Source organism: Hemiscyllium ocellatum, chromosome 5, assembly GCF_020745735.1.
Source record: "Hemiscyllium ocellatum isolate sHemOce1 chromosome 5, sHemOce1.pat.X.cur, whole genome shotgun sequence".
NCBI lineage: Eukaryota > Metazoa > Chordata > Chondrichthyes > Orectolobiformes > Hemiscylliidae > Hemiscyllium > Hemiscyllium ocellatum.
Window position 1 is genome coordinate 129,197,120 of NC_083405.1, and position 144,179 is coordinate 129,341,298.

Consider the following 144,179-nt stretch of genomic DNA (forward strand, 5'->3'; position numbering starts at 1 on the left):
AAGCCTGAACTAAAAAATAATGATTTTATTTCCCAAGGCAATGCGAGGCCAGACACAGCAGCAAGAACGGTAGCCCAGCAGCCGCCAAGTGGGCAGACTGACATGTGTATGACAAACATTTGTATCCCATCAGCAGACGTACGGGAGTTACAGTCACAGGTCACACCGGAAGGAAAACGTGAGTGGACGGAAGCAGGATGCAGTGTGAGGGAAGGAGTATGGTGTGGCCCCAATGCTAAACCCTGTCAACCACGATCGTTATTTTCATTCTTTGCCAAACCGACACACGGTAAGGACCATGTGTCAAAAGAGGGGGTGTACGACAGTATTTCGGAACACTGGTACACAAAGGGATTTACTCATTACTCCCAGAAATATTGTGAACGTTGTGTTATCTGTGCCACTAATAATGTGGTGAGATGAATACAGATGAGTCAGGCAGCACACTCCCAATCCCAAAAACCTTTTGAACATTTACAGATGGATTTCATTGAACTAACGTGAAGGGAAAAGGTATCGTGAGGTAATAGTTGATAATGTTTTCCAAATGGGTGGAATCGTTCCCCATGTCTAAAAGGATGCCAGTGCAGTAGCCAAAGCCTTGCTAACTGAGATAATTCCGAGGTGGGGCATCCTTAACAGGCTTAGTAGCCACAATGGGACACCATTTGTCAAAAACGCCCTACAGCAGATCAGTGATTATTTGGGAATAAATATGAAACAAGATTTGCCTACCTACCAGCGAGTGGTAGAGCAGTGGAAAGAGAAAATGCTACCCTAAAAAATAAATTGACAAAATGTTGTGAGGAACTAGGAGTAACATAGACAAAGGCACTTCCATTTGTGCTAATGTATATGAGATCTAGGAGGAGAGGAAGAGCTAATCTTAGCCAGTTTGTGATTTTGTTTGGTAGGCCGTCCAACACAGGAATTGACCCAGGACCTAAGGTAGGACAGATAACAGGCCACTGTGAGGATGAGATATTGTGTTACTGTATAAAATTCTCTACACTTTTATCTTAAATGCAAAATCAAGTGAAAGCAGCACCAACCCAACCAGCTGAAGGGAAGCTGCACGATCTAGAACCGGGAGACTGGATAGTGGTGAAAGACTTCAGGAGGAAAAACTGGAAGGCGAAGAGGTGGCTGGGACCATTTCAAGTGCTCCTTGCAACACAGACAGCAGTTAAGATCGCAGAAAGAGCCATGGAGATACACGCCAGCCATTGCAAGCGTGGACCTGGGCCTGAGGAGACATCGGACAGCACCAGATCCAATTAAGTGCAAATTAGTGATTACAAGCCTCATACGAATATGGGGCTGCCCCAGCTCACACTTTTAGCAAGTGCCCTGGTAGAACTATTCGTAAGGGCAGGGGCATTGCGCCCTACCATGGCATTGACGAGTGTGACGTGTGAACATGGGATATATACAGGGCACACCAGAGCAAGTGACGATACCACCACAAAGCTGTGTTTTGGGTCGGTGGTGTATGAGGAAAGGCCTGGTGTTTTCCGAAACATTTTCTGATGTATAGCTATTCTGGCTCTGTATTTCTTTGTTGTGCTATAGTTGTCCTTGTTGTCATAAAATGACAAAGAGGGGGAAAATGTAATGGAAAATTATCCATTTAATGTGAAATTAATTATCCATTTACTGTGAAAGTTAAAGAGAATGCTTTTCTTAAATTCAATGCTGTACTGAGCTTTGTAAACGATGCTTTCATGAAGGTTTGCAGTGAGCTTATCGCTGTTTGACTTCTGTAAACGTTCAACTCGACCTTGCAAATAGTCGAACTCTGCAAAAGCTGAAGAACTGTTATATCTTGGACCTGGGGATGAGAGGATAACAACTTGAGTTTCCCCCAGTCTTTGAGGAGAAAGTGAGGTCTGCAGATGCTGGAGTATCAGATGATACATCCTGATGAAGGGCTTATGCCCGAAATGTCTAATTTCCTGTTCCTTGGATGCTGCCTGACCTGCTGCGCTTTTCCAGCAACACATTTTCAGCTCTTTCCCCCAGTCTTTGCCCTTGAGAGTGTGATAAGGAATGCTATAAGGCAGGCATCTGTACAATGTTTCAGTACTCTTTGCATTGAGGCATCTGACTTCGTGTAATGAGTCAAAATCCTGCGGGATTTTTAATAAAGATCCTTTCTTTGCTCTTGCTAATAATTGAGTCAAGTCGATTTAATTTCCACGACAGGGTACTAAAAGGTAGTAATGACAGTTAGTTGGTGGCTGTAAGTGGGCATGAAGACTGAAGAGTTGATTGCAGTTTGGGAGCTGTGAAAAGTTTTTTTTCCCCTGACAGTTTTTGACCAATCATCCCAAATTCAGTGCTGAATTTACGACTGCAACCAAAACTAAAGGATACAAGGCTTCATTGAAGATAGTAACTGCCCATTGTTCTTACTGAGATATCTGACGATCATAAACTGAATATTGATTCTTTCTTTAAACAATGTAAGTTTTAATAGAGTATCAATGGATTTCCAGTCCATTGTTAAGTATTTGCTTTCCATCGTCCTTTTGTATAGCTTTGTGTGTTCTTAAGTGGTGGTATAAAGATCAACTTAAAGTTCAAGCCAACTTTGGGATGCTTAAACGTGAGTCCATGGCCTGCCAGTAGCAGTCAAGTGGAATTGAATAAGGTTTAGACACAAGCGTCAATGCAAGTGTATGGATGGTGGTTTCATCACAACTAATATAGCTGAAAGATTTATGGGACTGGTTATTTCCTCTAAATGCAGCAGTTCTGGACAAATCCTATCGAACGCTTATGTTGTTCTAGAAGAACATAATTTCAACCAGTTGTAGCAGGACAGCAGCAACTGCAAATGCTTGAGGGATTTGAAAAAAGATAAAATCATAATTTTATGTTTGAGTTGTTACTAGAATGTGAGGCAGTGTTGGGTCAGTGAGAAGCGACTTGGGTAAATGTTACTTGACGCAAGTGACAATGTTGGCAGCAGAGAGTCGGATGAACTGAAGTTTGAGGCAGATGGAAGTTGAGAATTGAAGATTGAAGAGCTTTGTCTGAAGGAAACAAAAACATGGATGCGGTAATCTGTAACAAGTACAATGAGACAGAGAAATTATTGAGATATAAAGATGGATGTTGACTGCGTTGGGACATGTGGGGTTTATGGTTAGAAGCTCAGATCATGGTCAGACATGCCATCAGTTCAACCACGAACCCATCAAGTTACCAAGTTGTACAGCCAATGGACATAGAGAGAGACAAGACCATGGAGGAAATGGAAACCAAGGATGAAAATGCAAGAAAGAATAAGTATTGAAGTTAGCTCACTGAGCTAGAAGGTTTGCTTTCAGATGTTTTGTCAACAATATAGGTAACATCATCAGTGAGAGTTTCTGGTGAAGCGCTGGTGGTATGTCCTGCCTCTCTATTTATAGATCTTGGTTTCTTAAGGTGTGTGATGTCATTTCTGGTTCCTTTTTAGATACCTTCACCTTCACCAGAGACTCTCACTAATGACTAGTTTGGTGACGAAACATTTGAAAATAAAACCTTCAAGCTCAGCAAGCACACTTACAGACTTATCATTTAACCCGCCAACAAATTTTCTCAAAAATTTCAAGCAAGGATGTTTGACAGTTAAACAGAAGAATCAATACTCAAAGCAAGGCTGAGTAAGGAATTAAAAATAGAATTACTGAGGAGTTCACCTTAATGAGTAGGATTGTTGAAGAGATCATGAAGATTTAAGCGAATGACAGAGTTTATTATGGGCATGAAGTGAGTTGGTGGAGAGGATTGTGAGGATTATTGTGGAGATCTCTGGATTATGACTAGGTTTATGAAGAAGATTGTTTGGTAATGAATAAGATATTGAACTGGTTGGGAAGTAAATAGGCTGAGTGACATCAGAGAGGGCTCATGGTTAACTGAGTCAACTGTCTGGAGTGCAGAAACTATGAGTTGAGATTGTGGTGCTGGAAAAGCACAGCAGGTGAGGCAGCAGCCAAGGAGCAGGAGAATTGACGTTTCGGGCAAAAGCCCTTCATCAGGAATTTCCAGCACCACACTCTCGACTCTAATCTCCAGCATCTGCAGTCCTCACTTTCTCCCTGCAGGAACTATGATCCTGGAATGCCAAATTTATTTCTGACCTTACTGTAGCGCTACAACTTCCCTTTAAACAAGATGCTTGCAGGATTGTGTGTCCAGAGCATTGAATATCAAGTCAAAAACCCTTATGCACAATTGACAGACGAGAAAAATGCATGGGAGATTGCTAGTCAGTTGCGTGTTGGAAAGCCTTGACTATTGCTATCTAATGTTCCAGACCACAACATACATGTCGCCATAGCAACTCCTAGTTCCCAAGTGAACTCTTAAAAACTGTTCAAAGCAGGTAACAGCAATAAACATGGGAACAAAGTATAAGTAGGAACCAACCTTCCACCCAGATCCTGCGAAAGGTGATGAGTCAGTGCCTCATTATACACAGCTATGTTTGCTGAGACTGGGGCTGGTCTGTAAAGCAAATTATTTTTTAACACCATGGAACAGCGATACCTTGTTGCAATATCTAACTTGGTGGCTTTATTTGCAAGAGGGCGGAGCTCTCTCAAACACACCTCAAGGGATTGAATCTTGCAATAGCTCTGAGTCAGTATCCAGGTAAGTGTTCGTGCTGGGAAATGAGTGTGAAGAATTAAAAGTGGCCCACATCCTATGTTTCGACAGCAGACCTAACAAAACAAGTCCCTGAAGAATTGTCACAGAAGTCCTTTTGGAAAGGCCAGATTGTGGCAAAAATGGAACAACCAGGAATTGTCCAGAGTAAGGAACTGCCCCTTCCTAAAGTCACACTCTGTGGAAAAAAGTTGCTCCTCATGTCCTTTCTCCTCTCACCTTAAACATGTGCCCCCTAATCTAGGAATCTCCCACCCTAGGGAAAAAGCATCTGCCATTCACATTAATGTCCCCCATGATTTTATAAACCTCTATAATGTCACCCCTCAATCTCTTACAGTCTAGTAAAAATAGTCCTCCACCGGCAGAACACAACAACACGACGGCTGGAGGAGGAGCGCCTCATCTTCCGCCTGGGAACCCTCCAACCACAAGGTATGAATTCAGATTTCTCCAGTTTCCTCATTTCCCCTCCCCCCACCTTGTCTCAGTCGGTTCCCTCAACTCAGCACCGCCCTCCTAACCTGCAATCCTCTTCCTGACCTCTCCGCCCCCACCCCACTCCGGCCTATCACCCTCACCTTGACCTCCTTCCACCTATCCCACCTCCATCGCCCCTCCCCCTAGTCCCTCCTCCCTACCTTTTATCTTAGCCTGCTTGGCTCTCTCTCTTATTCTTGATGAAGGGCTTATGCTCGAAACGTCGAATTCTCTATTCCTGAGATGCTGCCTGGCCTGCTGTGCTTTGACCAGCAACACATTTGCAGCTGTGATCTCCAGCATCTGCAGACCTCATTTTTTACTTAAAAATAGTCCCAGCCTATCCTGCCTCTCCTTATAACTCAAACCCTCCATTCCTGGCAATATCCTGGTAAATCTTTTATATAAACCCTCTCCAGTTTAATAATATCCTCCCTATAACAGGGCGACCAGAACTGGACACAGTCTCCAGAAGAGGCCTCACTGACATCCTGTACAACCTCAACATGATGTCCCAACTCATATACACAAAGGTCTGAACAACAAAGACCAGTGTGCTACATGCCTTGTCAACCACCATGTCTCCATGTGACACAAACTTCAAAGAATAATATACCTGAACCCCTAGGTCTCTCTGTTATACAATGCTAGCCAGGGCCCTACCATAAATTGTATAAGCCCAGCCCTTGTTTGTTTTACCAAAGTATCACATCTTGCATTTATCTAAATTAAACTTCATCTGCCACACCTCAGCCCCTTGACCTAAGTGATCAAGATCATTTTGTAATTTTAGATAACCTTCTTCTCAATATGTATGTATTTTAAAAAAAACTCTGCCTGTGTTATCCCTACACTGTGTTGTCCCTACACTGTTGTCCCTACACTGTATTGTCCCTATATTGTGTTATGCCTACACTGTGTTATCCCTACACTGTGTTATCTCTACATTGTATTATCCCTACAATGTGTTATCCCTACACTGTGTTGTCCCTACACTGTGTTGTCCCTACACTGTGTTATCCCTACACTGTGTTATCCCTACATTGTATTTCCCTACACTGTCCTATCCCTACACTGTGTTATCCCTACACTGTGTTGTCCCTACACCGTGTTATCCCTATACTGTATTATCCCTATACTGTGTTATCCCTACATTGTGTTGTCCCTACACTGTGTTGTCCCTACACTGTTGATAGCCACCCTGCTTTGAAATGGAGGTGGCTATCTGTCAATGAGTTGGAAGCTGTTGTTGTAACAGCTGCTCCATTATGAATGCTTGGCTGGTTTTCAAACAGATAGATGAGCAGATGATCTAAGCATTGTTGAAATGTTTACAAGCCTATGATATTAGAATGTGTCTATGATGTGCTTTCGTGTTTGTTTAGAAGCCTGTGAGGCACTTGAAGGATTACAAATTTCCTTCCTTGGATCCTTTTGTCCCTTGTAGTATGTTTCTACTTAGGGTTTTATTTAGATCGGTAGAGGTTTAATGTTCTGTCAATGAGTTTCAAATCATCTCCATTGATATTGCAAGGCTCCTGAGTAGTGCACTCTGAGTAAAAGACCATGGAGGATACAGGGGATGGGGCTGGTTGTGGTGATGACGTTGTCATGGAGCAATATGGATGATCTGAGGACGGTCATGGAGAATGTATAGGGGCATAAAACATACTGATTCAACTTGTCCTAAAATTTAACTGTAGCCAGTAATAATAATTTTATTGCCTGGGCAATTCGGGGTGGGCAGTAAATGATTGGAAGTGGCATATAGTGTCCTTGGCTTTATTAATAGGGGCATGTGTACAATAGCAAGGTGGTGATGGTGAACTTATACAAGTCACTTGTTAGTTGGAGTATTTTATACAGTTTTTGACACCACATTATCGGAAGATGTGAACACGATGGAGAGAGTGCGGAAGCAATTTACAAACATGGTTCCAGGAATGAGGAACTTTGGTTGTGAGGGTATGCTGAAGAAGTTGGAACTGTTCTCCCTGGAGAGAAAGAGGCTGAGAGAAGATTACAAAAGGTTTTCAAAAGCATCAGCGGGTGGGACAGAAGGGAGAAGCTGGTCCTGCTCATAAAAGAGAGGGCTTACATTTAAAATGGTGTGCAAACGAAGCAAGGGTGATGTAAGGAAAAAAAGGTATTACTCAGCGAGGAATTGGAAAATGGAATACACTGCCTGGAAATGCAGTGGAGGTAGCTTCAACTGAGGCATTCAGGATGGGCATTGGATGATGCTTTGGACAGAAATAGTGGGCAGGGATATGAGGAAAAGGAGGAAATTGTCTCAAAGTAATGATCCCTGTTTGAAGATCTGGTGCAGACACGATGGGCCAAGTGGCCTCCTTTTGCACGTAACAAGTCAGTGAAATGAATGGTGCTACATTAAAACCTCGGGATCTACCGGTGAAACCCCATGAAAGAAGAGCCAACCTTCAGGAGGGCAACAACACATTTGCTCCTGAGGGGAGGCTGAGCAGGCTGGGGCTGTTTTCCCTGGAGCGTCGGAGGCTGAGGGGTGACCTTATAGAGGTTTACAAAATTGTGAGGAGCATGGAAAGAGTAACTAGGCAAAGTCTTTTCCCTGGGGTCAGGGAGTACAGAATTAGAGGGCATAGGTTTAGGGTGAGAGGGGAAAGATATAAAAGAAACCTACAGTGCAACTTTTTCACCCAGAGGGTGGTATGTGTATGGAATGAGCTGCCAGAGGAAGTGGTGGAGGCTGGTACAATTGCAACATTTAAGAGGCATTTGGATGGGTATATGAATAGGAAGGGTTTGAAGGGATATGGGCCGGGTGCTGGCAGGTGGGTTGGGATATCTGGTCGGCATGGATGAGTTGGATCGAAGGATCTGTTCCCATGCTGTACATCTCTATATAACTCTATGACTCAAGTGACAGTGGAATGCTAAATGAAGGTGAGACACATTGGAGGGGAAACTTTGACTCTATTTCTCGGTCCACAGATGCTGCCAGACCTGCTGAGTTCTTCCAGCTGTCTCTCTGTGTTTGTTCACGCTGAATGAAGAATCTGGATGTGTGATGGTTGGCATTTTTCAAGAAACAGTTCAGATGTGTCAGTGGCAGATGGCATTGCACGACTGCCAATATGTGTTTGTGATGTGCCACAGTGACTGGTGCAGCACTTTATAATAGTAGGAAACCTACATGAGGTGTGAAAAGAAGCAATTGAAAGAGATAAGACATTATTGGCACAAAAGGAGAGATTATAAGGATCCACTCATACGCTAAATATCTATTACACATAAGGACACTATGTTTAGAAATCATAGAACCCCTACAGTGTGGAAACAGGCTATTTGGCCCATTGATTCCACACTAATCCTCTGAAGAACATCCCACTGTATCCATGTAACCTTGCATTTTCTCATGGCTAATCCACTTAGCTGCTCATCCCTGGATATTTTGGGCAATTTAGCACAGGCAATCCACCTAACCTGCACACCTTTGGACTGTGGGAGGACAACCTCACAGACAGGGGGAGAATGTGCAATCTGTCTGAGCCTGGAACTGATCCAAGGTCTCTGGTACTGTGAGGCAGTAGTGCCTACCATTGATCTTGCATAGAGACAATTATGGATTTCAGAATGTATAAAAGGCAAATGTCAGAATGCAGCATCCAGTACTTAGAGATTTATCGATTCTTTTCCCACCCCAAGTCTCCTAGTAAATCAGTTCTGATAAAACAGACAGGGTTTAGTCTTGAAGGATTTGGTTTTTGAAATTCTGGGGCACACAGCAGCCACTCCAGACTTTGCTGTGTTTCAGTTAACAGATTGTCACCAGCCTCTGCCCGTGTTTGTAGCAGATGTGCTTTACAAATCTCTTGTGAAGTTGTTTTGGCATTGGATCAGTCAGTCTTGATTATTGATGGTTCCAGACCTCAAACTTATTTTCAATAGATTGTGCATTTGTTTTGTCGATGTCCCGCGTCGGAGGCTGAGGGGTGACCTTATAGAGGTTTACAAAATTATGAGGGGCATGGATGGGATAAATAGACAAAGTCTTTTCCCTGAGGTCGGGGAGTCCAGTACTAGAGGGCATAGGTTTAGGGTGAGAGGGGAAAGATATAAAAGTGACCTAAGGAGCAACTTTTTCATGCAGAGGGTGGTACGTGTATGGAATGAGCTGCCAGAGGAAATGGTGGAGGCTAGTACAGTTGCAACATTTAAGAGGCATTTGGATGGGTATATGAATAGGAGGGTTTGGAGGGATATGGGCCGGGTGCTGGCAGATGGGACTAGATTGGGTTGGGATATCTGGTTGGCATGGACGGGTTGGACCGAAGGGTCTGTTTCCATGCTGTACATCTTTATGACTCTATACGTTTAAATATGCAGTCAGTATGGGTGTGACCAGACCATCACAGTCCCAATTTGGCCAAGACAGCTTAAGTATTCTGTCATTTGAGTCCCGTAAGTTTTGACAAAGCAGCAACTACACATCATTAGAAAAAACTAATGGGTTGAGTAGCATTTTGGGACTCAGGGACATGCATGGGGCTCTGTTGATATTAGGGCATGATAGTGGCTTGAAGAGTTCAAACCTTGCAGCAGCTGGTGGGAAAAAAAATTGAGTCTTTTCAAAAGGAAGCATCTGAAATTCAAAGCTGATCTGAGAAGTGTGTGAGTCAGTTTGAAGACAGTTCAAACAGACACCAAATTCTGGGCATTGCCAGTGAAGGAAGTTATGATGATTTGCAAATGAAAATTCATTCAGCAGTTCCTCTTTCCACAGGATCCCCGTCTGCAAATATTTTCTGGGCAGGGGAAGGTTCGGAAAATGCAAGAATGTTGTTGCCTATATAACCCGGGCATATAGAACCTGCCTCACAGCGCCAGGGACCCAAGTTCAACTCCACCCTCAGGCGACTGTCTGTGTGGAGTTTGCACATTCTCCCCATGTCTGCATGGGTTTCCTCCGGGTGCTCCAGTTTCCTCCCACAGTCCAAAGGGTAGGGTGGATTAGCCATGGGAAATGGGCGATGATGGGGATTGGGTGGAATGCTGTTCAGAGGCTTGGTGTGGGGCTGAATTGCCTGCTTCCACGCTGTAGAGTTTCTATGATTCTATGATTGAAATGAGAGACGAGTTGTTGTGCAGTCAGGAATTGGAAGAGTTGCTGCATGGTTTGAGAACAAGTAACTTAATACTCATTGTGAACACTGTTTGCACAGCTGTGGGTAACAGCTGAAGGGTTGTGTACAAATGGAGTTTTGGATGGCAGCAAGTAATGGATTGGTTTGAGGATTAGTAACCATTCACCAATGATAAATTTCTCATGCCTGTTAACTATTGTGTAGGAGAAAGTGAGGACTGCAGATGCTGGAGATCAGATTAGAATAGATTAGATTCCCTACAGTGTGGAAACAGGCCCTTTGGCCCAACCAGTCCACACCAACCCTTCGAAGAGTAACCTAACCAGACCCACTTCCCTCTGACTAATGCACCTAATGCTATGGATTATTTAGCATGGCCAATGTACCTGACCTGCACATCTTTGGACTGTGGGAGGAAACTGGAGCACCCAGAGGAAACCCGCACAGACACGGGGAGAATGTGCAAACTCCACACAGACAGTTGCCCAAGGCTGGAATCGAACCTGGGACCCTGGTGCTGTGAGGCAGCCGTGCTAACCACTGAGCTCTTGAGGGTGTGGTACTGGAAAAGCACAGCAGGTTAGGCAGCATCCGAGGAGCAGGAGAATCGATATTTTGGGCATAAGCCCTTCATCAGGAATGAGGCTTGTGGGTCAAGGGGGTAGAGAGGGCACGCAAGTCTCTTTTCCTGATGAAGGGTTTATCCCTGAAATGTTGATTCTTCTGCTACTCGGATGTTGCCTGACCTGCTGTGCTTTTCCAGCACCACACTATTATGTTAACTATTATGTGATTGGTTCTCAGGCCACTGAACAGCTTGGGACTATGAACAAGATACAGAAAAGCTCATCTAACAGAAGTGATACTGGAAATGAAACATCAACTCTGTTTCTCTCCCCACAGATGCTGCTAGACAGGCTGTATTTCTCCAGAACTTTCTACCACATTGCAGACAGAAGCTATACAGATCAACAGCCACTGCAGAAAAATAATTGGCCTAAAGGAAATCAGTTTAGCAGTTGTTGTAAAACTGTGACTTTTATTCAATATGGCAGAGACCTTTTATCATGAACCAGCCACCCTGTGCCTCTTACAAACCAATGGAAGCATCAAGGAAAAGGAAGATTTAGAAGCAGTGAACTGACTGGCACAAGAACCATCTGAACAAATCCTGTGACCAATGACTACTGAATTGCTTTCCTAAGTTTTCCTTCATCCATCGCACCTATCTTTTATTTTTTCCAGTCTATAGTCTGTGTGTGTACATGTGCGTATGTGCATAAAGGGAGATTTAAAATGCATAGAGGTTTTAATTAGTAGAGCAGTATGCTGATGGTTTATAACTGTTTACCTGTGGGATGATGCTGCTCCTTTAACATGATTATGTTGTCCTTTTTTCAAGAGGGGTTGTAAAAGGCAGAGGTTCTGATTTGCCTGGGGTTAAGGACCTGCTAAAGGCTAACAGAGACTGCCTAAGGCAGCAATCAGGGAAAAGACTTTCAGGATTTTTTTTAGAAAGCAGTTTTACAATGAAAGGGGAGTGGCCACTTCTCCCAGTTCAGGGACCTTTCTAGATTGGTTTAGTTTAAGTTAGGGACCTAGAGAAGCTGCTGCATTGGAAAGAGATTCCATGGCTTTAGCAAATGACCCCTGGCTGATCCTCTCTCTCTCTGACATTTCTCTCCTAGAAGAACCTGGGTTTGCCAAGGTGTGTGTTTATGGGATGTTGCAGGAAATCCGAATGGCTCCTTTGTCAAGTTGCGGGGGATATAAGTTAGGGATGCATAGTGGCTCAGTGATTAGCACTGCTGCCTCACAGCACCAGGGACCTACGTCAATTCCAGCCTTGTGTGACTGTGTGGAGTTTGCACATTCTCCTCGTGTCTGCATGGGTTCCCTCCGGGTGCTCTGGTTTTCCCCCCCACCCACAGTTCAAAGATGTGCAGGTTAGGTGAATTGGTCATGCTAAATTTCCCATAGTGTTCAGGGACGTGTAGGTTAGGTACATTGGGCAGAGTAAATGTAGAATAGCAGGGTAGGAGAATGGGTCTGGGTGGGTTACTCTTCAGAGGGTCAGTTTGGACTTAGAACATGGAACATAGAACATAGAAAAATACACCCCGTACAGGCCCTTCGGCCCTCGATGTTGCGCCGATCCAAGCCCACCTAACCTACACTAGCCCACTATCCTCCATATGCCTATCCAATGCCTGTTTAAATGCCCATAAAGAGGAAGAGTCCACCACTGTTACTGGCAGGGCATTCCATGAACTCACGACTCGCTGAGTAAAGAATCTACCCCTAACATCTGTCCTATACCTACCACCCCTTAATTTAAAGCTATGCCCCCTCATAATAGCTGACTCCATACGTGGAAAAAGGTTCTCACTGTCAACCCTATCTAAACCCCTAATCATCTTGTACACCTCTATCAAGTCACCCCTAAACCTTCTTTTCTCCAATGAAAACAGCCCCAAGTACCTCAGCCTTCCCTCATATGATCTTCCTACCATGCCAGGCAACATCCTGGTAAACCTCCTCTGCATCCGTTCCAGTGCCTCCACATCCTTGCTATAGTATGGCGACCAAAACTGCACACAATACTCCAGATGCGGCCGCACCAGAGTCTTATACAACTGCAACATGACCTCAGGACTCCGGAACTCCATTCCTCTACCAATAAAAGCTAGTACGCCATATGCCTTCTTCACAGCACTATTTACCTGGGTGGCAACTTTCAGAGATCTATGTACATGGACACCAAGATCCCTCTGCTCATCCACACCACCAAGTAGCCTACCATTAGCCCAGTACTCCATCTTCTTGTTACTCCTACCAAAGTGAATCACTTCACATTTAGCTACATTGAACTCCATTTGCCACCTTTCTGCCCAGCTCTGCAGCTTATCTATATCCCGCTGTAACCTGCCACATCCTTCCTCACTGTCAACAACTCCACCGACTTTCGTATCATCCGCAAACTTGCTCACCCAACCTTCTAGCCCCTCCTCCAGGTCATTTATAAAAATGACAAACAGCAATGGTCCCAAAACAGATCCTTGCGGAACACCGCTGGTAACTGCACTCCAAGATGAACCTTTACCGTCAACTACTACCCTCTGTCTTCTTCCAGCCAGCCAATTCCTGATCCAAACCTCCAACTCACCCTCAATGCCATACCTCCGTATTTTTTGCAGCAGCCTACCATGGGGAACCTTATCAAATGCCTTGCTAAAATCCATATACACCACATCTACCGCTTTACCCTCATCCACTTCCTTAGCCACCTTCTCAAAGAATTCAATAAGGTTTGTGAGGCACGACCTGCCCTTCACAAAACCATGCTGACTATCCTTGATCACATTATTCCTTTCCAGATGTTCATAAATCCTATCCCTTACAATTCTCTCTAAGACTTTGCCCACAATCGAGGTAAGACTCACCGGCCTATAGTTACTAGGGTTATCCCTACTCCCCTTCTTGAACAAGGGAACCACATTTGCTATCCTCCAGTCTTCTGGCACTATTCCTGTAGACAACGAGGACATAAAAATCAAGGCCAATGGCTCTGCAATCTCCTCCCTTGCTTCCCAGAGAATCCTAGGATAAATGCCATCAGGCTCAGGGGACTTATCTATACTCACCCTTTCCAGAATTTCTGACACCTCTTCCCTACATATCGCAAAGCCATCCATTCTAATTAATTGTGACTCAATATTCACATCGGCAACAATGTCCTGTTCCTGAGTGAATACTGACGAAAAATATTCATTCAGTGTCTCTCCAATTTCTTCAGCCTCCACCTGCAACTTCCCACAACTATCCTTGATTGGACCTATTCCTACCCTAGTCATCCTTTTATTCCTGACATACCTATAGAAAGCCTTTGTGTTTTCCCAAATCCTACCAACCAAGGACTTTTCATGTCCCCTCCTTGCTGCTCTTAGCTCTCTCTTTAGATCCTTCCTGGCTACCTTATAAAATCAATCGCCCCAACTGAACCTTCACGCCTCATCTTTACATAGGCCGCCCTCTTCCCTTTAAGAAGGGATTCCAATTCCTTATTAAACCACAGCTCCCTCACACGACCCTTTCCTCCCTACCTGACAGGTACATACTTATCAAGGACACTCAATAGTTGCTCCTTGACAAGCTCCACATATCGATTGCACCCTTCCCTTGTTGGGCTGAAGGGCCTGTTTTCACACTGTCTGTCGTGATTCTGTGATATCATGCCGGTTGGGTTTTTAAATTGTTGCTATTCTAAATTCTGTTTTCTTTTGGTTGTGCATCCTTTGGTGGTGTGTTACTAAATTCTGTTTTACTTGAAGCCAAGTGGTTTGTACAGCTGCGTCCCTCCTGGGATATCCACCTTGCATCTGCCTGAAACAACTAGAAAAGTTAGGGTCTGGGCTACCTTCTTATAATGTTTTGAGGGGGTCGGGTCTGGCCTGGTCCATGACACCTGTATCTACAGTCTAATTACTTGCAAAAAAATAGATTTCTTAAAATACAGACACCTGGTCCAATAAGTAAACAGTGCAATCTTGATATACTTATAACAATCTTTAACCTTTGGGATTAATGTGGGAATGGGGGGGAGGGAACCTTGATTCCCAAACCAGCAAGTCGTTACAAATGCATAATTTCTAAATCCAACTACGTTCGAGGTCCAAATGACCTTCTACTGTCTGTGGTTAAAAAAAACGTGATGTCATTGCCAAAAAGCAAAAGATCTGTGAGAAAGTGACCCTCATTGCATCCTTGTGGTTTGGACTCTTGCTCCCACATTGATTCTGTCTTGCCCCTGCATTTCACCCACAATATTTCTGCAGTTGTCTGTCTTGTGTGTTCTGTTTGAGAATCAATGTAGAATAAAAGGGGCATATTTAAAATTGCTTACCAGGGATCAACAAGCTGCTTTGCCCCTTCGAATAAGTTTGCGTACATTAAATAGGTCTTTTAAGTTTATTAATAAAACATAATAGTTTCTCTTTGTCCTAGATGGCAATCAAAGTCAGACAAATTAACCATCTTGCTCATTCAATTGGTCTTTTATAAATTTACGGTGGCTAATGAGGCATTGGGATTGGTTGTCCGTGCACTGATCTTATCACACGCAAAATGACACTCAAAACATAATCACTGGGACACGGCTGATATAGAGGTATCACTGCTTGTTGACATGGCAGCACGGTGGCTCAATGGTTAGCACTGCTGCCTCACAGCACCAGGGACCTGGGTCAATTCCAGCCTTGGTTGACTGTCTGTGTGGAGTTTGCACATTCTCCCCGTGTCTGCGTGAGTTTCCTCCGAGTGCTCCGGTTTCCTCCCACAGTCCAAAGGGTAGGGTGGATTGGCTATGCTAAATTGCCCAGAGATGTGTGGATTAGAAGTAGGGAATGCAGGGTTACAAGATTGGAGTGGGTGCTCTTCGAAAGGTCAATGCGGGCTGAACAGCCTGCTTCCACATTGTAGGGATACTATGGCTGATTCCTGAGTATAATACACTTGCATTGCAATGCTTATTTATCAATTGGCTGAGCAATTGTTGTCTGATATTTATTTACCATGCTCTTTTGGCCTGTTGTTCCCAATGAAATACTTGCTGCTCCTCAGGAGTTGTATTGCTCCAGCCCAATGCAACTTGCCTCTTGAGCTGAACGTGTTAATTGATCCATTTGAGAGAGTCAGTTAATGGTGAAACACATTGCTGTGGGTCTGGTGTCACACGTAGGTCAGACTAAGTAAAGACGGATTTCCTTCTTGAAAGGACACGAATGAAGCCAGTGATTCTGTACAACATTCAGTGATATTTAACACGGCCACCTTCACTGAGACAGACACTCGATTCTAGATTTATTAATTGAGCATAAATTCCACCAGTGCATGCGGTGGTGTATGAACATGAATGTTCTCGAGATAATAAGGTCAGCTCAGACAATGCATTTAAGATGTGAGGTTAGATTCAGTCTGTATCCCAATCTTGAGTCAGACTGGTTCTATTTCCAATGGAGGAATTTATAAACTGGTATATGGATTGACTGCCTGCAGATTCTGCTTTTTGAGCGAAAATAGAATGTATCTGCAAAGAAAATTCAGCAAATGGAAATTCACCTCATAGACTTATATGTGTTTGTGTGTGCATGTGAGGGAGAGTGAGAGAGAGAGAGAGAGAGCGCGTGTTTGTGTGTGTGCATGCTTGGTAGAGCATGTGTGACACAATCGGAGGCAGATTTTTAAATAAATTTTATAATTTTACAAATTTATAAAACATTTTATAAATTCCTATTTTGTATCTAGAACCAGTCTGCCTCAAGATTAACTCTAACGTTGTGGTTCTGCTCGCTGAGCTGGAAGTTTTTGCTGCAAACGTTTCGTTCCCTGGCTAGGGAACATCATCAGTGCGGTGGGAGCCTCGTGTGAAGCGCTGCTTTGATGTTTCTTCCGGTATTTATATTGGTTTGTTCTTGCCGCTTCCGGGTGTCAGTTTCAGCTGCAGTGATTTGTATCTGGGGTCCAGGTCGATGTGTCTGTTGATGGATGTTCTTGCCGTTTCCGGGTGTCAGTTTCAGCTGTAGTGGTTTGTATATGGTGTCCAGGTCAATGTGTCTATTGATGGAGTTTGGGGATGAATGCCATGCTTCTAGGAATTCTCTGGCTGTTCTCTGTCTGGCTTGTCCTATGATAGTGGTGTTTTCCCAGTCAAATTCATGTTGCTGGTTGTCTGAGTGTATGGCTACTAGAGATAGCTGGTCGTGTCGTTTTGTGGCTAGCTGATGTTCGTGGATGCGGATTGTTAGCTGTCTTCCTGTTTGTCCTATATAGTGTTTTGTGCAGTCCTTGCATGGTATTTTGTAAACTACGTTAGTTTGGCTCATGCTGGGTATTGGGTCCTTTGTTCTAGTGAGTTGTTGTCTGAGCGTGGATGTTGGCTTGTGTGCTGTTATGAGTCCTAAGGGTCGCAGTATAGGACAAGCCAGACAGAGAACAGCCAGAGAATTCCTAGAAGCATGGCATTCATCCCCAAACTCCATCAATAGACACATTGACCTGGACACCACATACAAACCACTACAGCTGAAACTGACACCCGGAAACGGCAAGAACATCCATCAACAGACACATCGACCTGGACCCCAGATACAAATCACTGCAGCTGAAACTGACACCCGGAAGCGGCAAGAACAAACCAATATAAATACCGGAAGAAACATCAAAGCAGCGCTTCACACAAGGCTCCCACCGCACTGATGATGTTCCCTAGCCAGGGAACGAAACGTTTGCAGCAAAAACTTCCAGCTCGGTGAGCAGAACCACAACAACGGATACCCGAGCTACAAATCTTCAATCAGATTTTAACTCTAACCTCACATCTCTAATGCATTGTCTGAACTGAGAGGTCACTTTTTCCTCATAAAACCTTAAGTTATCGCGAAAATGTGACTTAAACGAAGTTCTGGGATTTACATGATAATGAACCAAAACCTGCCACCCATTCTAAAGGACGAGAGACTTAGCAGCAATCTAGGTTTGTTCAATATCTCGTTTTAATTGCATGACGCTGTAATCTTTTGCTATAAATTCTGTCTTATGATTCTGCCCCAAGCTTAACTTCTGAAAGCTAGTCCTTCCAATTAAACCTGTTGGACTATAACCTGGTGTTGTGTGATTTTTGTCCACTCCAGTCCAACACTGGCACCTCCTCATCATGGTTTATAAGAGTAAACTCATGATTCTTTTGCTGAACATAAAAAATGAACCCACTGTGCGGCAGGTACAGCGGTGTATGGAATGAGCTGCCAGAGGATGTGGTGGAGGCTGGTACAATTACAACATTTAAAAGGCATCTGGATGGGTATATGAATAGGAAGGGTTTGGAGGGATATGGGTCAAATGCTGGCAAATGAGACTAGGATTTAGGATATCTGGTCGGCGTGGACGAGTTGGACTGAAGGATCTGTTTCTGTGCTGTATAACTCTATGACTCTTACTATGGGAATGAGTGGGGGGCATATGGGGCATAGCAAGTAGATAGAGTGACAGAAGGTGACACAGCAGTTAGGATTGTGCATGAAGGATTACAGGTTGGCATCAGGAGTATGAAAGGCATGAGATGGTTCAACAGAAGAGGTTGGCATTGAGTTTTGAGGGGCCATGGAGGTGGATGGCAGCATAGATTGGTAGGAATGGGGACATGGGGAAGGTTGGAGGATGGGGGGATATGGCGGTACAGGGATGAGAACTGGAGAATCGGATTTTGTAAAACGTATTTCAAAAAAGGGCTGGGTCTTGGAGACAGGCCTTGCACAAAGCCCACCCTCTTTTGGGTTCATGGTTGCTTTGCTCAGTCCTTGGAGAGCCGCTGAACAATGTAGCAAAGGCCTGACCAGCCAGAGTACTGTCTCCCTGCTTGTGGAGGCCAGGAAGTGACCTAACTCAAGCTTCAATTAATTCCAATCAGAAAGCAGCCTGCTCTCCGTGAGGAAACAAAGTGAGTGGAAAAGAAGACACATTGAGTCAGTGGAAAAAAAAAGTATATTTAATTCACAAACTGTTTTGCATTTCAAAACAAGCATTAAACAATGTTTTGCATTACACAGGCCAACTGTACACAATGAAACATTTCATATAAAACAAAGTCTGACTGTACATATTACCTCATACTAGAGCTTCTTTCATCCTTCAGAGGTACCAGCTTAAAGAACTCCAATAGATTCATTTAAGCATCATTTTCCTTTCATAAAACTATGTTGTCTCTGCCTGGTTACTTTGAATTTTTCTGTGACCTACTACAACATCATGATTCTGAACAGAGATAATTAACTTCAAAAAGGACATTGACAAACTGGTGGAGCAGGCGGCAGATGAGATTCAATGTTGGGAAGTGTGAGGTGATATACCTGGGTCGTAAGGACATGGAAAGACAATATAGAATAGGGAATACAATTGTAAAGGGGTACAGGAGCCAAACGAGGTGGGTGTATAAGTGCACAGATCATTGACAGTGACAAAGTAATGTGGAGAGGGCAGTTAACAAACATAAAAGGTATTCCTGGAGAAAGTGAGGACTGCAGATGCTGGAGACCAGAATTGAGTGTGGTGCTGGAAAAGCACAGCAGGTCAGGTAGCATGCGAGGAGCAGGGGAAATCGATGTTTCGGGTATAAGCCCGAAACCTGGCTTTATTAAAAGAGCATGGAATACAAGAGCAAGGAGGTGATGTTGAACTTGTGTAAGACACTTGTCAGACCTCAGCTGGAGTGTTGTGTAGAGCTGTGTGTGCTGCATTAAAGGAAAGATGTGAACACATTGGAGAGAGTGCACAGCGATTTACATGAATGGTTCCAGGAATGAGAACCATCAGTCATGAGGATAGATTGAAGATGTTGGGACTGTTCTCCCTGGAGAGAAGGCAGCTGAGAGGAAACAAGAGAGGTTTTCAAAATCCTGAGCTGGCTGGAGAGAGTAGGCACTGAGAAGCTGTTCCAACGCGGTTACAGAAACAATAATGAGAGGGTGTAAAGTGACGTGCAAAAGAAGCAAGAGTGATGCGAGAAAATACTTCTTTAACTCAGCAAGTAGGTCAGGGTCTGGAATGCACTGCCTGGAAATGTGGTGGAGGCAGGTTCAATTGAAGCATTCAAGGGGGCATTGGAGATTTTTTGGACAGAAATGGTATGCAGAGATATGGGGGAAAGACAGGAATTTGGGATTAGGCAATAGAACTGGTGCAGATACAACAGGCTGAAATGCCTCCTTCTGCACATTCTGTGATTTGAAGAGTTTCTGTTCTCCTTGTGGTGGGTGGGAGAAAAGGCAGTTCATAACCAAGGCTGAATGCACTTCCTAAGACATCCCTGCTCCTGGAAGTCAGAACCAAGTTAACCTTGCACAGTGACCCTGTTGATTGAATACTCTGAACAGTCACCTCCCTATACCTCTGGAGATGATCGGCATACTGGCCCTTGTCACTGGGATCATGTTTCAATTTATGTTCCTATCTAAAGTAAGAATTCTCCTCTTTCTGCTTGTTTGGACCAGGGACCCATCCCCAGTTCCCAGAGGTAATAGCACAGCATCACAGCCACTCCTGACTTGCTTGGCAAATTCCCGAGAGACGCGATGGCTTTACAGGCACAGACAGTTGAACAGGGGAACAGAGGCAGCGTATCCAACAGGAGGACCCCCTTTCTCACACATCTGCCCCTTTATAGCACATCCTTCCAACATAGGTTTGCAATCATTTTGCAAAGTGACACAATTAGATTGACTAAACAGCACTCAACCATGAGGAGATGCCAGGTATTTGCTGCAGTGACTGAGCTATTTCTCACGTCTCTTTGAAAAGCAAATATAGTGGGAAACTTCCTTTTCAAACCATCACTTCTCAACCAAGTCTCTGCTAATTGGTCAGGAGCTTGCTGACATCTTCCACACCGAGCAACAGCTCAGTTTGATGAGGGGGCCCCCAAGGTTCTAAGAGGTTGGTGGCCAAGCCGACAACTCCAGAGGGCCACCATGGCTGCCGTGGGGAAAGGGAGTTATTCTGGAGTGGGTCACCATGTTGAGGCAACATGATGTGCTCATTATTACATTTAGCTGACTGAAGTTACCATCATTCTAAAGAGTGTGCGATTTCAATTTGAGGTGGTTACCAGCAGAATTCTGAAGATGCAGTAAGCTACCGCTAGTGTCAGATTTAGGATGCTCTGCTCTCCAGCAAATTTGGATTGAATCAAAATCTTCTGTAATGGACAGACACTAATTGTTGAACTTGCTTCGCTCAGTTGGCTGGATGGTTGGTTTACAATGCTATCACCTCCTGCACTGAGAGTGCCACAACGGAACTCTCTTTCTCAACCTCTCCCCTTGCCTGAGAGGTGGTGACCCTCAGGTGAAACCACCAATAGATTCCTCTGCGATAAAGGGAGCAGGGTTATGGTGACTTCAAATTTTTTTAATGAGGAACTCTAGCTTTTACAATGAGTGGTCATGGCATCAAAACAAAATACATTCATTGCAAGTCAAATTAACATGACAATTATACACAGTCGTAGATAATGATACTTATTTACAATAAAGTGATTTCGAGTTGATCCACTGTCAAATTACACTTCTCCACCAAGACTGATGAAAGACTGCATGGACTGAGGATACCAAAATATTACTATTACAGTACACCGTTCTGAAGTCACTAGACTCGAAATGTTAACTCTGTTTCTCTCCTCACCTGCTGAGTTTTGTTTTAGCAATTTATGTTCTGCTACCAAAGTGTTTGCAGGGTTTGCTCATTGAGTATTGATGTGAGAAGACTATCTCAAAACACAAAAAAAAAATCCTCAATGTATTCACTCGCTGTCACATTTGGAATGCTATTAAGTTGATTTTAGCCATGTCCTGATGATACCACTGCAATCATGCCCAACAAGGCAAGGGGTGGTCATCACATGGAACAGTTCTGGATTGCAGACACCACCATCAGTAAGAAGTAACCCATCCCTTTTTTAAAATCAGTAACAGGATGTGTGCCGCTGATTAGACCGTCATTTATTGTCCTGCCCCTGGTAGGAGGGACTTTGGCTCAGTGGTTAGCACTGCTCTCTCACAGCGTCGAAGACCCCAGTTTGATTCCACCCTTGTGTGACTGCCTGTGTAGAGCTTGCACATTCTCCCTGTGCGTGTGGGTTTCCTCCCACAGTCCAAAGATGTGCAGGTCAGGTGGATTGGCCATGCTAAATTGCCCCATTATGTCCAGGGATGTGCAGGCTAGGTGGGTTAGCCATAAGAAATGTAGGGTTATAGGAATAGGATAGGGGAGTGGGTCTGGGGGATGCTCTTTGGAGGGGCTGAATGGCCTGCTTCCACACTTTAGGGATTCTATGATTCTAAGGGATCTGGAGTCATATGTAGAACAGACCAGGTAAAGTTGGTACATTTCATTCTTCAAAAGGACATTTGTGAACCAGATTAGTTCTCTCTCCCACAACAGTTTCATCTTTGGATTCTTAATTTCAGATTCTGATGGAATTCAGTTCCATACAAGCTGCCATGGTGGGTTTTGAACCCACATCCCCAGAACATTAACTGGGGCTCTGTGTGTTTAGACTAGCAATAATACCACACAGCCATTTCCACCCTCTGGAAGCAAATATACAGGTTACAAGTCTGATTAAAGAGCTCAGTCAGTGATAGCAGAATATCAATATAGTGGTAGAATAAAACTGCTGCTTTGCTTGGACTCTGACCTCAGAACAGTGAGCGAAATCTTTTCATTCATTGGCCATGCTTCTGGTACCTTCCTGCGTGACTCTAAAGAAAGTATTGATGTTTGCATTACGACAGCACTAAGCTTTAGTTAAATGCACACGAGTCTGAGGTGAGTTGCATCTCCATAATTAAAAAAAAGTGATAAGATACATCCTGACAGCACAGCGTCCGTGTTTTCAACAGCTGTTTACACACAGCAAGCTGAGAATAGAAGCGTCTGATCTTCTGTGACGTTGGTTGAGGGACATGTATTGGCCAAAGATAGCTCTCTCGTCAAAAGGTGTAGCACTGGAAAAGCACAGCTTTGATAAAGGGTCAGTTAGACTTGAAATGTCAGCTCTTTTCTCTCCTTACAGATGCTGCCAGACCTGCTGAGATTTTCCAGCATTTTCTCTTTTGGTCACAGAGTTGACAGCATTAACCAGACCCTTTCTCAAGGTCAAAGCAATTCTTACTTCCCAAGAACAAAAGGCTATTGAAAATCAAAAACGTTACCATCATAAATTGAAAGTGCATGTTAGAAGAAAAATCTGCTCTTTATAAAGTTTCATTGACTGAAGTAACTTAAATTTTCCAAAACTGTAATGGACGGTGTGGAGTTTGCACTTTCTCCCAGTGTCTATGTGGGTTTCCTCTGGGTGCTCTGGTTTCCACCCACAGTCCAAAGATGTGTAGGTTAGGTGGATTGGCAATGTGAATTTGCCCATAGTACCTAGGGATGGGCAGGCTGGATGGATTAGCCATAGGGAATGCTAAGGGAGGAATGGGATGCTCTTCAGAGGGTCAGTGAGATCTCAATGGGCCGAATAGACTGCTTCCAGACCATAGTGATTCTAAGATTCTATAATACTCTGATGGGAAATTAGCCCAACTTCATTTTGCATGCCCTCCTATGGCATACCCTGTACAATGGCATCAACTTGTGGAAAAACAGATTGATCAAAATGGAAAGAATTTCACAGAAGAAAGCTGGAACCTTGTCTTTTGCTCCAAGAACAGGTATCTTAAACCTGGGTGACACACAACTTGTTGTATGAAAAAGGACTGTATAATTACAAAATAATTCTTAGGTCTAAAGGGATTAAAGGGTATGGGGAGATAGTGGGTTGGATGATCAGCCATGATCATACAGATCATATTCTCCTGCTCCTATTTTCTATGTATCTATATAAAAATGCCTTTAGTTGTTTTACAGGAGCATTAGAAAGCAAAATATGACTCAATGCTTCATAACGGGAGATCAGAAAAGTTGACTGAAATCGCTGTCAAAGAGGTAGGTTTTAATGAGTGGTAGATAAAAGGAACAGGAGGTATACTGGCAGTCAGGTTGTAGGGTGGAGATTTGAGCATTGAGTTCCAAGAAAACCGAGCAACTATATAATAATTTACCTTTGTCCATTTGTCAATCATTGAAACTTTTGAGATTTGGTTTCCTGCAAACGATCACTGCCTGCAAAGTCAATCTTGCCCCAGTTGAAGATGGCCATCCCATTTTTTTTTTAAAAGCAGGTCAATTCTTAGCCATGAAATTCCGATCAATTTCTACCTCTTGGGAGGATGTGCTTCATTTCCCCAGGAACATTAGCTTTCACATCAACTTCAGCATTATGAAGCTTTGCGTGTATCGTTTCTTTTTGTTGGATTCCTCTTCAGGATTGCGTGTACTTTAATGTTCAACCAAACCCTGGAAGGGGAGATGCCTCATGCTATGCAATGGAAGACTCGGCTTGAAAGCTCGACGACCTGGTCTTGGGACTGCACTTGGTGAGCATCGAGATCTGGGTGGTGCAGTTGGTGCCATTGCTGCCCATGGACGGATGGTGGTACTTCAGGTCCCCTCCTACATACCTGTCAATCTGCCATCGCCTCCATTTCCTCTTCAGCTCCGACTGGACCTACACACAGGTGACAACATCAATGAGAAGACCATCAAATAGAGGAGCAGGTATCTCTGGCTATTTGGCCCACTGAGTCATGATTGATTTGGTAATCCTCAACTCCACTTTCCTGCCTTTTCCCCATAATCCTCACTTCCCTTCCGGACTAAAAATCTGTCTACCTCAGCTTTTAACTTACTTAACAACCCAGCCACACCAGCGCTCTGTGGTAAAGAGTTCCACAGATTCCACAGCGTGGAGGAGAGAGATCCCAGAGGCAATGGCAGCAAAGGTAGACCCAGCGACAAAGAATGGCACCTCAGGATTGGCAACTTGGTTGTTGGCTCGGTCCAGTGCTGACGGCGGTGAGGCAATGGAGGGACGGCACCGTGACACCATCAGCTCAGCGATAGTCTCCAGCAATTGGTGTGCCTGGTACAGGTGGTGAAGGTGACTTAGCCTAGCAATGAAAGATGGCACCGGATGGTCAGTGACTTCAACATTAGTTGGATTTGGTGAGGTGGTGGTGGTACTGAGCTGGTTCGGAATCCGGACTTTTTAAATTAAGCTATATCTTTACATTTTTCCTGAATTCTTAAACTGCTTCAGGTGGAATGGTGGCTCAGTGGTTAGCACTGTTGCCTCACAGTGCCAGGGATCTGGATTCGATCCCAGCCTGGGGCAACTGTGTGTGGAGTTTGCACATTCTCCCTGTGTCTGCGTGGGTTTCCACCCACAGTTCAAAGATGTGCAGGTTAGGGTGAATTGGCCATGTTAAATTGTTCATCGTGTTAGGTACATTAGTCAGAGGGAAATGGGTCTGCATGGGTTACTCTTCGGAGGGTCAGTGTGGACTTATTGGGCCGAAGGGCCTGTTTCCACACTGTAGGGAATCTAACCTAAAATGGCGACAAATGAAAGTTTTTTTTACTGTATTGTATTTCACTGTAAAATACAGGTGACAATAAATCATCCATTCATTCAGATTCACTCGCCTCTGAAAGAAGAAATTCCTCCGCACCTCTGTCATACATGTGTAACCCCCTTATTCTGAGACTCTCCCACAACAGGAAGCAACCTTTTAGCATCTACCCTGTCAAATCCCCCAAGAATCTCGTACATTTCAGTAAGGTTTCCTCTCATTCTTTCAAACTCCAATGAGCACAGGCCCAACCTACTCAACCTCTCCTCCATACGTGGAATCAGCTGAGTGTACCCTCTCTGGACTGCCTCCAATGACGGAATATCTTCCCTTACATGAGGAAACCAAATCTGCTCACCATATTCCAGCTGTGATTCAACACATGTCTTGGTAAAGTGGTTGGAGGGATTTATGAGGAGAGGGTGAGTAAGTCGGTCCTCATTGGGGTTCAGAAGAAAGAAAGGTGACCTTTATGAACCATACAAGATTCTGAGGCAGCTTGACAGGGTCAATGCAGCGTAGCCCCTCCCCCTTGTGGGGGGATCATACTAAGCGATCCTAGAATAACGTGGGCTTTATTAACTCTTTTCTCTGCCTGTCCTGTCACATTTCATGACTCATGGACATACACAGCCAGGTCTTTCTGTTCCTGCAGCTCCTTTGGAGTAGTACACTGTTTTTATTCCTCAGTTTCCACTCCCTTGTACAAAAATGTATCACCTCACACTTCTCCACATTGAACTTCATCGGTCTTCTGATTTTTGATTTGATCTGATTTATTATTGTCACATGTACCTAAGTACAGTGAAAAGTTTGTTTTGCGTGCATCATAGGCAGATCATATCATACAAAGTGCATTAGGGTAATAGAACACAGCGAGGAATACAGTGTTACCGCTGCAGAGAAGGCACACAAACAGCAAGACCAACATTAAGTTTAAAGTTTGAGAGGCCATTCAGAAGTCTACTAACAGCGGGGCAGAATCTGTTCTTGAATCTCTTGTTTGTGTGTTTAAGTTTTTGCTTCTTCTATCTGACAGAAGAGGGTGGAAGAGTTTATAACCTCTGCCCACTCCACTGCTCTATCTGCTTCACTGTTTGAAATAATTCCAAGATTTAGAACATAGAACATAGAAAGATACAGCGCAGTACAGGCCCTTCGGCCCTCGATGTTGCGCCGACCGAATCCTACCTAACCTACACTAGCCCAATAACTTCCAAATGCCTATCCAATGCCCGCTTAAATGACCATAAAGAAGGAGAGTTCACCACTGCTACTGGCAGGGCATTCCATGAACTCACAACCCGCTGTGTAAAGAATCTACCCCTAACATCTGTCCTATACCTACCACCCCTTAATTTAAAGCTGTGTCCCCTAGTAACACCTGACTCCATTAGCGGTAAAAGGTTCTCAGTGTCGACCCTATCTAAACCCCTAATCATCTTATACACCTCTATCAAATCTCCCCTAAACCTTCTCTTCTCCAATGAGAACAGCCCCAAGTGCCTCAGCCTTTCCTCATAAGATTTTCCTACCATTCCAGGCAACATCCTGGTAAACCTCCTCTGCACTCGTTCCAATGCCTCCACATCCTTCCTATAGTATGGCGACCAAAACTGCACACAATACTCCAGATGAGGCCGCACCAGAGTCTTATACAGTTGCAACATGACCTCAGGACTCCGGAACTCCATTCCTCTACCAATAAAGCCCAGTACACCATATGCCTTCCTCACAGCACTATTTACCTGGGTGGCAACTTTCAGAGATCTGTGTACATGGACACCAAGATCCCTCTGCTCATCCACACTACCAAGTAGCCTACCATTAGCCCAGTAATCCATCATCTTGTTACTCCTACCAAAGTGAATGACTTCACACTTAGCTACATTGAATTCCATTTGCCACCTTTCTCCGCAAACGCTGAAATTTACACACGAAGATCCAGATCATTTATAGATAACAAGAAAAGCAACAGTTCCAATACCAATCCCTGGGGAACTTCAATGCTAATCTTCCTTCAACCTGACCATGAGTCTCTGTTCCCCTATCACTCAACGCCATTTCATATCAATTCGAATACTGTCCCTTTGATTCCACAGCCAATAACATTCTTCAGAAGTGTGATGTGTGGTACTGTATCGAGTAACTTTTGGAAATCAATATATACTCAAATCTACATCTATGTCACTGATTCTCTTACCTCTCCATTAAGGAAGCAGTACAGCACAGCTACAATGAAACCCTGTGGAACATATCGAGCGGAAATCATTATTATCACAAGGGCATTGTTTCATCATCTGCACAAGGTACAATCCATGATTTGATCTCGCGAATTTACCGCAACAAAGACTGAAAACAAGAAAAACGATTAATCAGCACCTGCTTGCAAGACTGTAACAGATGGATTAAAGTTCAACCACGTGATTGACTTAATTACAAACTCTGCTAGCATTTAGGTCGAAAGTGAGGACTGCAGATGCTGGAGATCAGAGCTGAAAATGTGTTGCAGGAAAAGCGCAGCAGGTCAGGCAGCATCCAAGGAGCAGGAGCGCTCTGAAGAAGGGCTCATGCCCAAAACGTCAATTCTGCTGCTCCTTGGATGCTGCCTGACCTGCTGCGCTTTTCCAGCAACACATTTTCAGCATTTAGGTTGGGCAACTCAAGACAGGATTTATACGCTTAGTAGTAAATTTCTGGGCAGTGTTGCCAAACAAAGAGACCTTGGAGTGCAGGTTCACAGTTCCTTAAAAGCAGAGTCCCAGGTCGATGGGATAGTGAAGAGGGCATTTGGTATAGTTTCCTTTATTGGTCAGAGCGTTGAGTACAGGAGTTGAGAGGTCATCTTGCATTGGTTAGATCACTTCTGGAATATTGTGGTCAGTTCTGGTCTCCCAGCTATGGGAAACATGTTGTGAAACTTGAAAGGGTTCAGAAAAGATTTACAAGGAATTTGCCAGAGTTGGAGGGTTTCAGCTACAGAGAGAAGTTGAACAGGCTGGGGCTGTTTTGCCTGGATCGTCGGAGGCTGAGGGGTGACCTTATAGAGGTTTATAAAATCATGAGGGGCATGGATAGTGTGAATAGACAAGGTATTTTCCCCCAGTGTAGGTGTGAACAAAACTTAAGGGTATAGACTTAAAATGAGACGGGGAAAGATATAAAAGGGATCTAAGGGGCAACTTTTTCACACAGAGGGTGATGCATGTATGGAATGAGCTGCCAGAGGAAGTGGTGGAGGCTGGTACAATTACAGCATTTAAAAAGGCATCGGGATGGGTATATGAATAGGAAGGGTTCAGAGGAATATGGGCTAAGTGCTGGCAAATGGGACTAGATTAGGGTGGGATATCTGGTTGGCATGGACGAGCTGGATCGAAGGGTCTGCTTCCATGCTGTTCATCTCTATGACTTTATAAATTCTTTCACAGTTTGCAGCCATCACTGGCCGAGCCAGCGTTTACTGCCCATTCCAATTGCCCAGAAGGTGGTGGTGAGCTACCTTTTGAACCCCTGCAGTTCGAGTGGTGTTGGAGTGGTGTAGTGATGTCCTCTGCTGTTTTTGTTTTTAAAAACTAGGCTTCCCAACTGTCCACCTACTACTAATCTTCACCACAATGTGCGATTTTCCTTTTGCTTTTATACTGTTCCGAACTTCCCTTTACAGTCATAGTTTCCTTAACGTACCCTTAATATGCTTCTCCTTCCTTGGGATGAATTTCTGCTGTGCCTCCTGAATTACCCCAGAAATTCCTGCCATTGCTGCTTCCCTTCCAATCAACTCCAGCCAGATCCTTCCTCATGTCTTCGTCGTTACGTTTACTCAACTGTAATACCATTACATCTGATTCCAGCTTCTCCCTCTCAAACTGCAGGGTGGGTCTTGTCTTATTATGGTCACTGCCCCCTAGGCTTCCTTCACCTTGAGCTCCCTAAGCAAGTCTGCCTCGTTACACATCAGCAAATCCAGCATTGCCTGTTCCCTAGTGGGATCTACCACAAACTGCTCCAAAAACAAAACGTCTTGTAGACATTCCACAAATTCCTTTTCTTGGGATCCACGACCAACCGCATTTTCCCAGTCCACCTGCATATTGAAGTCCCCCTTGATTGTTGTGTTAGTGCCTTTCTTGCAGGCCTTTTCTATCTCCTGAGTTATTTTCTGCCCCACTGCTCCCATCAAGGTCTTTCTCCTTTTCCAATTCCTCAACTCAACTGACACAGATTCTACGCCTTCCAACACTATACAACTTTTTTTTAAAGCAAACTTAAATTGCTAAACAAGGCAACTTTGTCCACCTACCTGTCTTTTCAATATGACATGAACTTTGCATATTTCATTCCCAGCTCTGAACCCCCTCCAGCATTTCTTTGAGATCCTGAATATGAAGGGGGCATGGTTCGATTCACTTGTTAGAGATAGTCCTTGAATCAGAGCTGAAAATGTGTTGCTGGAAAAGCGCAGCAGATCAGGCAGCATCCAAGGAACAGGAGAATCGATGTTTCGGGCATAAGCCCTTCTTCAGGAAGGCTTAAGCCCGAAACATTGATTCTCCTGTTCCTTGGATGCTGCCTGACCTGCTGCGCTTTTCCAGCAACACATTTTCAGCTCTGATCTCCAGCATCTGCAGTCCTCACTTTCTCCTCATAGTCCTTGAATCAAACTAGCAACATTCGCATCACACAAGTGCCAGACAATGACCATTTCCAAGAAGAGAGAATCTAACCACTACCTCTTGACATTCAATGGTGTTACCATCACAGAGCAGCCCACTTAATTGGCACCACATCCACAAACATCCACTCCCTCCACCATCAACATTCAGGAGTAGCAGCGTGTACTATCTACAAGAATGTACAATAGAAATTCACCAAAGATCCTCAGACAGCACCTTCCAAACCCACAACCACTTCCAGCAAGGATAAGGGCAGCAGATACATGGGAACACCACCACCTGCAAGTTTCCCTCCAAGCCACTCACTATCCTGACTTGGAAATATATCACCGTTCCTTCTTGTTGCTGGGTCAAAATCCTGGAATTCCCTCCCTAAGGGCATTGTGGGTCAACCCACAGCAGGTGGACTGCAGCAGATCAAGAAAGCATCTCACCCCCACCTTCTCAAGGAGCAACTAGTGACAGGCAATAAATTCTGGCCCAGCCAATAACGGTCACGTCGCACAAATGAATAAATATTAAAAGCAGTTGGCTTTGAGAATGAGTTGTAAATGAAGGGATGAGCGATCACATGATAGAATTCTTCATCAGGATGGCAAATGACTTGGTTGATTCCGAGACTATGGTCCTGAATCTAAATAGAGGGCATTAAATTGGAATGATATGCAAGTTGGCTATGATAGATTGGGGAAAGTTAGTGAAAGAGATGATGGTGGAAAGGCACTGGTGAACATGCAAAGGGTGCTTGGGCGAATTGCAACAGTTGGTCGTTCCTGTCTTGTGCAGAAGTAAAACAGGAAAGGCGGCCAAACCATGACTAACAAGGAAAAGTTAGACTTGGTGTAGATCCATGGAAGAAGCTTACAAATTCGCCAAGAAGAAACAACACACCTGCAGAGTTTAGAATTCAGCAAAGGAGGATAAAAGGGATTGATTAAGAAAGGCAAAAGAGACTTTGAGATTAAGCTTGCAGGGAACATAAAAACTGACTGCAAAAGCTTCTATAGATATGTGAACAGAAATATATTGGTGAAGACAAATGTAGGTCCCTTACAGTCAGAAAGAGGGGTATTTATAAAGGGAAATAACTAAGTGACTGACCAACTAAATACATACTTTGGTTCTGTGTTTTGCAACATTTAAAAGGCATCTGGATGGGTATATGAACAGGAAGGATTTGGAGGGATAGGGGCCAAGTGCTGGCAGGTGGGACTAGATTGGGTTGGGATATCTGGTTGGCGTGGACAGGTTGGACTGAAAGGTCTATTTCCATGCTGTACATCTCTATGACTCCGAGAATATAAATAACATACCAGTAATATTGGGAAACAGAGGGTTTACACAGAGGGAGGAACGGAAAGAAATCAGTATTAGAAGGGAAATGGTGTTGGGGAATTTGATGGGATTGAAGGCCGATACATCACCAGGCCCTGATAATCGACTTCAGGAAGGCCCCCCCCAGAAAGAGCGGAATCATTGGTTGTCATCTCCTAAAACTCTTTAGGCCTGGAACATTTCCTACAGATTGGTGAGCAGCTAGTAAAACGCAACCATTTTAACAAAGGGAGGCAGAGAGAAGGCAGAGGGAATGTTAGACCAGGCAGCTTGATGTCAGTAGTGGGGAAAATGCCAGAGTCCATTACTGAAGACTTTATAGCTGAGCATTTGGAAAACAGTGGCATGATTGGACAGTGTTAGCACATATTTGTAAAATGGAAACCATGCTTGACAAAGCTACTCGTGTTTTTTAAGGACGTAAGTCATAGGGTTGATGAGGGGAGACAGTGGATGTGGTTTATTTGGACTTTCAGAAGACTTTTGACAGTGTGTCCAATCACAGATTAATGTGCAAAATTAAAACTCCTGGGATTAGGGGCAGAATATTGAAGTGGGTTTTAAAAAAAACTGCTTGGCAGACAGGAAACAAAAAATAGAAGTAAACAAGTCTTTTTCTGAATGACAGGGAGTGCCAGGGATCAGTGTTAGGACCTCAGCTATTCACAATGTATATTAGTGATTTAGATGAGGGAACGAAATGTAATGCCTCACAATTTGCAGATGAAATAAAGCAAGGTGGGTGGGTGAGCGGTGAGGATGATACGGAATGATTTGGACAAGTTGGGTGAGTGGGCAAATGCATGGCAGATGTAGTATAAATGTGACATTTCTAACTTTGGGACTGAAAACAGGAAGGTAGATTGTTATCTGAATGCAAATAGATTGAGAGAGGAGAATGATCAAAGGGACTGAATGGCCCTACTGCTGCTTCTATGTACAACAGGTTTCCTGTTTATAATAGCAGGGTGCGCGATGAAAGATAGAATGTCTTACCTGAAAAGAGCCGAGAATGAGGTCAAAAACCAGTTTTATTTCCACTTCAAAGTTGTCAGGGAAGAATGCAAACACAATATAATTGACTCCAAAAAGAGGAATTAGCAGAAGAGTTGACTTTGCAAGCCTCCTGTAAAAGGGGAAGAAAAGAAATCACTTCTTTAGAGCCATCAGGCCACCCCACACGGCCTGTGAATGAATGTCAAGAAGTTACAAAATAAACTCATCACAAAATATTGGTGATGAATGGAGCCTACCTTGAAAGCATTTAAGGTTTGCACATTTCTAATTCAGCCTGAATTAGGAGCCTGTGATTATTTTGACAGTATGCCAAGTGTCAATTACTGTTGGCACCATTCTCAAGTGTGCAGTCGCATTCCTTCATCTGTTAATTATTACACATTTTTAAAATGGAAACACTGATATATTTTAAAACTTTTCCTTTTCTATCTCTTTTGTTATTTCTTGTGCAATCCATCTTTATTTCCCGCTGTTCTGAGGAAGGTCACTCAACCTGGAACGTTAATTGATTTCTCTCTAAGATGCTGCCAGACTTGCTGAGCTTTGCCAGCAACTTCTGATTTTGTTTATTCCCCGCTCAATTGGCAAATTGATCTTATTGAATGGCATAGCAGGCTCAAATGTGCCGTTCATACTTTGTCTCTTTATATATTATGGAGGCATTCTCAGCAACCATTTGGAGAATCAGGCATTTCAAGGGCACCAGCAGATTGTCACCTGGAATCAAGACCCTGAGGGCAAAGGTCCTACCCAGCAAGAGCTGCAACCAATCAGAGGCTTGCGCTTCACCATGGGGAGATACAAGGAGAGCATCTCCAGAGTTCCAGGTTCACGGAAGATCCAGGACTGAGATAAGGGATTTGTGGGTGGGAGTTTTCCCAAGATGGGATCAGCGGGATGGGACCAGGATAAGAATAGGAAGCACGGTTAGGGTACTGGCTTCCAGTATACAACCCCTGCTGCTCTATGTTAAGTCTCTTGATCAGTCACTGACTGCCTTTGTTCGGAGGACTCCGCACCCCAGGGGGATGAGCTACTGGCCGGGTATCAGTTCTCGAACAGGCTCGGCTACAGGCCGACTCACAACTGTGGGTTAATGCCATTGGATGATGGGATAAGGCCCTTAAATGGTCCTGAATTGGTCACGTAAGCAGCTCAATTGACAGCAAGGCAGGAAAGTTGACCACACAGAACTTAATGGCTAGGATTGGGCACCATCACTTGCATAATTAAATGCCCTTCCCACCTCCAAGTTCACCATCTCCTGAAATATGTAGGTTTCCCCCTCCTCCCCTAGGTATTATTCTTCCTGTATCGATTTGGCCTCAAGGTCAGGAATATCACATGGAAGCAGAGGACCAGCTCATATAAGAACAAAGGTTTGGACCTATGTTATTTATTATTTACATGATGGTTCAGTGGTTAGTACTGCTGCCTCACAGAACCATGTACATGGGTTCGATTCCAGACAGATGCCCGAGTCTGTGTGGAGTTTGCACATTCGCCCAGTGTCTGTGTGGCTTTCCTCCGAGTGCTCCGGTTTCCTCCCACAATCCAAAGATGTGCAGGTCAGGGTGAATTGGCCATGCTAAGTTGCCCATAGTGTTAGGTGTAGTCAAGGGTAAATATAGGGTAAAATGTAGAACAATACAGCGCAGAACAGGCCCTGCGGCCCTCGATGTTGCGCCGACCTGTGAACTAATCTAAGCCCATCCCTCTACACTATCCCATCATCATCCATGTGCTTATCCAAGGATTATTTAAATCTCCCTAATGTGGCTGAGTTAATTACATTGGCAGGTAGGGCATTCCACACCCTTCCCATTCTCTGAGTAAAGAACTTGCCTCTGACATCTGTCTTAAATCTATCACCCCCCAATTTGTGTTTAGATCAGAGTGGTGCTGGGAAAGCACAGCAGTTCAGGCAGCATCTGAGGAGCAGGAAAATCGACGCTTCGGACAAAAGCCCTTCATCAGGAAACGTTGATTTTCCTGCTCCTCGGATGCTGCCTGACCTGCTGTGCTTTTCCAGCACCACTCTGATCTAAACTCTGGTTTCCAGCATCTGCAGTCCTCACCTTTGCCTACCCCTCAATTTGTAGCTATGCCCCCTCGTACAAGTTGACGTCATCATTCTGGAAAAAAGACTCACTGTCTACCCTACCTAATCCTCTGATCATCCTGTATGTTTCTATCAAATCCCCTCTTAACCTTCTTTCCAATGAAACAGACCCAAGTCCCTCAGCCTTTCCTCATAAGGCCTTCCCTCCAGACCAGTCAACCAGCTTTGACAAAGGGTCAGTTAGACTCGAAACGTCAGCTCTTTTCTCTCCTAACAGATGCTGCCAGACCTGCTGAGATTTTCCAGCATTTTCTCTTTTGGTTTCAGATTCTAGCATCCGCAGTAATTTGCTTTTAACCAGGTAGGGGAATGGGTCTGGGTGGTTACTCTTTGGAGGGTTGGTTTGGACTTGTTGGGCCAAATGGCTATTTCCATTCTGTAGGGAATCTAATCTAAAATGATCTGGATGTGAAAGTACAAAGGCATGGTTAGTTAGTTTGCGGATGATACTATCGTTGATAGCGAGAAAGGTTATCAAAAATTACAGAGGAATCTGGATCAGATGGGGAATTGAGCTGAGGACTGCCGAATGCACGTTAATACAGATAAGTGTGAGGTGTTGCACCTTGTAAGTCAAACCAAGATAAGACTTGTACAGTAAATGGTAAGGTGCTGAGGTGTGTTGTGGTACAGAGGGACCTAGGAGTACAAGTACATAGTTCTTTGAAAGCGGTGTCACAGGTAGACAGTGGTGAAGAAGCATTTAGCATGCTGGCCTTCATCAGTCGAGGCATTGAGTATAGGAGTTGGGACGTTATGTTGCAGTTGTATAAGTTGTTGGTCAGGCTACACGTGGAGTATTTTGTATAGTTTTAGTCATCCTGTTACAGGAAAGGCTTAGGTAAACTGGAAAGAGGGTGAAGAAGATTTACAAGGATGTTGCCAGGACGGGTAGGGCTGAGTTACAGGGAGAGGTTGGCCAGGATCGGACTTTATTCCTTGGAACAGAGGAGAATGAGGGGTGACCTTATTGAAGCGTGTACAATCATGAGAGGCATGGATAGGATCTATGTATATAGTCTTTTTCCCGAGGATGGGAAATTGAAAACTAGAGGGCACAGGGTGAAGGTAAGAGGGGAAAAGTTTAGGAGGGACCTGAAGGGCAACTTCTTCACACAGAGAGTGGTGCGGGTATGGAGCGGGCTGCCAGACAAAATGGTTAAGGCAGGTACAATAGCAACATTTAAAAAAACATTAGGATAAGTACATGGATGTGAAGGGTATAGAGGGATGTGGACCAAATGTGGGCAATTGGAACTAGCTGAGTGGTCAGCGTGGACCTTTTAGTGCCAAAGAGCCTGTTTCCATGCTGTATTACTCTATGATTCTACAACATACGAACTAGGAGCAGGAGTAGGCCATTTGGCCCCTTGAACCTGCTCCACCATTCAATAAGATCACAGCTGATCACGGACTCAGCTCCACTTACTTGCCCACTCACCATAACCCTTAATGCCTTTACTGTTCAAAGATGTATCAATTCAGGTCTTAAAAACATTTAATGAGGTCACCTCAACCCCTTCACTGTGCAGGGAATTCCACAGATTCACAACCCTTTGTGTGAAGAAGTTCCTCCTTAAACTCTGTTCTGAATCTGCTTCCCCTTATTTTGAGGCTTTGTCCCCTTGTTCTAGTTTCATGTGTCAGTGGAAACAGCCTCCCTGCTTCTATTTAATGTATTTCTTCATAATTTTTTATGCTTCTAAAGACGCCCCCCTCCCCAACCCCCATTCTTCTAAATTCCAATGAGTCTCATTCCAGTTTACTCAATGTCTTGTCTGGAATCAACCTAATGAACCCCCTCTGCACTCCCCTCCAGGGCCTGTACGTCCTTTCTCAAGTAAGGAGACCAAAACTGTACACAGTACTCCAGGTGTGGCCTGTACAGCTGCAGTATAACCTCCCCACTTTTAAACTCCCTCCCTCTGGCAACGAAGGACAATATTCCATTTGCCTTCTTAATTACCCGCTGCAGCTGCAAACCAACAATATTGAAGGTCGGTGCAGGCTTGAAGGGCTGAATGGCCTCTTCCTGCTCCCTCGTTTCCTATGTTTTCACCCACTCAATCTGGTTAAGGAGATTTTCTGCATTTTCATGCCCTGGTATTGCAAATATCTGATTCATGTTAATGTTTTTGAGGTAACATTTAGTTCTAGGAAGATTATTGTTACATAAAATGCTGGCTTTGGAGATGGCTAGAACTCCTAAAGAAATCACAGTTCAAAGGTAACTCTTGTTTGTTAAATGAAGTCATGTTATAAAGGACAGTGTTATGAAACAGCAAGAGGACCTACTCAGCTAAAGAACTGGAGGCGTGATGTCGGAAATCCTTGCAGTAATGACAGTCCAGAGAGATGTTTTATTTTAGGAGTTAGAGCTAATTTGATTTTAAAATCTAGTGAGCCCCAAAAGATTGTAAACCTCATTTACTTCAGTAGATCAAAGAAGAAACTGTAATTAAACAATTTAAAGGTTGATTTGAGGATAGCCCAGAGCACACTGTGTTGACATGGAGCTGGGTGGAGCTTAGACAGACTCTCTAGTTTCAATCTATCTGGGCGTTTGCTGGGAGAGGTGGTTGCAGTTGTGATTTGCAGCTGCCTGAGTAAAGTTAACCAAACGACTACTTATATCAATAGGCCTGAGCTACAAGCAGCTAATTAACTTCACAATTGACAGTGTGGAATGTAGGCAAGACAAACACGATTTTCAGGGAAAGGTGGGCACTGCAGGGAGTGGAGTGTATCATTTCCCCCTCCAACTCTATTTTGATCCCTGCCCTCCCCTTCACTGTTTGATCACACAGCATTGCCCTTTGGTGTGAAGGGCACTGCTTGTCACTGGCCACTCGGGAGTTTCTTTTCTTCCTGGTGGTGGAAATTTGAATAAAGATTCACGCACCTTGTGTCTCACACCTGCACACACACAACAACATGGGTGCTGGGGAAAATATGAGCACTACTGCAGTTAGGGGGTAGTGTGGGGGTAAAAGAGAAAAAAATAAAAGGGCAGGTCCTCAGTTTGGGGCACTGACTAAAAAAGTATAACTGGGAGATTTAGAGTCTCCTCGGTTTAGAGCACTGACTGTGTTGGCTGGTGCTATAGTTAGTGTGTTACTGCTGAAAACAAATATAGGCAAGACAAACCCTCAGGATTTTCAGGGAAAGGTGGGCACCACAGGGTGTGGAGAGTATTATTTCCCCCTCCAACTCTATTTTGATTTAATCTCTGCCCGACCTTCACTGTTTGATTACGCAGCATTGCCTTTGGATGTTTTCTTTCTACCTGGTGGTGGAAATTGAATAAAGATTTGTACACCTGTTGTCTTTCACGGTGTCTCGTGCCTAGAGACACACAACATGGGTGCTGGGGAGAAAATTTTAAAAAAATATATAACCAGGAGATTACAATCTCCTTAAAAAAAAATTAAAGCAGCAGAGGCTCTTGATGAGAAGGGCACTGCTCGTCACTGGCCACTCTGGTGTTTCCTTGCTTCCTGGTGGTGGCAGACAAATAAAGATTTATGCACTCTTGGTTTTACATGGTGTCTCACACCTGCACACACACGAGGACTGGGGAACAAATAAGCACTACCGCTGTTAGGTGGCAGTCAGGCGAAAGAGGGTTTAAAAAAACATATAACCAGGAGATTAGAATCTCCTCAGTTGAGAAAATATATCTAACCAGGAGATGAAAATCTCCTCAGTTCAGGGGACTTACTCTGAGCTGACTGGCCACACAGCCAAGGGGTGCGGCTGCTGCCGGTCTCTGCTGAAGAGGAGAGTTTCCTTTCTTTCCCCTTGTCAAGGAAGACATTTAATTTTTGGTCTTCTTTGTTTGTTTTGTTTTTGTGTTCATTTTTCTGGGCTTATTTCGCTTTTTTCTCTTTTTTTCCTTGAATTTGAGCTGTGTTCAGGTACATAAGCAGCTACCCACTACTGCTGCTGTTAGAGAAAAGAAGAAAAGAATATAGCCAGGAGAACCAAAAAGTTAATAATCTCTGGATTACTACCTGAACCATGAGAGAAAAAAAAATAGGCAAGACGAACCCTCGAGATTTTCAGGGAAAGGTGGGCACCGCAAGGAGTGGAGTGTATTATTCCCCCCCTGTGATCACGCAGCATTGCCGTTTGAGAAGGGCACTGCTGGTCACTGGCCACTCCAGTGTTTTCCTTCTACCTGATGGTGGAACTTGAAGAAAGATTTGTGCACCTTGTGTCTTTCACGGTGTCTCACACCTGCACACACACACTATGGGTGCTGGGGAAAATATAAGCACCACTGCAGTTAGATGATAGTGTGGGGGCGGGGGGTATAGGAAAAAAAAAGTTTTAAAAGAAAGGCGTGATGTGGGGGGGGTGGGTTGAATATAACCAGGAGATTTAGAGTCTTCGCAGTTTAGGGGACTGACTCTGAGCTGAGTGGTTAAAAAAAGGAGATACTACTGCAGTTAGGCAATGGTGTGGCGGGGGGGGGGGGGGCGGAGAAGAAAAAAATTTTAAATAAGAGAAAAATATAGGCAAGACGAGGTGGGAGTGGAGGTGTGTGTGTGTGGATATAATGAGGAGATTTAGAGTCTCCTCAGTTCAGGGGACTGTCTCTGAGCTGGCAGGTGCCAGTGTGTTCCTAATACTGTTGGTTGCTGTGTTTTGGGGGAGGAGAGTTTTCTTTTCCTTTCCCCTTGTTTAGGGAAAGGGAATAAAAATAAGCAATACGAGAACGCAGTTTGAACTTTGTGATGGAACAGAGGCTGAAAGATTTTCTAGTTTGAAGCTCATGAAAAAAGATATGTCTACAGGGCATCTCACTATGTCTTGTGGCAAAAGATCACAATCAGCCAAAAGTGGCAAGTGATCTTTGTCTTCAATGTGAGATCCTTTATTCTGGACTTATGGCCACTGGTCCTTGACTCTTTCACAAAGGGATGATCTCCTTAATGTCTCCTCACTATATTCTAATGCTGTTTACTGGTGTTCCAGTTTCCCTCACAGCCATGTTAACAGCCAACAAACTGTGGTGTGAGATATAGTTGAGATTGAATGGACAAGATCGGTCTAACCAATGGTGATGGGTGCTGTTATAACACACTACGAGCCATTCAGAACACTTACAAGTATTGACTGGTATCATTCAGCCCAACATCTGGTGAGTGGAGTTTTTGAACCAGGATTCGAATGATACAGATGAAGAAAATAAAGTTTACCTAAAGATGGAAAACAAGGTTAAAACACTCAATTAAGAGATAGGAGTAGACTGACAATCCCATTGAGCGCACTCTGATATTCCATCTGATCAAGGCTGATGACATGCTTCACACTTTCACACCTACTCCGTCAATTCCCAAACAGACTAAAAATCACAACCTTAAATGTATTCAACAATGAAACACTCACAATCCTCTGGGGTGCAGAGTTCCGAAGATTACTCACCATCTGTGGGAAGAAATTTCTCCTCATCTCAAACTGAAATGATTGCCCACCTCTAGCCAAAGAATATGGCCCTGCATTACACCCAGCCCAGCCAGGGTAAATGGCCTCTCAGTATCTACCTTGTCAAGGTCCTTCACAATCTTGAATTGAAATCACCTCTCGTTCTTCTAAAATCCAGAGAATACAGTCCCAATTTACACAGCTGCTCAACCTAGGACCACTCTCTTAACCCAGGGACCAAGAACAGGGAGGGTGGATAAAGAGGAGGGGGCGGAGCATTGCTAATCAAAGAGCTGCAGAAACGAAGGTTGTTGAGGAAGGTATGTCTACTGAGTCAGTATGGGTGGAAGTTAGGAGCAGCAAGAGAACAGCTGCCGCATTGGGGGTTTTCTACAGACCACCTAATAGCAGTAGAGAGATTGAAGAACTCATAGGTGGGCAGATTCTGGAAAAATGCAGAAGTAGCAAGGTTGTAGTTATGGGTGATTTCAACTTTCCCAATATCGAATGGGAAGATGGTTTGGATGGAGTGTCAGGTGTGTTCAGGAGGGTTTCCTTACTCAGTATGTAGAGGGAAGTGGCCATTTTGGATTTGGTGCTCGGCAATGAGCTAGGACAGGTGTCAGATCTCGCGGTGGGAGAACACTTTGGCGACAGTGATCACAACTGCCTCACATTTACCATAGCCTTGGAGAGTGAAAGGAGCAATTACCGAGGGAAGATATTTAATTGAGGAAAAGCAAATTATGACACTATCAGACAGGAGTTGGGAAGTACAGACTGGGAACAATTGTTCCACAGAAAGGGCACAGCAGACATGTGGAGACTATTTAAGGAGCAGTTGTTGTGAGTGATGCACGAATCTGTTCCTCGGAGACAGGTAAGAAGTGGTAAGATTAAGGAACCTTGGATGACAAGAACAGAGGAGCTTCTCGTCAAAAGGAAGATGACAGCTTATGTAAGGTGGAGGAAGCAAGGATCCAGCACAGCTTTAGAGGATTATAGGCTTGCTAGAAAGGAGCTCAGAAATGAACTGAGGAGAGCTAGGAGGGGGCATGAGAAAGGCTTGGCAGGAAGGATTAGGGAGAACCCCAAAGGCATTTTACTCTTACGTGAGGAATAAGAGAATGATCAGGGAGAAGGTAGGGCCATTCAGGGATAGTGTAGGGAGCTTGTGCGTGGAGTCTGAGCAGATAGGGGAAGCCCTAAATGAGTTTTTTGCTTTGGTTTTCACCAAGGAAAGGGACCTTGTTGTGAACGAAAACTTAGAGGAGCTGGGATACAGTCTTGATCAGATCAAGATTGATGAAGTTAATGTTTTCCAAAATTTCTAGCACATCAAGATTGATAAGTCCCCAGGGCCAGACCAGATTTATCCTAGGCTGCTCTGGGAAGCGAGAAAGGAGGTTGCTTAGCCGCTGGTGAGGATATTTGCCTCCTCACTCTTCACAGGGGTCATACTGGAGGATTGGAAGGAGGCAAATGTTGTTCCTCTTTTCAAGAAGAGTAATAGGGAAATCCCTGGCAACTACAGACCAGTCAGTCAGTCTCACGTCTGTGGTCAGCAAAGTTTTGGAAAGAATTCTGAGGGATAGGATTTATGACTATTTGGCAAAGCATAGTGTGATTAAAGGCAGTGAGCATGGCTTTGTGAGGGGCAGGTCATGCCTCACAAACCTTATTGAGTCCTTTGAGGAGGTGTCAAGACAGGTCAACGAAGGTCAAGCAGTGGATGTGGTGTATATGGACTTCAGCAAGGCATGTGATAGGATTCCTCATGACAGGCTCATTTATAAAGTCAGGAAGTATGGGATACAGGGAGATTTGGCTATCTGGATTCAGAATTGGCTGGCTGACAGTGGTTGTAGATGGAAAGTATTCTGCCTGGAGGTCAGTGTTGAGTGGGGTCCCACAGGGCTCTGTTCTTGGGCCTTTGCTCTTTGTAGTTTTATAAATGACTTGGATGAGGAGATGGAGGGATGGGTTAGTAAATTTGCCGATGACACAAAGTTTGGAAGTGCCGTCGATAGTAGCGAGGGCTACTGCAGACTGCAGCGCGACATAGACAGGATGCAGAGCTGGGCTGAGAAATGGCAGATGGAATTCAACCTGAATTAATGCGAAGTGATGCATTTTGGAAGGTCGAACTCGAATGCTGAATATAGGATTAAAGTTAGGATTCTTGGCAGTGTGGAGGAACAGAGGGATCTGGATGTACAAGTACATATATCCCTCAAAGTTGCCACCCAAGCGGATAGGGTCGTTAAGAAAGCATATGGTGCTTTGGCTTTCATTAACAGGGGGATCGAGCTCAAGAGCCACAAGGTTTTGCTGCAGCTCTACAAGTCCCTAGTGAGACCACACTATATTTGCTTTTCAAATTCTTTGTTAGAATAGGGAAGCTCAATGGAATTCTAGCTGATGAACTCCAGTGACAAAAAAAACTGCAGATGCTGGAATCCAAAGTAGACAAGCAGGAAGCCAGAAGAACAAAACAAGCCAGTCAACATCAAGAGGAGGAAAAGTCCTGAAGAAGGGTTACACCCGAAACGTTGATTTCTCCACCTCCTGGTCCTGCTTGGCTTGCTGTGAATTCCAGTGACAACCGATATAAAACTGGAAGAACTGCGAATGCTGTAAATCAGAAACAAAAATAGAAATTGCTGGAAACGCTCAGCAGGTCTGACAGCATCTGTGAAGAGCAATCAAAGTTAACATTTCATGCTGAGTGAACCTTCCTCAGAATCAGACCTAAAACGTTAACACCAGTGATAGCCTGACTGCTGTTATGTCCCTGACCACTCTCAGAAAATCGCTGGTTTGTAAAGAGTCAGAGAGTCATAGAGATGTCCAGCACAGAAACAGATCCTTTAGTCCAACTCATCCATGCCGACCAGATATCCTAAAATAATCTAGTCCTCATTTGCCAGCTTTTGGCCCATATCACTCTAAACCCTTCCTATTCACATACCCATCCAGATGCCTTTTAAATGCTGTAATTGTACCAGCCTCCACCACTTCCTCTGGCAGCTCATTCCATACACACACCACCCTCTGTGTGAAAAAGTTGCTGCCCCTTCAGTCCCTTTTAAATCTTTCTCCTCTCACACTAAACCTATACCCTCTAGATCTGGACTCCCCGCACCCTGGGGAAAAGACCTTGTCTATTTATCTTATCCATACCTTTCATGATTTTATAACCCTCTTTCAGGTCACTCCTTACCCTCCAATGCTCCAGGGAAAACAGCCCCAGCCTATTCAGCCTCTCCCTATAGCTCAAACCCTCCAACCCTGGCAACATCCTTGTAAATCTTTTCTGAACCCTTTCAAGTTACACAACATCCTTCCGCTAGGAGGGAGGTCAGAATTGGACACAGTATTCCAAAAGTGGCCTGTGCCGGAGATAAATGCAGGAAATGCACAGCAGTTTAGTGATGGAAAGGGAAAGGTTATCTAGGTCTACCTGGGAAGCTGACTTTGCTGAAGGGGACTCTACACAAAGCAACAACCCATTCTTTCTCAGGCTGAACCACAGTGGATTCCCAGTGTTTTCCCGAGATTCACTGATGCTATCATTCCACCGTTTCTGATGACCAATGGATAGAGAGATAAAGTGCATCAAAACACTAGCATCTCATCCTTGCAAGTGTAAGGAGACCTCAACATCAATAATATCAACATCATGGAAACTGGCTTCATGAAGAAGTGTACAAATATTTCAATAACATTTTCAAAAGTGCTATTTTGGTAATGTGCATTGAGTTTTTCATGTTGGAACAGTTGGAACAATCCTCAATGCTTTTGGAAAACAAAATATAGTTCAGGAAGATTAATGTGACTGGCTACTGAGTTAAGAAGGGGAGTCTGTAACGCTTTATGTCAATTAGAGTTAAAATCCAAGTGGTATGTTTCACACCCACAGCCCCTCCCTGATTTTAATTCAATTCTGCTCATTGCCCTGACAATGAGCACAGGCCTCCTTCTTCAAGGACAGCAATTTTCCCCTCCCATGCGGTCCCCTCCAGTGCATCTCCTCCACTTCCTGCTTGTCTGCTCTTGAACCCCACCTCTCCAATTGCAACAAAGACAGAATCCCCCCCTCCCGGTCCTTACCTTTCACCCCACTAACCTCTATAGACATCGCATCATCCTTTGCCATTTCCATCACCAGAGATATATTTCCCTCCCCACTTCCATCGGCCTTTCGGAGAGACCATTCCCTCCATGACTCCCCTGTCAGATCCTCACCCCTTTCCACCAATCCACACCGGACACCTTCCCCTGCAAATCCTATGCCCACATCACCCCTGTCACCTCCATCCAAGGTCCCAAAGGATCCTTCTACATCCATCAGAAATTTACCTGTACTTCTCACACGTCATCTACTGCATCCATTCCACCAATGTGGTCTCCTCTACATCGGGGAGACAGGATGCCAACTTGCGGATCATTTCAGAGAACATCACTGGGACACCCACACCAACCAACCCCAACGCCCTGTGGCTGAACACCGACTCCCCCTCCCATTCAACCAATGACATGCAGATCCTGGGCTTCCTCCATCACCAAACCCTAACCACGCGGCACTGAGGAAGAATGCACCTTTCACCTTGGGACCCTCCAACCACATGGGATCAATGTGGATTTCAATTTCCTCTCCCCTGACCTTATCCCAGATGCAACCTTCCAACTCCGATCCGCCCTCTTGAATGGTCCTACCTGTCCATCTCCCTTCCCACTTATCTACTCCACCCTATCAGCTTCTCCCTCACCTTTATCTACCTATTATATTCGCAGCTACCTTTACAGTCCCACCACCCCCGCCCTCCCATTTATCACTCAGCTCCCTTGGCCCACAAGCCTCATTCCTGATGAAGGGCTTATGCCCGAAACATCGATTCTCCTGGTCCTTGGATGCTGCCCGATCAGCTGTGCTTTTCCAGCATCACACTCTTCAATATTGTCGGGACAATGCCTTACTCAAATCAGAGCCATTCACATTGATCAGCCTGTGCTCTTTTAACTGACCCCTGAACAGGGTGCAGATACAGTAAGAGAGAAGCTCGGTGCAGGTTCTGTTGTAAAATTTATCAGAGGTGTGGAGGAACCCTTCTTCTTAGCTCATGACTGTAGCAAACATCTCATCCTTACCTCTCTCCGTCCCTCACCCTGTGCAATTCACCTGCCCACACTATTTTATCCTTGGAGGCTTCAGTGATGCTATAGAGGGAGTGCCGTAAAAGTTTACCAGACTGAATCCTGGGATGGCAGGGCTGACATATGAAGGCAGACTGGATCGGTAAGGACAATAATCACTGGAATTTTGAAGACTAATGGGTGATCTCATAGAAACATGTAAAATTCCATTAGGACCAGAGAGTAAATGCAGGAAGGATGTTCACAGTGACCAGGGAGCCCACTACCAGGATCACGATCTACAGATATGGGTAGGTTATTTAAGACTGTGATGAGGAGCAACGTCTTCAAACCAGGGAATGGTGATCCTGCTGACTTCTCTTCCACAGAATGCTGTTCAGGCCAAAACATTGAATGTTTTCAAGGAGTTACACATCGTTCTGAAGACTAAAGGGATCAAAGGGTATGATGAGAAAACAGGAACCAGGGACTGAGTTGCATGATCAGCCATGATCATATTGAATGGTGGTGCAGGCTCGAAGGACCGAATTGCTTACTCCTGCTCCTATTTTCTATGGGGGAAGAGTAGATGGCCAGTTGAGGTATTCAGAACAGTAATGAACGATCACCAGAAACAAAGTGTGGTGTCAAAGGCAGGAGATTGGGCACAAAGTTAAAAGGCTTGGAGAGTCGGTGCAGATATGATGGGCTGAATGGCCACCTTCTGCACCATAACAATTCTGTGAAGTATATGGCCTCCCGTCATCTCCTGGGATGAAAATCCCATCTTCCCATTGGCTTCAACCCAGTTTAAAATTCCCATCCAATAGTAATTTAAGCATGGTGTCCTTACCAAGATGGAGACTAGAATGGGAGCACGAATGATCCACCAGTATGGAGAGTCAATATTCAGCCAACATCTAAAGGACAAAAGAATAAACTGGCTTAGACTAAATGGATCCAGATATATCACAGAAACCTCAACAACTCATGTGGGTTAAATTAAACACATATTCGCTCCAACCAAGTCAAAGCTCTTCCACATTGGTCTCACCTCCTCACATCTACTCAACGGACTTCCAACCCAATCGCCCCTTCCTAATCTTTGGGTGCTGAGATTTAATTCCAGCACTGCCCTATTTGAGAGGAGCTAACTTCCAGCTTATTGATCGCATTGGTTCCATAACTCATTGCTTGGGCTGAAAATTCCTCAGATTATACTTAGTCACAGACACAGACTCTACCACCCACGTTGTCTATGCTGCCTCCTGGAACCTGAGCAGCATGTCTATTCCTCCCTTCCTCATGTGTTTCTCTAACTTCACATTCATGGATTGATTAATTACTCCCTGTAGTAGCAGGTGCCACATACCCCTCACTCTCTGGGATTTCCTTTCTATGTTAGGCCAGTTGGCAGTTAAGTGCTAACCACATTCAATGGACCTGGAGTTAAATGTGGACCACACCGGGTAAGGAGGGCAGTGGCATCCACCCGATGATGTGAAAAATTGTCCAGGTGTGCCCTGTACAGGAACAACAGGACAAATCCAACCAACGGGTGGCATGGTGACTTAGTGGTTAGCACTGCTGCCTCATAGCGCTAGGGACCCAGGTTCAATATCACCCGTGGGCAACTGTCTGTGTGGAGTTTGCACATGCTCCCTGTGTCTGCATGGGTTTCTTCCAGGTGGGTATATGAATAGGAAGGGTTTGGAGGGATATGGGCCAAATGGGACTAGATTAGGTTAGGATATCAGGTCAGTATGGACAAGTTGGACCAAAGGGTCAGTTTCTGTGCTGTACATCTCTGTGAAAGGCAACTTGGGATATTCCAAAAATCAATGATTGTTGTGCATAGCTTTCAATTTATTATTTGAATTTAGAGAATCCCAATGGTGCGATTTGAGCTCCTTAACCTAGGCCTCTACATTACACCTACACTATACAAACGCTGCAGCTGCAAGAGCAGGTCACAACTAGCATGTGTGTGTCTTTGGAAGCCACTATTCTATTTATTCATTTTGATCTTACACTACTGACCTCAAATTTTAAATTCCTCCAGAACAGAAAACATCTTCGCTACATAGAGCAAATTGAATCCTTTCAGAATTTAATTGGTCTGGAAAATCAATTGCCTTCCAACCTTCACTTGGCTGTCGAAATGAGTCTCGCCTATTTCAACCTGCCTGATAGTTACACATACTCCGTTCTGGCGTCAATCTTTTGACTCTTATCCTGCACCTTCCCCAGTGACTCGATACCCTTTACACATTGCTCTGATATTCTGAAAGGGGTCTGTCTCCTTCGCATTCAAGATAAGAGTCATGGAGACCTGTAGCACCAACAAGGCCCTTCAGCCCATCATTCCTGTGCCACACTAACTCCCTCAGTCAATGAGCTGACTATTCTCCCATCCAGCAGAAGCCGGCTGTACCCAGTATGGTGCCCACGAGAACACAATGTCAGATGCGTGAATGTTTGGCACTGCCCTCCAGGCACTCTGAACTGGAACTGAAAATCTCTCCACATTGTGAGTTCTGCTGGACTCTGCCCTGTACCGGAGTGAACACAGCGAACTTACCCGTCATCATCATAGTGTACTCGAGTAATGGTCCAGGGGACAATAAAAAGCATTGGAGTCCCTGGCAAAAGAATTAAAGAGAACTTTACTTCAGATACTATCAAATATGAAGCAGTCTGTTTAAATTCCATCCCATCCAAATGCTTGAATCCCTATTCCTCCACCATTAATGCTCAGTAGCAGCAGTGCAGACCATCTACAGGATGCACTACAGAAATTCACCATAGAGTCATACAGCATGAAAACAGACCCTTTGGCCCACTCATCCATGCTGACCCAGGGTTCCTAAACTGAACTATCCTATTTGCCTGCATTTGATCCATATCCCGGAGTCAAAATGTGTGGTGCTGGAAAAGCACAGCCGGTCAGGCAGCATCCAAGGAGCAGGCGCGTCAACTGGTACATGAATAGGAACGGTTCAGAGGGATATGGGAGCAGGAGAGTTGACATTCCTGATGAAGAGCTTATGCTCGAAATATCGATTTTCTTGCTCCTTGGATGCTGCCTGACCGGCTGTGCTTTTCCAGCACCACACATTTTGACTCTGGGATATGGGTCAAATGCAGGCAAATAGGACTAGTTCAGTTTAGGAACCCTGGGTCAGCATGGATGAGTTGGGCCAAAGGGTCTGTTTTCATGCTGTATGATTCTGTGGTGAATTTCTGTAGTGCATCCTGTAGATGGTCTACACTGCTGCTACTGAGCATTAATTTCCAACATCTGCAGTCCTCACTTTCTCCCACATCCCTCTGAACCTTTCCTTTCATGTACGTGTCCAAAAGTCTTTTAAATTCTGTAATTCTACCAGCCTCTACCACTTCCTCTGGCAGCTCATTCCATACACGCACCACCCTCTGTGTGAAAAAGTTGCCCCTGAGGTCCCTTTCAAATCTTTCCTCTCTCACCCTAAACCTACGCCCTTTAGTTCTGGATTCTCTTACACCAGGCAAAAGACCTCGTCTATTTATCCTATCCATGCCCCTCAGGATTTTATAAACATCTGTAAAAGGTCACCCCTCAGCCTACACGCTCCAGGGAAAACGTCCCATTCTATCCAGCCTCTCCTTATAACTCAAACTCTCCAATCCTAGCAACATCCTGGTCAATCTTGTTTGTACCCTTTCTGGTTTAACAATATCGTTCCAAAGCAGGCCGACCAGAATTCCAGACAGTACTCCAGATGTGGCCTTACCAAACTATCCTTAAACACACACTTCCACGTGGAAGGACAAGGGCAGTGGATAAATGGGAACACCACCCCCTGCAAGTTTCCCTCCAAGCCACTCAGCATCCTGACTTGGAAATATATCCCTGTTCGTTCATTATTAAAATCCTGGAATTCTCTCCCCAAGGGCATTGTGGGTCAACCTACAGCACGTGGACTGCAGTGGTTCAAGAAGGCAACTCACTTTCTCAAGGGGCAACTAGGGACGGGCAATATATTTTGGCCTAGACAGAAACACCCACCTCCTATGAATGTGTATAAAAAGATGGAACCAAATCAAAAATACTGCCGAATCTCCTCTGCACTCGCATCTTTCCTTAGCGTGGTGATTAGAACTGCACACAGTAATCTGACTAACACTATATACAGTTCAACATAAACACCTTACTCTTGTATTCAGTGACCTGACTAATAAAAGCAAATATACCTTCCTAGTCAGCTCACCTGCTAGTCCTATACCTGGAAGGAACTATGGAGATACACACCAAGGTCCCTCTGATCCTCTAGTAAAAAGTGAGGTCTGCAGATGCTGGAGATCAGAGCTGAAAATGTGTTGCTGGTTAAAGCACAGCAGGTTAGGCAGCATCCAAGGAACAGGAAATTCGACGTTTCGGGCCAGAGCCCTTCATCAGGAACGTCGAATTTCCTGTTCCTTGGATGCTGCCTAACCTGCTGTGCTTTAACCAGCAACACATTTTCAGCTCTGATCCTCTGTATGTCCCGGTGTCCTAACAACAACATATACTCTCATGTCTTATTAGTCCTTCCAAAATGAATCGCCTCATCCTTTTCAGGATTAAACACCAATTTGGCACAGCTCAGCCTAACTGACCAGCCGGCCTAGATCATCCTGTAGCCTAACGTTTGCTCCTTGCTATTAATCAACTGCCAATTTTCATGTAGTCTGTGAACTTACTGACCAGACTGCCTGTATTCTCACTCATTAATACACACCACAAACAGCAAGCATGGAACCCTGTAGTATTACACTGGATACAGGCTTCCAGTCACAAAAACACCTTTCAACCAGCACCTCTGCTTCTTGTCACAGAGCCAATTTTGGAATCAATTTGTCAAGTTATCCCGGATCCAATGGGCTCTTACCTCCTTAAGCAGACTACCATGGCCTCATCAAAAGCCTGACTGAAGACCAGATAGACAACATTAACTGCACTCTCCTCATTTATACATTGGGGCACCCTCTAGAGAAAGTTAATCAAATTTGTTCGATGTAATCTCATCCCCAGCATCTCTGTGCAGACTCTCCTTGATTAACCCCTGCTCCTCCGACTGGGAATGGATTCTGTCCCTTGGTTTTTTTTCCATTAAATTCCATATCACAGGCATTAGGTTCCCTGATCTGTAATTTCCTGGTTTAGTCCTACCATTCTCCTTGAGAAATGGTGCCACGGTGGCCATTCTCCAGGCCTCTGGTACCTCTCCTGAAGCCGGAGACGATTTGAAAGTTAATGTGAAGGCCACATCAAACTTCATCGTTGCCTCTTATAGAAATCATAGATACATCTCACCTGGGCCTGGGGTTTACCCATTGCTGAAACTGCGATACCTAATGTCTCTTGCTGTTAATTCGGTCAAGTATATCACAGTCTCCCTACCCGATATACTTTGCATCCGTATTTACTATAGAGGGTACAAAGTATTTTTTAAAACCTCAGTGATGTCATTGACTCCACACACAAATTGTCACTTTGGTCCCTAATTGGTCTTACATTTATTTTGTGGTTCCTCTTTTAACCTGGTATACCTATAAAACACCTTTGGATGTTCCTGAACGTTACCCACCAATATTACTTCGTGTCACCTCTTTTGCTCCCCTAGTTTCTTTTTGAAGCAACTCCCTGTACTTTCTGCACTCCTGTAGGATATCTGCTGCTTTGAGCTTTTGGTGTCTGTCATAAGCTTCCTTTTATTTTCCCCATGTATCCAATCCTGCACATCCCTTGATATCCAGGATTCTTTGGCCTTCTCTGGATCTCACCACTGACCTTCATGGGAACATGTTGGCCCTTCACTCTTATTACTGTCCTTTTAAGCATCGCCCACTGATGTGGATTATCCTGCAAGTACCTGCTCCCAGTGCTCTTTGGCCAGACCCTGTCCCATTAAAATCAGCTTTTCCCCAATTCAGAACCTTTACTTCCAGTTCATTAATATCCTTGTCCATGGCGACTTTAAATTTTCCTGAATTATGGCCACTATCACCAAAATGCTCCCCCACTACCACAACTAATAACCCTAAAATTAGGATCAGGGGCCACCCCTTTGCCTCTTGGAGAGCAGGTAGGCCGAGGTGAGATCAGCCATGATGGTATGAAGTGGCAGAACAGGTTTGAGGGGCTGAATGGTCTCTGTCTAGTAGGGCATTCTTTGTGCTGGCTTAAGAGAGCCCTCCACACTTTGTCTATCACGGTTAATAATGGGGAGGTGGAAATTCCTTCCGATGATTAGTCTTACAGGCAGAGATGTATTGCACAGTCCAACTCATCCATGCTGACCAGATATCCCAACCTAATCTAGTCCCATTTGCCAGCACTTGGCTTATATCCCTCCAAACCCTTCCTATTCATCTACCCAACCAGATGCTTTTTTAAATAATGCAATTCTATCAGCCTCCATCACTTTCTCTGGCAGCTCACTGCATACACACACCACCCTCTGCATGAAAATGTTGCCCCTCAGGTCCCTTTTATATCTTTCCCCTCTCACCCTGAATCTATGCCCTCTAGTTCTGGACTTGCCCCACCCCAGGGAAAGGACTTTGTCTATTTACCCTATCCATGCCCCTCATGATTTTCTAAATCTCAATGAGGTCACCCCTCAGCCTTCAATGCTCCAGTGAAAACAGCCCCAGCCTATTCAGCCTCTCCCTATAGCTCAAATTGTCCAACCCTGGCAACATCCTTATAAAGGGTAAAAACAAGGACTGCAGATGCTGGAAACCAGAGTCTAGATTAGGGTGGTGCTGGAAAAGCACAGCAGTTCAGGCAGCCTCCGAGGAGCAGTAAAATCGACGTTTCGGGCAAAAGCCCTTCATAAGGTATTCCTGATGAAGGGCTTTTGCCTGAAATGTCAATTTCACTGCTCCTCGGATGCTGCCTGAACTGCTGTGCTTTTCGAGCACCACTCTAATCTAGATCCCAACATCCTTATAAATCTTTTCTGGACCATTTCAAGTTTCACAACAACATCTTTCCAATAGGAAGGAGACCAGAACTGCACGCAATATTCCAACAGTGGCCTAACCAATGTCCTGTACAGCCACAACATATACTCAATAGTCTGACCAATAAAGGAAAGCATACCAAACACTTTCTTCACTATCCTATCTACCTGCGACTCCACTTTCAAGGAGCTATGAACCTGCACCCCAAGGTCTCTTTTTTCAGCAACACTCCCTAGGACTTTACCATTAAGTGTAAAAGTCCTGCTAAGATTTGCTTTCCCAAAATGCAGCACCTCGCATTTATCTGAATTAAACTCCATCTGCCACTTCTCAGCCCATTAGCTCATCTGATCAAGATCCCATTGTAATCAGAGGTAACCTTCTTCGCTGTCCACTACATTTCCAATTTTGAAGTCATCCGCAAACTTACTAACTATACCTCCCATGCTCATATCCAAATCATTTATATAAATGATGAAAAATAGTGGACTCAGCACCGATCCTTGTGGCATTCCACTGGTCACAGGCCTCAAGTCTGAAAAACAACCCTCCACCACCCTCTGTCTTCTACCTTTGAGCCAGTTCTGTATCCAAATGGCTAGTTCTCCCTGTATTCTGTGAGATCTAACCATACTCACCAGTCTCCCATGGGGAACCTTGTCGAACGCCTTACTGAAGTCCATATAGCTCACATCTACCACTCTGCCCTCATCACTTTTTCAAATAAACTCAATCAAGTTGTTGAGACATGATTTCCCGTGCAAAAAGCCATGTTGACTATTCCTAATCAGTCCTTACCTTTTCAAATACATGTACATCCTGTCCCTCAGGATTCCCTCCAACAACTTGCCCACCACTGATCTCAGCATCACAGGTCTATAGTTCCCTGGCTTGTCCTTACCACCTTTCTTAAACAGTGGCACCACGTTAGCCAACCTCCAGTCTTCCGGCACCTCACCTGTGACTACTGATGATACAAGTATCTCAGCAAGAGGCCCAGCAATCACTTCTCTAGCTTCCCACAGAATTCTAGGGTATACCTGATCAGGTCCCGGGGATTTATCCACCTTTATACATTAAGACATCCAGCATTTCCTCCTCTGTAATATGGGCATTTTTCAAGATGTCACCATCTATTTCCCCTACATTCTATATCTTCAATGTCCTTTTCCACAGTAAATACCGATGTAAAATACTTATTTTGTATCTCCCCCATTTTCTGTGGTTCCACACAAAGGCCGCCTTGCTGATCTTTGAGGGGCCCTACTCTCTCCCTGGTTACCCTTTTGTCCTTAAATGTATTGATAAAAACCCTTTGGATTCTCCTTAATTCTATTTGCCAAAAGCTATCTCATGTCCCCTTTTGCCCTCCTGATTTCCCTCTTAAGTATACTCCTACTGCCTTTATACTCTAAGGATTCACTCGATCTATCCTGTCTATACCTGACGTATGCTTCCTTTTTCCTTAACCAAACCCTCAATTTCTCTAGTCATCCAGCATTCCGTACACCTACCAGCCTTCCCTTTCACCCTGACAGGAATATATTGTCTGTTGTTATCTCATTTCTTTTTCCCATTTTCCAGCCATCCCTTTACCTGCGAACATCTGCGCCCAATCAGCTTTCGAAAGTGTTTCCTCCAATTTAGAACTTCAACTTTTAGATCTGGTCTATCCTTTTCCATCACTATTTTGAAACTAATAGAATTATGGTCGTGGCCCCAAAGTGCTCCCCCACTGACACCTCAGTCACCTGCCCTGCCTTATTTCCCAAGAGGTGGTCAGGTTTTGCACCTTCTCTAGTGGGAACATCCACAAACCGACTCAGAAAATGGTATTGTACGCACTTAAATTCCTCTCCATCTAAATCCTTAACACGATGGCAGCCCCAGTCTATGTTTTGAAATTTAAAATCCCTTACCATAACTACCCTATTATTCTTACAGATAACTGACATCTCCTTACAAATTTGTTTCTCAATTTCCCTCTGCCTATTAGGGGGCCTATAATACAATCCCAATAAGATGATCATCCCTTTCTTATTTCTCAATTCCACCCAAATAACTTCCCTGGATGTATTTCCGGGAATATCCTACCTCAGCACAGCTGTAATGCTATCCCTTATCAAAATGCCACTCTCCCTCCTCCCTTTCTATTCTTCCTGTAGCATTTGTATCCTGGAATATTAAGCTGCCAGTCCTGTCCATTCTTTACCCTGTTAGCTTTGCATTTCTCTGAGCTGCAGAAGACAGCGAACAGTTAGCTGTGTTGGTGTGGGTCTGGGGTTGCATGTAGACCTTGATGGTGTAATGGTTTCCTAAAGACCAAGTAGCTTCTCCAGAACACTTCTGACTTTATTAAAATGTTAATAGAGACCCCTGTGCTCTTGAACGAACACACACACACACACACACAATAAATGACAGCCAGAAATGTACCAGCCTTACCCCAGCCGATTAGAATATACCACCAGAAGTACTTTCTCTCTGAGAAGAACGAAATAATTAGTAGCGTGTGCAAGTAGAGACCTTCCACCAGGAGCCAGAAGAAATTCGCCATGATGCAGTATTGAAAGAACACCACTGCTGCTTTACAACCACCCTGGGGTGAACAGAGAAACACATTACAATCGAACGATGCAATATCTGGGCCAACCAAGTGCCTGGCAATGACAGAGAATGCTGGAGAAAATCAGCAGGTCTGAGGAGAGAGAAACAGTTAACATTGCAAGACTGATACAACAACTCTTCAGAATGTGTCATTCCCCACGCAAAATGTTAACTGTTTCTTTCTCCAGTGATTCTGCCAGTTTCTCCAGCAGTCTGTGTCTATTCTATGTTTCCAGCATCCACAGTATTTGTCTTCTATTCAAGTGCCAGACAACAAGGGCCTCCAACAAGAGAGAATCAAACCATTTCCCCTTCATGTTCAACACCATTTCCATCACTGAATTCTGCACTCCACTCCCAGGCCCAACCATCGATGACATTCCCTCCAGTATCTAGGCTTGAGCTGAATAGTGGCAAGTCACATTCACGCCACAAATGCGCCAAGAAATGGCCACCTCAATACAAGACGAGACAATCTAACCATTGTCACTCAGTCAATCCGTTACCATCACTGAATCCACCCACTAACAACATCCTGGAGGTCACCATTGACCAGAAACTGAACTGGACTTGCCACATTAAGACTTGGCTACAAGAGCTGAGGCTAGGAATACAGCATCAAGTAACTAACCTCCTGACTCCCCAAAGCCTGTCCACCATCTACAAGTCAGGAGGGTGTTGGAATACTCCCCACTTGCCTGGATGGCTGCAGCTCCAACACCACTCAAGAAACCTGACACCATCCAATACAAAGCAGCCTACTTGATTGGCACCACATCACAACACCCACACCGTCCACCACCAATGCTGAGCAGCAGCAGTGTGCACTCTCCACAGGTTTCACTGTGGCAAATTACCAAGGCTCCTCCCACTGCACCTTCCAAATCACAACCTCTAACACTCAGAAGGACTAAGGCAGCAGATACTTGGGAACACCACCACCTGGAAGTTCCCCTTTGAACCACTCACCATCCTGACTTGGAAATGTATCACTTTCAGGTCATTGTTTTGCTTGCTGAGCTGCAGGGTTTGTTATCAGATGTTTCGTCACCACGCTAGGTAACATTGTCAGTGAGCCTGCAGTGAAGCGTTGGTGTTCTGTCCCACTTGCAATTTGTGTGTCTTGGTCTGTTGTGGTAGAACTTCCAGTTCTGATTTTGAAAGGTTGGTGGATGGGATCCAGATCTATATGTTTTTTTTTAAATGGAGTTCCGGTTGGAATGTCAGGCCTCTCGGAATTCCTGCGCACGTCTTTGTTTAGCCTGTCCCAGGATGGATGCATTGTCCCAAACGAACTGCTGTCCCTCTTTGTCTGTGTGCATGGGTACTAATGATTGTTGTCAAGAGTGTGGTGCTGGAAAAGCACAGCAGGTCAAGCAGCATCCAAGGAGCAGGAAAAAAAAACAAACAAACAAAAAAAAAAGTTGATGTTTCGGGTGACACCAGTGATTATTGGTCATGTCTAGGTGACTACTCTGGCTCCTAGGCACTATGGTAGCCCACAAACTTACTACACACTAAAATAACTACTGATGAATTTAAAGGACCCCATATCCACAGCCAGCAGAATGATCATTATATACAAAATACCCTGCAAATACTGCAACAAAAATTACATTGGACAGACGGGCAGGAACTAACCACCAGAATACATGAGCGCTAATTAGCCTCCAAAACACACGACCAGCTATCACTAGAACTCATACACACAGACCAAGAGGGACAGCAGTTTGACTGGGACAATGCATCCATCCTGAGACAGGCTTAACAAAGACATGGGCAGGAATTCCTAGAAGCCTGGCACTCAAACCAGAACTCCATCAACAAACATATCTATATGGACCCCATTGACCAACCTCTCAAAACCAGAACCGGAAGTGATATCACTCACCACAACAAACCGAGACACATAAATAGCAAGTAGGACCGAACACCAGAGCTTCACTGGAGGCTCACTGATGTTACCTAGCATGGTGACGAAACATCGGAGAACAAACCCACCAACACAGCGAGCAAACTTACAACCTGATCCACAACCTGAGCTACAAATCTTCTCCAAGATCTCAAATATATCACCATTCCTTAGACAATTGGGAATGCCTGTCCTCGGAGATCTTGTACATCAACAATGACCTTCACTCTATTACTTTCAATTCCTACCTTAGCCTGGTCTTTAGTCCATTGAGGAGTTTTTCTCCACAGTCTTGGTACAGCACTCCCCACCTTACACTCAACTTTACTGATGTCACCACAGACCGACAATAACCTGTACCTGGCCTTCTTGTTGGTTCAGCCAGTTAACTAGATTAGATGAGATTTCCTACAGCATGGAAACAGGTCCTTCGGCCCAACAAGCCCACACCGACCCTCCGAAGAGTAATCCACCCAGACCCACTTCCCTCTGACTAATGCACCCAACACCATGGGCAATTTAGAACGGCCAATTCACCCTAACCTGCACATCTTTGGACTGTGGGAGGAAACCAGAGCACCCGGAGGAAACTCACGCAGACACAGGGAGAATGTGCAAACCCCACACAGTCTCCAGAGGCTGGAATCGAACCCGGGTCTCTGGCGCTGTGAGGCAGCAGTGCTAACCACTAAGCCACCGTGCCACCCCAAAAGTGGGAAGAAAGGGCTGGATTTTTGTGGTGAGGGTGTGAAGGTAGAATGTGAAATGGTCCTGACTCATGGTGAACCACCTTTTTGGAAAAGTGCCCGGCCAATCCCTCTCCCCCCAAATATTTTCATACTTACGGACAGGACTGCCATCTTGAGTGTCAGATCAGAGGCGACACCGGGGTGGAGGGCTAGAATGGCACTTTGATTACCGGAACATCAGCCTAATCGTGTTAAATGTCAGGCCCTCAACTCCTCATCCTCACATCCCCCACCCTCTCATATCCCTAGCACCCCCTTCCCATCTGTATTTGCCAAAACACATGCATACACTGCGTGTTGGCGCTTAGGAGCCATGTGTTAGCGATGGGAATTGCTCGTGATGCATTTTGAAGGGTACAAACACTCAAACAAGAACAGTAGGCCACTCAGCCCTTCCAACCTGCTCCGCCATCCTATATAATCGTGGCTGAGCTGATTTTAACCTCAAATCTACATTTCTGCATATTCCCTCCCCACTCATATTCCTTGTTTGGGTGTTTGTACCTTTTAAAATGCATTTTAACAGTTCCCATCGCCATCCCAAAGTGCCCAAGAGCCAAACACAGTGGGTACAGGGAGAGTGTCCTTGGCAAATACAGATGATGTGGGAGAAATTGAGGGATATGAGGGGGCATGGGGTGTTAGGATGCCTGACATTCACAGTTAGCCTGAGGTCACAGTAGTCTTTTATCTGTCTCGCTTTCATGAACCTCTCTACCTCTGCCTTAAAAACATTTAGAAAGATCTACCAGAATGTTGATGGGAATGGAAGGCTTGAGTTACAAGGTAAGGCTGGGACGTATTTTTACTGGAGTGTTGAAAGTTGAGGGGTGACTATATAGAAGTTGATAAAATCATGAGGGGCATAGATAAGGTGAATGACAAGAGTCTTTTCCCCAGGCTGGGGGAGGGAGTCAAAACTAGGGGGCATATTTTTAAGGTGAAAGGAAAAATTTATAAAAAAGGACATAAGGGGCAACTTTTTCACACAGAGGGTGGTTCATGTGCGGAATAGAATTCCAGAGGAAGTGGTGGATGCAGGTATAATCACAACTACATTATAGAAGACATTTAACAAAGTCCATGAATAGGAAAGGTTTGGAAGGATATGGGCCAAGTGCAGGCAGGTGGGACTAGTTTAGCTGGGGAACATAGTCAGCATGGACTAGTTGGACCAAACGGTCTGTTTCCATGCTGTAATAACTCTCTGATTCCTATTGAGGAAGAGAATTGCAAAGACTCACAGCCCTGGGAGAGAAAATGTTTCCTCATCTCTCTTAAATGGGTGACTCTTTATTTTTTTTAATCACTTCTTTGCAGGAGGCATGGAGTGTTTGGTACTATAACTGCGAAGTCTCCTAGTTACTGTTAAAATGCCACAGCTTACAACTGGGAAGGGGAAATAAAGGGGCTTTCTTTGGGTTTTAGGTATTTTATTGGATAACCCCTAGTTCTTGATTCTTCCACAAGAGAAACCATCCATCCCATATGGTCAAGTCCTCTCAGAATCTTATGTGTTTCAATTAAGCCACCTCTAACTCTTCTAAACTTCAAAAGGATACAGGCCCAGCCTGTCTAACCTTTCCTCATAAGGCAATCCACTCATTCCAGGTATTAGTCCAGTAAACCTCTGAAATGTTTCCAACACAGTTGGTGAAAGTGAGGACTGCAGATGCTGTATATCAGAGCCGAGAGTGTGGTGCTAGAAAAGCACAGCAGGTCAGGCAGCATCTGAGACACAGGAGAATCAAAGTTTCGGGCATAAGCCCTTCATCAGGAATCCTTCTGTAAGTCTGGTGACTAGTGCTGTATACAATACTCCACATTGCAGAACTATAGCATAACCTCCCTCTTACTGCGTTCAATTTCCCTCACAATAAAGGCAGAAGTGGGTACTGCAGATGCTGGAGATTAGAGTCAAGATTAGAGTGGTGCTGGGAAAGCACAGCATCCGAGGAGCAGGAAATTGATGTTTTGGGTACAATAAAGCATAGCAAATGAGCCAAAATGCTTAACAATCTAATAGGATTAACACTTAAAAACGCAAGCACACATTTCTAAAAAAAGTCCCATTATCATTCCTTTCAAGTGGCTATTTGTTGTAAGAGCAAATATACATTTTGAAACCACGAAGACCAAAATCTTTTGAAGCCCCTTTTAAAATGGTCAAACTTGGAGCACAAAATGAGATAGTGGATCTAATGTGTTTGGAACTCAGCCAAACATTCATAACACGCTCAGCTGAGAAATAACAACTCCAGACAATAAGACCCATTGAAACAGGTGAAAAATATGCCACACTTTTGTCTGAAATGCAGCCCATCTGACACTCCATACTGCATTTACTTGTCTTCGCAAATCTCTGCAGTAAGGCTTTAACTAAAAGCAAGTGTGCTTTCAACTGATCTACAGAAGAACAACAAGAAGCAAAGAAGATCTTTTACTGTATTTTGCTTAGTGTTGTTGTTTATTAGAACTTGTACACCCCCATTAGCACCAGGGGCCATATGATCCATTATTGCCCCTATATTCTTATACAATAGTATCATGACTTACTAAAGGTCCTGCATTGGAAATTAAGCTATTCTTGGAATTTGTCACAGAAATTGAATATTTTCCCAGTTCACAATATTCTTCAAATTACCTGCCTTGCAGACTCAGAAACACGGGACAGTTTCTGTCCTTAACAACAACTGTTCATTTATCAGAAGTAAGTAGATTTTAAATCATAGGTAAACAACAGTGAACGGTCAATGTATAAGGCTCTGTGTTAACACTCCCTTATAAACTCTGCCTCTACATTCACCGGCAGACGAAATAACATTGATATTGTGGGTGGGGGGGGGGAAGGTGCTGAGGACAGAAACTGGGAAAGTTAATCAATGGCCCCAGTTTAAAGGAATGACCGATATGATCCTTTTGCTTGCTCGGAACTTGCTCCTCCTCAAATCTCTCGTCTCTCGTGTTTGTTTTTCATTTCTTTGCAGGAGACATAGAGTGATTGGTACATAAACTGCAAAGTCTTTTCATTAGTGTTAAAATGCCACAGCCTACAACAACTGGTGGGGAGAAATATAGGAAGGCTTTATCAAGCTGGAGAGGGTTCAGAAGAAATTTGCCAGGACGTTGTTGGGAATGGAGGGTTTGAGTTATGAGGAGAGGTTGGATAGGCTGGGATTTTTTTCACGAGTGTAGGAGGTTGAGGGGTGACCTTATAGAGGTTTGTAAAATCATGATGGGTGTAGAAAACATGAATGACAGGTATCTTTTCCCTAGGCTGGGGGATTTCAAGACTAGGGGGCATTTTTTTTAGGGTGAAAGGAGAAAGACTTATAAAAGACATAAGGGGCAACTTTTTTTGCAATGGTTCGTGTGTGGAATGTACTTCCAGAGGAAGTGATGGATGTGTGGGTGGAGTTACAACATTTAAAAGGCATTTGGGTAACTTCATGAATATGAAGGATTTAGAGGGATATGAGCCAAAGGTGGGACTAACTTAGCTTGGGACTATGGTCGGCACGGACTGGTTGGACTGCAGGGTCTATGTCTATGCTGTACGACTCTGTGACCCCCAACTAAATGAGCTTTTTTTGGGATTTAGATATTTTGCTGGATAGAGAAACCATCTTGTGTTCCAGAGCTCTGAAGGCTTCTGCTAGTATCATTCACACCCACAAGCTGTTCAGTTTCCCCGGAGCTAATCAGAGACTCCTGATCAGATTGATGGCCTTTGTCATCCACAACTGGTCACACCTCCACAAAACAATCAGCCATTTTAGCTCGGATCCCCTCTCCTCCTTCACACCTTCTGGCGTTGGTCCATTTACTGTGTGTGCCCCGCTCTGCTTGAACAAACAACTTACAAATAACTGGTTTCAAAAAACTACAGCAATCCTTTCCACAATCCTGGTGTGCTTTTTGTAAAACCAGCCTTTTTTTCCCAATTTCAGTCCACAATCAAAACTACAGAAAATAAAAACCATCTTTACAATGACATTCTTCTTGCAGCAGAGACGTTTGTGGGTGATTTAATGGAGGCATTCAAAAGCATAAAAGATCTGACAATGGAAAGACACTGGCAGACAGGGATCAGCAATTAAGAAGGGCACACAGATTGGACTGTTGGCAAATAAATAAAGGGGAGATGAGCACTCTACTTAAGTGCAGAGAAATGTTATGATGTGGAATGTGCTGCATGATAGGACTGTCAAAGAAGACTCAACCGTCACCTTCAAAGCGATTTGGAAACGTACAAGAAAAAAAAAACGTACAAGAATTCCAGATTCGGGGATAAGAGGTGGGGTGTGGGACTAATTGGATAACTTGGGCCAGATTGCTAGCAAAATAGCGTTGGGCTAAATGATCTCCATCAAACGTGGTGTGAGATTATCTCAATCCTCCCCCCAGTTAGATTTGTGCTTGATAGTGGCTCTTTGAACAGTGAAAAAATGCAAGCAAAATAAAACAGTGAACAGGGAAAGTTGGCCAGCGAGCAGTGATCGGGGGGGGGGGGGGGGTGGACAATTCTGTGTTTGTGCTGTCAATTGTCATTGTCAAGATAAATTACTAAGGCCTACTTCTTTAACTCACATATCACGCACAGAAATTCTGATGCTCTCAATATGGTTTCAGCTAGAATAAAGAGATTCACTTTTGTTTGGTTTTGACAGATTGACCAGAAAGCTGTTACTGAGGCCAATTATTAACTGCTTTGTGTATTCTTTGCCAAGGAGCATGCCCTCTTATCTGCTTTGCTCGTTATTTAATTCTCGTCTTTATGCTGCTCGGAGCTCGCCAGGAGAAAGATAATGAGGCTGTGGTTCCAATGATACTTACAGGTCAAAGTGACTGCCTGGATAAAGAGAAGATTCCAGGTTTTTAGCCAACAGGCTTTGGCAATGTGGAGCTGGCTCTGAAAGCAGATTGTCAAAAGGTGGGGACTGGAGGTCTCAAAACAAAATCAATTATAAAAATGGAAAATCCGAAGATACCACAAAACGAAGGGAGACCGGGAGGGTGCCTAACGTGGTCAGCTCAGTTGGTAGTGTACTTACCTTTGAGTTAGAAGGCTGTGGGTTCAACACCTTTTGCTTCAGCGCAGTACTGAAGTATTCCTGCATTGTCAGAGGTGTCACCCTTCACAGAAACTGGAAATAGGCCATTCGGCCCTTTGAGCCTGTGCCACCATTCAATGACAGAAGTCATGTGACACCAAGTTATAGTACAACAGGTTTAGTCTAAGTTAAAAATCCCTGATAAAGAAGCAGCGCTTCGAAAGCTAGTACTTCCAATTAAACCTGTTGGACTATAACCCGGTATTGTTAAGTGATTTTTAACTTTGTACACCCCAGTCCAATACCGGCTCCTCCAAATCAGGTTTATTTGTAATGACACACTTTAGGAGCACTGCTCCTAAGTCACCTGATGAAGGACAGCTCTCCGAAAGCTTGTGATTTCATGTTGGACTATAACTTGGCATTGTGTGACTTCTGACTTTGTCCACCCCAGTCCAACACTGGCTCCTCCACATCGTGGCTACCATTCAAAGGGATCATTCAACTCAATACCCTGTATCCACTTTCTCCCCATACTCTCTCTGTACACCTCTCGAGATCAGAAGATATCTGATAACCACCTCTTCGATATCTCCTGAACTGCAGGTAGAAAAGAAAGAGGAAAACCATCTTCACCGATGGTCCCAAAGAGCCAACAGCACCCCCTTATTAAAAAAAACACAGGAGAAAGTGAGGACTGCAGATGCTGGAGATCAGAGCTGAAAATATGTTGCTGGTCAGGCAGCATCCAAGGAGCAGGAGAATCGACGTTTCGGGCCTGAGCCCTTCTTCAGGAATGAGGAAAGTGTACCAAGCAGGCGAAGATAAAAGGTAGGGAGGAGGGACTTGGGGGAGGAGCGTTGGAAGTGAGATAGGTGGAAGGAGGTTAAGGTGAGCGTGGTAAGGTGAGGGTGATAGGCCGGAGTGGGGATGGGGGCGGAGAGGTAAGGAAGATGATTGCAAGTTAGGAAGGTGGTGCTGAGTTCGAGGGTTGGAACTGAGACAAGGTGGGGGGAGGGGAAATGAGGAAAACGGAGAAATCTGAATTCATCCCTTGTGGTTGGAGGGTTCCTAGGCAGAAGATGGGGCGACACGCTGGCACAGTGGCTAGCACTGCTGCCTCACAGCGCCAGAGACCCGGGTTCAATTCCCGCCTCAGGCGACTGACTGTGTGGAGTTTGCATGTTCTCCCCGTGTCTGTGTGGGTTTCCTCCGGGTGCTTCGGTTTCCTCCCACAGTCCAAAGATGTGCAGGTCAGGTGAATTGGCCATGCTAAATTGCCCGTAGTGTTAGGTAAGGGGTAAATGTAGGGGTATGGGTGGGTTGCGCTTCGGCGGGTCAGTGTGGACTTGTTGGGCCGAAGGGCCTGTTTCCACACTGTAAGTAATCTAATCTAATCCTCCAGCTGTCGTGTTGCTATGGTCTGGCGATGGAGTCGTCCAAGGACCTGCAAGTCCTTGGTGGAGTGGGAGGGTGAGTTGAAGTATTGAGCCACGGGGTAGTTGGGTTGGTTGGTCCAGGTGTCCCAGAGATGTTCTCTGAAACATTCCGCAAGTAGGCGGCCTGTCTCCCCAATGTAGAGGAGGCCACATCGGGTGCAGTAAATGGGGTGTGGAGGTGCAGGTGAATTTGTGGCGGATATGGAAGGATCCCTTGGGGCTTTGGAGAAAAGTAAGGGAGGAGGTGTGGGCGCAAGTTTTGCATTTCTTGCAGTTGCAGGGGTAGGTGGCGGGAGTGGAGGTTGGGTTGGTGGGGGGTGTGGACCTGACGAAAGACTCGCGGAGGGAGTGGTCCTTTTGGAACACTGATAGGGAGGGGAGGGGAGGGAAATATATCCCTGGTGTTGGGGTCAGTTTGGAGGTGGCGGAAATGACGACGGATGATATGATGCATATGGAGGTTGGTGGGGTGGTAGATGAGGACCAGTGGGGTTCTGTCCTGGTGGCGATTGGAGGGGCGGGGCTCAAGGGCAGAGGAGCGGAAAGTGGAGGAGATGCGGTGGAGAGCATCATCGACCACGTCTGTGGGGAAATTGTGGTCTTTGAAGAAAGAGGCCATCTGGGTTGCTTGGTATTGGAACTGGTCCTCCTGGGAGCAGATGCGGCGGAGGCGAAGGAATTGGGAATATGGGATGGCGTTTTTACAGGGGGCAGGGTGGGAGGAGGTGTAGTCCTGGTAGCTGTGGGAGTCGGTTGGTTTGTAGTAAATGTCCATGTTGATTCGGTCGCCTGAGATAGCTGGGAAGTCCGCTCTTAGCACCAGAGAAATGATAGCACAGAAGGGGGCCATTTTTCCCATCTTGTCCATGCCGACCCAAAGACACCCATATGTCCTTTCCAATTCCATCTTCCTGCCCACAGCTCATAGCCCTGCAACTTAAGGTGCAGATCCAAGTATTTCTTGAAAGGGTTTAGGGTCTCAGCCTCCATCGCCAACTCAGGCAGCGAATTCCAGACACCAACCACCCTCTGCATAAAAAAAGGATTTTTCCTCATGTCCTCTCTAATCCTTATGCCACTAAGCTTGAGTCTATGGTAAGGAAAGGCTGGATAGGCAGGGACCTTTTTTCACTGGTGCATAGGAGGTTGAGAGGCCATCTGATAGAAGTTTATAAAATAATGAGGGATATAGGTAAAGTCAATAGACAATAGGTGCAGGAGTTGGCCATTCAGCACTTCGAGCCTGCACCGCCATTCAATATGATCATGGCTGATCATTCCTAATTAGTATCCTGTTCCTGCCTTATCTCCATAACCCTTGATTCCACTATCTTTGAGAGCTCTATCCAACTCTTTCTTAAATGAATCCAGAGACTGGGCCTCCACTGCCCTCTGGGGCAGAGCATTCCACACAGCCACCACTCTCTGGGTGAAGAAGTTTCTCCTCATCTCTGTTCTAAATGGTCTACCCCGTATTTTTAAGCTGTGTCCTCTGGTTCGGCACTCACCCATCAGCGGAAACATGTTTCCTGCTGCCAGAGTGTCCAATCCTTTCATAATCTTGTATGTCTCAATCAGATCCCCTCTCAGTCTTCTAAACGCAAGGATATACAAGCCCAATCGCTTCAGTCTTTCAGTATAAGGTAATCCCGCCATTCCAGGAATTGACCTCGTGAACCTACGCTGCACTCCCTCAATAGCCAGAATGTCTTTCCTCAAATTTGGAGACCAGACTTGTGGTCTCACCAGGGCCCTGTACAGCTGCAGAAGCACCTCTTTGCTTCTATATTCAATTCCTCTTGTTATGAAGGCCAGCATGCTATTAGCCTTCTTCACTACCTGCTGTACCTGCGTGGTATTGTCTTTTTTCTAGGGTAGGGGATCTCAAGACTAGGGGACATATTTTGAAGGTGAGAGGCAAAGGATCTAAAAACATCATGAGGGGCAACTTTCCTCTACACATGAAGAATGTGAAGAATGAATGTCCTGAAGAAGTGGTTGATGTGGGCACAGTTATATTTAAAAACACTTAAATAAGGACATGAATAAGAAAGGTTTGGATGGATATGGGCCAGGAGTAGGCAGGTAGGACTTGTTTAGTTTGGGATTATTATCAGCATGGACTGGTTGGACCGAATGGTCTGTATTGGTGCTGTATGACCCTATCATCCCTGGTTTTTGAACCCTGTGCCATAGGAAACAGGCTACTCCTTTCTACTGTTTCTCTACCCCTCGTAATTTTGAATACGTCAACTGTGTTGCTCCTCAGCCATCTCTGTTCTGAGGAAAACAACCTCAACCTCTCCTGTTTTGCCCTTCACCAACCATTAACCAATATGACATTTATTGGTTAATGCATTTAGTTCTCTATGTGGTGGACAGGCTGTTAGTTTCTGCGCTCGCTCACTGAAAACACTCCTAGTGGAGGAACATATCATATTCAACCAATTGAATGGTAGAGCAGTTTTGGGCTGAATGCCCTTCTTGCATTCCTATGTGTATTGGCCATGATAAATTGCTCATAGTGTTAGGTGCATTAGTCAGAGGTAAATATAGGGTAGGAAAATGGGTCAGGGTTGGGTTATTCTTCGGAGGGTCAGTGTGGACTTATTGGACTGAAGGGCCTGTCTCCATACAGTAGGGAATCCAACCTAATCATGTCCAATGGTCTTAAGGGTGCCTTTTGAATTCCACCTCCCCACAGTAACCTTTCGGTTCCTTGCCCAACAGGAATCTATCTAACCTTCATCTTAAAAATATACACAGAGCTCTTAGCTCTATCCATCACCTTTCGAGGCTCATCTCTTCGAGACAGAAATAATTTCCTCACCGTGGTTACATTGGGGGTTTTGAAGGATGTGGATGCAAGGTGGGTAGGCAGAGTTAAAGTAATGACCAACCATTGAATGGAGGAGGCGAAGAGTGTGCTGCTGGAAAAGCACAGCCGGTCAGGCAGCATCCGAAGAACAGGAGATTTGGTGGTTCAAGTATAAGCCCTTCATCAGGAATTGAATGGAGGAATATACTAGAGGGGATGAATGGCCTTCTCTAGTTTCTATCTTCCTTTCCAGCTTTCGTTTTATTAATTTTTGTGAAGGCGCCGACATTGGGGCAAGTTGCTTTATTGCCTCCTTGCGATTCGAACGGAAGAACTTCTAGAAATAAATCCTGTCATTAGCATCTAAACAATGCTGACTATATGGTATGAATTTCCAGTAAGTGTTGGGACAATGGATTATTGCCATCAGTTCTGGTCACCAAACTAGAACAGGTCCAGAAACAACCAGCCTCACACACAAGACAGACTGAATCAATTCCACAGTGGGGAGGGAGATGTTATCAAGATATTGGACTGATCACATGCAGTTAGGGGGAGGGACTGGAACTTCGAAGAGCAATCTGTTCTTATAAACCGATCTCAGGGGTTTCACAGAGTGCTCTGTGCTCGTCCATTCATTCCCTGCCCTGTGCGTTTTAACCTGCAGTGAGACCACTCCGCAATTTGCTACTCATGTAGATCTCCTCCTCAGTGACATACTAGACAGCGGCTTCTGAAACACAGCACTCAGACTTCTACAGCTGACAATCCCTCCTGCAGATTGTTTTTTTTGACTAGGACAGCGTTCATGACTTCCCACAGGATGCTAATTCCACTTTCCCGAGCTGTCCTGCCATACCTTAAACTTTACAAACTATGCAAGCTCACCTAACTGCTTTGTCTCTGAAGTCAGTACAGAAGTGTGGCTGACGGATGGTAGGGGAAGACGGAGGGAAAGCACATTTAAGCAAGATGCTGTGGCCTTTGGGGCAGGTCTGGTAGGCAAGTGTGCATCTTTCTGCATGGTACATTTGAGCAATGTTGCATATGTCCAGGAGATTATCGAGGAAGTTCCCTAGTATTTGGGGTAGGGCTGAGTCAGAAGCCTGGCTTGCCAGAAGCAAGCTAGTTTCATCTACATTGATTTGGGAAGGCAATGGCCTGGCAGTATTATCACTAGACTGATAATCCAGAGACCCAGGTATGAAGCCTGCCACGGCGGAATTTGGACTCAATTAAAAAGTTGGAATTTTGGGTCTAATGATCGTCAAAAAAAAATCAACAAACAATTGGGTTCATTAATGTCCTGCAAGGAAGGAAACTTCCATCTTTACCCAACTCCAGACACACAGATGACTCATAACTGCCTTCTGGCCAATTAAGGATGGGTTGGTCCAGCCAGCAACGTCCCCATCCAGTGAATGAATAACAACAAAAAAAAATGGGATAGCTGGATTTTCTCCGGTGATCAGAGCTTCTGGTGTACAATGTTCCATCGTGTGGGGAAAACACAGGGAAGTGGACAAAAGGGTGCTCAGATTAGCCACGATCCTACTGAATGGTGATGCAGACTCGAGGGGCCGAATGGCCTACAACTCTTCCTATTTCTTAAAGGGAAACATTGCCCGGGATTGAAAGAACTCCGACCATGACTCACTAAATCCAGCCGTGGACCAGGACAGGGTTAAGAAAATTAACAGATGCACATTTTCTCTTTAGCCACAGAGAGAAAAAAAGAATAATGTATCGGATTTGGAATGTTCCCCTTTGGCCAAGCTGTCAATTCACAGCAAATTTACACTGGATCCAGTTACCGATGTGGATGCGAGAAATGAAAGATTCCAGGCACAAAGCCGTCGAGATATTCCAATCACGGCAATGGAATCATTTAGTTTTTCCTTTGCTTGCTGCCCGGTGTTCCTGTCTCCAGGACCATCACCATCCCCCCCTCCCATCTCCATGGCCATCCAAACACCACCCCCTCCTGTGGTTTCAAACCTGAGCTCTATCAATGCACCTTGACGCTCGTGTATATGCTAATTCCAAATCATAAAAATAACAAAGAATTCATAGCACCGAAGGCAGCCATTTAACCCATTCCATCTCTACTAGCTATTCAGTCTAACATCATCATTCTAGCTCTTGGTTTGTAACCTTGCGAACGAAGAACTGCAAGTGCTCATCAACTCTGGTCTCCCTGCTGCAGGAAGGATGTTGTGAAACATTTTTTAGAATCCCTACAGTGTGGAAACAGGCCCTTCGGCCCAACAAGTCCACACTGACCCTCCGAAGGGCAACCCATCCAGACCCATTCCCTTACCCTATTATCCTACGTTAACCCTTAACTAAGGCACCTAACCTATACTATGGGCAAATTCCCTAACCCATACATCTTTGGACTGTGGGAGGAAACTGGAGCACCTGGAGGAAACCTATGCTGACAATGGGAGAATGTGCAAACTCCCCACAGACAGACAGAGTCACCTGAGGTGGGAATTGAACCCGGGTCCCTAGCGCTGTGAGACAGCAGGGCTAACCACTGAGCTACCATGCTGCCCTTCTTGGGAGGGTTCAGAACATCTTTTACAAGGATGCTGCCAGGGTTGGAGGGTTTGAGCTATAGGGAGAGGATGAACAGGCTGGGGCAATTTTCCCTACAGTGTCAGAGGCTGGGGCAATTTTCCCTAGAGTGTCAGAGGCTGAGGGGTGACCTTTTAGAGATTTATAAAATGATGAGGGGCATAGGTAGGGTAAATATATACGGTCTTTTCTCTGGGGTAGGAGAGTCCAGAACTAGAGGGCATAGGTTTAGGGTGAGACAGGAAAGATTTACAAGGGTCCTTAAGACCACCTTTTTCATGCAGAGGGTGGTGTGTGAGGTGCCAGAGGAAGTGGTGGTGGCTGGTACAATTGTAACATTTAAAAGACATCTGGATGGGTATATGAATAGGAAGGGTTTGGAGGGATAGGAGCCAAATGCTGGCAAATGGGTCTAGATTAGGTTGGGATATATGGTTGGTGTGGACGGGTTGGACCGAAGGATCTGTTTCTGTGCTGTACATCTCTATGACACTTGATGTGTTAAGGTTGAGACAGAGTTGCTGAGCATCTGCTCAATGTCAATAAACAGCTTTAAGGCCTTGGGATTTTTTTTTTTGAAGTTGGAATAAGCACACTTTGGGATTACTGTGTAAATTCTGATTGGCTTGCCATAGCCATGATATTATTAAATTTGAGAGGGCTCAGAAAAGATTTTACCAAGATTGTGCCAGGACTGGAGGGGTTGAGTTATCGGGAGAGGCTAGATAGGCTGAGGCTTTTTTCACTGGAGTGTAGGGAGTTAAGGGGTGACCTTATAGAGGTTTATAAAATTATGAGGACCATAGATAAAGCAGATAGCAAAGGCCTTTTCTTTAGTTCAAAACTAGGGGGCATATTTTTAAAGGTGAAGGAGAAAAATTTAAAATGGGCCTGAAGGGCAACTTTTTCACAGAGGGTAGATCAAGTGTGGAACAAACTGCCAGGTACAGTTACAAAAAGGGATATGGGCCCAAAGCAGGCACATGGGACCAGTTTAGTTGGACCGAAGGGCCTGTTTCCGTGCTGTATTACTCTATGTTCTATGAGTGATAGAGCTCCTACAGGATCAGGATTTTTGTTTAACTTTCTGTAGCTGTTGGGGGTTTGGAAGCTCCTATACAACTCTCCCTGCTACAGGAAAACACTCAAGTTCTCTCTCTTTGAGTTTTCTCTTTACATTGTTCCTCCTGGATTAGAGAATTGCATGTGACAAATCTACTTTACTGAATTTGCCTTTGCCAAGGGTGTGTTTATAGGAAATTACAATATTGGAACAATTGAAGTTTAGTAGTTAAAATATTCTATTATTGCGTTAAGTTTTCCAATAGAGTTAAGCTATTCCAATTTTTCTTTTAGTTTGCATTCTAACTATATAGTGTAAGAATAAAGTGCGTTTTGTTTCAAGTCTGATAAACTGACCAATCGAATTGCATCCGGAACACAATGCCTTACACTTGCCTTTAAAAATAAGAAAATGTTGGGCTCTAGGCCGTTTCCTTAATATACTTTGGAGGGGGTTCGGTCTGGCCCATAACAAAGAAGAATGAGCTCGTGTCACAGAATCATTACTTATCGGAGGTTGGCCATTCAGCCAGTCGAGTCCTTACTGGTGGAGAGTATTGTGAATGGAGATGAGGAGAATGCAGGATTTTCACAACAATATAGACAAGTTGGTGAAAGTGGATGGGCAGGCAGGGGGCAGGTGCAGTTCAATGCAGAGAAATGTGAAATGATTCATTTTGGGAGGAAGAATGTGGAGAGACAATATAGAATAAAAGCTACAATTCTGAAGTGGTAACAAGAACACAGGATCTTGGATTGCTATGTATACAAGTCACTAAAGATCGCAGGACAGGTTGAGAGAGTAGTTAATAATGCACAGAGTATCCTAAGCTTTACTAATAGTGACAGAGCACAAGAGCAAGAAGGTGATGCTAGACTTCTACAAGACACTGGGTTGTTCTAAGCCGAAATGTTGTGTCCACTCTTTGCGCTGCACTTTGGAAGAGACTTTATTTATTCCTATCCATGAAAATAACAAGAACACGATGGCATAGATTTAAAGTAATTAGTAAAAGAAGCAAAATTGATACTTGTTTATGCAGTCAAGAGAGTGTGGTGCTGGAAAAGCACAGCACGTCAGGGAGCATCTGAGGAGCAGGAGAATCGATGTTTCGGGCATAAGCCCTTCATCTGGAATGAGGCTTGTGAGGTGGGGCTGAGATATAAAGATTCCTGATGTCCAAAATGTCGATTTCCCTGTTCCTCGGATGCTGCCTGTCCAGCTGTGCTTTTCCAGTGCCACACTCGACTCTGACTTCCAGCATCTGCAATCCTCACTTTCTCCTACTTGTTTATACAGAGAGTAGCTTGGGTCTGGAATGTTCTGCCTAAGTGGACGGTGGAGGCAGGTTCAACTGAAGCAATCAAAAGGGAATCTGACTATTACCTGAAAAGGAAGAACGTACAGCGTTACAGAGAGAAGGCAGGAGAATGACAATAGGGAACTGCTTATTCGGAGAGCTGGAACAGACACGATGAATTGAACACACTCCTTCTGCACTGTTACAATTCTGTGATGGTACAGCAGATTCAATGGGTCGGATGGTCTAATTTTGCTCCTCTATCTTAGATCCATAAGATTGTAAGTCTAGGTTCCACAATCTTGTACCTTCAGCTAATAGAATCAGTTTTTCTATACCTACCTTATCCAAACTGCTGCTAACCTTGTATACATCAATCACTTCAATCTCCATTGGACCAAAAATAAATTAGTAAAAAACAAATCAATGGCCCATACCCCCAGCTTAGTTCCCCGATTTGTCAGATTGGTGAGGTCAAGCATTTATCAATGAGAAGGCATTTGTAGCCCGCGGTAACACTGTCATTTCAGGGTATTCATACCTTGAAAGTAGTTTAAATCAGGGGACCATCCATAAGACCTTTTTGTTTTTAAACACGTGGTAAATTGGCTTTGATGACAAGTATTATTTATGATTAGTCTAATACTGAAGTGGTGAGTGTCTTTGTCTATTAAGACCAGGACAACATCCAGGCTTGGGATAATAAGTGGCAGCTAACATTAGTGCCACACAAATGCCAATCAATGATATCTCCCACTGACATTCAATAGTCTTACCATCATGGAAGCCCCCCCCCCCCAATAATCCTGGGGGGTTACCACTGACTAGAAACTCAACTAAACTTGTCACATAAACACAGTGGCTAAAAGAGCAGGTCAGAGGCTGGGAACACTGCAGCAATTAACTCTAAACCCTGTCCACCATCTACAAGGCACAAGTCAGGAGGGCAATGGAATACTCTTCACTTGGGTATAGCCCCAACACCACTCAAGAAGCTTGACACCATCCAGGACAAAGCAGCCCACTTGATTAGTATCACATCCGCAAACATCAACTCCCTCCACCACTGGCACTCAGTAGCAGCAGTGTTTACCAGCTACAAGATGCATGGCAGAAAATCATCGTGTCTCCTTAGATAGCACTTTCCAAACTCATGACCTCTGCCACTTAGAAGAACAAAGGCAGGAGATGCATGGGAACACCACCAATTGCATGTTCCTCTCCAAGTTAGTCACCATCCTGACTTGGAAATATATTGCCGTTCCTTCAGTGTTGCTGGGTTACTCTCTCCCTAAGGGCATTGTGGGTCAATCTTAAAGTCATGAACTGTCTGAGTCACCACCACGTCCTAAAGGCCAATTTGAGAGGTCAACTTGATAGAGGTATAATAGAGTGGATAACCAGAGACTTTTTTCCCCCAAGGCAGAAATCTATATCATGAGGAGGCATTATGTTAAGGTAATTGGAGGAAGGTTTAGGAGAGATGTCAGAGATGGGTGCATGGAATGCACTGCCAATGGTGGTAGTCGAGTCAGATACATTAGGGACATTTAAGCAACTCTTGGATAGGCACATGGAAGATAGTACAATGAAGGACATGTAAGTTAGTCTGATCTTAGAGTAGGATAGTAGCACAACACTGAAGGCCGAAGGGCCAGCACTGTGCTGAACTGTTCTATGTAATTAGGGATGAGGAATAAACGTTCGCTTTGCCAGTGAATGAGAGAGTTTGGCTACTCTTGACTTACCAAGGCCGTAAAGCAACGATCTGTTTCTTCAACTTCGAACAAGACAAGGTCTTTGATAAAGACAGCGATGGCTCTCAGGATGAAGGACATAAATAAATTCATGTGGATGTAATTCCGTGTACAGTGCAACTTCCTGCAGAAGAAAAATTAACAGTGACGGTGACATAAATGGCCCAAGATTGAGGAGATAATTAAAGAATAACAAAACTCATTACCAGAAGAGGTAATGATGGTAGATAACTGTACTACTGTCAACACATTGATGGATCCTGTTGTCCTCTACCTCTCAATGGTTGAATTGTGGTACTAGCTGATCCAGAACACTTTCTGACCCAGCCGTTGCCATTATCTCATTCTCTCACCCAGGGGCGGCACAGTGGCTCAGTGGTTAGCACTGCTGCCTCACAGCACCAGGGACCTAGGTTCAATTCCTGCCTCAGGCGACTGTGTGTGGAGTTTGCACATTCTTCCTGTGTCTGCATGGGTTTCCTCCGGGTGCTCTGGTTTCCTCCCACAATCCAAAGGCGTACGTGTCAGGTGAATTGGCCATGCTAAACTGCCCATAGTGTTAGGTACAATAGCCAAGGGTAAATATGGGATAGGGGAATGGGTCTGGATGGATTACTCTTCGGAGGGTCGGTGTGGACGTGTTGGGCCAAAGGGCCTGTTTCCACACTGTAGGGAATCTAATCTAAATTAACGCCCCACTGTTTCAATTCCAATCCTCTTAAACTGTGCGTTCTGTAGCCTATTGCCAAAGGTCCACATCCCTTGATCACGTGTAGCATATAAACGGCAATATATCTGAGAAGGGTTTTGCCCAGGGCTGAGGACTTTTAGCAACAAGGCTAAGCAGTCGAAGACCAGTTTGCTGTAAAGGAGGCAGAGCAGAGATTTAAAGAAGTAAATCAAAATTAGGACAGAGGGATGGGGCAGTGGGATGGAGTGGCCCCTTCTAATGCCATGAAGAATCCAATGCAATTTGATATAATTCTGTGTCGGGTGGTAATGATGCTGATTTTCAGGGAGAACTTGGAACAAGCAATATCCCAACAAGTGGCTGTTACACACTGTGCCTCACATCGAGCCAAATGGATTTCCAACTTCCCAAATTCAAAATCTCTGTCTCCAAGTAAAACATGAAAGCCTCGCCCATTTTTCTCAAGAGCAGCGATTGGCTCCCGCGGTTACCAGTCAGAGGATGATGGAGGTGCCCCTGTCTGAAAGCCTCTCATACTCTCATGGTGGACTGGTCATATTCCTGTTCGCTGGGACAGGAGATCTGGATTCAAATCCCAGCTACTCCAGAGGGGTGTCATACCACTCCGAAATATCGCCCCTGGTGGAGGGACCGATTGTCCTCCTGAAGTGATCTCCTCATCTCTACAGTGGATGGGTGACACCCCACCCACATCATTGAATCCACACAACAATTAGTCATGTGGATATTTTACTGGGACACAAGTGATGGTCTAGGCTGTCAGTGTCCTTATTCAAAGTGGTCAGCTCCAAACCTAATGTTTTCCTTTATTTCCCCACTCCCTCTTAGTTACAGACTCAGTCATAGATTTGGCCATAGTCACAGTCCAGTCATAGAAGTAAACCATTCAGTCCATCGAGCCTGGTCCACCATTCAACACTATTGCGTCTGCTCAGACATGACTACCACTGAAGGTGCATGAATTCTAATTTCCTGCACTTGTCCCATATCCTTGAATGTTATGATATTTGAAGTATTCATCCAAATATATTTTAAAAGGTTGTCAAGTTTCCAGCCACCACTACCTTTCCAGGCTATGCTTTCCAGATTCCCACCACCTGCATTTTCCCAAATCCTCTCTGAATTTCCTGCATATTTATACATTGCCCTCTTGCGTTTGGTCCCTCAATGAAGGGAATAGCTGCTCTCTATTCACCCAGTCCATACCCCTCAATCTTAGACATCAATCATGTCTCCCTCAGCCTTCTCTGCTCCAAAGAAAACAATCCAAACCTATCTAAATGTCTTCCTATAGCTCACTTTCTCCATCCCAGGCTACACCCTGGGGGTACTATCTGATCCAGAACACTTTCTGACCCAGATGTCACCATTCTCTCATTCCCCCACCCATTAGTGTCCCACTGTTTCAATTCCAATCCTCTTAAACTGTGCATTCTGCGGACTATTGCCAAAGTTCCACATTCCATTATCATGTGTAGCATATAAATGGCAATATATCTTAGAGAGGCCAAATAACCCCCTCTAGTGCTATCACATCCCTCCTATAGTGTGATGACCAGAACAGCACACAGTACTCCAGTACACCAATGCTTTGTACAACGCCAACATTACCTTCTTGTTCTTATACGCTATGCCACGACTGATGAAAGCAAATGCCCCATATACCTTCTTCGCTATTCTATTCATGTGTTCTGCCAACTTCATTGATCTGTGAATAATTACCCCAAGATCTTTCTGTTCCTCTGAGCTACCCAACATTCTGCCATTTATTAAATATTCCTTCATCTTGTAGTTTCTTCGAAGTTCCTCACCTCGCACCTATCAGGATTAAATACCATCTGACCAACCCATCTATATCTTCCTGAAACCTACAACCAACTTCTTCACTATTAACCACTCTAACAATCTTCACCCTTAGCCAACTGTAGTACCCCTCAGTGCATGCTGAGAATTTCTATTTGTCATCGGAGTGAATGCTGATTCATTAAGTCAGAATCATACAGCGAAAAAATAGACCCTTCGATCCAAACTGTCCATGTTGATCAAGTTTCCCAAACTACACTAGTCCGACTTCCCTGCATTTGGCCCATATCCCTCTAAACCTTTCCGATTCATGTACTTGTCCAAATGTCTTTTAAATGTTGTAACTGTACCTGTATCGACCACTTCCTCTGGCAGTTCATTCCACATATGAACCACTATGTGAAAATGTTGCCAGTCAGGTCCCTTTTAAATCTTTCTCCTCACTGTAAAATTATGCTGTCTGGTTTTGACAGCCCCAATCATAGGGAAAAATCCTTTGCTATTCATCTTATCCATACCCCTCATGATTGGATCAACCTCTATAAAGGTCACCCCTCAACCTCCTACGCTCCAGAGAGAAAAGTCCCAGGCTATCCAGCCTCTCCTTGTAACTAAAATCCTTTAGTCACAGCAACATCCCCGTAAGTCATTTCTGCACCCTTTTTAATTTAATAACATCCTTCCAATATCAGGGTGATCAGATCTGTCCACAGTAGAGGCCTCACCAATGTCCTGTACAACTGCCACATGACATCCCAATTCAATGGTCTGAGCAATGAAGGTAAGTGTGCTAAACACCTCCTTCATTACCCTGTCTATCTATCTGTGACCCCACTTTCTAAGAACTATGTACTTATACCCCAAGGTCTCTGTGTTGAATAACACTCCCTAGGGCCCCACCGTTAACTGTCTAAGTCCTGCCCTTGTTGAGAAATCAAATTTTATTTGTTGCTATTGTTTAGTGGCTGAACAAGGACAGGTTTCAAGATTAAAATTGAAGCCAAGTTTCCCCTTATTCTATCCCCTCATCCCCAGGCGTCATCGGAAAAGAAAGACTTGTATTTACATAGCACCTTGCACCAGCCTGACACATTCCCAAAGTGCTTGCCCAGCCCATCAAATCCTTAATGCTGTTATAGAGACAAACTGCATAGGACAGACCCTTTGGTCTAATCAGGAGAAAGTGAGGACCTGCAGATGCTGGAGATCAGCCAAAAACAATTGTGGTGCTGGAAAAGCACAGCTGGTCAGGCGGCATGCAAGGAGCAGGAGTGTCGAGTCTCCTGCTCCTCGGATGTGCCCGGTGAGCTATATTTTCCAGCATCGCAATTTTTGACTTTGGTCTAATCAGCCCATGCCAAACTAAACTCGTCCTAGCTGCCTGTTCCTGACCCATATCCCTCCAAACCCTTTCCTCTTCATGTCCTTTTCCAAGTGTCTGGTCAAGTAAGAAAGGAAATATCACCTTAAGCAAGAGGAGGAGAAGTAGATCATTCAGTTTTTTGGGCCAAGTCCCCCATTCAATACCATCATGGCTGACCTTCAGCTATAACTCCACTTTGGTATTTCCTCCCCATGCCCCTTGGTTCCTGGAGAGACCAGGAATCTATCTATGTTAGCTTTAAACATCTTCAAATGATGAAGCATACACAAATCTCTGGGGTAGTGAATTTCAGAGGTTCACAACCCCTTGAGTGTAGAAACTCATCTTCAGTCCTAAATGATCAGCCCCATACCCAGAGACAGTGCCCCTCCCTTGACCCTTCCCGATTCCCCAGACAGTAGAAACAATCTCTCAGCATCGACTCTGAGAAGCCCCATCACGATTTCATACGGTTCATACGGCCTCTCATTTTTCTATAACTTTTGAGAATGTAGAGGCAATTTGCTAAGAATCTCATCCCTGGGACAAATTCATTGAGTTGTCTCAGTAATGCATGTATATCTTTTGTTGAATGTGAAAACCAAAACGGCACTTTTCTTTGTATTCACTCATGGGATGTGGCTGTTGCTTGCTGGGCAGCATTTATTGGCCCACAGGGCAGTTAAGAGTCAACCACGTTACTGTAGGTCTGGAGTCACATGTAGACCACACTAGATAAGGATGTCAGTTTCCTTCCCTAAAGAACATTAATGAACCAAATGAGTTTTCTTTCATGGACAACTATTTCTGGGATTTAATCCCAGGAATTTTTATTGCCCCGTCAGCCACAGTGGGATTTGAACTCGGGACCCCACAACACTGAGATCCTTGATTAATGGTCTAGCGGTAAGACCACTCGACCATTGTCTCCCCTTCAGATGTGCTCTCCCCAAAACCCAAATGACTGTAGTAGGACCTCTCTATTCCTGCTAAAGCCTTGCAGACTCAAATTAAGATCACCAAAGGAGGCCATTTGGCCCATCATCTCTGCTATAGCCCTTCAAGTGAATGCCAGTACCTTATGCCAAACTCTTATTTGTCCCCTTGTGATGTCCTACCTGAAAATGCAAAGGATAATTATCGCAGTTGTCAGGGCACAGAGGGACAAACTGTGCCCGATGGTGTAACCAGTCTTCACTGCTTGATAGAAATCCCTCTGTGGGGGTAAGAAAGAGGTATTTAGGTGATTAAGCGGGACTCAGGTTTTGCTGAGCACTTACGCAGAAGATGCTAAGCATAAGCCCCACCTCCCCAAAGTCACCTGGTTCACATTCCACCCTCCTACTAGCAGCTCGAAACACATGTGGCCGAATTATTGATACCTACTAAAAACATAAAGTCCAGAAGGAGGCCATTTGGGCCATCATGTCTTTGCTAGCCCCAAAGTCCCCATACTCCAGCTCTAGCTCTCCAACTATCAGGAGCGTGGAGGAGGGGGGGGGGGGGGCACGGTATTCCAAACACTTACAACCATCATGGGTTTGAGTCGACCATCATTTTAGTTTCCCACTTGCTTCTATCCAAGACAAAACCCTCCTCCAATCGCATCTGTTTCTTTTGCTCAGCTACTGAATGTGGAGTCACTGGCTAGGCCAGCATTTATTGCCCATCCCTAATTGCCCAGAGGGCAGTTGAATCAGCGACACTGCTATGGGTCTGGAGTCACATGTAGGCCAGACCAGGTAAGGACGGGAGATTTCCATCCCTAAGGAGACATTCGTGAACCAGTTCGGTTTTGCCCAACAATGACAATAGATTCATGGCCACCATTAGACCCTTAATTCCATGGTGGGATTTGAACCAGAGTCTCCAGAACATTAGCTGAGTTTCTGGGTTCAAATCCAGCCATGGCAGATGGGGGAATTAGCATTCAATTAAAATTAAGAGTCTACCAATGACTATGAAACCACTATCGATTGTCAGGAGAAGAGATATCTGGACCGCTAAGGACCTTGAGGGAAGGAAACTGCCATCCTCACCTGGTCATAGAGTCATATAGTGCTGAAACAGACCCCAATTCGTCCATGTTGACCAGATATCCTAAATGAATCTGTTCCCATTTACCAGCATTTGCCCCATATCCCCCTAAGCCCTTCCTATTCATATACCCATCCAGATGCCTTTTAAATGTTGCAATTGCACCAGCCCCCACCACTTCCTCTGGCAGCTCATTCCATACATGCACCGCCCTCTGTGGGAAACAGTTTCCCCTTGGGTCCCTTTTAAATCTTTACCCTCTCTCACTTTAAACCTATGCCCTCTAGTTTTGGAGTCCCCTACCCCAGGGAAAAGACCTTGGCTATTCACTCTCTGTGGGCCCCTGTGACTTTATAAACCTCTAATAACCTGGCTTACACGTGACTCCACACCCACAGCAAATGTTAATTTTTAGAAAGATTGGCCACCTTAACATGACCTCATATGCAAAACTCCACCTGGTGTTCCTAGGTGCAGTGGTATTCAGTAACCACAGATAAAACACTCGAGAATGTTTCCACAGTACAATTCTCTTGTCGCTATCACTAAAACAGAGGGAATATTATTCAGGATCACTGAATCATTAACAGCTGTGAGTTTGCCATGGGAGCATTCCAGATAAAAATACTTCCTGGATAAAGAGCTCGGCTGTTCCACGGTGTACCTCACTTATCAGCATATAAAATTTACATAAATTTGACATTTGAGTGTAAATGATTGCTGCCAGTGAGCTGCACAAATGATCGTCACTGCAAAAGATCGCTAAACTTCAGCTGCTAGTACTTTTTAAAAAAAATAACTGTTGTCCTGCGAAAATGTTTTGCTGGTCAGGTAGGATTTCCACAGTTTGTATCCCCCCTCTCCCCGGTTACTGTGAGGAGAATGAGTCCTCAAGATTTTTAGAATGTGCTTCTTAATTTGAGCAGTAGCTAACAGATTGACAGCACGAATTGAGTCAAACAGCACAGAAACAGACATTTCAGTCCAACTCATCCATGCCGATCCTAAATACACCGAATCACATTTGCCAGCATTTGACCCATATCCCCCCGAAAACCTTCCTATTCACATATCAATCCAAATGGCCTTTTAAAATATTGTCATTGTACCAGCCTCCACGACTTCCTCTGGCAGCTCATTCCATATACGTACCATCCTCTGCATGAAAATGTTGCCCCTTATGCCAGTTTTAAATCTTTCCCTTCTCATCTTCAACCTATGCCCTCTAGTTCTGGACTCCCCAACCCCAGGAAAAAGACCTTGTGTATTTACCCTATCCATGCCCCTCATGATTTTGTAAACCTCTGCAGGGTCACCCCTCAGCCTCCAATGCTCCAGGGAAAACAGCCCCAGCCTGTTCAGCCCCTCCCTGTAGCTCAAACCCTGCAACATCTTTATAAATCTTTTCTACACTTTAGTGAAAGATCAGCATAGAAGGTGCCCATTCAGCTCCTGGTTTCTGCTCTGGTTTTCTGAATGAGCTGACAATTTCCTTGCCCAATTAAACCATTTCAAATGCTCATTATTTGAAATAAAAGCGAGGCAATTTTGGATCTTGATTCAGCTGTGATTTGTAACAAGACATCTTGAACCTTATCAATCCTCTACCTTTCTAATTTTTTTTTTCTAACCTCTCCCTTCATTTGGTGATGGCCCTTGAATTTCTATTCTCTTGTCACTCACGGACTGATTAACAGTCTTTTCTTTAAGGAGCAGCCGTTCTTTTTAGCTTCCTTACTAACTTTCGCGATTGTCTCATACTATGTCACCTCATGAAAGGAGAGTGGAGTGTGTGTGTGTGTGTGTGTGCACCTGTTTGGCAGTGGCACAATTTGTTGAGTGCAATAGTCAGGCAAAACGGGCAGCCACCTTAAAGAGGCATTAAGACCCAAGCATTGTTTCATATATCGAGGGACCTATAATGACATCTGAAGAGTTTGACGGAGTTGTGTAATGTGGGCACATGGCTGGTTTCCCTTGGGACTTTCCTGGTGAAGATGCGGCCTACAAAGTGGTCTCCTTCAGTACAATGAGACAATGATGTAGCCTACAGTGGTAGGAGCTGTGTTCTTGTTGGTCAACTACTGGGCCAGAACAGCACCAGCACATCCTCAATCTCCCACCCCAGCAAACCCCTCAACCCACCCCACCTCCGACTACGTTTCCCTCTACCTCTTACCACTCCCCTGCTTCCTGCTGCTGATAGAGCATTAAGCCAGAAGCGTAAAGGTGGAGGTGCGTTAAGATCGGACAGATCGTGGCTAAGATAAAGCTGAAGGCCCAACTTGTGTTCTTAGGGTTCCCTTTAAAAGGGAAGAAGGGAATCTGCCATCCTTACTGCATCTGGCCCTATGTGTGCCTCCATGTAACTATAATCAATGACCAGTGTTGCTGAAATCCCGCGAACATCCCTGAAAGTTGCCACCCAGGTTGATAGGCTGGTCATGAGGGCATATGGTGTGCTGGCATTTATTGGTAGGAGAATTGGGTTTCGGAGCCATGAGGTCATGCTTCAGCTGTACAAGACATGGGTAAGGCCGCACCTGGAGTATTGCGTACAGTTCTGGTCACCGCATTATAGGAAGGACGTGGAAGCTTTGGAAAGGGTTCAGAGGAGATTTACTAGGATGTTGCCTGGTATGGAGGGAAGGTCTTATGAGGAAAGGCTGAAGGACTTGAGGTTTATTTCATTGGAGAGAAGGTTGAGAGGTGACTTAAATTTGAGATGTGTATGATAATCAGAGGGTTAGATAGGTTGGACAGTGAAAGCCTTTTTCCACTGATGGTGAAGGCTAACACTAGGGAACACAGCTTTAAATTGAGAGGTGATAGGCTTAGGACAGATATCAGGGGTAGTTTCTTCACTCAGTAGTAGGAGCGTGGAGCGACTTGCTGTAACAGCAGTAGACTCGCTGACATTAAGGGCATTTAAATGGTCATTGAATATATATATATAGATAATAATGGAACAGTGTAGGTTAGATGGGCATCAGATGAAGTTCACAGGTCAGCGCAACATCGAGGGCCAAAGGGTTTGTACTGCAGTGTAATGTTCTACGATGTGATAGACGGGTCATCACTGGGTGAAGTGAATTTGGGATGGTGGTTCACCATCATGGAGACATAGCTAGCTTCTGATAAGATGCAACCCACCGAGATCACCTCGCATTATTCTGAACTCGAGACAACAGACTCAATGTCTCAGCACAAGCCCATTACACCAGAGACTAGCCTCGAACATCTCCTTTAAACCTTCTCCCCCACGCACCTTAAAAAGGTATGTCCCCTACCATTCGACATTTCTACCCATGGATAAAGATTTCGACCATCCACCCTGTCCATGCTTCTCAGTTTAATCAGGTCACCCCCCACGCCTCCCTACCTCATGCTCTAGTGAAAACAATCCAAGTCGAGAGTGTGGTGCTGGAAAAGCACAGGAGGTCAGGCAGCATCCGAGGAGCAGGAGAATCGATGTTTCGGGCAACAGCTCTTCATCAATAGGCTCATCCTGATGAAGGGCTCTTGCCCGAAATGTCGATTCTCTTGCTCTTCGGATGCTGCTTGACCTGCTGTGCCTTTCCAGCACCACACTCTTGACTCTGATCTCCAGAATCTGCAGTCCTCACTTTCTCCTGAAAACAATCCAAGTTAGTCCAACATCTCCTCAATACACTCCAATCCAGGCAACATCCTGGTCAATCACTTTTGTATCTTGTCCAGAGCCTTCGCGTCCTTCCAAAAGTGTGTGGACCAGCACACAATGCTCCAAATGTGGCCTAACTAAAGTCTGAAACAACTACAACATGACTTGCCAACTTTTATACTCAATTCCCTACCTGTTGAAGGCAAGTGTGCTATATGGCTTCCTTAAACTTTATTCTTCATTTGTGTTGTCACTCTCAGGAAACTGTGCGCTTGCATCCCAAGATCCCTCTGTATACGCAATGTTCCTGAGGGTCCTGCCATTTATGGTTTACTTTCCTCTTGTCTTTGACCTCCCAAAATGCAACACCCCATGCTTGTTCAGATTAAACTCCATCGGTCAGATCTCTGCCCAACCTTCCAACTGACCTACATCCTGCTGTATCCTTTGACAAATTTCCTCATGACCAATTTTCATGCTAACTGCTGACTTACTAATCAGACCACCTACACTTTTCATCCAAATCATAATATATATAAAATCATAAATAATAGAGGTCTCAGCTCTGATCCTTGCGGAATACCACTGGTCACTGACCTCCAATCAGAAAAACACCCTTGTTTTGGTGCCTTATCTACACTGGCATTGGAGGTGGTCCACAGAAGGTTTGATTCTGGGTACGTAGGAACTTTCCTTTGAGGAGAGGTTGAGTCTGTACTGATTAGAGTTTAAAAGAATGAGAGGTGACCTTACCAGAATATACAAATTCTTTGGGGACTTGACAGGGTAGATGTGGTGAGGTTGTTTCTCCTTGTGGGAGAGTCTAGGACCAGAGGGGGCAATCTCAGAAGGACAGTGTCACACATTTAAGACAGAAAGGAGGAATTTCTTCTCTCAGAGGGGACTGAATCGGTGGAATTCTTTACCCCAGAGGGTGTTGAGGTTGGGTCGTTGGGTATATTCAAGGCTCAGACAGATTTTTAAATCAGGAAGGGAATCAAGGTTATGGGGAAAAAGGCAGGAAAGTGCAGTTGAGGATTATCAGATCAGCTATGATCTCATTGAATGGTGGAGTAGACTCAATGGGCTGAATGGCCTGCTTCTGCTCCTATGTCTTATAGTCTTATCTGCAGGATTCTGGAGATAGCATGTATTCTAACCATTCTTGAGGTAAAGAAATTTCACCTGATTTTCCTATTGGATTAGCTCGTGACTATTCTACATTGAAGAATTCCAGTTTTTTCACTCCTCCTGAAGTGAGGGAAACTTTTCTAAATCTACGCCCCCATTAAAATCTTCCATAATTTTAACCTTGCACTCTCATTTCTCGGGAAAACAGTGGAAAGACCCCTCAAATATCATCTCTTGTAAATCTGTTTGGATCCTTCTCTGCTGTTTCTTTATCCTTTTCACAAAACGGAGTCCAAAATGCCAAGGGCGGTTGAATCAAATTAAAACCCAGTCTCACGCGAGTCAATTCGAAAGGATTCCTAGTTTGCAAATTTTTAAAATCAAATTAATTTGATTTGTTAAGTGGAGTGATAGTCCAGGACAGGACCGCCACCAGCCCCCCCCCCACCCCCACCCCCCTTCCCAATGCCCCAAACACCCTTCTTGTTGCCATGGGATACCTGTCCTCTCAGGCTACCATTTGTAATTACTTGGTAAGCTGGGCAATGAAGAGCAGGAACAGGAAGCTGACAAACCTTCTGCACGGTTGGAGTGGTGTTGTTGTTGTATCTACAGGCCAGAAAATAGGGGAGTGAGAGACTGGCCCAACCTTGCGTCGTGCAGTTCCTGCTGACATTGGCTGAAAGGCAAATGTTTTGCATGTTTTTATTATCTTAGGACAGAAACGGAGTTGTGTCACAATAACTCACATTCATATAGCGCCTTCACTGGAGTATGAAAACATCCCCAAGGCACTTCATGGATCAGGAATAAGACAAAAGGATCCGGCCTGGGGACTTGAAGGGAGACATGCATTTACATGGCCTCAGACAGTGCCAATTAATTAACTTCAAATTGTAGAGAGCACAGAGTCACAGTGGTCTACAACACAGAAAAGGGCCTTTGACCCACATTGTCTGTGCCAGTCAAAAATAACCATTATAATCCCATTTTTGCAGCACAGAGCAAGAAGTCTCAAGCAACAATATGATAATGATAACATTTTGGCAACCAATCAGCAGCCTTTTCTCCTGCAGTATAAATTGTTACGATCATTTAAAAATTAGCACTCTTGTACATGTGCGAAATGACAACGTCTGGCATTTCAGCAAGATTGAATGTGATAACAATTGGATAATCTGCCATGATGACAGCAGCTGAAGGACGATATTGGCTGGAGAGTGTTAAAGAGCTCTACTTACACTGTCCTGCCCTTGATAGTTTGAATGACTGGGATTTTTCAGAACAGGCATTGATAAACTTCCCAGTGGCAGCCTCTAAAATGGCCGACACGGTCACAGTCAAGGATGGTGGGACGGTTCTGCTGGACCAATTAGCTTTGCAGCCTCTTTAAGAGGCGGGGCCGCTGTGGAGGCTGAAAGCCGAATGGGGGCTTTAACATACAGTTGGCCACATAGGTGTTCTCTTGGTGGTCGAACAAAATAAATGATAAAATCCATTCACAACAGTGTCTTTCTTTCCGTCTTACTATATAAAATTTTTTTTAAAAAAAAGTGTATAATCATGACTTGGAGGGAGAAAAAACAGAAAATAAAGGGCCCGATTTTGCCCTAAACAAATAATTAAAAAAGGCAAATAGAAAAAGACCTCCATTTTGAGGTGTCCCCAGTGGGGAGGCAGACATTTTCCAGCAGCCCCTCCAATGGCAGTGCCAGTGGAGTATCCAGATGTCATAGCTTACCAGGTCCTTCTATTGCATGCGTCACAATGTCAACTTTCACCAATTTGTGGTTGTCAGCAATCCTTTCTCCTTGACAGAGTCTAAGGGCTTTATTTGGTTGTCAGTAGTGGAGGAAAATTGCTAGTGAGCCTTATTAAGGAGAGGCTTGTTTCTTAAAGACAATGTCGTTGACTTATCAATGTACATTGAGAAGTTAGACACAGGGAGATCAGTGGATGTTGGCCTTCACTCTGGGTTGGTTACCTTTGATGTCCAGGAAAAGTGCAGGCAGGAATGGACAAGGCATCACCACAACCTCCCCGACCTGAGCAGATGGCCAGCACGTGAGGTTGTCCCACATTCCTTGACATCCTGCAAAATAGTAGTACATATCCTCAAAAGTGAATCAAAATGGCTAGGTCTCATACAATGGACCTTAAAAATAACAAAAACAACTATGGATACTGAAAATCATACATAAAGGAGACCGACTATGGCCATTCCCCTCACCATTAAGTATATTGTTTTGGATACCGCTGGTGGGGGGGGGGGGGGGGGGGGGGGGGAATGACCTACCAGAGGAAAGCCATAGTGGTCAGTTCTCTGGCACTGAGCCTGACACTGTGGCCCAGAAGGGAAGGGGGCAGAATGGAAAAGCGCTAGTGGTAGGAGACTATCGTTAGGAGAACTGACAGGAGATTTTGTGGTCAGGATCGGGATTCCCGGAAGGTATGTTGCCTCCCTGGTGCCAGGGTCCGGGACGTCTCCGATCGGGTGTATAAGGTTCTGAAAGGGGAGGGCAAACAGCCAGAAATCATGTTACATATTGGCACTAATGATATAGCCAGGAAAAGGATTGAGGATATAACAAGTGATTTCAGGGAGTTAGGATGGAAGCTGCAGAGCAGGACGAACAGAGTAGTGTTCTCAGGTTTACTACCGGTGCCACAAGATAGCGAGACGTGGAACAGGGAGTGGGCGCAGCTTAACACATGACTGCGCAGCTGGTGTAGGGAGGAGGGCTTCAGATATGTAGATAATTGGGATGCCTTCTGGGGAAGGTGGGACCTGTATAAGAAGGACGGGTTGCACCTGAACTGGAGGGAGACCAATGTCCTGGGTGGAAGGTTTGCTCGAGTAGTTCGAGGGGGTTTAAGCTAGTGTGGCAGGGGGGTGGGAACCTGAGCTGTATACTGGAGGTGAGAGTTGATGGAGATGAGGCAAGAGCAAGAGGTAGATCAGCTAGTGGGAAGGATTTTCCTGGCAAGGAACCAAGGGATGGGTTAAAGTGGGTTTGCTTTAATGCAAGGAGTATCAGGAATAAAAATGACGGACTTAGAGCATGGATCAGTACCTGGTGCTATGATGTTGTGGCCATAACAGAGACATGGGTTTCTCAGGGGCAGGAATGGTTGCTGGATGTTTCTGGGTTTAGAGCATTTAAAAAGAATAGGGAGGGGGGGATAAAAAAAAAGAGGAGGGGGTGTAGCACTGCTAATCAGAGAGGTTATCACAGCTACAGAAGTTACCATTGTCGAGGAGGGTCTGCCTACTGAGTCAGTATGGGTGGAAATTAGGAACAGCAAGGGAGCAGTCACCTCATTAGGGGCTTACTACAGGCCCCCCAATAACAGCAGGGAGATTGAAGAAAGCATAGGTGGCAGATTTTGGAAAAGTGTGAATGTAGTAGGGTTGTTGTAACGGGTGACTTTAACTTTCCCAATATTGATTGGAACCTCCATCAAGCAGATGGTTTGGAAGGAGCTGTTTTTGTAAGGTGTGTTCAGGAGGGTTTTCTAACTCAGTACGTTGATGAGGGAGAGGCCATTTTGGATTTGGTGCTCGGCAATGAGCCGGGGTGGGTTTCCGATCTTGCGGTGGGAGAGCATTTTGGTGATAGTGACCACAACTGCCTCACATTCTACATAGCTATGGAGAAGGAGAGAAGCAGGCACAATGGGAGGTTATTTAATTGGGGAAAAGGAAACTATGATATTATCAGACATGAGTTGGGAAGCATGGACTGGGAGCAATTGATCCATGGAAAGGGCACTATAGACATGTGGAGACTGTTTAAGGAACAGTTGTTGCGAGCGATGCACAAATGTGTTTCTCTGAGACAGGCAAGAAGGGGCAAGATAAAGGAACCTTGGATGACGAGAGTAGAGGAGCTTCTCGTCAAAAGAAAGAAGGCAGCTTAAATAAGGTGGAGGAAGCAAGGGTCAAGCTCAGCTCTAGAGGATTACAGGCAGGTGAGGAAGGAGCTCAAAAATGGTCTGAGGAGAGCCAGGAAGGGGCATGAAAAAGGCTTGGTAGGAAGGATTAGGGAGAATCCAAAGGCATTTTACACATATCTGAGGAATAAGAGAATGATCAAAGAAAGAGTAGGGCCGATCAGGGATAGCATAGAGAACTTGTGTATAGAGTCTGAGGAGGTAGGGGAAGCCCTAAATGAGTTTTTTGCTTCTGTCTTTACTAAAGAAAAGGACCTTGTAGTGAATGAAACCATTGAGGAGCAGGTAAGCATGCTGGAACAGATAGAGATTGAGGAAGCTGATGTGCTGAAAAGTTTGACAAACATTAAGATTGGCAAGTTGCCAGGGCCAGACCAGATTAGTCCTCGGCTGCTTTGGGAAACGAGAAATGTGATTGCTTCGCCGCTTACAAACATCTTTGCATCCGCACTCTCCACCGGAGTCGTACCTGAGGACTGGAGCGAGGCAAATGTAATTCCTCTCTTCAAGAAAGGAAATAGGGAAATCCCTGGCAATTACAGACCAGTCAGTCTCACATCTGTCGTCTGCAGGGTGTTAGAAAGGATTCTGAGGGATAGGATTTATGACCATCTGGAAGAGCATGGCTTGATTAAATGCAGTCAACATGGCTTTGTGAGGGGCAGGTCATGCCTCACAAATCTTATTGAGTTCTTTGAGGATGTTACTAGACAAGTTGATGAGGGTCGAGCGGTGGATGTGGTGTATCTGGACTTCAGCAAGGCATTTGATAAGGTTCCCCATGGTAGGCTCATTCAGAAGGTCAGGAGGAATAGGGTACAGGGAACGTTAGCTGTCTGGATACAGAATTGGCTTGTCGACAGAAGAAGGAAAGTATTCTGCCTGGACGTCAGTGGTGAGTGGTGTTCCACAGGGCTCTGTCCTTGGGCCTCTACTCTGTGTAATTTTTATTAATGACTTGGATGAGGAGATTGAAGGATGGGTCAGCAAGTTTGCAGACGACACAAAGGTTGGAGGTGCCGTTGACAGTATAGCGGGCTGTTGTAGGCTGCAGCGTGACATTGACAGGATGCAGAGATGGGCTGAGAGGTGGCAGATGGAGTTCAACCTGGATAAATGCGAAGTGATGCATTTTGGAAGGTTGAACTTGAAAGTTGAGTACAGAATTAAAGACAGGATTCTTGGCAGTGTGGAGGAACAGCGGGACCTTGGTGTGCAGGTACACAAATCCCTTAAAATTGCCACCCAAGTGGACAGGGTTGTTAAGAAAGCATATGGTGTTTTGGCTTTCATTAACAGGGGGATTGAGTTTAAGAGTCGTGAGATCTTGTTGCAGCTCTATAAAAAACTTTGGTTAGACTGCACTTGGAATACTGTGTCCAGTTCTGGTCATCCTATTATAGGAAAGATATGGATCCTTTGGAGAGGGTTCAGAGGAGGTTTACCTGGATGCTGCCTGGAATGGAGGGCTTATCTTACAAAGAGAGGTTGACTGAGCTTGGACTTTTTCACTGGAAAAAAGAAGGAAGAGAGGGGACCGAATTGAGGTGTATAAGATAATGAGAGGCATAGATAGAGTCGATAGCCAGAGACGTTTTCCCAGGGCAGAAATTGTTAACACGAGGAGTTATAGTTTTAAGCTGTTTGGCGGAAAATATAGAGGGGATGTCAGAGGCAGGTTCTTTACACAGAGTTGAGAGAGCATGGAATGCGTTGCCAGCAGCAGTTGTGGAAGCGAGGTCATTGGGGATATTTAAGAGACTGCTGGACATGCATATGGTCACAGAAATTTGAGGGTGCATTCATGAGGATCATGGCACAACATCGTGGGCTGAAGGGTCTGTTCTGTGCTGTACTGTTCTATGTTCTAAGAACTAGGAGCAGGAGTAGGCCATCTGGCCCCTCAAGCCTGCTCTGCCATTCAATAAGATCATGGACTCAGCTCTGCTTACCCACCCTCACACTGTAACCCTTAATTCCTTTGCTGGTCAAAACGTTATCTATCTTAGCCTCAATCACTTCACTGGGCAGGGAGTTCCACAGATTCACAATCCTCTGGGTGATGAAGTTCCTTCCCAATTCAGTCCTAAATCAGTTTTCCCTAATTTTGAGGCTATGTCCCTAGTTCTAGTTTCACCCACCAGTGGAAATTAGATTAGATTAGATTACTTACAGCATGGAAACAGGCCCTTCGGCCCAACAAGTCCACACCGACCCTCCTAACAGCAACCCAACCATACCTATTCCCCTACATTTACCCCTTCACCTAACACTACGGGCAATTTAGCATGGCCAATTCACATAACCTGCACATTTTTGGATTATGGGAAGAAACCAGAGCACCCAGAGGAAACCTACGCGTACATGGGGAGAATGTGCAAACTCCACACAGACAGTTGTCTGAGGCAGGAATTGAACCTGGGTCTCTGGCGCTGTGAGGCAGCTGTGCTAACCACTGTGCCTCCCTGCTTTTATCTTATAGAAACATATAAAATTATGAAGGAAATAGATAAGATTCCCCCCCCCCCCCACCCTCATTCTTATGAATTCCAATGAATATAGTCCCAGTCTATTCAGTCTCTCTTCATAATCCAACCCCCTCAACTCTGCAATCAACCTAGTGAGCCTCCTCTCGTGTCTATACATCCTTTCTCAAGTCAGGAGACCAGAACAAGTAATAAGACGAGAAATTCAGCAGGTCTGGCAGCATCTGTGGAGACAAAGCAGAGTTAATCTTTTGGGTCTAGTGACGCCTCTTCAGTGGCCCTAATGTTCTAAAGAGTTTTTCCGGCAATTTCTCATTGTTTCTTAAACCCAGGACTCAGGTGGAACAGGTAATCAGGAAGGCTAATGAAATGCTGGCCCTTATTGCAAACAGGTTGGACTATAGGAATAGGGGAGTCTTACTGCAACTGTACAAGGTGTTGGTGAGACCACATCTGGAGCACTGTGCTCCTTTATTTAAGAAAATACATTATTCATTCCAGGCAGCTCCAGTAAGATTCACTCGGATGATCCCTGGTATGGAGGGAGTGTCTTAGGAGCAAAGGTTAAACAGGTTGGGACTCCACTCACTGGAGTTTAGAAGAATGAGAGGGGATCTCATTGGAACATATTGGATTCTTAAGAGACTTGACAGGGTCAATGCTGAGACGATGTCTCCCCCTCGTAGGAAAGTCTGAGACCAGAGGGCAGAGCCTCAGAATGAAGGGGCATCAACCTAAGATGGAGATGAGGTGGAATTTCTTCTTTCAGAGGGTTGAGTGTCTTTAGAACTCCTTGATTTGGGGAAGGGTCCTCGTGCATGTTTAAGGCCGAGATAGAGAGATTTTTGATCAGTTGGGGAAAGGGCAGGAAGGTGGACGCGAGGAACACTGGATCAGCCGTGAACCTATTGAATGGTGGGGCAGGCTCAAGGGGCTGAATGGCCTACCCCTGAACCGATTTCTTGTTCTTAAAACAGCAGGCCTTAAGAACAGAACAAACAGGAGGAATAGACCATTCGGTCCATCGGGCTTGCTCTGTCATTTGAAACGATCACTCCTAGGTGTAACCCCACTGTCTGTCCGCACCTGACCCCCTCCCCCCACAAAACCCTGAACAATTAGCTCCCTTGTCAAAAAATAAAATCGGTCTAGCTCAGTCTTAAACATATTCAATGATTCCTCCTTTGCTCACTGGGGATGAGAATGGAAAAGATTCATTGGGCCAGAGAGAAGAAATCCTTTCTTATCTTCAATTTAAATGGGAGATCCTTTACGTGGTGTTGCCTAGATCCTGGACAATGTGTGCACTGGGACTCGTGCAGTGCTGCCACATTGACTTAACTCCAGGTGTGTTTGGGCCTCCCATTTTACACAAACATATTCATAGAGTCATACAGCTGGTGCTATTGACAACCTTACCACCCGACGCCTGGAGGAGGAATGCCTCATATTCTGCCTTGGGACCCTGCGACCACACGGGATAAATGTGGATTTCAACAGTTTCCTCATTTCCCCTCCCCCCCCTCCCACATTATCCCAGTCCCAAGCCTCCAACTCGGCACCACCCTCCTGACCTGTCCATCACCTTTCCCATCTATCTGCTCCACCTCCTCTCAGATCTATCACCTTCATCTACCTATTGCTTTCTCAGCTACCTTCCCCCCTCACCCACCTCCCTCCCATTCATCTCAATCCCTGGCCCACAAGCCTCATTCCTAGTGAAGGACTTCTATCCGAAACGTCGACTCTCCTGCTCCTCGGATGCTGCCTGACTCACTGTGCTTTTCCAGCACCACACTCTGGACACTTGCGATGGACAACTTTAAAGGATGCAGATTCCAGTACACCTACACCCCTAACTGATGCGAGAATCTGTTTCAAATGGATATTTGTGCATATGTTCCATAAACCACACACACACACACACCCCTAGCTCTATGGCCAAGGCATAGCTCTGAGAATCAATTTGCTTGGTTAACCAAGCACAGTCAATTTACCGCCAAATCAGCACAGTCTTGTCATACAGTATAAATATTGATTTTCCCTTTAAATCTCACAAATTACCTTGTTGGTTCAAGACAAAACACTTCAACAAAATGTTCCTGCTTTTCAGCAACACTCTTGTTGGGTACTACCAAAGAATAACAAATCTTGGTTGTACCCTCCTGTGGAGAGCGAAAAGAGGGATGCTGATTCATCACCCCTAGCCTCCTCCAACTGGTCAACAGAAAGGAGAAGATGCAGTGAATTTGGCATCTGTACCAGTAAGAGACAAAAAATGCTGAGAGTAGCCAGCAGAGTAGAAGCTGTAGTAATATTAAGGCTAGTCAGTAAGTGACATGACTTGGTTTGACACCCCTTTAATTGACCATTTTATACTCTGTACACAAGGTCCAACAGGAGCTCTCAGTCCTCTAGCCCCAGTTGACTTCTGAGGGATTATCCTGGCCATCTCAGTTACCATCTGCTCCATGGGCATTATCTGATTTAAAAAAAAGAAAACACCTCCTCCCGTCTAACTTTGTGTGTGCATGTTTCCTGGACGGACCAAGGAGTGTGAGATAAGTCATGGCTACCCTTAGTGTTGAAAGTCATTTCCATTTTCCTTTCAGAATTGTGAATCACAATTTCTGCAGGTCCTTCCTTTCCTTCTGAGAAATACTGCTGGAGTATCCTCAGGTGGTGTCCACTGAGATTGCAAATGCTGAAAGATGTCCAGAATGTTGGTGATTGAGTTCACTTGTCAAGTGTCTGTGACATTATTGAACTGCTTTGGCACTGTATCCACATTCTCCATTTCCTGCTGCTGTCACCCTCTGGGAATAGACTCTTTCTTCTCTCCCTCCCAGTCTCCAACATGAGATTTAGGTCTGCATCAATGAACCGAGGGCTCTCTCCATCCATCCTGGCTCTCTCTAGAACAAGGTAAGGGCTTTTGCCCGAAACGTCGATTTCGCTGCTTGTTGGATGCTGCCTGAACTGCTGTGCTCTTCCAGCACCACTGATCCAGAATCTCTCTAGAACAACTGACAGCTTTTGGCAAGAAGCAGAACTCTCTGCCTCAGGACAGGCCTGAGGTGAGGACTTTATAGAGAGTGACAGACATAAATGTTGCAGGCCAGTTTTTATGGATTTCCATTTTGAGCAGAAAGGTTCATAGAACATAGAACAATACAGCGCAGAACAGGCCCGGCAGCCCTCGATGTTGCGCCGACCTGTGAACTAATCTAAGCCCATCCCCCTACACTATCCCATCATCATCCATGTGCCCATCCAAGGACTGTTTAAATGCCCCTAATGTGACTGAGTTAACTACATTGGTAGGTAGGGCATTCCATGCCCTTACCACTCTTGGAGTAAAGAACCTGCCTCTGACATTGGTTTTAAATTTGTGACCCCTCAATTTGCAGCTGTGCCCCTCATACAAGCCAATGTCACCATCCTAGGAAAATGGCTCTCACTGTCTACCCTATCTAATCCTCTGATTATCTTGTATGTCTTGATTAAATCCCCCCTTAGCCTTCTTCTCTCCAATGAGAACAGACCCCTAAGTCTCTCAGCCTTTTCTCATAAGACTTTCCCTCCAGACCAGGCAACATCCTGGTAAATCTCCTTTGCACTTTTCCAATGCTTCCACATCCTTCCTGTAGTGGGGCGACCAGAAATATTTCAAGTGAGGCTACACTAGCATTTCCTACAGTTGCAATATGACATCACAGCTCCGGAACTCAATCCCTCTCCCAAAAGAACCGAACGCACCGCATGCCTATATTCATTACCTATAAAAGGAATATATTAACTTCAAAACCTTCTGCCCATAGTAGTTTAAACAGAGGTCAACGTTTGTTTTTTCTGGCTATGTGACCAGCAACATAATCTAGGAGAACAGCGATGTTGTGTCATACTTGGCGTCATAGAGTCCTACAGCATGGAAACAGACTCTTCAGTCCAACTTGTCCATGCTAACCAGATATCCTACATTAATCGAGACCCATTGCCAGCATTTGGTTCCTGACCCTCTAAACCCTTCCTATTCATATACCCATCCAGATGCCTTTTAAATGTTGTAATTGTACCAGCCTCCACCACATCCTCTGGCAGCTTATTCCATACGTGCACCACCCTCTGCATGAACACGTTGCCCCTTTGGTCCTTTTAAAATCTTTCCTCTCGCCCTAAGCGTAATCCGACAGTTTTGGACTCTCCCACCCTGGGGAAAAGACTTTGTCTATTTACTCTACCCATGCCCCTCACAATTTTATAAATCTCTACTGCTGCTGGGAAGGTTTTAAACTAATGTGGCAGGGGACTGGGAACCAGAAGAGAAAACAAGTTGGCAGCGAGGTGGAGACGGGAGACTGTAAGAATTATGAAGATAGCATTAATAAGGGGAAGACTTGGCAGAGAGCAGGTGAGCGCAAAAGAATTGGTGGCCTGAAATGCATCTACTTTAATGCAAGGAGTATAGTGTGTCAGGCAGATGAACTTAGGGCTTGGATTGGTGCCTGGGCGTATGATGTTATTGCCATCACAGAGACTTGGTTGAAGGAAGGACATGATGATTGGCAACTGAATGTTCCAGGATATAGACACTTCAGACAGGACAGGGAGGGAAGTAAAAGAGGGGGTGGAGTTGCATTGCTGGTCAGGGATGGTATCACAGCTGTGCTAAAGGAACACACTATGGAGGGCTGGAGCAGTGAGGCATTATGGGTGGAGCTGAGAAATAAGAAGGGTGCAGTTACATTATTGGGGCTGTATTACAGACCTCCCAACAGCGAGCATGAGGTAGAAGAACAAATAGGTAAACCAATTATGAATAGATGTAGAGGCAATAGGGAAGTGGGGATGGGAGATTTTAATTTTCCCAACATTGACTGGGATACACTTGGTGTCAGAGGTCTGGATGGAGTAGAATTTGTACAAAGTGTCCAGGAGAGTTTTCTAGAGCAGCAGGTCAATAGCCCGACGAGGGAGGGGGCCATATTGGACCTGGTACTGGGAACGAGACAGGACAGGTGGTAGAAGTTGCAGTGGGGGATTTCTTTGGGAACAATTCTGTGAGTTTTAGAATACTCATAAATAAAGAAGAGAGAGTGGTCCTAAGGGAAGAGTAATAAACTGGGCCAAGGCCAATTATATCAAAATTAGGCAGGAGCTGGGAAATGTGGATTGGACACAGCTATTTGAAGGGAAGTCCACATTTGAGATGTGGGAGGCTTTCAAAGATAGGTTAAAGGTAGTGCAGGATAGGCATGTCCCATTGAAGGCAAAGGATAGGAAGGGCAAGATTCGTGAACTGTGGATGACAGGAGAAATTGTACAACTAGCCAAGAGGAAAAGAGAAGCGTACATAAGGTCTAGGCAGCTGAGAACAGAACTGGCCCTGGAGGAATATCGGGAAGAGTAGGACAAGTCGTAAACAAGGAATCAAGCGGGCTAAAAGGGGTCATGAAATAGCTTTTGTTAGCAGAATTAAGGTGAATTCAAAAGCATTTTATTTTTATATAAGAAGCAGGTAACTGGAGAAAGGATTGGTCTACTAAAAGATAATGAAGGAAGGCTGTGTGTCGAACCTGAGAGAATGAGTGAGATTCTGAACGATTACTTTGCATCAGCGTTCACGGAGGAGAGGAACATGATGAATCTTGAGATTAGAGATAGAAGTTTGATTAGTCAGGAACAGGTTGGCATAAGTAGGGAAGATGTGTTGGGTATGCTAGAGGTTAAGGTGGACAAATCCCCAGGACCGGATGGGATCTATCCCTGGTTGCTGAGGGAGGCTAGAGAGGAAATAGCTGGGGCCCTGACAAATATCTTTGTGGCATCTTTAAACACAGGTGAGGTGCCGGAGGACTGGAAGGTTGCTCATGTTGTCCCCCTGTACAAGAAGGGTAGGAGGGATATTCCAGCTAACTACAGACCAGTGAGCCTGATGGCAGTGGTGGGAAATTTGCTGGAGAGGGTACTGAGGGATAGGATCTATTTATATTTAGAAAAAGAATGAGCTTATCAGAAATAGACAACATGGTTTTCTGCGGGGGAGATCGTGCCTTACCAACTGGATAGAGTTCTTCGAGGAAGTGACCAAGTTGTTCGATGAAGGAGGGCTGTTGATGCCATATACATGGACTTTATTAAGGTGTTTGATAAGGTTCCCCATTGTAGACTAATGGAGAAAGTGAAGTCACATGGTGTGCAGGGTGTTCTAGCTAGGTGGATAAAGAACTGGTTGAGCAACAGGAGACAGTAGTAGTTGAAGGGAATTTCTCGAAATGGAGAAAGGTGACCAGTGGTGTTCCACAGAGGTCCCACAGGGGTCAGTGTTGGGGCCACTGTTGTTTGTAATATACATCAATGATCTGGAAGAGGGCACTGTTGGTATGATCAGCAAGTTTACAGATGACACAAAGATTGGTGGAGTGGCAGAAAGCATAAGGGACTGTCAGAGAATACAGGAGGATATAGATCGACTGGAGAGTTGGGCGTAAAAGTGGCAGATGGTTCTCAATCCAGACAAATGCGAGGTGATACATTTAGGCAAGTCTAATTCTAGAGTGAATTACACAATGAATGGAAGAACCTTGGGAGAAGTTGATGGGCAGAGAGATCTGGGAGTGCAGGTCCATTGTACCTGAAGGTTGCTGCACAGTGGATAGAGTGGTCAAGAAGGCATATAGTATGCTTGCCTTCATTGGACGGGGTATTGAGTAGAAGAGCCGGCAAGTCATGTTAAGATTGTACAAGACATTGGTTCGGCCGCATTTAGAATACTGTGTACAGTTCTGGTCACAAGATTAGCAAAAGGAGAGGGTACAGAGTAGATTTATGAGGGTGATGCCTGGTATGAAAGGTGCTAGCTATGAAGAGAGGTTGATTAGGTTAGGTTTATTTTCACTAGAAAAAAGGAGATTGAGGGGGGAACCTGACTGAGGTTTATAAAATCATGAAGGGTATAGACAGGGTGGATAGATACAAGCTTTTGCCCCAGGGTGAAGGATTCAATAATGAGAGGTCAGGCTTTGAAGGTGAGAGGTGGAAAGTTTAAGGGGGATACATGCAGCAAGTACTTCACACAGAGGGTGGTGGGCATTTGGAACGCGTTGCCAGCAGAGGTGGTAGAGGCAGGCACAGTAGATTCATTTAAGATGGGTCTGGACAGATGCATGAGTGGGTGGAGAGCAGAGGGATCCAGAGGCTTAGGAATTGACCAACAGATTTAGACAGTACATTTGGATCAGCTCAGCCTTGGAGGGCCGAAGGGCCTGTTCCTGGCTGTAGGTTTTCTTTGTTCTTTGTTCTATTAGGTCACCCCTCAGCCTCCGATGCTCTAGGAAAAACAGCCCCAACCTATTCAGCCTCTCCCTATAGCTCAAACCCTCCAACCCTTCCAAATTCGTTGTAAATCCTTTCTGAATCCTTTCAAGATTCTCATCCTTCCTACAGTAGGGAGATGATCATTGCATGCAGTATCCTAATCAATGTCCTGTATAGCTGCAACATGAACTTCTAAACTCCTATAATCATGGCACTGATCAACAAAGGAAATTGTACCTAACACCTTCTGCACTATTTGATTAGAGATGTGTTAAAACTATCACACAGAGGGATTTCAATTTCTGGGTAAAAGGTTCAAGTTTGCATATGGCAGACAGAGACTTGGCACAAATCAGAGAACCAGCCCTGTACAAGAGGGTGTGACCGAGGTCAAGTACATCAGGTCTGTGTCTGGCACAAACTCAATGGGCCAAAGGGCCGCCTTCTGTGCTGTAGGCCTCTATGAGGTCACAGGGCAATATTCAAGCACTCTTTTAACTCTGTGCCAAAGGGAAAAAAAAATCATACAGTCAGAGTTTCATGGAGTTACAGCACAGACAGGCCCTTCAGTCCATCATGTCCCTGCTGATCACCCAGCAACCCTTTCTTCACATTCCATTTTCCAGCACTTTGCCCATAGCCTTAACTTTTAAGTATTATGAAGTGTTTTGAGGGTTCTTGCCTCTGTCACCCTTTCAGGCAGCGAGTCCCAGATCCCATCCACCCTCTGGGTGAAACTATTTCCTGAAATCCCCTCTAAACCTCCTGCTCCTTTCCTTAAATCAGGGTCTCCCCACCTCAGCATCCTCTGGTCTAAGGAAAGCAACCCGAACGTCTCTTCATAATATTGATGCTGCCTTTGCATTCTGTGTCCGTGTAACAGAAGCCTTCCTTTTGTTCCTGTAGCAATCCTAATGAGGTCAGCCAGTGGACCTCTTAGAATAGGAGTTCCCTGATAGGGCCAGAATGACAGCCCCAATCAGGGAGCCCAGGCTGACATAAATGGATGAATGTCAGGGATATTGTGGCCCTGCATGCCTAACTCAGTGAGTGAGTGTTATTGTCTAAGGTTAGTCATTTGTTAGCGATGTGATGCCAGCCTCAGATATTTCAGTTCCTTTCTTGCTCCCTTCCTTAAGTTCAGTTTCTCAAAATGAATTTAATAGGCACCATTCCGGAGTAATTGACAGCACTATGCATGATGTTTGTCTTAGGGAAAGACCAGAAAATAACAGTGCCATTCATTACTATTATTAAACACTAGCTATGCCAGCTGTCACACCAGGTCCCGGGATATTCTGAAGGGAGTTGCTGATCGATGTTCCATGTCCATGTCTGTACAACCCCTACCCAATACAATGTGTGAAATAGCTCTCACTAGAAGCTCAGTGCAGCACAACTGTAGACCTGGAGTTACTTCCTATTTGAGGTACACTCATTTACCCGACTCAGACTGTGCAGAATAGGGAGGTGGTGGTCTAGTGGTATTGCCATAGACCAGGGTACTCAAAGGCCTAGGAAGTGGGCTCAAGTCTCACTCAGTCACTTGGTGTGGGGGAGTCCAGAACTAAAAGGGCATAGGTTTAGGGTGAGAAGGGAAAGATTTAAAATGGACCTACGGGGCAACCTTTTCACGCAGAGGGTGGTATGTGTATGGAATGAACTGCCAGAGGAAGTGGTGGACACTGGTACAATGACAACAGTTAAGAGGCATCTGGATGGGAAAATGAATAGGAAGTGTTTAGAGGGATATGGGCCAGGTGCTGGCCAATGAGATTAGATCCCTCATAGTGCCAGTGACCCAGGTTAGATTCCAGCCTCTGGCGACTGTGTGTGGAGTTTGCACATTCTCCCCGTGTCTGTGTGGGTTTACTCCGGATGCTCCAGTTCCCTCCCACAATCCAAAGATGTGCAGGTCAGGTGAATTGGCCATGTTAAATTGCCCATTGTGTTAGGTAAATTAGTCAGAGGAAAATAGGTCTGGTTGGGCTACTCTTCATAGGGTCAGTGTGGACTTGTTGGGCTGAAAGGCCTGTTTCCACGCTGTAGAGAATCTAATCATATCTTGTCAGACCGAAGGGTCTGTTCCCATGCTCTACATCTCTATGACTCTAAGTCCTGATGAAGGGTTAAGCCCAGAATGTTGACTCTCATGCTCCTCAGATCCTGCCTGACCTGCTGTGTTTTTTTCCGCACCACACTTTATTGACTCAAGTCACACTATGACAGTTGGTGGATCGAAGGTTAAATTTGTCATAATTAGGAGGAGGACTAGGCAGTCTAGCCCTGGCTAAGCTGCTCTGTCATTAGACAAGCTGAAATGTGGAATTGAAAGTTACCTCAGTGGTGGTGAACATGACCACACTGAAAAATCACCCATTTGGCCATTCCACCTGCTCCATTACTCAAAACAATCATGGCTGACCATCCAACCCCGTTCCTGCTTTCTCCCCCACACCCTTTGACCCCAGGGACTATATCGAACTCCTTTACGTTCAATATTTTGGCCTCATGGTTTTCTGTGGCAGAGAATTCCACAGGCTCCTCACCCTCTGGATGAAGACATTTTTCCTCAATCTCAATTCTAAAAATGGCCGACCTTGTATCCTTGGATTGTGGCTGAATGGTTCTCATCATTTTAAACCCACAATACAGGGCAACCAGCCGCTGGTGGGGGAATGTAACACAAAAAGAAACAGAAAGTAATTGTTAATGGAAACTTACAAAACAGATGAATGAAAACTTACTGAATCAAAATCACATGATTGGGGTGAAGACATTCCCAGCTCCTGCAGGGTCCACCAGTCTCCAAAGATCTCTGGCAGCCCCATATCACTAAGAGTAAAGGAATGTCAAGTACATGCTTTATCTTAAAAGCAATAAATGCTGGAGGTCACAGCAGGTCAGGCAGCGTCCATGGAGAGAGAGCAAACTAACTTTCCAAGTCTAGTTGACTCTCCATCAGAGCTAATGTGAAGCTTGGAGGGGGGTAGCATTTATGTTAGAGTGAGGGCTGGGTTGGAGTGCTGGAGCAGAAAGGATGTTGACGGTTCAGACGAAGCGATCGAAATGTGAGAATGGTAGAACATTGGCATGTGGTAACTGTCAGATCGAAACAACAGAGAGTCCCACTGGGGTGGTAGAAGGGGAGGGGGAGAGGGGACATGGTGACACAGAATGCAACAAGTAAAGCTAAAAGAAAGGGAAGGGATGGGAGTGGGTTCACAATCTGAAGGTGTTGAACTCAATCTAACAGCGGTTACATGGGAAGGTGCCGTAGGAAGGGGTGAGTGGTGTTATAGACAAGAGTGTCCTTGCAGGAACGATTCCAGCAAAATGCATACGGAGACTGAAGGGAGGTGGTGTTTGGTGGCAGGGCTCTGCTGGAGTTGTCTAACATGGCAAATCCTTTGAATTTGGAGACTTGTGGGACGAAAAATAATGTCAAGGGGGACACGATCACGCTGTGGTGAGAAGGGGCAAGGACGGAAGCATGGGTGATGGGTCGGATGCGGTTGAGGCCTCTGTCAACCACAGTGGGTGGGAAACCATGGTTGTGGATGAAGCAAGCTACATCAGCAGCGCTGTTTTGGAAGGTATTACCATCTGAACAGATGCGACATAGGCGAAAGATCTGGGAGAATGGGATGGAGACCTTGCAGATTGCGGGGTGTGACAGGCTGTAGTGAATGTAGCTAATGGAGTCATGGTTTTGTTGTGGAAGGCAGTGGGTAGTTTATTCCCCAAAATGGGGACAGAGAGGGCAAGGAAAGGAAGGAAAGTGTCAGAAATGGATGACGTAAAAGTTACAGAGGGGTGGAAATTGGAGGCAAAATGAACAAACTTTTCAAGGCCCTGATGGGAGCATGAAGCAGCACTGAACAGGCGTTGATATATTGGTAAAATAGTTGTGGGAGGGGGCTTGTGTAGGACTGGAACAGGATTGATCCACATACCCCATAGAGAGAAACTGAGGACTGCAGATGCTGGAGGTCAGAGTCGAGAGTGTGTTGCTGGGAAAGCACAGCAGATCAGGCAGCATCCGAGGAGCAGGAGAATTGACGTTTCAGGCATAAGCCCTTTATCAGAATACCCCATAAAGGGGCAAGCAGAACTGGGAATCATGTGGGAAGCTACTCCTTTGACTTGGCAGAAGTGAGATGCATAAAAGGAGAAATGGTTCAGTGAGAGAACAAGTTCAGCCGGAGGAGAAAGATGGTGGATGGAGAGCGTTTAAGCCTCTGGTCAAGGAAGAAGCCAAGAACTCGCACTCTGTCCTGCTGGGGATTGAGCATCTAGAGGGATTGGACCTCCATGGTGAATAGAAGGCAGTTAGGGCCAAGGAACTGGAAATTGTTAATATTGTTGGGGCATCAGAGGATTCGCAGATGCAGGGTCTGGACAAGTGGAGAGAGGGTGGAGTCAAGGTAGGAGGAAATACGCTCAGTTGGGGCAGGAACAGGTTGATACAATGTCCCGGTAAGGCCCAGTCTGCTCTGCGCATTTTAGAAAGTTATGTCAATGTGGGCTGTCCGGGGTTGGGACACTGAGGTTGGGGGTGGGGGTGGGTGGAAGGAGACCTCCAGAGGTAATGAGGCCAGTGAAAGTCCTGGCAACAATGGCTTGATGTTTGGTAACCACAAAAGGTGCGCCACCTACCCCTTCACCTCCTCCCTGCTCACCATCCAAGGGTCTAAACAGTCTTTCCAGGTGAAGCAGCATTTCACCCATACCTTCTCCCATCTGTGTATTGTATTCACTGCACCCAATGTGGCCTACTCTACACGGGAGAAACCAAACGCAGACTGGGTGACCACTTTGTGGAACATCTCTGGTCTGTGTGTACAAAAAGATGCTGACCTTCCTGCAGCCAGTTGTTTTAACACAGCACCCTGCTCACATGCCCCACGTGTCTGTCCTCGGCGCGTTGCAGTGTTCCAGTGAATCCCAGTGCAAACTGGAGAAACAACATCTCATCTTCAGACCAGGCACTTTACAACCTTCTGGGCTCAATATTGAGTTCAACACCTTCAGATTGTGAACACTCCCCCATTCCTTCCCTTTCTTTTAAGCTTTCCTTGTTACATTCTTTGTCACCATGTCCTCTCTCCCCTCCCCCAACTCCAGTGGGACTGTCTAAACTCTCTCTCTCCATAGATACTGCCTGACCTGCTGTGATCACCAGCATTAGTTTATTTCCAGTACAGATTCCAGCATGTGCAGTAATTTGCTCCTACACTCTTCATCCTTTCAGCTTTGACCCCAGTGGCATTGTGTGAATTAGAATCCCTACACAGTGTGGATACAGGCCTTTCTGCCCAATAAGTCCACATAGCCCCTCCGAAGAGTATCCCACCCAGATCTATTACCCTACATTTCCCCTGACTAACGCATCTAACCTATACATCCCTGAACACTGGACAATTCAGCACGGCCAATTCACCTGATCTGCACATCTTTGGACCGTGGGACAAAACTGGAGCACCCAGAGGAAACCCATGCAGACATGGGGAAGACGTACAAACTCCACACAGACAGTTGCCTGAAGCTGAAATCAAACCTGGGTTCCTGACGCTGTGAGGTATTAGTGCTAACCACTCAGCCAACATGCCGCCTGTGTGGAGCAACTAAGCCTTGGTGAACATAAGATTGTAAGAACTGGGACAATTCTCCCTCAGGCCTTCCAACCTCCTCCAGCAGCCAATACGATCTGGCTCTTCTTTTCTCCCTGCATCCCAATAATCCCAGATTCCCTCAGCAACCTAAATTCTGTTAATGTTCCAGCTTCCACTGCTCATTGGGAAAGAGAATTCTGAACACCGATGATCCGCTGATGAAAGAGATTCTCTTCACCTTCGTTTAATGTCAGTGGCTCAGTGGTTAGCACTGCTGCCTCACAGCACTAGGGTCCCAGGTTCAATTCCAGCCTCGGGCGACCCTGTATGGAGTTTGCACATTCTCCCCGTTTCTGTGTGGGTTTCCTTTGGTTTCAACCCACAGTCCAAAGATGTGCAGGTTAGGGTGAATTAGCCATGCTAAATTGCCCATAGTATTAGGTGCATTAGTCAGAGGGAAATGGGTCTGGGTGGGTTGCTCTTCGGAGGGTTGGTGTGGACTTGTTGGGCCGAAGGGCCTGTTTCCACGCTGTAGGGAATCTAATCTAAAATGGGAGATCAAGGATTCTAGTCCCTTAGCCAATGCCTTGGCTGTAAGACGAAAATACAGAGCAGGAACAGAAGTAAGTCCTTCAGCACCTCTAAACCACCACACCATTCAGAAAGATCAGGTACCCCCACTTTCCTACCTATCCCACATTCAGGAATTTCAGGGTTAAGTTTTGAGGAAAGATAACACAAATTAAGTCTGTTTTTGTCTAGAATTTAGAAGGTGAAGGAGTGATCTGATCAAAGTCTTCAAGATATTAACAGCATCAGCAGCCTGATAGTGGTGTATCCAGTCAGGGTGAGTGTAACAAATAAGTTACCAAAAGACATGTGACTTTCAAGAAATACCTTGTTTTAAAAATATATTTCACTGTCTTTTCACAGAGCAATTTCCAACCAGTGGAAATAGTTTATCTTTATCAGGGTAAAGATAAACTATTTCTACTAGTTGGGGATTTTAGAACTAGGGGCATTGTCAGAGAATTAGGTTCAGTGCATTCAGGGAGAGATGTTAGGAAGCACTTCGACACACAAAGGGTGGAAGAGATTTGTTTTTGTATTGCAAAGGTATTAAGGGAGAGGTGTATGGAGTTAGGCCACAGGTCAGCCGTGATCTCATGGAATGATGGAACAGGCTTGAGGGGCTGAATGGCCTATTCCTATGTTCCTATTTCCTTTGACAATGGGATAGATACAGTTGGAATTTGACAGCATATGAACATACCAATGACAAAAGGTTGTAGGGCATTCTTCACATTTTTAAGCAGTGACCCCTAGTTGTAGAATCTTCCACAACAGGAAAATTGCTTTCCACACGCACTGTGGCAGGCCCCATCGGTTCTTACATATTTCAGTCAAGTCACTCTGACACTTCTAAACTCAATCAGATACAGGCTTAGCGTGAAAAAACTTTTATCATAAGACAAAATATTATATTGGTAGATCTTTGCTAAAACTGCTTCTAAAGCATTCTTAAATAAGGGAAGCAAAGCTATACACAGTAGCCTTCCTTCTTTTCAATTCGATTCCCTTTCAATAAAGCATACTATTTCATTTGCTTCCCTAATGGGCAGCATAGTCACTAGCACTGCTGCCTCACAGCACTAGAGACCTGGGTTCAATTCCCCCATCAGGGGACTGTGTGGAGTTTGAACATTCTCCCAGTGTCTGTGTAGGTTTTCTCTGGGTGCTCCAGTTTCCTCCCACAATCCAAAGATGTGCAGGTTATGTGGGGTGGCCATGCTAAATTGCCTGTAGTGCCCAAGGATATGTAGGTTAGCTGTGGGAAATGTGTGGTTATAGAGATAGGGAAGGGAAGTGGGTCTGGGTGGGACACTCTTCAGAGGGTCGGTGTGGATATTGTGGGCCAGATGATCTGCTTTCCCACGGTGAGGATTCTAAAATAGAATTACTTGCTGTACCTGCACACTCGTCGTTTGTGATTCATGAACAAGAATACACAGAACCCTTTAATCTCTGAACCGTGCAATCCCTCTACTTTTTCAATCTTCCTGCCAAAATGGACAGTTTCACATTTTTCCCACATCTTTTCCGGATCTTGAACCCCACTTAAATCCTCCCTTGATCCTTTGTAGCCTCCCGTATCCTGGCGCCATCTTCACAGCTTCCTCTGCTAGCTTTGTGTCATACAACAAGCATCCCTTGATCTCTTCATCTAAATCATTGACGTTGGTTCTGTTGCCAAGTTTATATGGCTAATTATTGTGACCTTGAGTTTGAAGAGTTGTGGACACCTGGGTTGTTTTGTTTGAAAGGCAGTGAAATATAATTTTAAAACAAGGTATTTCTTGAAAGTCGCATGTCTTCTGGTAACTTGTTCATTACACACCCCCTGACTGGATACACCACTATACAGGCTGCAGGTACTGTTTTGGAGATTCCCTTTCTGGGACAGAGTAACAGAAACAAAGAGTTTCCAACTCAACTCTCCTGTTTCTCATTAACCTTTTGTTCTGGGTGCACTGAAGCAAGGTCCTGCTGATCCCTGACCGTCCTCCTGAATATTGTCTGGAAGAATTCTTGACAGTCTTTTCTGAGCAGGATGCTGCCTGAACTGCTGTGCTCTTCCAGCACCACTGATCCAGAATCTGGTTTCCAGCATCTGCAGTCATTGTTTTTACCTAGTTGATTTTAACCCTACTGCAAATCCTCTTGCAAGGATGCCTGCCTTGAAGAAGTTTTCCTCCTCTCTCTACAAGAATCTCAGGGAGTCCCTCTCCCACTGCAACTCCCAGGTCATTTCCTCTGCCCTGAAGCTCTTATGCTACTCTCTCCCCACCCTACCCTCCTCTAGCTCATCTCTCCATGCTTCCAGCTCACTGCCTTTATTCCTGATGAAGGGCTTTTGCCCAAAACGTCGATTTCACTGCTCATTGGATACTGCCTGAACTGCTGTGCTCTTCCAGCACCACTGATCCAGAATCTGGTTTCCAGCATCTGCAGTCATTGTTTTTACCTAGTCTTTTCTGAGCAGGCTGCTTTGGGGAAGATCCCAGGGTTATCTGCTTTTGTTTTAGTGACATCCGTTATTGTGAGCCTGTATCTGTCTTTGTGCATCAGATTGACGTTCCAAACTTTATTCTTTTCATTTTGGCCCACAAATTAAGACTTAGCCAAAGATGTTTCATTTCCTAAAGAGTGTAATTACTGTTGTGTACTGCCTGGCTTACCAACATCCTTTAAGGAAGGAAATCTGCCATCCTTACCCACCTTTGTGCAACTCCATAGCAACATGGCTGACTTTTAATTGCCTGATGGGCAATAAATGCTGGACCAGAAAAGGATATCCACATCTCAAGAGAATTTTTAAAAAATGTCAGCAACTGGTTGATACAATAACAATAAAAATGGAGTAGTGAATGAGAGAGAGAGAGGGAATGACAAAATAAACAGTAAAAAATAAATGGAGGCTCTCCCACCAATCCCTGTAGCATATAACTACCTGCCAAGTTTGTACCTACTCTGTTTGCTATTAGCTATGACTTGGAGGTGCCAGTGTTGGACTGGGGGAGGGGGGTGGAAAAGTTAAATATCACAACACCACAATATAGTCCAACAGGTTTATTTGAAAGCACTAGCTTTTGGAGCGCCGATGAAGGAGCAGCATTCTGAAAGCTAGTGCTTCCAAATAAACCTATTGGACTATAACCTGGTGTTGTGTGATTTTTAACTTCTATTAGCTAGTCCATCTTCTATCCAAATCAACAAATTATCTCCTAATTCATAAGTGTTGGTTTTACACAACAGACATGGCATTTTAGCAAATGTTGTCTGAAATCTATTTACCAGTTTTCCTTTGTCGATCAAACAACTCCAAGACATTGGTCAAACATTGCTTCCCTTTCACAAAGCCATGGTGATTTCAGCTTAATGCACTGAATTTTCTAACTATCTAGCTTAATACCATTAATAATAATTTGCAACATTTTCACCATGACAGATTTAAGCAAGATGGCCTACAGTTCCCTCATTCCTATTTCCCTCCTTTTTGGACTAAGGAATTACATTCACTATTTTCCAATCTAAAGGAACCCTTCCTGAATCAAGGGAATTTTGGGAAGCTAACACCAAAACAAAAACCCATTGATTCAACGACAAATCAATCCTACAGCAGGAAAGGTCATTCTTTGAGTTGAGCAGATATGCAGTTGTTCAGCGTGCCTATTTATCCCAACAAGCTCATAGCAGGATCATAAATCTACTCAATAATATCAACACAGTAAATAAATGGCAACTCCCAATGTCAACAGTACAGGGAGCTGGGGAGAGCTGGTGCTTGCAAACATTGGATTTTCGTGCCTTGCTGTTTCCTTGTGGCTGTGTTAAAGTTGTTTGGCTGTTAACTGTTCCAGGACCAGCTGTCAGCTCATTGTAACCTGCTAAATTGGCCATTACTCCCGGATGGTCCTTAAACTTCAGGCTAGTCTGCAGCTTAACCCTTACCTACTTCTACCTCACCTCCTCTCTCTTCCCTCACTCTCCTTCCCAGTTTCTCAGTTACGTCACACTGAGAATTTTTGCTGTAAATTCTGTGTTACGATCGAGCCCTCCACAATCACCTGATGAAGGAGCGTCGCTCCGAAAGCTAGTGTGCTTCCAATTAAACCTGTTGGACTATAACCTGGTGTTGTGTGATTTTTAAACTCAGTTCACACTGTACAACTTTCTCAGCCTGGGCATGAGCTCTGGCTCCAATATTTGCTTGGGGGCAGTACTGTTTCCTCAGAGTCACAAGATTCCAGATTGTAGACCCCTTTCAACACTTCAGAACAAAATTCAAGGTTCATGACACTCCTCCAGCAGAGCAGGGAAGGAATGCTGCACTGTCAGAGGGTTTACATCTGGATGGGTTGTTCAAGATGGACAGGATAGACTCCACCTGGCACAATTGGGAAATACAGCAGGGGAACACATCTTGATCTCCTGGGGCAATATTTATCCCTCAATCAGCACCACAAACAGATGATCTTCAATCGTAATCACGTTGCTGGTTTGTGGGAGCTTGCTGTGTGTAAATTGGCTACATTAGCCAAGCAACTACACTTTAAAAAGAACTTTAAAAAGCACATTGACACATCCTGTGAATGTGAAACAGACTACAGAAATGCAACACTGCATTTTTATTATATTAACCATTGCCCCATCCTCTCAAACCAATGGAGTTTTATTTAAAATGGGAGAATACTGTCAAAGTAGTGTGGCATGCATTCCTTTATTGGTCAGTGCATTGAGTATAGAAGTTGGCAGGTCATGTGCAGCTGTACAGGACATTGCTTAGGCCACTTTTGGAATACTGTATGCAATTCTGGTCTCCCTGTTATAGAAAGGGTGTTGTGAAACCTGGAAGGGTTCAGAAACCATTTACAAGGATGTTGCCAGGGTTGGAGGGTTTGAGCTATAGGGAGAGGCTGAATAGGCTGGGGCTGTTTTCTCTGGAACGTCGGAGGCTGAGGGGTGGCCTTATAGAGGTTTACAAAATTACGAGGGGCATTGACAGGGTAAACAGACAAAGTCTTTTCCCCATGGTGGGGGAGTCCAAAACTAGAGGGCATAGGTTTAGGGGGAAGAGGGGCAAGTTAATAAAAGGGACCTAAGGGGCAACTTTCTCATGCAGAGGGTGGTAGGTGTATGGAATGAGCTGCCAGAGGAAGTGGTGGAGGCTGGTACATTGACAACATTTATAAAGGCATTTGGATGGGGATATGAATAGGAAGAGTTTGTACGGATATGGGTCAAATGGGACTAGATTTATTTAGGATACCTGGCTGGTATGGATGAGTTCGACCAATGGATCTATTTCCGTGCTGAATGACTCTTTAGTTATTTATGTGCTGAGCATTTTCATAGAGGCACTGCATGCGATCTGCCGTCTTACCTTGCAGATTGCTTCTTCCTTTTCCTATTCCCTGACTCCATTAGATCTCTGCCCCACTCCTGTTGGCCTATTTCTTAACCCTGACCCCAGCAAACTGCAGTCTCCCTTGCTCTCCCTGTGCCCCTCCATCCCGATTCCTTCCTTCCTGCCTCACCCTCAAAAATACATCTCAGACCTCCGACCTTCTCCAGACCTCCGACCTTCTCCCGTCCTGATCTCCTTCGCTCCTTGCCATTCCCTGAAACCATGAGCTCAGGGCCCTACCCACATCCTCTCCTCTCTCTCAAAGATGCACACTCTGGTCTCCCAATCCAGCCCTCAAACCCCGATCCCTCAGTTTCCTGCACGGAGGTTCTGCGTGATCCCTTTCACTTGTCCCTTCCCGAAAGTAGAAGATTATTATTCAAAAGGTTCTGCTGCTAAACTTTACGTGGGTCAGTCCATTCCCTTCCCTTTCTTCCAATTTAGGGGAAATTCTCTGAAGCAGCACAGAGCCACAAGTCTGACACTGAGAAGGAGCCATTCAGTCCATTGACCTGTACTCGCTCTTCAAACAAGCAGAATTTAGGACTGTGGGGAGAGCAAGCGAGAGACCATTAGGCCTACTGAGCCTGTAGGAGCTTTATCATCCACTGTGACACGGGGACCTGGATTACATTCCACCTTCGGGCGAGCGTCTGTGTGGAGTTTGCACATTCTACCCGTAGGTTGACCTTGGTTTCCTCCCACAGTCACAAAGACGTGGGGGTTAGGTGGATTGGCCATGCTAGTGTCCAGGTTTATGCAGGCTAGGTAGATTAGCTACAGGAAACATGCAGGGTTACAGGGAAAGGGTGGGATACTCCTCAAAAGGGTCAATATGGGCTGAATGGCCTGCTTTTGCACAGTAGGGATTCCACTTTCCAATGTCAATCTCCAGCCTTCTCCCCATACGCCAATACTCTCTCTTTGCTTGCACTACCAGTGCTAATCTTCTGATCTTTTTTCCCTTCCCCATAGCATTGCACATTTTTATCCAAATAATCATCCAATGCCTTCCTGAACAATTGACCTTTTCCCCTTAAATATACACTGTGTATTCAAGCCACATTCTGTTTGTTATTCCTGAGCTGAAAGACCTCGAGAGTGTCACCTAGATCAATATTACTCCCTAATAAAAAAAAACAAATGCCCATCACTTCTCAGTATGCAGGAGGTAGTGAGCTCCCAAACAGTCTTACTGGAGTTATATGGGATCTTTCAGATGGTTACAGCAACTCATTCTGAGGAAACCTTGAACAAGTCAACTGTGAGATTGCGAGAGTCTGTGTGTGTGCGCACATGTGAGAGCCTGTGTGTCTGTGTGTGGCTGTGTGCGGCTGTGTGCCTGTGCATGTGTGGGTGTGTGAGAGCCTGTGTGTCTGTGCGTGTGTGTCTGTGCGTGTGCGAGACCCTGTGTGCCTGTGCGTGGCTGTGTGCCTGTGCGTGTGTGGGTGTGCGAGAGCCTGTGTGTCTGTGCGTGTGCGAGAGCCTGTGTGCCTGTGCGTGGCTGTGTGCCTGTGTGTCTGTGCGTGTGCGAGAGCCTGTGCGTGGCTGTGTGCCTGTGCGTGTGTGCGTGTACGAGAGCCTGTGCGTGTGCGAGAGCCTGTGTGCCTGTGCGTGGCTGCGTGTGTGGCCGCGTGCGTGGCCGTGTGCCTGATCAGACAGTCCATTCAAAGGCCTTCGTTGTGATTGATTTGATTTTTTTCTAAGACCAGCCAAACAAACAAGTACATCAATATATAGATTTATTTATACAAAAATCAAGTGAATATTTATGTCATACATTTAAAAAGAAAAGAGAGCTTTTAAAGACTACAGGAGTTTAAGTATAATTAGTTCATTCATTGATCCCACAAAACGCATGTCCCAATTGTTCATAATAGAGGTCATAGAGTCAGATAGCACGAAAACTGACCCTTTGACCCACTGAGCTGTCTGTAAAGTTGAGAGAGATCATGAGAGAGAGGATCAGTCATGACCATGTTAAATGTAGAGAGGTCTCCATGGGCTGAATGGCCTATTTCAGTTTTTTTTAATGCTTCTATGTTTTTTTAATATGGCGATAATTTAAAACAAGTGTTTAATGTAAGCAAGTTAACACAGTCAGCTCACACTAAAGGAGTTCTATGGTGATATTAAACTAAAAACCGATATCGGATGAGGAAATGAAAACAGTGTCTCTGACCTGCAGATGAGTAAAGCTCATCAGATAACAACACTGCCCGGATATCATAAACAGACATTGCAAGTAGTAAAGGTTTCCGGTCTTAATTTTCTCTGGATGTAATAATCAATTTGGTGTAAAATACTCGAAGAACACGGCATATCATCCACAAACACAAGAACTTTACTGGGATATATCCTTCTCTTCATGATTACAACATTTTGACACACCAAGCTGCAGGACTGGGACAAAGAATTGGATTTTTTGCAACTATAGATCCCTCGAATGAATCTATAGTGTTTGGCTCATTTAAATTGTTCCAGAAAAGTTGGCCCTCATGTCTTTTTTAAAAATCTTTCTCCTCTCACCTTAAAAATATGCCCCTAGCCTTGAAATCCCCTACCCTAGGGAAAAGACACCTGCCGTTCACCTTCTCTATACCCATCATTATTTCATCAATCTCTAGAAGGTTGGTAGAGTTACAATTCAAGAATGAGTACAGGTGGTTGCACTTGTACAGATAGAAATCATAGAGCCTTGAATTTTCCTTTCCATCACGGATAGAACACAGAACGGGACAGCACAGGAAAGGGCCCTACGGCCTATGATGCTGTGTCGAACATGGCATCAAACTAATCCCTCGGTCCATTCCTTGCATATTCATGCGCTTATCTTAAACGTCTCTATTGTATCTGCCTCCACCACCAACCCTGACAGCGTATTCCAGACCCCTACCACTCTCGGTGACACAGCTAAACAGGAAACTCTCCCATTTTTATAGAATCCCTACAACGTGGAAACAGGTCGTTCGGCCCAATAAGTCCACACCGACCCACTGAAGAGTATAACACCCAAATCCATTCCCCTACCCTATTACTCTACATTTACCACTGACTAATGCACCTAAACTGCACATCCCTGAAGACAATGGGCATTTTACACGGCCACTTCGCCTAACGTGCACATCTTTGGATTGTGGGAGGAAACCAGAGCAAACCCACGCAGACACAGGGAGAATGTGCAAACTCCATACAGACTGAGGCTGGACTTGAACCCAGGACCCTGATGGAGTGAGGCAGCAGTGCTAACCACTGAGCCACCGTGCCGCCCCTTAGGGGGTATATTTTTTAAGTGAGAGGAGAAAGATTTAAAAAAAAGGACATGAGGGGCAACTTTTTTTTTTAAGAAAGAGTGGTTCACACAAGGAATGAACTTCCAGAGGAAGTAGTGGATGCAGGTACAGTCACAACATGTAAAAGACATTTGGATAAATACATGAAAGAGAAAGGTTTGGAGGAATATGGGCCAGGGCAGGCAGGTGGGAGTAGTTTAGTTTGGGCTTATGGTTGATATGGACTGGTTGGACCGGAGGGTCTGTTCTCGTGCGGTGTGACTCTGACTACCGTGCTGGAGTATTGCGTAGAGTTGTGGCACCACGCTATAGGAAGGATGTAGATGTGCTGGAAAGAGTTCAGAGCAATTTACAAGAACAGTTCCAGGAATGAGGGAAAATTGAAGATGGTTGGGATGGTTGTCCTTGGAGAGAAGGAGGCCGAGGGGAGATTTGATCGAGGTTTTCAAAGTTGTGAGTGAGCTGGATAGAGTAGATAGCGAGAAGCTGTTCCCACTTATAAGGAGAACAAGGAAGTGAGATCACAGACATAAGGTGATGTACAAACGAAGCAAATACTTTTTCACACAGCAAGTAGTTACAGTCTGGAATGCACTATCTGGAAACGTAATGGAGACCAGTTCAATTGAGGCATTCAAGGAGGGCACTGGATGACTATTTGGATAGAAATGAAGTCCAGGGATATGGGGAAAAGGCAGGAGATTGGTACTAAATAATGACACTCATTGAAATGTTGGTACAGGTTTGATGTGCCAAATGGCGTCCTCTGTACTTTATCAATGTAGTGATTCTGTGATAAAAAACTTCAGGGAACTCAAATCTTTCCAATAGTGAAGAAGATGCACAGTTACTAACTTTGTAATTTTAACTGTAATTTAATTATTTCAGTTTAAATCCTCCCACCGTTATGGCGGAGATTAGAACCTACACCTCGATCGTTGATTCGGGTTACACGATTACTACTCCACTCACCCAACCTCCATTCAACATTAAAATGTAGTTAATGTGCAGTCTCTATCTGTCCAACAACACATCAAATTTTAAAATGAACATATTTAAATAAAGTTGGTGTTGTCTGTCCCCCATGGTGCAGTAATAATGAAATCAAAATTTCAAAGGGAATTCTTCAAATTTAAATAAAAATATCATTCTGTGCGGTACTGATGCTCCTACAGTGCCCACTGAAGACGAATGCACCAATTTCTGTCTATTCTGAAAGCTATCACCACATAAATGAAACATTCCTATACCCTGAGAAAACATATAAGCTTCAGTCTCTGTGACAGATATCCACCAAGCACTCTCGATGTCTCAGAGTGCTGCATTGGCAGAGATTCTGTTGTTTCTGATGGAATAGAACATAGATAAATACAGCACAGAACAGGCCCTTTGGCCCACGATGCTGTACTGAGGGTTAATCCAAATATAAAATATAGTAACTTAACCTAGGCACCCCTCAACTCACTTCTAATCATATAGATGTCCAGCAGTCGCTTAAATGTCCCCAATGACTCTGCTTCCACCACCACAGCTGGCAATGCATTCCATGCATTCACAGCTCTCTACCTCTGACGTCTCCTCTATACCTTCCTCCTAATATCTTCAAACTAGGACTTCTCATACCAGTTAATCCTGCCCTGGAGAAACGTCTCTGGCTATTGATTCTATTTATTCCTCTCATTATTTTGTACACCTCGATCAGGTCTCCTCTCTTCCTCCTTCTCTCCAGACAGAAAAGTCTGAGTTTATTCAACCTCTCTTCATAAGGCAAGCCCTCCAGTCCAGGCAGCATCCTGGTAAACCTTCTTTGCACCCTCTCCAAAGCCTCTGTATCTTTCCTATAGGTGGGTGATCAGAACTGGTCACAATATTCCAAGTGTGGCCTCACCAGGGTCTTGTACAGCTGTAATATTATATTCTGCATTCTGTTTTATTAACCTGCTGTACTTATATAAGGTACGATTTGTCTGGCTACCACGCAATACAACACTTTTCACTGTATCTCAGGACACGTGACAACAATAAATCAAACCCAAATATATCCTTCCAATGACCAACAGTAAAATAGATTATCTGATCGCCAATCACATTTGTGCAAGCTTACTGTATTCCAAACAGCTTCCAAATTATAGCAGTGACAGCACTTCAAGTCACCTGGGAAGTATCCAGATGCTAGGTAAATGCAGACTCCTTGTTGCTTCCTCCCAGTCTGCTTGGCGTGTTTCTGGCTACAGGGCCCTGTCACTTCCCCTCCCAGTGCTGTTCACTCACCTGTCTCTGAACTCGGGTTCTCTGCGTTCAGTTTCATGACGCACTCCTCCTGTAGCTGTGTGACCTTCAGCATAATCTCACAGGCGAGATTCACACATAGCACCTGCAGAGACAACACAGTCTCATTAGAAGCTGCAACATTTACAGAAGTGGCTGTCCCCATCAGTTATAGGCTCTAAACCGGCCCTTATCTACATGTGTGCCCTTTGATTTAGAATCAGAGATAGAGAAATAAATCATGGAAACAGACCTCTCATTCCAACTCATCCATGCTGACTAGATATCCTAAATTAATTTAGTCCCATTTGCCAGCACCTGGCCCACATCCCTCCAAACCCTTCCTATTCATATACCCATCCAAATGCCTCTTAAATGTTGCAATTGTACCAGCCTCCACCACTTCCTCTGGCAGCTCATTCCATACACACACCACCCTGTGTGTGAAAAAGCTGCTCCTTTTAAATCTTTCTGCTCTCACTTTAAATCTATGCCCTCTAGTTTTGGGCTCTCCTACCCTGGGAAAAAGACCTTGTCTATTTACGCTATCTACACCCCTCGTGATTTTATAAACTTTTAAAAGGTCACCCCTCAGCCTCCGATGCTCATTGTGAACTTATGAACAGTGGATTTATTTAACAATGTTATTTTGGATGCAGTGTGTACTATCTACAAGAGTCACTGCAGAAATTCACCAAAGATCCTCAGACAGCACCTTCCAAACCCACAGCCACTTGCACGTAGAAGGACAAAGGCAGCAGATGTCACCCCCTGCAGGTTCCCCTCCAAGCCACTCACCATCCTGACTTGGAAATTTATCACTGTCCCTTCACCAGGAATGGGTCAGAATCTTGGAATTCCCTCCCTAATCACAAAATGACAATTTGTTACAGCACAGAAGAAGGCTATTTGCGCAGAAAAGTATTGTGGGTATTCCGACACTTAATGGGCTGTAGTGGTTCAAGAAGGCAGCTCACCACCACCTTTTCAAGGGGGCAACTAGGGATGGGCAATAAGTGCTGGTCCAGCCAGCAATGCTTACATTGCACAGGTGAATAAAGTAACCACCGGGATGGCTGAAAATTGCAGAGTATTGCGCATCACTCAGCTGCTGAGAATGAGGTTTTGTGTTTTTCCACCCACAAAGTCGGAATGTTTTTTTATTGCATTCCTCTGCCCATCTTTCCCGCAGTCAGTGACTCATTGTCCAGTTACTGTTTGGTAAGAGTGCCCCAGTGATAATCCCAGGGTCCTCACTCCAACAATTGAGATGAATGAGGGGAGATTTTACTCAAATTTATTTGACGTGGGCAGGTTGTTTCCCCTTGTGGGGGAAAGTGAGGACTGCAGATGCTGGAGATGAGAGTTGAAAAGTGTGGTGCTGGAAAAGCATAGCAGGTCAGGCAGCATCTGAGGAGCGGGAGAATCGACGTTTTGGGCATACGCCTCATTCCTGATGAAGGGCTTATGATGATTCCCCTGCTCCTCGGATTCACCTTAAATTAAAAAAAAATTAGATTCCCTACAGTGTGGAAACAAGCCCTTTGGCCCAAGTCCAGACCGACCCTCCAAAGAGTAACCCGCCCAGACCCATTTCCCTCTGACTAATGCACCTAACGCTACGGGCAATTTAACACGGCCAATTTACCCTGACCTGCACATCTTCAGACTGTGGGAGGAAACCCACTGAGAGAATGTACAAACTCCACACAGCCCACAGGTGGAATCGAACCTGGGAGCCTGGTGCTGTGAGGCAGCAGTGCTAGCTACTGAGCCACCTTGCAGGAGAGTCTAGGACTAGAAGGTGCAATCTCAGAATGGAGGGACCACCCATTTAAGATAGAGATGAGGCGGAATGGGAGAAGTGAATCTGTGGAATTATCTACTGTAGAGGCTGGGTCATTTACTATAGTTAAGGCTAACATTGACGGATATGTAATCAGAAACAGAAACAAAAACAGAAATCACTGGAAAAGCTCAGCAAGTATGACAACACTTGTGGAGAGAAATCAGTGTTAACCTTTCGGGTCAAGTAACCCTTCCTCAGTATTTGTTAAGGGGAAAAGGCAGGATAGTGGAGTAGAGAATTGTGGGCTCTACTAGCATGATCTCTCAGAATGGCAGAGCAGACTCGATGGGCTGAATGGCCGACTTTTGCTGCTACATCTTACAGTCATTGGCCTGTCTGTCCATGCTGAGGCCCCACCTTTGCCCCTCATCACCTGGAACTTTAACTACAGCCCTTTCAAAATCTCTTCCTCTGGAGGGGTCACTCAGATCCTGTTAGGCCTGCCGAGTTTCTCCAGCAATTTCTGTTGTGCTGCAGGTTTGTTCAGACACGCCTGTGGGGGGGCAGGTGACATCTGAACCCCGGGCTTCCTAGCTCAGAGGTAGGAGCACTACCATTGCCCCTTAAGAGTCACCCCCGTCCTTTAAACAAACAAAATTCGACAATGAAAGTCTTTAAAAAGGGAAATAGTTAACAGTGGGGCCCACAAAGTCTAATTTCCTATTCCTTGGATGCTGCCTAACCTGCTGTGCTTTAACCAACAACACATTTTCACCCACAAAGTCTAAAACAATCACCTGATGAAGGAGCGGCTAATTAAACCTGTTGGACTATAAACTGGTGTTGTGTGATTTTTAACTTTAAACAACGACTTATAATACAGTAAAAATAAATTATAAAATAAATGATGTGATTTAGACTTCAATGGCTATATCATATTAAAAAAACACACACATTTGCCCAGAATAATAATCATTTGAAAGTAATTTAAAATGAATTAAAACTGTACAATCCCCATCCCTGTTGCAATCGAAGGCGAATTAGGTTTCGCTCTATGTCCATCAGCTCTCGGTTGGTTTAAGAATCACTGGTTTTTCCTCACTCTTGTCACAGAGTAACTCCCACCCCAGTTAGCCGGCGACGTTAACGATTTCGCTTACCCGGGGAATTGCGCCGTGCGCCAGCAGGGCGGCCAACAGCAGGCAAACTTGAGCGAAGTCCATTCGGCCCGTCTTGCGCTCCCTCCCTTCCGCGGGGTGGACCGGGATCAGCTCTGCAGCGCGCCCGGTCCGCACGGCTCTGGAGCGGTTTCAGGCGCAAAGCAAGGGGCAAACATCTCTCAGCAAAAAACAAAATATACCCCCCCACCCCAAGGAGTTAACACACAGCAATGACAGCCGTGAACTCGGCTCCCTAACAGTTCCAGGAACCCTCTGCAGTACAAGTTTGTAAAGCCGCCTGCTCTACAAAGTCCGCTATCTCTGATCTGGACCAGGTCTGGCTCTCTCACTGTTGTATATTTGTTCCTCCCTTTGATGGACAGATCAGCCACCAACCAAAAACTGAGTCACCTCGCTTTGCACCAATCACAGCCACACTACTGGGGTATGGTGGGACTTTCAGATTGTATAATCTTTGCATTGTGATGTGTTCTAGATTTTAATGGGATAATATTTTACATAGACATAGGGATGATCGGTGATATTAAAAATGTGGCACGGTGGCACAGCGGTTAGCACTGCTGCCTCACAGCACCAGAGACCCGGGTTCAATTCTCACCTCAGGCGACTGTGTGGAGTTTGCACATTCTCCCTGTGTCTGCGTGGGTTCCCTCTGGGTGCTCCGGTTTCCTCCCACAATCCAAAGATGTGCAGGTTAGGCGAATTGGCCGTGCTAAATTGCCCATAGTGTTAGGTGCAGGGGTAAATGTAGGGGAATGGGTCTGGGTGGGTGTGCTTCGGCGGGTCGGTGTGGACTTGTTGGGCCGAAGGGCCTGTTTCCACACTGTAAGTAACCTAACCTAATAAAACTACACAGTGACATCAACAAGTTTCATCCCACCATCAAACTACTCACGACTGTCTGTCTCATTCTTGGACATGTGCGTCTCCATCAAGGATGGACACCTCAGCACCACACTCTACCGCAAACCCACAGACAACCTCACAGTGCTACACTTCTCCAGCTTCCACCCAAAACATATTAAAACAGCCATCCCCTATGGACAAGCCCTATGCATACACCGGGAAATTGTTTCCATCAGGCGAGGAGACTAGGACCCGTGGACACAGCCTTAGAATTAGAGGGGGTCAATTCAGAACAGAAATGCGGAGACATTTCTTCAGCCAGAGAGTGGTGGGCCTGTGGAATTCATTGCCGCAAAGTGCAGTGGAGGCCAGGACACTAAATGTCTTCAAGGCAGAGATTGATAGATTCTTGTTGTCTCGAGGAATTAAGGGCTACGGGGAGAATGCTGGTAAGTAGAGTTGAAATGCCCATCAGCCATGATTGTATGGCGGAGTGGACTCGATGGGCCGAATGGCCTTACTTCCACTCCTATGTCTTATGGTCTTATCTGCTTAGATGAGGAGGAACGTGACAGACACCTGGAAGTACTCAGGGATGCCCTCACAAGAACGGGGTACGATGCTCAACTCATCGACCGCCAGTTCCGACGTGCCAAAGCAAGGAACCATAATGACTTCCTCAGGAGACAGAGACATGCTGCAACTGACAGGGTACCCTTCATTATTCAGTACTTCCCAGGGGCTGAAAAATTACGCCATGTTCTTCGTGACCTGCAACACATTATCAATGAGGATGAGCATCTCACCAAGACCTTCCCCACACCTCCACTACTTGCCTTTAAACAACCGCCAAACCTCAAACAGATCATTGTTCATAGCAAACTGCCCGGCTTTCAGGACAACTCCATACAACCCTGTCACGGTGGACGCTGCAAGACGTGTCAGATTGTGGGCATAGATACCACTATTATGCGTGGGGACACCTCCCACCTTGAACATGCCAGGTACTCATGTGAGTCAGCCAACGTTGTCCATCTTATATGTTGCAGGCAAGGATGCCCGGAGGCATGTTACATTGGGGAAACCGAGCAAAGGCTATGACAATGGATGAATGGGCATCTCACAACAATCAACAGACAGGAGGGTTCCCTCCCAGTTGGGGAACACTTCAGTGGTCCAGGACATTCAGCCTCGGACCTTCGGGTGACCATCCTCCAAGGTGGACTTCGGGACAGGCAGCAGAGAAAAGTGGCCGAGCAGAGGCTGATAGCTAAGTCCGGTACCCATAGGGAGGACCTCAACCGGGACCTTGGGTTCATGTCACATTACAGGTGACCACCATTGCACTAAACACACACACTCTCACATACACACGGACACAGGTACACACAGACACGCACACAGACACCCACACACACCCTTATAGACAGGCATACTCCCACATTCTCACATGCACCCCCTTAAGACACTCTGCACCCACTACACACACACACACACACTTTCTCACACTCACAACCCCCACCCAGACAGACACACACACACACAGACAAAGATCCACATGCACACATAAATTGTGTGGGGTGAATTTGTACTTTAAGAGTTACATTGCACTTTGCTCAAAAGCTGCATGCATTCATGTAGAACTCAGAGCTCAAAAACTCCATGAATTTATGTAAAACACTGTTATCTCACTTTTTAGATTAGACTCAATCTAAACATCATGGCATAGACAGAGAACACAGGGGGCTAACACCTTCGACATATTGTCTAGCTATCACCATTGTTAACAGCTAACCCGAGAATGCAACTTTTAAAAAAAAGGGTTTTGTGATTTACACATGAAAGAAGTGAAACTATCACTGTATTCTAACAGATGAAAGGCTTAACAGACAATCAATTTTTCAATGTATAATTTCAGTTACATCACACTGCAAATTTTTGCTATAAATTCTGTGTTACGATCGAGCCCTCCACAATCACCTGATGAAGGAGCGTCGCTCCGAAAGCTAGTGAGTTCCAATTAAACCTGTTGGACTATAACCTGGTGTTGTGTGATTTTTTAATCTAATCTAAACATCTTTCCTCTACCATGGAAGAGATAATTGAACACACTATTCCAAAGGTAGCCTAACCAATATCCAAATTAGCCACAATATGACTTCCCAACTCCTGTACTCAATGCACTGATCATAAAGGCAAGCATGCCAAATGCCTTCTTCACTATCCTGTCCATCTGTGACTCCACTTTTGAGGAACAATGAAGCTCCATCCCAAGGTCCCTTGTCTGGGAACACTTCCCAGGACCCTTCCATTAAGTGTATAGGTCCTACCCTGGTTTGTCTTTCCAAAATGTAGTTAGGAGAAAGTAAGACAGGAGAGTCAAAGTCAAACAGCGTGGTGCTGGAAAAGCACAGCAGATCAGATACCACCCAGGGAGCATGAGAGTCTTCCCGATGAAGGGCTTATGCCCAAAATGTTGATTCTCCTGATCCTCAGATGCTGCCTTACCTGCTGTGCTTTTCCAGCAACACATTTGTTGATTCCTGATGAAGGGCTTATGCTCGAAACGTCGAATTCTCTATTCCTGAGATGCTGCCTAACCTGCTGTGCTTTGACCAGCAACACATTTGCAGCATCCAAAATGCAGCACCTCACAAATTAAACTCAATCTGCCACTCCTTGGCCCATTGGCCCATCTGATCTAGGCCCCATTGTACTCTGCGATAACCTTCTTCACTGTCCATCATACTTCCTATTTTGGTGTCGTCTGCAAACGTATTAAGTATTCTTCCTATATTCTTACGTAAATCATTGATTCTATCTGGTCGCTTATGTCATTGCAGATAGTGGGAGCTTATTGTATGCAAACTGGTTGTTGGGTTTTTGTATGATATGAAAATTATATTTCAGAAAGTACTATATTCTCTACCCTGCTGCTCCGTCTCCCTCTGTAGCAGCTTTTTGAAACTGACACAGATCTGATACATCTTTGGTGTCATATTTGATGTTAAGATAAGCTTGTAATTGCATAAGATATTGAGCAGTTTAGGCATATTAGAAGATTAGAAGATTAGAATCTCTGGAGATTAGAAGAATGAGATGAGATCTAATTGAGATGTATTATATGCTCAAGAGGGGTGACAAGGTAAATGTTGAGAGGATGTTTCCTCATGTGAGGCAATCTAGAACGAGAGGACATAGTTTTTGAATAAAGGGTGGCAGATTTACAGAGATGAGGAGAAATTATTTCTCTCAAAGAGCCATGAATCTGTGAAATTCAATAGACAATAGACAATAGGTGAAGGAGTAGGCCATTCTGCCCTTTGAGCCTGCACCACCATTCATTATGATCATGGCTGATCACCCTCAATCAGTATCCTGTACTTGCCTTATCTCCATAACACGCCTCATCTTCCGCCTGGGAACCCTCCAACCACAAGGAATGAACTCAGATTTCTCCAGTTTCCTCATTTCCCCTCCCCCCACCTTGTCTCAGTCGGTTCCCTCAACTCAGCACCGCCCTCCTAACCTGCAATCTTCTTCCTGACCTCTCCGCCCCCACCCAACTCCGGCCTATCACCCCCACCTTGACCTCCTTCCACCTATCACATCTCCATCGCCCCTCCCCTAAGTCCCTCCTCCCTACCTTTTATCTTAGCCTGCTTGGCACCCTCTCTTCATTCCTGATGAAGGGCTTATGCCCGAAACGTCAAATTTCCTATTCCTTGGATGCTGCCTAACCTGCTGTGCTTTAACCAGCAACACATTTTCAGCTGTGATCTCCAGCATCTGCAGACCTCATTTTTTTCCCTTGATTCCACTATCCTTGAGAACTCTATCCAACTCTTTCTTAAACGAATCCAGAGACCGGACCTCCACTGTCTTCTGGGGCAGAGCATTCCACACACCCACCACTCTCTGAGTGAAGAAGTTTCTCCTCATCTCTGTCCTAAATGGTCTCCCCTGTATTTTTAAGCTGTATCCTCTGGTTCGGGACTCACCCATCAGCAGAAACGTGTTTCCTGCCTCCAGAGTGTCCAATTCTTTAATAATCTTATATGTCTCAATCAGATCCCCTCTCAGTCTTCTAAACTCAAGGGTATACAAGCCCAGTCACTCCAATCGTTCAACATAAGATAGTCCTGCCATTCCAGGAATTGACCTCGTGAACCTACGCTGCACTCCCTTAATAGCCAGAATGTCTTTTCTCAAATTTGGAGACCTGAACTGCACACAATATTCCAGGTGTGGTCTCACCAGGGCCCTGTACAGCTGCAGAAGAACCTCTTTACTTTTATACTCAATCCCCCTTGTTATGAAGGCCAGCATGCTATTAGCTTTCTCCACTACCTGCTGTACCTGCATGCTGGCCTTCATTGACTGGTGTACAAGAACACCCAGATCTCTTTGTACTGCCCCTTTACCTAACTTGACTCCATTGAGGTAGTAATCTGCCTTCCTGTTCTTGCCACCAAAGTGGATAACCATACATTTATCCATATTAAACTGCATCTGCTATGCATCTGTCCACTCACCTAACCTGTCCAGGTCACCCTTAATCTCCTAACATTTCACCCTGCCACCCAGCTTTGCATCATCAGCAAATTTGCTAATGTTACTATTAATACCATCTTCTATATCATTAATGTATATCATAAAAAGCTGTGGTCCCAGCACTGATCCCTGCGGTACCCCACTGGTCACTGCCTGCCATTCCGAAAGGGAGCCGTTTATCACTACTCTTTGTTTCCTGTCAGCCAACCAGTTTTTAATCCAAGTCAGGACATTGCCCCCAACACCATGCACCCTGATTTTGCTCATTAACCTCCTATGTGGGACTTTATCAAAGGCATACATCCACTGGATCTCCCTTGTCCATCTTCAGAGTTACATCCTCAAAATAATTCCAGAAGATTAGTCAGGCATGATTTCCCCTTCATAAATCCATGCTGACTCTGACTTATCCTGTTACTGCTATCCAGATGTGTCGTAATTTCATCCTTTATAATTGACTCCAGAGGGCAGCGGATGCTGGGACCCGGAATAAATTTATGGAGGAGATGGATAGATTTTTTATTAGTAATAGGCTGAAGGATTGGGCAGCATGTGGCCCAGTGGTGTAGCACTGCAGCCTCATAGCGCCAGGGACCCAGGTTTGATTCCATCCTCGGGTGACTGTCTGAGGGGGTTTGCATGTTCTCCCATGTCAGCATGGGTTTCCTCTGGGTGCTCTGGTTTCCTCCTGTGGTCCAAAGACTAAATCTAGGAGGTGGATTGGCCATGCCAAACTGCCCCGTAATGTACAGATTAGGTAGATTACCCAGGATAAATTAGATTAATTACAGTGTGGAAACAGGCCCTTCGGCCCAACAAGTCCACACCAACCCGCCGAAGCGCAACCCACCCAGACCCATTCACCTCTTCACTAATTCTACAGGTAATTTAACATGGCCAATTCACCTAACATACCACTGTGGGAGGACACCTCCTCTCAGAGCGCTTTAGGGAACATCTCCAGGATTCCCCGCACCAATCAACCACTGTGGGAGGAAACCGGAGCACCCTGAGGAAACCCACACAGACACGGGGAGAATGTGCAAACTCCACACAGTCAATCGCCTGAGGTGGGAATTGAACCCGGGTCTCTGGTGCTGTGAGGCAGCAGTGCTACCCACTGTGCCACCGTGCCGCCCACTAATGTAGGGTTACGTTTATGTAGGCATAGGGTGGGGCAAGGGGGCAACAGGAGTCCGGTAGGTTGATATTCGGAGGGTCAGTGTGGGCTCAATGGGCCAAGTGGCCTCTTTCTGTAGAGTAGGGATCCTCTGATTATGGAGAAGAGGCAGAAAATTGGAGCTGAGACCGAGATGAGTTAAGCCATTATTCAATAGCAGAGCAGGCTTGAGGGGCTGAAGGTGGTCTAGATTAAAGTGGGGCTGGAAAAGCACAGCAGGTCAGGCAGCATCTGAGGAGCAGGAAAACCAATGTTTCAGGCAAAAACCCTTCATCAGGAATAGAGACAGGGTGCCTGCAGTGGAGAGATAAATGAGAGCGGGGTGGGACTAGGGAGAAGGTAGCAAAGAGTAGAATAGGTGAATGAGGATGGAGATGAAGGTGATAGGTCAGAGAGGAGGGTGGAGCGGATTGGTGGAAAGGAAGATAGGCAGGTAGAACAGGTCATGAGGATGGTGCTGAGCTGGAAGGTTGGAACTAGGGTAAGGTGGAGGAAGGGGAAATGAGGAAACTGTTGAAGTACACATTGATGCCCTGGGGTTGAATTGTTCCAAAGCAGAAGATGAGGCGTTCTTCCTCCAGGCGTTGGGTGGTGAGGGAGTGGCGGTGGAGGAGGCCCAGGGCTGCATTCCTCTGCAGAGTTGGAGGGGGAGTTGAAAAGATGAGGCGTGAAGGTTCAGTAGGGGCGATTGAGAGTTATAAGGTAGCCAGGAAGGAGCTAAAGAGGGAGCTAAGAGAAGCGAGAAGGGGACATGAAAAGTCTTTAGCTGGTAGGATTAGGGAAAACCCAAAGGCTTTCTATAGGTATGTCAAGAATAAAAGGATGACTAGGGTAGGTATCGGTCCAGTCAAGGATAGTAGTGGGAAGTTGTGTGTGGAGGCGGAGGAGATTGGAGAGACATTAAATCAGTACTTTTCATCAGTATTCACTCAGGAACAGGACACTGTTGCTGATGTGAATATGGAATCACAAATAATTAGAATGGATGCCCTGGAAATATGCAGGGAAGAGGTTTTGGGAATATTGGAAAGGATGAATATAGATAAGTCTCCTGGGCCTGATGGCATTTACCCCAGGATCCTATGGGAAGCTAGGGAGGAGATAGCAGAGCCATTGGCCTGGATTTTTATGTCGTCATTGTCAACGGGAATAGTACCAGAGGATGGAGGATAGCGAATGTGGTCCCATTGTTCAAGAAAGGGAGTAGGGATAGCCCTAGTAACTATAGGCCAGTGAGTCTGACTTCAGTGGTGGGCAAAGTCTTAGAGAGAATGGTAAGGGATAAGATTTATGAACATCTGGGTAGGAATAACGTGATCAGGGATAGCCAGCATGGTTTTGTGAAGGGCAGGTCGTGCCTCACAAACCTTATTGAGTTCTTTGAGAAGGTGACTAAGGAAGTGGACGAGGGTAAAGCAGTAGATGTTGTGTATATGGATTTTAGTAAGGCGTTCGATAAGGTTCCCCATGGTAGGCTAATGCTAAAACTTCGGAGGTATGGCATTGAGGATACATTAGAGGTTTGGATTAGGAATTGGCTGGCTGGAAGGAGACAGAGGGTAGTAGTTGATGGATTATGTTCATCTTGGAGCGCAGTTACTAGCGGTGTACCACAAGGATCTGTTTTGGGACCATTGCTTTTTGTTATCTTTATAAATGATCTAGAGGAAGGACTTGAAAGCTGGGTAAGCAAGTTTGCGGATGATACGAAAGTCGGTGGAGTTGTGGATAGTGAGGAAGGAAGTGGTAGGTTACAGAGCGATATAGATAAGTTGCAGAGCTGGGCGGAAATGTGGCAAATGGAATTCAATGTAGCTAAGTGCGAAGTCGTTCACTTTGGTAGGAATAACAAGATGATGGATTACTGGGCTAATGGTAGGCTACTTGGTAGTGTGGATGAGCAGAGGGATCTTGGTGTCTATGTACACAGATCTCTGAAAGTTGCCACCCAGGTAAATAGTGCTGTGAGGAAGGCATATGGTGTACTGGGCTTTATTGGTAGAGGAATTGAGTTCCGGAGTCCTGAGGTCATGTTGCAGTTGTATAAGACTCTGGTGCGGCCTCATCTGGAGTATTGTGTGCAGTTTTGGTCGCCATACTATAGGAAGAATGTGGAAGCTTTAGAACGAGTGCAGAGGAGGTTTACCAGGATGTTGCCTGGAATGGTAGGAAAATCTTATGAGGAAAGGCTGAGGCACTTGGGGCTGTTCTCATTGGAGAAGAGAAGGTTTAGGGGAGATCTGATAGAAGTGTATAAGATGATTAGGGGTTTGGATAGGGTAGATACTAAGAATCTTTTACCGCTAATGGAGTCAGGTGTTACTAGGGGACATAGCTTTAAATTAAGGGGTGGTAGGTATAGGACAGATGTTAGGGGTAGATTCTTCACACAGCGGGTTGTGAGTTCATGGAATGCCCTGCCCGTATCAGTGGTGAACTCTCCTTCTTTATGGTCATTTAAGCGGGCATTGGATAGGCATTTGGAAGTTATTGGGCTAGTATAGGTTAGGTAGGATTCGGTCGGCGCAACATCGAGGGCCGAAGGGCCTGTACTGCGCTGTATCCTTCTATGTTCTATGTTCTATGAGTTGAAATGTTGGGCCACAGGGCGGTGTGGTTGATTGGTGCGGGTATCCCGGAAATGTTCTCTAAAGCGCTCAGAGATGGTCCAGGTAAATTTAAGGTCAGGGTGGAATGTGTTGGTGAAATTGATAAATTGCTCAACCTCCTCGCGGGAGCATGAGGTGGCACCAATGCAGTCATCAATGTAGCGGAGGAAGAGGTAGGGAGTGGTATCGGTGTAATTACGGAAGGTGGACTGTTCCATGTAGCCGACAAAGAGACAGGCATAGCTGGGGCGCATACGGGTGCCCAACGCTACCCCTTTGGTCTGGAGGAAGTGGGAGAAGTCGAAGGAGAAATTGTTAAGGGTGAGGACCAGTTCAGCCAAACGAATGAGAGTGTCGGTGGAAGGGTACTGCTGGGGACATTGGGAGAGGAAAAAACAGAGGGTTTGGAGGCCCTGATCTTGGTGGATGGAGGTGTAGAGGGATTGGATGTCCATGATGAAGATGAGGCGTTGGGGACAGGGAAACGGAAGCCTTGAAGGAAGTGGAGGGTGTGGGTGGTGTCCTGAACATATGTGGGGAGTTCCTGGATGAGGGAAGATAGGAGATGGTATGCTGAGATGAGTTCGGTGGGGCAGGAACATGCTGAGACAATGGGTTGGCCAGGGTGGTCAGGCTTGTGGATCTTGGGAAGGATGTTGAACCGGGCAATGTGGGGTTCCCGGACTATGAGGTTGGAAGCTGTGGGTGGGAGATCTCCTCAGCTGATGAGGTTGTGTCAGGTGTGGGAGATGATAGTTTGGTGATGGGAAGTGGTTTCATGGTTGAGGGGTCGGTAGGAGGAGGTGTCCTGGAGTTGGCATCTGACTTCAGCGATGTAGAGGTCAGTGCACCAAACTACCAGTGCAGCCCCTTTATCCACTGGTTTGATGGTGAGGTTGGGATTGGAGCAGAGGGATTGGAGGGCTGCGTGTTGTGAGGGTGAGAGGTTGGAATGGGGGAGGGGGGTAGACAGGTTGAGGTGGTTAATGCCTCGACAGCAGTTGGAAATGAAGAGACCGAGGGCGGACAATAGGCCAGCGCGGGGTGTCCAGGTGGATGGAGTGTGTCGGAGGCGGGTGAAGGGGTCCCCGGAAGGTGGGCGGGAGTCCTGATTGTGAAAGTAAGCTCGGAGGTGGCGGAAGAATGGCCTCGGAGGCAGAGGCAGCAGAGGAGGTTGAATGACCTACTGCAAGATCGTATTCCTGCAGGGTGGCTTGGTGGCTCAGTGGTTAGCACTACTGCCTCACAGTACCAGGGACCTGGGTTAGATTCCAGGCTTGGGCGACTGTGGAGTTTGCACGTTCTCCCTGTGTCTGTGCGGGTTTCCTCCGTGTACCCTGGTTTCCTCCCACAGTCCAACGATATGTAAGTTAGGTGGATTAGCCACCCCAAATTGCCCATACTACCTAGAGATGTGCTGGCTCGGTGGGTTAGCTGTGGGAAATACAGGGGTAGGGGAGTGGTTCTGGTTGGGAGGGTCAACATGGGCTCAATGGGCCAAATGACCTGCATCCACCTTGTAGGAATTCAGTGATTTGCAAGAACCCTCCGAGATAGCTCCACTCAATATTTCCTGGCCTCTCAAAGATCCCTGGATTTCATTGCTGAGTGTAATCTTTGCTTCACCTTTGTGACTCTCCTGATAACCTAAACTAGGAGAAAGTGAGGACTGCAGATGCTGGAGATCAGAGCTGAAAATGTGTTGCTGTAAAAGCACAGCAGGTCAGGCAGCATCCAAGGAACAGGAGATTTGACGTTTCGGGCATAAGCCCTTCTTCAGGAAACGTCGAATCTCCTGCTCCTTGGATGGTGCCTGACCTGCTGCGCTTTTCCAGCAACACATTTTCAGCTCTGATAACCTAAACTAACCAAGTTTTTCACTGGTTGTTCCAGTCTGCCCGCTCGCAGATTGATGTCAAAGCTTGATTAATAGTTACTCATGTGAAATACCTTGGAGAGTTCAAAGTGCTACACAAATGTAGTTCTGGTGCATTTGTCGAATGCTTTGGAGTGGCCTGTGGGGGTGAGAGGCAAAATTCCACGTGTTTCTGTCACGTGACACTTTGTCCAAGTGAGGATTAAGCCATCATGGCTGGAATAGTTCGCCTCCTTAAAAATCTGATGCGAATGCTGATCTTCAGTCACCAGCCTGTCTGCACTTTGACTCAGCATTGGATTAGGTGTTCAACCTGAGATCATTGTGGTCTGTATGACTCACTGGACAAACACAACAAGCTACGGGGAGGGGGAGTGGGGGTGGTGGGGAGCTAACCCTGCAGTGCACACCAGCATTGATCAGCCGCTCCACCATCCCAGCCAACCTCCTGTGGATCAAGAACAGGAACAGACTGCAGCCGAAGGGATTTGCACCCCTAAATTAGTGCACAAAATTAGTGAGCTCTTCAGAAAACGCTGGATGGTTTGAAGGCCAGATCAAATTGGTTTTGATAGCCTTTAGGATATGCCAACATGTGCGAGTGGAGTGCCAGAACACGCTGGAGGAACTCAGCAGGTCTGGCAGCATCTGTGAGAGACAGAAACAAGAGAGAACACTTCGAGTCTGATGTGACTCATCTTCAGAACGAACAGCAGTTCTCAGTCAAAATTAAACAATGAACTGCGGGGACTGGAAATCCGAAATAAAAGTAAGAATCGCTGGGGAAATTCAATGGGTCTGAGGAGAGAGAAATCGAGTTGACATTTCACGTCCTGTTTGACATTCCCTCAGAAACCAAAGAGTATTTTTAAAGTTCATTCTTGGGATATAGGCATCGCTGGCTAGGCCAGCATTTATTGCTCATCCCTAATCATCCAGAGGGCAGTTAAGGGTCACTCACGTTGCTGTGGGGCTGGAGTCACATGTAGGCCAGACCAGGTAAGGATGGCAGTTTCCTTCCCTAAAGGACCTAGGTGGGTTTTCCTGACAGTTGATAGTGGAATCATGCTCATCACTGGACTCCCAATTCCAGATTTTTTTATTGAATTCTGATTCCACCATCTGCCATGAGCAGGACTTGAACCAAATTCCCTGCAACATTACCTGGGTCTCCGGCTGCTACATCATCTTTAGCTGTCATAAGACCCCCAGCTGCCACAAGACCCCCAGCTGCTGCAAAATCTTTAGTTGTCACAAGATTCCGCAAGCTTCTACAAGATCCCCAGCTGCCATAAGATCTTTGGCTGTCAGAAGATCTCCAGCCACCACAAGGTCTCCAACTGCCACAAGATCTCCCACTGTGACATGATCTCCAGATGCCACAAGATCCCTAGCCGCCAAACGATCCCTAACTGATCCCCAGCTGATGTTGCCAGGGTTGGAGGATTTGAGCTACAGGGAGAGGCTGAACAGGCTGGGGCTGTTTTCCCTGGACCGTCGGAGGCTGAGGGGTGACCTTACAGAGGTTTATAAAATCATGAGGGGCATGGATAGGGTAAATAGACAAGGTCTTTTCCTTGGAGTGGGGGAGTCCAGAACTAGAGGGCATAGGTTTAAAGTGAGGGGGAAAGATTTAAAAGAGACCTAAGGGGCACCTTTTTCACGCAGAGGGTGGTACGCGTATGGAATGAGCTGCCAGAGGATGTGGTGGAGGCTGGTACAATTACAACATTTAAAAGGCATCTGGATGGGTATATGAATAGGAACGGTTTAGAGGGATATGTGCTGGCAAATAGCACTAGGTTAGGTTGGGATATCTGGGTGGCATGGATGAGTTGGACCAAAGGGTCTGTTTCCATGCTGTACATCTCTCTGACTCTAAGATCCCCAGATGCCACAAGATCTCCAGCTGCTTTCTGAGCTGCACCATCCCATATCCAAGTTTGAAAGTGCCTCCAGCACAATTAGATTTTGTTCTGTTGCTGCTGCTGCACTTTTGTGTTTGTTTTCTTTTAACCTTCAGAATTTCATACAAAAAGCACTGTTCATTGTTCAATAAATAGAACTGCAATATTTTTAAAAATCAATCAGATGACAAACAAAAGGGGATTTCAGAATCTAAGGTAACGAATGCCAAATGCTAATGTTCCTGTATTAAAAGGCACAAGAAAATTGGTGGAACAGCGAGAAGAATCAACTTAACCGAATCTGTTCTCTGAAGTTCTTTCAACTGAAATGCAGTGAATGTTTGCTCTAATAATGTGGAGAATGTGGATGCGGGGAACACCCAGAAGGGCAAAAGAGTTTTAATTATCTCCCAATTCCCATCATTGTTTTCAAATCCCCCTATCTTCAAATCCTTCCTATCTCTGGGCTATAGCCACAAGACCATACGGTGTCTGACCAGAAGTAGGCCATTCAGCCCACTGAATCTGCTTTGCCATTCAGTGGGATCATGTCTAATCTGATAATCCTCAAATCCACTTTCCTGCCTTTAGCCCCATAACCCTAGCTGATTAAAAATCTGTCTGTCTCATTCTTGAATATACTCAATGATCCAGTTGCGACAGCCCTCTGGGGTAAAGAATTCCACCGATTCACTCCCCTCAGAGAGAAGAAATTCCTCCTTATCTCTACCTGACCCCTCATTATGAGATTATGCCCTTTGTTCCTAGACTGTCTCACAGGGGGAAGCAACCCTTTCGTACCCACCCTGTCAGGTCTGCTAAGGATTGGGTACGTTTTAACAAGGTCACCTCTCATTCTTGTAAACTGTAATGAGTCCAGGTCCAACCTACTCAACCTCTCCTCATAAGGAAATGTCTCATCGCCCAGTATCGATCTCGTGAACCTTTTCTGGAAGATCTTCAATGTCAATGTATCTTGCCTGAGAGAGGGGTCCCAAAACTATTCATGGTATTCCAGCTGCCTGGAAGTGTTTCAGTCAAGCTTCTCGATGTTTGTGCTCCATTCCTTATGAAAGAAAGACCAACATTCCATTTGCCTTCCCTATCACCTTCCCAACCTGGACTCTAGCTCTTTGTAATTAGGATTCCCAAATCCCTCTGTTGTGCTAATCCTCTGTCCACGATAATAAACTACTTTCCACACCATGGACTGTTATCTTACTGAGAAGCCCAATGTGTATAAGAATCCTCTTTCCACGTGTACAATTCTGTGACTTTGTAAGTGAAGGGCTATTATACCCAATATAAAGCAAGATCATATCCAATGGCAGAAACCATTGATCAGTGAAAAAAACTCCTAATTTAAAAAAAACACAGGTATTGACAAGGCCTATCATTAAAGTTACTTTATTTTAAGTTGTTGGATGTGGTCCTACGCCTGAACAACTTTATTTCAGCAAACATTAAGATTGACAGATCAGATCCCACTGCAGAGTCTACAATGTGTCATGCAGGTTTGCACTGCTGTATATGTGCTACTGATTTTTTCAGATATGACATTTAACTACTGCCCCAAGTGAGCTCTCACTGGCACAGGTCCTGGCCAGATTTAGACCCTAATCTGGATTAGTGGTGCTGGAAGAGCACAGCAGTTCAGGCAGCATCCAAAGTGCAGCGAAATCGACGTTTCGGGCAAAAGCCCTTCATCAGGAATAAAGGCAGAGGGCCTGAAACATGGAGAGATAAGCTAGAGGAGGGTGGGGGTGGGGAGAAAGTAGCATAGTGTACAATGGGTGAGTGGGGGAGGGGATGAAGGTGATAGGTCAGGGAGGAGAGGGTGGAGTGGATAGGTGGAAAAGGAGATAGACAAGTAGGACAAGTCCGGACAAGTCATGGGGACAGTGCTGAGCTGGAAGTTTGGAACTAGGGTGAGGTGGGGGAAGGGGAAATGAGGAAACTGTTGAAGTCCACATTGATGCCCTGGGGTTGAAGTGTTCCGAGGCGGAAGATGAGGTGTTCTTCCTCCAGGCGTCTGGTGGTGAGGGAGCGGTGGTGAAGGAGGGCCAGGACCTCCATGACCTTGGCAGAGTGGGAGGGGAGTTGAAATGTTGGGCCACAGGGCGGTGTGGTTGATTGGTGCGGATGTCCCGGAGATGTTCCCTAAAGCACTCTGCTAGGAGGCGCCCAGTCTCCCCAATGTAGAGGAGACCGCATCGGGAGCAACGAATACAATAAATGATATTGGTGGATATGCAGGTAAAACTTTGATGGATGTGGTAGGCTCCTTTAGGGCCTTGGATAGAGGTGAGGGAGGAGGTGTGGGCACAGGTTTTACAGTTCCTGCGGTGGCAGAGGTAAGTGCCAGGATGGGAGGGTGGTTTGTTGGGGGGCGTGGACCTGACCAGGTAGTCACGGAGGGAACGGTCTTTGCGGAAGGCGGAAAGGGGTGGGGAGGGAAATATATCCCTGGTGGTGGGGTCTTTTTGGAGGTGGCGGAAATGTCGGCGGATAATTTGGTTTATGCGCAGATTTGTAGGGTGGAAGGTGAGCACCAGGGGCGTTCTGTCCTTGTTACGGTTGGAGGGATGGGGTCTGAGGGCGGAGGTGCAGGATGTGGACGCGATGCATTGGAGGACATCTTTAACCACGTGGGAAGGGAAATTGCGGTCTCTAAAGAAGGAGGCCATCTGGTGTGTTCTGTGGTGGAACTGGTCCTCCTGGGAGTAGATACGGTGGAGGCGGAGGAATTGGGAATACGGGTTGGCATTTTTGCAGGAGGTAGGATGGGAAGAGGTGTAATCCAGGTAGCTGTGGGAATCGGTGGGTTTGTAAAAAATGTCAGTGTCAAGTCAGTCATCATTAATGGAGATGGAGAGGTCCAGGAAGGGGAGGGAGGTGTCAGAGATGGTCCAGGTCAATTTAAGGTCAGGGTGGAATGTGTTGGTGAAGTTGATGAATTGCTCAACCTCCTCGCGGGAGCACAAGGTGGCGCCAATGCAGTCATCAATGTAGCGGAGGAAGAGGTGGGGAGTGGTGCCAATGTAACTACGGAAGATCAACTGTTCTACGTAGCCAACAAAGAGACAGATATAGCTGGGGCCCATACGTGTGCCCATGGCTACCCCTTTGGTTTGGAGGAAGTGGGAGGATTCAAAGGAGAAATTGCTAAAGGTGAGGACCAGTTCGGCCAAACGAATGAGTGTGTCGGTGGAAGGGTACTGTTGGGGACGTTGGGAGAGGAAAAAACGGAGGCCTTGGAGGCCCTGGTCATGGCGGATGGAGGTGTAGAGGGATTGGATATCCATGGTGAAGATGAGGCATTGGGGGCCATGGAAACGGAAGTCTTGGAGGAGGTGGAGGGTGTGGGTGGTGTCTCAAATGTATGTGGAGAGTTCCTGGACTAGGGGGGATAGGACAGTGTCAAGGTAGGTAGAGATGAGTTCAGTGGGGAATGAGCATGCTGAGACAATGGGTCAGCCAGGGTGGTCAGGCTTGTGGATCTTGGGAAGGAGGTAGAACCGGGCAGTGAGGAGTTCCCAGACTATGAGGCTGTGGGTGGGAGATCTCCTGAGGTGATGATGTTCTGTATAGTCTGGGAGATGATCCAACCTACCCAAAACCGATTATCTAGTTGTGATCTTATTCCTGTGCTCATTTGCTGCCTTTCTGACATTTCAACACACAAAATAGTACTGGCTGTGACACTACGGGACAAGAACAAATAATGAAGGGGCTATGAGAAAATGAGGACTGCAGATGCTGGGGATCAGAGTTGAAAATGTGTTGCTGGAAAAGCACAGCAGGTCAGGCAGCATCCAAGGAGCAGGAGAGTCGACGTTTCGGGCCTAAGCCCTTCTTCAGGAAGGGGGCTATATCAACATCAACTCTTTTCATTTTTCATTATTTTTACACAATCATTAAAATTGCTGACTAGCGGGTATTTACAGCCCATCCCTAGTTGCCCCTTGAGAAGGTGGGGGTGAGCTGCCTTCTTGAAACGCTGCAGTCCACCTGCTGTGGGTTGACCCACAATGCCCTTACTGAGGGAATTCCAGGATTTTGACCCAGCGACAATGAAGGAATGGCGATATATTTCCAAGTCAGGATGGTGAGTGTCTCGGAGGGTGAAGTGAGGTGTTCTATATTTGTGTCCCTGATCCTTTTAAATGGAAGTGTTCATGTGTTTGGAAGGTATCGCCTTTGGTAAATTGCTGCAGTGCATCTTGTAGGTAGAATCATAAAACTTTAGTGAGTTTTGAGAAGATTTGTGGCTCTGTTTGAGTTTCTGGATATAAGTTTGCTCGCTGAGCTGGAAGGTTCATTTTCAGACGTTTCATCGCCATACTAGGAACATCATCAGTGAGCCTCTGGTGAAACTCCAGTGTTATGTTCCATTTTCTTTTTATGTGCTCAGATTTCTTTGGGTTGCTGATGTCATTTCCGGTTCTTTTTCTCAGATGGTGGTAGATCGGGTCCAAATTAATGTATTTATTTGTAGAGTTCCAGTTGGAATGCTATGCTTCCAGGAATTCTTGAATGTGTGTCTCTGTTTGGCTTGTCCTAGGATGAATGTGTTGTCCCAGTCGAAGTGGTGTCCTTCCTCATCCGTGTGTAAGGATACTGGTGAGAGAGGGTCATGTCGTTTTGTGGGTAGTTGATGTTCATGTGTTCTGGTGGCTAGGTTTCTACCTGTTTGTCCAATGTAGTGTTTGCTGCAGTTCTTGCAAGGTATTTTGTAGATAACATTAGTTTTGCTTGTTGTATGTATAGGGTCTTTCAAGTTCATTAGCTGCTGTTTAATTGTGTTGGTGGGTTTGTGGGCTACCATGATGCCAAGGGGTCTGAGTAGTCTGGCAGCCATTTCTGAGATGTAGGGGAGAGTGGTGAAGGTTTCTGGGCATGTTTTGCCTGTTGTTTATGTTTATTGCTGAGAAATCGGTGGACTGTGTTCATTGGGTACCTGTCCTTTTTGAATACATTAAATAAGTGATTTTCCTCTGCTCTGCATAGTTACTCTGTGATGCAGTGTGTGGTGGCTCATTGAAATAATTTCTAACGCAGCTTTGTTTGTGGGAGTTGGGATGATTGCTTCTGAAGTTCAATATTTGGTCCGTATGTGTTGTTTTCCTGTAGACGCTGGTTTGAAGTTCCCTATTGGTTGTTCGCTCTACTGTGACATCTAGGAATGGCAGTTTGTTGTTGATTTCCTCCTCTTTTGTGAATATTATCCTAGTAAGCATATTATTGATGGCCTTGAAGCTTTCCACTAATTTGCTTTGTTTAGTTATGACAAAGGTGTCATCTATGCAGTGGACCCAAAGTTTAGGTTGGATGGTTGGCAGAGCTGTCTCTGTATTACTGCGTCTGCTAAGAACCTTGATATCGGAGATCCCATGGGTGTTCCTTTGGTTTGTCTGTAGGCTTTGTTATTGAAAGACAAGTGGGTGGTAAGGCATAGGTCCACTAGCTTGACGATATTGTCCTTGCTGATGAAGTTGGTGGTGTCTGGTCTATGTGTCTTTGGTTCTTCTAATAGTGCTTCCTTGGCCAGGTTAATGGTAACCTACACAAAGATAGCTCTGAAATCACTTCCAGGCTACTCTGACCTCATGGCATCATGGTAGCCCAGAAACCCACCAACACAATAAAACAGCAGCTAATTAAATGAAAAGACCCTATATATACAACAAGCAAAACTAATATCATTTACAAGATACCTTGCAAGAACTGTGACAAATACTGTATTGGACAAACAGGCAGAAAACTAGCCAGCAGGGTACATGAACATCAACTGGCCACAAAAATACATGACCCACTCTCACTAGTATCGTTACATACCGATGAGAAAGGACACCACTTCAACTGGGACAACACATCCATTCCCTAGGACAAGCCAAACAGAGAAATTCGCAAGAATTCCTGAAAGCATGGCATTCCAACCGGAATGCTATCAACAAATACATCAATATGGGCCCCATCTACCATCCTCTGAGAAAAAGAACCAGAAATGATGTCATCAACCCAAGGAAATCTGAGCACATAAATAGAAAGTGGGACATAACACTGGAGCTTCACCAGAGGCTCACTGATGATGTTTCCTAGCATGGTGACAAAACATCTGACATCAAACATTCCAGCTCACCGAGCAAACTTACATTCAGTGCCATAGAATCTTTACAGTATGGAAGCAGGCCATTTGGCCCATCAGCTCCATACAGACCCTCTGAAGAGCATCCCACCCAGACCTAATCCCTTACCCTATCCCTGTAACCCTGCATTTCCCATGGCTAATCCAACTAGCCTGCACCTCCCTGGACACAATGGGCAATTTAGCATGGCCAATCCAATTAACCTGCACATCTTTAGACTGAGGGAGGAAACTGGAGCACCCGGAGGAAACCCACACAGCCACTGGGAGAATGTGCAAACTTCACATAGTTGTTCGAGGGTCAAATTGAACCTGGGTCCCTGGCGCTGTGAGGCTTCAGTGCTAACCACTGAGCCACTGCTCCAACATAATTGTACACATTGCTACTGAGAGTTAGATTAGATTAGATTACTTAGATTACTTACAGTGTGGAAACAGGCCCTTCGGCCCAACAAGTCCACACCGACTCGCCGAAGCGCAACCCACCCAGACCCATTCCCCTACATTTGACCCCTTCACTAACACTATGGGCAATTTAGCATGGCCAATTCACCTAACCTGCACATTTTTGGACTGTGGGAGGAAACCGCAGCACCCGGAGGAAACCCACGCAGACACGGGGAGAATGTGCACACAGTTTGTCGCCTGAGGTGGGAATTGAACCTGTATCTCTTGCGTTGTGAGGCAACAGTGCTCACCACTGTTGGTGATGGAGAGAGTGAACGTTTGTAGATGTGGTGTCAATTGAGCAGGCTGCTGTGTCCCGGATAGTGTCAAGCGCCCGCAGTGTTATTGGAACTGTACTCATTCAGGCAAGTGGGGAGGAGCATTATTTTAATTTTCTTTACCTTTTCAGAGAAATTGGTGTATTGGACGGAGAATTTGGTTGGCCTGTCTCCCAGTCAGCACAGTGAAGAAAATGACCATGTTGGTACAATTGCAACATTTAAAAGGCATCTGGATGGGTACACAAATTGGAAGCGCTTAGAGGGATATGGACCAAATGCTGGCAAATGGCACTAGATTAATTTAGTATATCTGGTCAGCATGGATGAGTTGGGCCGGAGGGTCTGTTTCCATGCTGTACATCTTTCTGACCTTATGTTTGATGCTGACTGAGTTTGGGAGACACTGCTTGAGAGATGCTGACTGTGTTCTGGCACTGAATAAAGGCAGACCCTGGGGTTATATGAAGTTGTAGATGAAAAGCATCAATAACTGTTTCCTTGACCTGAGCAGAAAGAAACAGCATCAGAACAATTACCATCATTCAGCTGCCTGCAGCTTTATTACTCGCTTTGCAGCACCTGCACACCACAACCATAAAGAAATAAAAATATCTTTTCTGTCAGCTTTCCCCGCCCCCCCCACCCCCCCACCTCTACCTGAAGGTGTTGACTCTCACCACAGAGATTGCACAGGCGCTGTCACACATTCTCTTCACCCCCCTCCCACTCTCTGTTCTGTATCTACCTGGTCCTAATTCACAGATGTCCACATGCACCTACCACCCCTTCGCAACTCACCAAACACTTTGAATGGGGCCACCGACTGCCTGAACCCATTTATGAGTCCCAATGTCTTGCATTTAAATGACGCGTCTAACAAGGCAAGGGGCAGGCTGGGTGAACACTGTAAGTTGAAAGCAGATACAATAGAGCCCCCCACCCACCATACCCGTAGGGGGTACATGGAACATAGAACACAGAACATTACAGTGCAGTATAGGCCCTTCGGCCCTCAATGTTGCGCTGACCTGTCATACCAATCTGAAGCCCATCTAGCCTACACTATTCCATGTATGTCCATATGCTTGTCCAATGACGACTTAAATGCACTTAAAGTTGGCAAATCTACTACCGTTGCAGGCAAAGCATTCCATACCCTTACTATTCTCTGAGTAAAGAAACTACCTCTGACATCTGTCCTATATCTATCACCCCTCAATTTAAAGCTATTCCCCCTCGTGCTTGCTGTCACCGTACTTGGAAAAAGACTCTCCCTGTCCACCCTATCTAACCCTCTGATTATCTTATGTGTCTCTATTAAGTCACCTCTCAACCTTCTTCTCTCCAACGATAATAGCCTCAAGTCCGTCAGCCTTTCCTTGTAAGACCTTCCCTCCATACCAGGCAACAGCCTAGTAAGTCTCCACTGCACCCTTTCCAAAGCTTCCACATCCTTCTTACAATGTGGTGACCAGAACTGTACACAATACTCCAAGTGTGGCCACACCAGAGTTTTGTACAGCTGCAGCATAACCTCATGGTTCTGGAACTCAATCCCTCTATTAATAAAAGCTAAAGCACTGTATGCCTTCTTAACAACCCTGTCAACCTGGGTAGCAACTTTCAAGGATCTGTGTACCCGGACACCGAGATCTCTCTGCTCAACTACACTACCAAGAATATTACCATTAGCCCAGTACTTTGTATTCTGGTTACTCCGACCAAAATGACTCACCTCACACTTGTCCATTTGCCACCTCTCAGCCCAGCTGTGCAGCTTATCTATGTCTCTCTGTAACCTACAACACCCTTCCTCACTATCCACAACTCCACCGATCTTAGTGTCATCTGTAAATTTACTAACCCACCCTTCTATGCCCTCATCCAGGTCATTTATAAAAATGACGAACAGCAGTGGACCCAACACTGACCCTTGCGAGACACCACTGGTAACTGGACTCCAGGATGAACATTTCCCATCAACCACCACCCTCTGTCTTCTTTCAGCAAGCTAATTACTGATCCAAACTTCTATATCTCCCACAATCCCATTCTTCCGCATTTTGTACAATAGCCTACTGTGGGGAACCTTATCGAATGCCTTGCTGAAATCCATATACACCACATCAACCGGTTTACTCTCATCTACCTCTTTGGTCAGCTTCTCAAAGAACTCAGTAAGAATTGTGAGGCATGTCCTCTCCTTCACAAAACCGTGCTGACTATCCCTAATCAAATTATTCTTTTATAGATGATTATAAATCCTATCTCTTATAACCTTTTCCAATACTTTACCAACAACTGAAGTAAGGCTCACTGGTCTATAATTACCAGGGTTGTCTCTACTCCCCTTCTTGAACAGGGGAACCACATTTGCTACCCTCCAGTCTTCGGGCACTATTCCTGTAGACAATGACAATTTAAAGATCAATGTCAAAGGCTCGGCAATCTCCTCCCTGGCTTCTCAAAGGATCCTAAGATAAATCCCATCCGGCCCAGAGGACTTATCTATTTTCACACTCTGCAGGATTTCTAATACCTCTTCCTTGTGAACCTCAATCCCACCTAGTCTAGTAGCCTGTATCTCAGTATTCTCCTCGACAACTTGTCATTTTCTAGAGTGAATACTGTTGAAAAATATTCAGTTAGTGCTTCCCTATCTCCTCTGACTCCCCACACACCTTCCCACTATATCCTTGATTGGCCCTAATCTTACTCTCATCATTCTTTTATTCCTTAAATACCTATAGAAAGCCTTAGGGTCTATCCCGATCCTATCCGCCAAAAACTTCTCATATCTTCTCCTGGCTCTTCTGAGCTCTCTCTTTAGTTCTTTCCTGGCTACCTTGTAACCCTCAAACACCTTCACATCTCATTCTAACATAAGTCTTCCAATGAATTGAATTGAATTAGCTTTAGCTCTAGTGTAAAGTTTACAAGAGGCTATCTCCATCTTAGATACCAGGGTATCCAGGTACAGACTTTTCAGCTACAAGATTAGTGACTGTGTAACAACGTTACCAACATGCATTTGGCACCGACTTAGGTACTGAGTACCTCGGTACAACCCTTAATTGTAGAACAGAGAAATGATTAAAAGAAGTTACATTACAGCTATACACGTTATAACCATAGATCAGATCGACAAGAAGCAAAGTTAAAAAGACAAATAACCCAGTCTCTCTCCAAGTGCTCTCTGCAGCAAACCGATGCATAGTGCTCAGCGAGCAGTCATACATTCCAAAACCCACATTCATGGATAGATGCAATCCCATTCACTTACATGGGAAATTTATCTTCCCGGCATCCCCCAGTCCCTGGTTCAGGAACGTTCTCTGGAATATGTTCGGGCTGCGGTAAACCGCGGGTAACTGAAACCTCAGAAACCGGACCCATGGATACGGGGAGTCACCCTGTACAAGATTGTGGAGTGTGGCAGCAGCTAGTGGTCAGACCACATGGTGGTCCCTGCATCGGTTTGCTGCGGAGAGCAGTTGGAGAGAGACTGGGATATTTGTCTTTTTAACTTTGCTTCTTGTCGATCTGATCTATGGTTATAACGTGTATAGCTGTAATGTAACTTCTTTTAATCATTTCTCTGTTCTACAACTAAGGTTTGTACCGAGGTACTCAGTACCTAAGATGGTGCCAAATGCATGTTGGTAACGTTGTTACACAGTCACTAATCTTGTAGCTGAAGAGTCTGTACCTGGATACCCTGGTATCTAAGGTGGAAGTAGCCTCTTGTAAACTTTACACGAAAGCTAAAGCTAATTCAATTCAATTCATTACAAGGTTTTAAACAAAAAAAAACAAAAGGGAGTCACTCAAAAGTACCTTTGAATTTATATAGCACCTTTCATGTGAAGCAGGAATTTCACTTGAATGTTTTCATATAAAATTCGGCATAGTGCTAAGTGAGCTGTCATAGGTCAAACGCCCAAAGGTTTGGCCAAGAGAGGTTTTTAACGGAGTGTCTGAAAGGATATAAACAGGTGAAGAGGTGGGATTTGCAGAGGTTCAGATCATTGGTGGAGAAGCAGTGATGGTTAAGAGGCCAGAATTGGAGGAGTGCGTCTATCTCGATGAGGGCTACGGAAAAGAAGGGTTTGGGACTCCTCACCCATGAATCACGAAAAGCTAGCATCTAAATTCAGCAAGCAAAGTGAAGGCAAAAGTGATGATAGCCTTTATGTCATAATATAACAAGCATGGAAATCAGGTGGCTTTACTAAAACTGTAAAAGGCATAAGTCAGCCCACAGCTGCAATACTGTGAACGGTTTTGGGCCCCTTATCTAAGGAAAGGTGGACTGGCATTGGAGGCTGTCCAGAGAAGGTTCATTAGGTTGGACCCAGGTATGGAAAGTTGAGTACATTGGTTCTTTACTCATTGGAACACCTGGTGGTCTGTATGTGGAACAAAGTTCCTGAGGAAGTGGTGGATTCAGGCTTGGTTACAAAAGACACTTAGATTAAAGTCTGGTTGAAGATTTGTAGCTCGGGTGTCCGTTGTTGTGGTTCTGTTCGCCGAGCTGGAAGTTTTTGCTGCAAACGTTTCGTTCCCTGGCTAGGGAACATCATCAGTGCTATTGGAGCCTCCTGTGAAGCGCTGCTTTGATGTTTCTTCCGGTATTTATATTGGTTTGTTCTTGCCGCTTCCGGGTGTCAGTTTTGAAACTGACACCCGGAAGCGGCAAGAACAAACCACTATAAATACCGAAAGAAACATCAAAGCAGCGCTTCACAGGAGGCTCCAATAGCACTGATGATGTTCCCTAGCCAGGGAACGAAACGTTTGCAGCAAAAACTTCCAGCTCGGCGAACAGAACCACAACACTTACATTAATACACGATTAGGAATGGTTTGGAGGGATATGGGCCAGGGACTAGTTTGGTCTGAGATTATGCTTGGCATGGACTGGTTAGACCAAAGGGTCTGCTTCTGTGCTGTATGACTCTATGACCTTTTGAAGCTTTCTTAGGAAATTTAGTTTTGGGGACGTGTGGGGAGGGTCTCGAAGACCAGGGGAAATAATCACAGAGTAATGGTTCACGTTCAAGTTCTGGGAGCCTGGGTTTAAATCCCTCCCATTGCAGATGGTAGAATTTGAAAGAATAAAAATCTGAAATTAAAAGTACCATGATGACCATGAATCCCTTATCAATTTTTGGGAAAACCCTGCTGGTTTTTTAATGTCCTTTAGAGAAGGAAACTGCCATCCTTACCTGGTCTGGCCTACATGTGACTCCAGACCCACAGCAATGTGGGTGATTCCTAAACTGCCCTCTGGGCAATTAGGGATTGGCAATAAATACTGGGGTTCAACCAGTGACACCCACATCCTGTGAATGAATCAAAGTTAAGACAGAGATAAGGAGGAATTCCTTCTCTGAGAAGGAAGTGAATCATAGAATCCCTACAGTATGGAAGTAGGCCATTCAGCCCAACGAATCCACAGCGACTCTCCAAATGGCATCTCACCCAGACCAAACTCCTTACCCCTGTATTTCCTGTGGCCAATCCTTCTAGCATCCACATGCCTGAATACTACGGGGTGATTCAGCTTGGCCAATCCATCTAACTTGTATATTTTTTGACTATGAGAGGTAATCAGAGCACACCCACACAGACACAGGAGAACATGCAAACTCCACACAGTCAGTCACCCCAGGGTGGAATCGAACCCAGGTCCCTGGTGCTGTGGGGCAGCAGTGCTAACCACTGAGCCACCGTCTCACCTGTGAATCTGATCTTGTTGAAGGGCAGAGCTGGATGGTCTAGTTCCTGATGAAGGGCTTTTGCCCAAAACGTTGATTTTCCTGCTCCTCAGATGCTGCCTGACCTGATGTGTTTTTCCAGCACCGCTCTGATTTTGGTCTAATGCTGCTCCTACATCCTATGGTCTTATGCCAGCTCTTGCTATCTGATTAATCCCACTGCCCTCCCTTTTCCCCATTAACTGCACAGGGCTCACTCGTAGATATTTCTCAAAGCCCCTTTTTAAATCAGAAAGGCTAAGTCTGCTTCTACCATCTGGCCAGGCACTGTTTTCCAGACCACAATGAGTTGTCGTGGGACAAAGAAAATTTACAGGCCAGAAACAGGCCCTTCGGCCCTTCAAGATGTTTCTCACCATTCCTCTCTTTGTTACTTGGTACCCTCTAGCCCTCTACCGGTCAAATCCTGGTCTCTGCATTCACTTTAGCCAAAACCCCCCAGTACCTTTTGAAATGGTTATCAAATGTCTCTTTCACGTTCCATTCTCTGTGGAGGACAATCTCAGCCTCAGCGCCATCCCCGAGTGATTGTCACCCCTGGTCCCTGGCATCATTCTGCTGAAACAAGTCTGTACCCAATCCAAGGCAATCCTGCTCTCCCTGCCATAGTAAAGATATTGTCAAACTTGAAAGAGCGCAGAAATGATTTACAAAGTTGCTGCCAGGG

At 45.2% G+C, this 144,179-nt stretch overlaps 1 protein-coding gene across 1 annotated transcript; it reads right to left on the bottom strand.

Annotated features, from left to right (window-relative positions):
- Positions 1-23,586: 23,586 nt before the first annotated feature.
- LOC132816243 (vasoactive intestinal polypeptide receptor-like) lies at positions 23,587-86,124 on the bottom strand. The gene is made up of 11 exons (XM_060825739.1): positions 85,998-86,124; positions 84,589-84,692; positions 78,321-78,418; positions 73,316-73,448; positions 54,491-54,644; positions 47,637-47,697; positions 45,909-45,975; positions 39,602-39,693; positions 32,347-32,476; positions 27,543-27,584; positions 23,587-24,435 (listed from the first exon to the last, which is right to left on the bottom strand). Exons 1-11 carry the CDS (start codon positions 86,122-86,124, stop codon positions 24,247-24,249), a joined length of 1,197 nt encoding a protein of 398 aa, XP_060681722.1. The 3' UTR covers positions 23,587-24,246.
- Between the last annotated feature and the right edge of the window lie 58,055 nt (positions 86,125-144,179).

Coding starts and splice junctions, on each gene's coding strand:
- LOC132816243 (XM_060825739.1), bottom strand. CDS start 86,124: ATGTACTACTATTTTGCAGGATGTCAAGGAATGTGGGACAACCTCACG. Junction 45,976..47,636: donor GTACACTATGATGATGACGG/GTAAGTTCGCTG, acceptor TTTGTCCTTTAG/ATGTTGGCTGAATATTGACT. Junction 32,477..39,601: donor AATGATACCAGTCAATACTT/GTAAGTGTTCTG, acceptor CCCCTTTTACAG/GAGGCTTGCAAAGTCAACTC.